The following is a 121896-nucleotide window of genomic DNA, read 5'->3' on the forward strand; positions in this document are numbered from 1 at the left end:
TAGTTCTAAATATTTTGGTATTTGCAACAGCCATTTCAGTTTGATCTATCTAATAACTGATGGACACAGTAATATTTCAGGATTGAAATGAGGTTTATTGTACTAACAGAAAATGCGCAATATGCATTAAACCAAAATTTGACCGGTGCAAAAATATGGGCACCTCAACAGAAAAGTGACATTAATATTTAGTACATCCTCCTTTTGCAAAGATAACAGCCTCTAGTCGCTTCCTGTAGCTTTTAATCAGTTCCTGGATCCTGGATGAAGGTATTTTGGACCATTTCTTTCTACAAAACAATTCAAGTTCAGTTAAGTTTGATGGTCGCCGAACATGGACAGCCCGCTCTCAAATGATCTGAAAACAAAGATTGTTCAACATAGTTGTTCAGGGGAAGGATACAAAAAGTTGTCTCAGAGATTTAACCTGTCAGTTTCCACTGTGAGGAACATAGTAAGGAAATGGAAGACCACAGGGACAGTTCTTGTTAAGCCCAGAAGTGGCAGGCCAAGAAAAATATCAGAAAGGCAGAGAAGAAGAATGGTGAGAACAGTCAAGGACAATCCACAGACCACCTCCAAAGAGCTGCAGCATCATCTTGCTGCAGATGGTGTCACTGTGCATCGGTCAACTATACAGCGCACTTTGCACAAATAGAAGCTGTATGGGAGAGTGATGAGAAAGAAGCCGTTTCTGCACGTACGCCACAAATAGAGTTGCCTGAGGTATGCAAAAGCACATTTGGACAAGGCAGCTTCATTTTGGAAACAAAAATTGAGTTGTTTGGTTATAAAAAAAGGCGTTATGCATGGCGTCCAAAAAGAAACAGCATTCCAAGAAAAACACATGCTACCCACTGTAAAATTTGGTGGAGGTTCCATCATGCTTTGGGGCTGTGTGGCCAATGCCGGCATCGGGAATCTTGTTAAAGTTGAGGGTCGCATGGATTCCACTCAGTATCAGCAGATTCTTGAGAATAATGTTCAAGAATCAGTGACGAAGTTGAAGTTACGCCGGGGATGGATATTTCAGCAAGACAATTATCCAAAACACCGCTCCAAATCCTCAGGCATTCATGCAGAGGAACAATTACAATGTTCTGGAATGGCCATCCCAGTCCCCAGACCTGAATATCATTGAACATCTGTGGGATGATTTGAAGCGGGCTGTCCATGCTCGGCGACCATCTAACTTAACTGAACTTGAATTGTTTGTCCAAAATACCTTTATCCAGGATCCAGGAACTGATTAAAAGCTACAGGAAGCGACTAGAGGCTGTTATCTTTGCAAAAGGAGGATCTACTAAATATTAATGTCACTTTTCTGTTGAGGTGCCCATACTTTTGCACCAGTCAAATTTTGGTTTAATGCATATTGCACATTTTCTGTTAGTACAATAAACCTCATTTCAATCCTGAAATATTACTGTGTCCATCAGTTATTAGATATATCAAACTGAAATGGCTGTTGCAAATACCAAAATATTTAGAACTAAAAATGATTAAGATTAATAGGGGTGCCCAAACTTTTTCATAGGACTGTATATATATATATATATATATATATATATATATATATATATATATATATATATATACAGTTAGGGCCAGAAATATTTGGACAGTGACACAAGTTTTGTTATTTTAGCTGTTTACTAAAACATGTTCAGAAACACAATGATATTTATAATATGGGCTGAAAGTGCACACTCCCAGCTGCAATATGAGAGTTTCCACATCCAAATCGGAGAAAGGGTTTAGGAATCATAGCTCTGTAATGCATAGCCTCCTCTTTTTCAAGGGACCAAAAGTAATTGGACAATGGACTCTAAGGGCTGCAATTAACTCTGAAGGCATCTCCCTCGTAAACCTGTAATCAATGAAGTAGTTAAAAGGTCTGGGGTTGATTCCAGGTGTGTGGTTTTGCATTTGGAAGCTGTTGCTGTGACCAGACAACATGCGGTCAAAGGAACTCTCAATTGAGGTGAAGCAGAACATCCTGAGGCTGAAAAAAAAGAAAAAATCCATCAGAGAGATAGCAGACATGCTTGGAGTAGCAAAATCAACAGTCGGGTACATTCTAAGAAAAAAGGAATTGACTGGTGAGCTTGGGAACTCAAAAAGGCCTGGGCGTCCACGGATGACAACAGTGGTGGATGATCGCCGCATACTTTCTTTGGTCAAGAAGAACCCGTTCACAACATCAACTGAAGTCCAGAACACTCTCAGTGAAGTAGGTGTATCTGTCTCTAAGTCAACAGTAAAGAGAAGACTCCATGAAAGTAAATACAAAGGGTTCACATCTAGATGCAAACCATTCATCAATTCCAAAAATAGACAGGCCAGAGTTACATTTGCTGAAAAACACCTCAAGAAGCCAGCTCAGTTCTGGAAAAGTATTCTATGGACAGATGAGACAAAGATCAACCTGTACCAGAATGATGGGAAGAAAAAAGTTTGGAGAAGAAAGGGAACGGCACATGATCCAAGGCACACCACATCCTCTGTAAAACATGGTGGAGGCAACGTGATGGCATGGGCATGCATGGCTTTCAATGGCATTGGGTCACTTGTGTTTATTGATGACATAACAGCAGACAAGAGTAGCCGGATGAATTCTGAAGTGTACCGGGATATACTTTCAGCCCAGATTCAGCCAAATGCTGCCAAGTTGATCGGACGGCGCTTCATAGTACAGATGGACATTGACCCCAAGCATACAGCCAAAGCTACCCAGGAGTTCATGAGTGCAAAAAAGTGGAACATTCTGCAATGGCCAAGTCAATCACCAGATCTTAACCCAATTGAGCATGCATTTCACTTGCTCAAATCCAGACTTAAGGTGGAAAGACCCACAAACAAGCAAGACCTGAAGGCTGCGGCTGTAAAGGCCTGGCAAAGCATTAAGAAGGAGGAAACCCAGCGTTTGGTGATGTCCATGGGTTCCAGACTTAAGGCAGTGATTGCCTCCAAAGGATTCGCAACAAAATATTGAAAATAAAAATATTTTGTTTGGGTTATGTTTATTTGTCCAATTACTTTTGAGCTCCTAAAATGTGGAGTGTTTGTAAAGAAATGTCTACAATTCCTACATTTTCTATCAGATATTTTTGTTCAACCCTTCAAATTAAACATTACAATCTGCACTTGAATTCTGTTGTAGAGGTTTCATTTCAAAACCAATGTGGTGGCATGCAGAGCCCAACTCGCGAAAATTGTGTCACTGTCCAAATATTTCTTGCCCTAACTGTATATATATATTCCCAAGTCTTTATATGTTCTTTTTGGGTCCAGTTCTACTCTATCATATGTGATTCCTGGCGATAAATGAGGATAGGTGGTTTCGTTTATTAAGTTTTCGCGCATGCGTGAGTAAGCGGCCATCTTGTTGAGGTCAAGGTAAGAAGGTTTTACCTCTAGTGACTTCCTGATTAGAGATGAGCAAACACTAAAATGTCCAAGGTTCAAAATCCGATTCGAACAGCCGCACACTGTTCGACTGTTCGAACGGATTTCGAACCCCATTATAGTCTATGGGGGGAAATGCTTGTTTCAGGGGAACGCAAAATTCGATACAATTATACTTACCTAGTCCATGAGTGATGGTTGGGCTGGCTTCTGCTTCATATCTTCTCCCGGCGAGCGTCCTCGCATCTTCTTCCGCCTGGAAATTCACTCTGCCTAGGCATCGGGCCTCAGTAGAGCAGACTGCGCATGCGCGGGCACATGCGCATGCGCAGTCGGCTCTGCCCAGAGTGAATTCCAGGTGGAAGAAGACGCCAGACGCTGCACAGAGAAGACGTCGGAAAGGTAAGAGAAGAACCAGCGTTGATTGGCAGAATGTATAGCATTCTGCCAATCAACGCTGGTTCTGCATCGAACATTAAACTTCGAACAGCTAGTAGTGTTCGATCGAATACCGTAGTATTCGATCGAACACCTACTCGATCGAACACTACTCGCTCATCTCTATTCCTAATAGTCGCGCATGCGCACTTATATGTTTGGCGGCCATTTTCCCTTCAGGACATCGTGTGCACCACACGAAATGTTAACAGTGGTGCGTGCCGGGGATATGGCTGTTTAATCAGGTAACAAGCACAGCTGTATGTGTTTAACATCCTCAATATATACCCTCATGACGAATCGCTTACTTGTCCCTTGACAAAGCCCTGGTTGGGCGAAACGCGCATCGGGTCAGGAGCATGGTCTGGTATGATGTGATAATATCGATTTACATGAAGTTCATGTCTGTGGCCCATATGGCATTCTATGTGTGCAGGGTTGTGTGTGGGGTCTAATTGATTTGGTGTGCAGTGCACATATATGTATTGTTATTATGACTCTACTCCTATGCCTGTATTTCATATACATACACAGCACATGGTACTCCAGATCTGTGACGGTATTTATATGTACTTACATATCCCTCCCTCACTGTGCTCTTTGGGTTTATTAGTTCCCTCATATGAATTGTATGTTATTATGTCTGTCTAGTTATGTGTATATTTTATTCAATAAAAATTCATATATTTTGGTATACATCTATGTCTGGTGTTTTTCTATGGGATTGATCTTTGAGAAGACCAGACTTTCTGTTCCTGAGAACACCAGAGAGCCCATTTCCATTCCAGACAGTTCTGAGAACTCCTGATAGTTCATTATGACTACACATGGTTGGAAACGGTTTGAATGAAGTGTGTAAATGTAAACAGCTCCTATTTAAAAGGTCAAGGTGTGTAAAATGGCTGTAGGGCCTCCTCACGCTACTGCCGCCTCCATACTTTGTCACTGGGTCACTGTATAGCCTCATAAGGCTGCTGCAACCTCCACAATGGACAGATCACGCAGCTTCTGCCTCCATGTTTTCACACCACTGGTCCTGTAATATCCGCCTCATCCTCCATTGTGTCCTCAGCCTCCACTGCAGGGACAGCTCCCAGTGCTCCTCCAGCATAGCACATGTGCAGTGCACAGCGGTGTCATGCTGTTCTACATCTCGTTTGCCTGGGTGAACAAAGTCACATAGGGGAGGAACTCCTCTGTTGTCTCAATCAAGAAATAAAATCCTGGCTCTCTCCAAGAGAATTCAAGCACTATATGGCCTCATAAGACTACTGCCACCTCCCAAAACCGTCTCTGGGTCATTGTACGGCCTCATAAGGCTTTTGCAACCTCCACACTATGCCACTGGGTCACTGTATGGCCTCAAAAGGCTACTGCCACCTTCCACTCTGCCTCTAGGTCACTGTATGGCCTCATAAGGCTATTGCAACCTCCCCACTTTGAGACTGGGTCACTGTATGGACTCCCGGTGTTACTGCAACCTCCACCCTTTGCCCCTGGGTCATTGTATGGCCTCATAAGGCTTATGCCACCTCATCCTTATGCTACTGCCGCCTCCACACTGTGTCACTGTATGGCATCATAAGGGTATGACCACGTCCACACTCTGCCACTGGGTGATTGTATGGCCTCATAAAGCTGCTGAAGCCTCCATTCTCTGCCACTGGGTCACTGCATGTCCTCATAAGGATTCTGCAACCTCCATACTCTGCCACTATGTCCAAATAAGTGAGGTGTGCAGTGGTTCTAAGAGCGAACCCTGCCATGTACGTGTTATACTGAGACTGTATTGTTTGATTACCACAGCAGACTCCCCATGTGTGTTACTGCAAGGTGCAGCGTTCTACACTACTATACAGGCTCTCTGCAGCCAGGAAATGTTTTTTTAACGTTTTTCACAGGGGATCAATTTGGAAAGAATCAAATCATTTTGTGAAATCTGGAAAAGTGGGCGAGTTGCATTTTCCAAAAAAAAACACAAAAAGCATCTAAACAATCTCAGTATAAGTATGGAAATGAAGAGCAGTGATAAGATAAGATAATTCTTTACTAGTCCCACAGTGGGGAAATTTCAGTATGTTACAACAGCATAGTAATACAGATACAGGATAATACACAGTAATACGAGTATATTACAGACGTAGACACACATAAATTGAGAAGAATAGATATACTAGGAGTCCATAGCAGCTAAGGAACAGAAGAAAAAAGAAGGAAGACATCATAATCATAATCATTAGTTTTCTGTACAGAGTGATCTTCGCTTGGTCGTATGTAGATTATACAGCCTGATCGCGTTTGGAAGGAAGGACTTGCAGAGTTTTCCTTTGTGTAGCTTCTGTTTCAATTATACCTAAAGAGAAAATGCCAGTATTTCCGTATGTACAACGCAGTCTTCCCCAGAGACCAGTGAGTCATGCTATCCGACCTCATATCGGATAACAGGCAGGCTGTCTTGACAACAATTTGTACACAATGGGAAGAATCATTTCACATAGCAGGCAACATTTATGGCCACATTTATAATCCACCTCAATTGTAACATTATATTACTAAGGGCTCGTTCACATCTGCGCCCAGGAGTCCGTTCTGCAGGTTTTCATTTCCTGCATAAAACAGAGGCAGGAGACGGAAACCTGCAGGCGTCTTTCTCACCCATTCATTTGAATGGGTGAGAAAGATGTCCGGCCGTGAGCGGCGGTGAGCGTTTTATGCTCTCCGCTGCGAAACCGGGTTTTTTCATCCGGACACAGAGTCAGACATGCAGTACTGTGTCCGGATTTAAAAAAAAACGGTTTCACGGCGGAGAGCATAAAATGCTCACCGCCGCTCACGGCCGGACCCGGTCTGTGGTTTCCGTCTTCTGGCATGCAGAAGACAGAAACCACAGAACGGGCAGCTGAACGCTAGTGTGAACTTAGTGTCAACGGTAATAATTATCTTTGAAGGGTTGAGAAACGCTTCAAATCTGATATATATATATATATATATATATATATATATATATATATATATATATATATACAGTCCTATGAAAAAGTTTGGGCACCCCTATTAATCTTAATCATTTTTAGTTCTAAATATTTTGGTGTTTGCAACAGCCATTTCAGTTTGATATATCTAATAACTGATGGACACAGTAATATTTCAGGATTGAAATGAGGTTTATTGTACTAACAGAAAATGCGCAATATGCATTAAACCAAAATTTGACCGGTGCAAAAGTATGGGCACCCTTATCATTTTATTGATTTGAATACTCCTAACTACTTTTTACTGACTTACTGAAGCACAAAATTGGTTTTGTAACCTCAGTGAGCTTTGAACTTCATAGCCAGGTGTATCCAATCATGAGAAAAGGTATTTAAGGTGGCCAATTGCAAGTTGTTCTACTATTTGAATCTCCTCTGAAGAGTGGCATCATGGGCTACTCAAAACAACTCTCAAATGATCTGAAAACAAAGATTGTTCAACATAGTTGTTCAGGGGAAGGATACAAAACGTTGTCTCAGAGATTTAACCTGTCAGTTTCCACTGTGAGGAACATAGTAAGGAAATGGAAGACCACAGGGACAGTTCTTGTTAAGCCCAGAAGTGGCAGGCCAAGAAAAATATCAGAAAGGCAGAGAAGAAGAATGGTGAGAACAGTCAAGGACAATCCACAGACCACCTCCAAAGAGCTGCAGCATCATCTTGCTGCAGATGGTGTCACTGTGCATCGGTCAACTATACAGCGCACTTTGCACAAATAGAAGCTGTATGGGAGAGTGATGAGAAAGAAGCCGTTTCTGCACGTACGCCACAAATAGAGTTGCCTGAGGTATGCAAAAGCACATTTGGACAAGGCAGCTTCATTTTGGAAACAAAAATTGAGTTGTTTGGTTATAAAAAAAGGCGTTATGCATGGCGTCCAAAAAGAAACAGCATTCCAAGAAAAACACATGCTACCCACTGTAAAATTTGGTGGAGGTTCCATCATGCTTTGGGGCTGTGTGGCCAATGCCGGCATCGGGAATCTTGTTAAAGTTGAGGGTCGCATGGATTCCACTCAGTATCAGCAGATTCTTGAGAATAATGTTCAAGAATCAGTGACGAAGTTGAAGTTACGCCGGGGATGGATATTTCAGCAAGACAATGATCCAAAACACCGCTCCAAATCCTCAGGCATTCATGCAGAGGAACAATTACAATGTTCTGGAATGGCCATCCCAGTCCCCAGACCTGAATATCATTGAACATCTGTGGGATGATTTGAAGCGGGCTGTCCATGCTCGGCGACCATCTAACTTAACTGAACTTGAATTGTTTGTCCAAAATCCCTTTATCCAGGATCCAGGAACTGATTAAAAGCTACAGGAAGCGACTAGAGGCTGTTATCTTTGCAAAAGGAGGATCTACTAAATATTAATGTCACTTTTCTGTTGAGGTGCCCATACTTTTGCACCGGTCAAATTTTGGTTTAATGCATATTGCGCATTTTCTGTTAGTACAATAAACCTCATTTCAATCCTGAAATATTACTGTGTCCATCAGTTATTAGATATATCAAACTGAAATGGCTGTTGCAAATACCAAAATATTTAGAACTAAAAATGATTAAGATTAATAGGGGTGCCCAAACTTTTTCATAGGACTGTATATATATATATATATATATATATATATATATATATATATATATATATATATATATATATACCTAATAATTAAATCTCCATGTTTGTAATTCTAACAGGGAATATAAATCCCAGGTACGTTCACCTGTAACACACCTAATGTAGTGTATTTAATAATATGCACCGAATGCACCAAATTTGTATGTTGGAAAGACTGGTCAGAAACTCAGAATGCAGATGAACTCACACCATCATACAATTAGAAAACAAAGGATGGAACTTCCTGTGTCAAAACATTTCAGCAATGAAGATCATTATAGCACCAATGACATGAAAATTTTGGTTTTAAGAGGGAATTTTAAATCAAGGAAAGAGACGGATTTATGAGTACAAGTTTATGACCCTACTTCAAACATTGCAAGAAGGGATGAATCTGTCACATGGGTTCATGGCATCCTACAGAAATCACTGAACTGAGACAGCCATAAAAGACACTCTGAACTGATAAGAACATGCAAACTGATGAATTGTTTATTTGTATGTACCAATAACCTTCTTCCACCCTCCCTCCTAGAATTCTATTCCTGAGTGTCCTTTTGTACATAAAAATGCATCCTTCAGAAATTGTTTTTAGATATACTTGAAGAAGAAGCCCAGAGCTTCTAAACATTCGGAAAACTGCATTTCCCCAATGTGGGGCTTCAGCCTAAAAGTTATATCTTAGTTTTTTGCCCAATATCTTTGTGTAATAATTGCTAAGAATATGGTGGTGTATTTTACAGCTATGTGCCCAAAAATGTTTCTGACAATTTAAAGGAGATTGTATATTTGCCAATAAAGGTGTGATCCATAGCGATTTCTAGAATGAAGAAGCAGATATGAACAATAAACAATACTCATTTTTTTGGAGGTGACATCAGTTAGGAGGGTCATATCAGACGCTCATTGTTCAGATTTCTGATACTGAGGCAGCAATTGTCTTCCTAATTACATCATGGAAGGCAGATTTGCATATTCTTCCCATAGTTCCTTGCAAAGTGGAGTGCTAAAGGCTTAAGTCTCCACACACCTATATGATGGTCTCTCCCTAAGGAGTGACAATATCCCCTTAACCCTGTCTAAGCCTCTCACCTCTACCAGGTTATAGTCCTCTCTACATCGAGCTGAAGAGATCCAAGTAGATTGAAACAGCTGTCCTCGATTGAGAGACTATACCTGGTATTAATCCCAGCGTCATTGCAAAACAAAGGCCTCTTGGAAGGTCGGGCATGATGCTAAAGGGAGCAGCCATTATTGGGTTATTTCACTGGAATCCTGTCATAAGACAGGCTTGCACATTCCAGTGAGCGTTCTCTATTGGTTTGCAATACTGAGGCAGCAACTGTCTTCCTAATTACATCATAGAAGGCAGATTTGCATATTCTTCCTGTAGTATATCCTAGTAATGTATTATTAAAGGGATTCATTGCTTTAGATAATCCTTACTTACTAGAACGTTCCTTAAGGTTGGTTCGTGCGGCCAGTGCGCGCCAAGCACACGGAGTCCATTATAGTGTATGGCAGGGATCCTCAAACTTTTAAAACGGTGAGCCAGTTCACTGTCCCTCAGACCATTGGAGGGCCGAAATATAGTTTAAAGGGATTCTACCATTAAAATCACATTTTCTCTCGATAGCACATAGGAATAGCCTTAAGAAAGACTATTCTTCTCCTACCTTCAGATGTCTTCTTTGCCACGCCGTTCGGTTAAAATTCCGTTTTCCATCGCTTTTCACATGGCCAACTTTATGTGGCTTGCTCCAGAGTATTACATGTACTGGCGGAAAATAACAAATCATACAATGTCGTATATCGAAGGATATTATCTTAAAACACCTCTGCAGCAAAGATTGCATCTCTATGTTTCACATCACCATATCTAACCTGCAATACCACAAAACAACAACAGTGCACCCTATTCTCTGGATTACAGCAGGAACAACATCAGAAGTTACATTTCCTATCCGATACCTCTTGGACAGTAATAACAACTCTCATGTCTGCATTCACCCCGTTCAAAATCACCGCAGACGAAGTCGCGGGTAAAAGCTAGTTGTTTATAATGCGGAGACTATGGAATCTTTAGGTTTCGGAGATATTGTGATATTCTCCTTTTATGAAGTCCGTGTCCGTCAGTGGTAACAGCTAGATTCCCCTATTGGAGCTGTTCATGGGTTTCAATTGGCTCTAAAAATCACGTGTCTTGATGACAGCACTGCGCATGGGTATTTAGGACCCTTTCAGCCATCTTTTTTAAGGGCAAAACTTGGGTATAATCCGATGTATAAATGGATGGGATTTCTTTCATTGCCAGTCCTTTTTTAAACATATTGTTTCATGTAACCCTATATAAAATAACATGTTTTCTTAATCTCGAGGATGCTTCCTCAATAGGGACCAGTATGTTAGCAAGTATTTTAGGTGATGTTAAAGTTTCTTTGTATATGTGTTTCTTTTGTGTTTCATGTTTGTTTTAAATTTTGGTTTTCGGTATAACACAGCTCTTTAGGTGATTGTCTCTACTATATAGAGGAGCTATCAGTCACACAGTGTCAGGCTATGAGTAAGGAGCAACTTTAAAGCTCCGAAACGCGTCAGCCGGACGCTGGCTTTTCTTCATGCTTGCCTTAAGGAGTGTTTTTTAATTTTACAATGGATGTACTTTTATCCGGAATTTACATGAAATATAGGCTAAGTTTTACAAATCCTGGAGATGGTTGTTGGATATATCGTTACATGAACAAGCTTTTTTACCTTGGGCTGAGAGGCTGATTTTCCGTGCAACATCCCATGCTTGAAGCAATTTCACAGCAATTTGAAAGTGGATTTCCTTTATTGGACAATGGTTTGGAGACACGTAAGTGAGCTGACACACACACATCTTTATTGTGAATTTTTCTGGTTTATTGAGGCTAAAACAATGTATTTGGGCTTACAAGCATTTCCATCAGGCTTTACAGTAAAGAAACAGCCAGAACATTTTCAAGAGGCAAAAAGGCAGGAAGATAGCAGTTCAAAGGTCAAATTAAATAATTAATGTGTAAATGTATATACAGATTAAGCATATTAAAGTCATTACCCAATAAAAGCCCAATTTGTTACTATATTAGAAAAAAATAAAAATAAACAGTTGTGAGGAGGGGCTGATGGGTAGAATGCACAGTAGGTTCACCTCCAGTATATTTATCTCAATGGTACATACGCTACTGGCAAATGCCCACTAGTTGGTACTAGAGAACCAATAACCACTGTAGCTCAGGAGAGAATTCCCAAACCCAACATGAGCCAGCTCTGATCTAAAGATGTACATTGACATAAGATGAGAATAATGGAGAAGGTATAATATATATATATATATATATATATATATATATATATATATATATATATATATATATCATATGATTAGTTATGCAGATTCTTGTCATGTAATTGCATTGTTACTGTTTTTCTCCTGGTAGTTGAAAAATCTCTTTTTCTTCTTGTATACTACAACTTACAACTTCTGCTTACCTAATAGCTCAGTGTGTTCTTAAGTGAAAGCTTACTGTTTCGAATTAAATCTCAGCTTTGAAGGTTTCCAAAGAAAAGAGAAACATCATCCAGCTCATCAACAGTGGGCTCGGCCAAGAAAATTGTCAAACTGCATCATGAGATTGCCATGAGAGAATAACACAAAATGAAGTCCATCCACTCAAAAGCCAAGAGATGGACATCCAGGCAAAATATCAAAGTCAACAAGTTGGCTTATCACATGGTATATCGGTTCTTCTGGGACAAACACAGTAACGCAAGAGGTCTTGTATGCTTCATAATATTGAGATCACAGACATTCATACAAGCTCTGTGCGATGTGCATTACACAAGTCTGGAATGATGGCTTAAAAAAGATGAAGAAGCCTTAACTTTAATATTGTCATAAGAAGTGTCGACTCGAGTTTGCAAAAAAGTACAAAAAGTGGACAGTAGATGGAAAAAGGGTGATTTGAAATCATGAGACAAAAGTCATTAGACTGGGCTGTGATGTGTGCAAATGGGTCTGGAAGAAACAAGGGACAAAGGGGGCTAAAGGATTGAGAAATTGAAGGAACTCTCAAGTTTGGTGGAGGATGCCTAATGATATAGGGTTGTTTCACAGTCAAAGGTGTTAGCAGTGGCGTAACTAGGAATGGCGGGGCCCCGTGGCGAACTTTTGACATGGGGCCCCCCCGACAGCGAAGATCTCGACCGAGTCCCTCCTATGCATTCCTGCGCGCTCTATTATGTTCCATAGTGGCCCCTGCACACAGTATTATGTTCCATAGTGGCCCCTGCACACAGTATTATGTCCCTTAGTGGCCCCTGCACACAGTATTATGCCCCATAGTGGCCCCTGCACACAGTATTATCCCCCATAGTGGCCCCTGCACACAGTATTATACCCAATAGTGGCCCCTGCACACTGTATTATGTCCCATAGTGGCCCCTGCACACAGTATTATACCCAATAGTGGCCCCTGCACACAGTATTATACCCAATAGTGGCCCCTGCACACTGTATTATGTCCCATAGTGGCCCCTGCACACAGTATTATCCCCCATAGTGGCCCCTGCACACAGTATTATGTCCCATAGTGGCCCCTGCACACAGTATTATACCCAATAGTGGCCCCTGCACACAGTATTATGTCCCATAGTGGCCACTGCACACAGTATTATGTCCCATAGTGGCCCCTGCACACAGTATTATGTCCCTTAGTGGCCCCTACAGGACTAAATACTGTCACGTCACCTGCTGACCGCTATACCAGGACAAATTGTGGATAAAAAATCTGGTCATGTGCATTACAATTTAGTAACTCCATGTGCCTCATATTAATAGCAGTTAACCCCATCATCTCCCTCACATTAACCCCTGTAAGCCTCACCATAAGAGTTACTGATATGTGAGAGACATGGAGGTAATAATAAAGTATCTTCATTATTATTACCCCCATATGTCTCACATATCAGTAACTCTTATGGTGAGGCACACAGGGGTTAATTTGAGGGACATGATGGGGTTAACTGCTATTAATATGAGGCACATGGAGTTACTAAAACACAAGTAATCCCCCCATATGCCTGACATTAATAAGTAACCCCAGTACGTACCTGTGTAGCTTTAGTTTCATTTTCCTTCTTCCTTTCTTCCTCCAGTGCAGGACGGCAGGGATAAGCCCCGCCTCCTCCTCTCATTGGTGGGCAGAGGACAGCAGAGAAAGGGAGGGGGGAGAGAGGGGGAACGTCCTGCAGCGCTGACAGGAGCCAGAGCTGCAGCTCCTGTGTGTCAGCCATTGCTGCAGCTTCGGGGCCCCCTGTTGGTGGAAAGTATTCCACCAACAGGAGGCCCCGATCATTATACTCGGGGGTCCGAAAAGACCTCCGAGAATAATGATAGCAGCGGTAGCAGCTGTCACCGGGCCCCTGATGTCCCGGGCCCTGTGGCAGCTGCTACCGCTGTGATGGTGGTAGTTACGCCACTGGGTGTTAGATAGGATCGATGGTGGTCTCAATGCTGAGCTGTATGTGAATATCCTACACTATCATACACTCGATTACTATGGCTATGAAAAGGATGACATAGTGTTCCAGCAGATCATCAACCCAAATCATACATCAAGATTAGCAAAGAAATGGTTCAATGACATTGAAGTAGAGGTACTGGATTGGCCCTCACAGTCATCTGATCTCAACCCAATCATACAATTGAGTGTAGAGTGAGCCGACCAGTATGCACCAACATCGGGAACATGTTGAAAAGACCTAGGATCAGAGTTTGGTCGAGACATGCTTGAATCTGACCAACAACATGCCCAGAAGAATTCAGGGAAAAATATGCAAATCTGTTTTCCAAGATGTAACTAGGAAGAGGGTAACTATTTACATCTTGGAAAATAGATTTGCATATTTTTCCCATAAACCCCCAGTGGAGCTAAAAAGGCTTTTTTTTGTAAGTCTCCATACGCCTGTGAAGGTGATCTCTCCTTCAGGAGTGATATTATCCACAGAACCAGAATAATTCAGGCAGTGTTGAAAGCCAAAGGTGGATTTACAAAATACTAATAAAATTTTTTTTTTTTGATTTTTAGGATCAAACAGTAAAATGCAGTTACATGACAAGAATCTGCATAATTAATCATATGCTAAATAGTTACAAGTCAAATTTATGTGTGAGAAGATATGTTGGGAAATTGTGCAAATTTTTCATTTCAAACAATAACATTTGTCTCTCAATGTTGGTCTGAAAGTTGTTAACCCTTATAAATACACAGCTCCGTTTAGGATGTACATGATATATAATGAGTAGAGATGAGCAAACAGTAAAATGTCCGAGGTTCGATATTCGTTTCGAGTAGCCCCTCAATATTCGACTACTCGAATAGAATATCGAACCCTATTATAGTCTATGGGGAAAATGCTCGTTTCAGGGGTAGGCAACGTTCGATCAAATTATACTTACCAAGTCCACGAGTGAGGGTCGGGCTGGATCCTCCGAGAAGTCTTCTCCGCGCAGCTTCCCCGCGGCATCTTCCGGCTCTTCATTCACTCTGCCAGGCATCGGGCCTGGGCAGAGCCGACTGCGCATGTCCGCACTACAAGCAGACATGCGCAGTCGGCTCTGCCCAGGCCCGATGCCTGGCAGAGTAAATGAAGAGCCGGAAGACGCTGCGGGGAAGCTGCGCGGAGAAGACTTCTAAAGGTAGGAGAAGAACCAGCATTGATTGGCCGACTGTATAGCATTCGGCCAATCAATGCTGGTTCTGCATCAAACTTTTACATTCGAACAGTGAGTGGTACTCGATCGAGTACGAGTATTTCAAAGACCATAGTATTCGATCGAATACCTACTCGATCAAATACTACTCACTCATCTCTATTGTTAACCCTATAAGTACACAGCTCAGTTTAGGATGTAAGTGATATATAATGAGCCCTGTGTCTTGTCATAGAGCTGAGTAATTTTCCCATGTGAAGGGATCACCAAGACTGACACACAATATGCCAGTCTTTATGAATTCCCCTCACTTTTTATTTTTTCCAATCAATAGTTATTTCGTTTAAAATGTTTAATGACATTTAGATCAGATCTAATAAGTATAATATAACATTTAGGAATAAATATTAACCCCAGTAATCCAGCACTAGACGTGAGGATAGCAAATATCTCAACCGCCACAACATATTTCCCTTTGCTACTCAGATAAGCCGGTATAAAGGATATCCAGACACTGCAAAACACCAACATACTGAATGTAATAAATTTGGCTTCATTGAAAATATCGGGTAAATTCCGAGCTAAAAAAGCAATGATGAAACTGGCAATGGCTAAGAATCCCATATATCCTAGAACACAATACAGTCCAAAGGAACCCTCCTTACATTCAGCCAATATCCTCTCAATGTCATCATCCATGTTATAATATGGGAACGGTGGAGATTTCCCAAGCCAAATACCGCATATTATAACTTGGAACATTGTACAAAGTAAGACAATACAGTTGGGCCATCGGGATTTAATCCAGTTATTTAATTTACTTCCTGGTCTGGTGGCATGGAAAGCAGCAAGAACTAATATGGTTTTGGCCAAGATGGAGGATACGGCCATGGAGAATGTAATTCCGAACACTGCCTGTCTAAGAAGACATGTCACATTGTTAGGAAGACCAATGAATAATAATGGACACAGAAAAGACATCTTGAGGAATAGAAGGAGGATATAGCTGAGATCTCTATTGTTAGCTTTTACAACTGGAGTGTCTCTGTATTTGATAAATGTCATTGTAATTAAACAAGTCAGGAGAAATAATACGACTGATACAAGAAGCAAACATATTCCAAGAGGTTCCTCGTAAGATAAGTATATTAGGACCTTAGGAACGCACGCTACTTTTTCTTCGTTTGGCCATTCGGTTAATGGACATTTGGAACATTTATCCACATCTGAAAATATATAAGGACATTATTAATTAATTTCCAATAGCAGTAGCAATTACTAATATAGTTCAAGGCGTCTAATGGATAATAAAATAGTAAGAAATAACTAACAAAAACTAGAAATCAAGAAGTCCCTGTCATCCCACCAGCAGCACAATGTGGGGTATTTTCTGTCACTGTGTGCTGGTAGGACAGGCAGAATTTTTAATCATCCAAATTAAATATGCATGTCTATGACCCCATAACAAGGCACAGAGAGACACCCCCGCTTGTTTTTTTCTGCCCTGTGTGACTGGACAGGTGGTAGAGGTCCTGTGGCCTCCTGTTTGGTTTGGAAGAAGGTGTCTGTAAACCTTCTTCTTCTTTTCCTATCCTTTCTTTCTGAGAGAAAGATCTAGGTTTATTGCAGTGTTTTGTCTTACCTGATTTGTAGGTGCTCTATGGGTGCTCTATCAACTTCCTTTCTGTTGTTTTTTTGTCAGCGCCTGTGCTCACCTACCTGTGCTGCAGTTGCAGCCGTGGAGGTTGTGTGGGAGCTTTCAGCGTTCCCTCTATGTTCAGTGCAGAGTCTAAAATCACTAATAATTATTGCTATGGTACTCTGTCAACTTCCTTTCTGTTGTCTTCTATCAGCTGAATCAACTGCCGCCAAGAGATCATTATGGCTTAAACACAGGAGAGCCAACGTTGCCTCCAAATTTGCTTTGTGCTCCCTTCCCTTTGAGCCTGGAAATGTTTTTGGTTGTGGGCTGGATGATCTGATGGAGGGGCTAGCTGAAGGCAGGGAAAGACTGCTGCCTCAAGCTACAAGAGGCATAAGACTTCCCCCTTCTAGGGGTCGAGGATCATCTTCCCAGTTTAGATCGCAGCCTCAAAGGCGTATCAGGTACTGCTCTAGGGGAGCTGGACGAGGGCCCTCCAGAGAGGAGCCAAAGAATTTGATGGGATGCCACTCTCTGTGGCCAATTTACCAGTGGGAGGTCATCTTTCCCACTTTTCTGCTATGTGGTGAACCCTCATAGAAGATTGGTCCTGCGGGTAGTAGAACAAGGTTATACCATCGAGTTCAACCAGTCTACCCGCGACCAATTTTTCACAACTAGGTCTATGCCTGCTGGTCAACAGTCCATCCTAGAAAGATCCATTGTGGAATTCATCTCAAAAGGGGCCCTAGAAAGGGTTCCCCCCTCAGAACTAAGTCTGGGGGGTCTATTCCCCAGTCTTCCTGGTTCCAAAACCTTCAGGAGACTGGAAGATGATAGTAGACCTGAGATTCCTCAAACGGTTTATAAAAAGAAAACCGTTCAGGATGGAGTCTGTGGGTTCTGTAACATCTTTCTGTCAGCAAGGCAAAGTTATTATCAACCTGGATCTAAAGGATGCATACCTACACGTCCTCATCTATCATCCACACAGAAGATACCTCATTGTTGCCATCCAGATGGCCGGCCACAGAGAGTTCTTACAATTTGCCGCATTCCCATTCGGCATCTCTTCAGCCCCCTATGCCTTCACTAAGGTGGTCCCATCTGTCGCCTCCGCCCTCAGACTGCAAGGCCTGTTTATAGTCCCTATCTCGACGACTGGCTCATAAAAGTGCAGTCTATTCCAGTTCTCCAATAACATCTTCAAATAGTCATTTCCTTCTTACAGAGGTTAGGGTGGCTAATCAATTGGGAGAAATCAGAAATTGTGCCATCTACCCAGAAGAAGTTCCTGGGTTTCCTATTGGATTCAGAAAAAATGCAGCTCTCTCTCACCAGCTCAAGGAAATTAAGGATAGAGTCGACCGCCTGTTTTCTCCTCAAGACCCGGCAAGTGTCCATCAGAAACACCATGAGAGTCCTCGGCCGGAGGTCATCCTCGGCCAGGGAAATCCCTTGGGCTTTATGGTATTTGCTTCCCCTACAGATGGAAGTGTTCAGCGCCTGGAACAGGTCTCCATAGGGACTGCACAAGAAGATCTGCCTTTCTCCCAGTACCCGTCTTTCCCTCAGATGGTGGATACACCTAAAAGACAGAAGGTCCTCAGTCCAACTTTGTTGGACCCTGTTGACAACAGATGCATCCCATTGGGGATGGAGAGCCCATCTGAACGACAAGACCGTACAAGGTGGTTGGACAAGACCGGAAATGGGAACTTCCAAACTGAAAGAACTCAAAGCAGTCTATCTGGTGCTTTGTCATTTCCCCCGATCCTCAACGAGAAGGCAGTCAAAGTTTGGTCGGACAACATGACCACTGTGATATATATCAACAAACAAGGAGGTACCGGGTCTCCAGCCCTCCTGAGAGAGGCGAACCTAATTTTTTCATGGGCAGAGAAGAATCTGTCCCACTTATCTGCTTTTCACATCAAGGGCTCCCTGAACATAGTAGCGGATCAGTTGAGTCAGGGTATTACTATATCAAGAGAATTGTCCCTTAATCCAGAGGTGTTTCAACAGATCATCCAAAGATGGGGTCTTCCAAAGGTCGACCTTATGGCAAACCGACTCAAAGCCAAGGTGGAGAAGTTCTGCTCACTGTATCAGGAGGACAATCCCTTGGCAGTGGATGCCCTGTCCATCCCATGGAGGTTCAGGCTGGTATGTATATTCCCTCCAATTCCCATCATACCCAGGGCATTGATGAAAATAAGACAGGACCAAGTCTCGGGAATTTCCATAATCCTGTTCTGGCCAAAAAGGACTTGGTGTGTCCAGCTCATAAGGATGAGTCAAGGGATATATTGGAGGCTTCGCTCTTCCCAGAACCTGGTAACCCAAGGAGAGCTGAGATGCCAGGATCTGAGTAGATTAAACCTGACAGCCTGGAGGTTGACCAGTTCATATTACTGAATAGAGGACTGTCAGAAGCCGTCCTGAAGACCCTCGCATGTGCCAGAGCAGAATCAACCAAGAAAAATTACTGCAGGTTCGGTAAGATTTTCAATGCCTGGTTTCTAAATTATGCTGTGGACTCCTCCGATCCCCCAGTGAGGGTGATCCTGGATTTTCTTCAGGACGGCCTAGACAAAGGTCTCTCTGCTGCCACCCTAAAGGTACATGTAGCCGCTTTGCCTGCCTATCTAGGGAGGCGTCTGTCTGAACACCTTTATTAAAGAGGCCACAAGAGTGAGACCTCCAATTGCTACTCCTGTCCACCAGTGGGATCTCAGCACGGTCCTGTCGGCTCTCTGTAATCCACCGTTTGAGCCTCTAGAAGACGCTGAACTAAGGTTCCTGACGTTTAAGACCACATTCCTTCTGGCCATCACATCTGCCAAGAGGGTAGGAGAACTCCAAGAACTCTCCTCAGAAGAACCCTGTATCTCATTCTTCGAGGATCGAGTACAACTGAGGTTCCTTCTGGGGTTTAGGCCCATAGTGCCTTCCCTTTTTAATATCAACCAGTTGATATCCTTGCCGGTTTTCTATCCTTCTCCTTCCTTTTCAGAAGAAGTCAGGCTCCATACACTGGACCTGGTCAGGTGTCTCAAAATCTATATACACACCGCACACGTCCTTTAAGGAGATCTGAAACCTCCTTGTGAATTTCTCGGAAGACAAAGGTACCTTAAAGCCTCTAAAGCCTCCATCTCTAGATGGGTTAGGGAGGCTATAAAGATTTCCTTTGCAGCCCAAGGATTATCTCTGCCAGACCTCCTAAGAGAACACTCCACAAGAGTGGTCTCAACATCCTGGGCAGAGAATAGGGCTTTGCCCCTAGACCAGATTTGTGCTTCTGCCTCCTGAGTTTCTGAGTCTACCGTTGTGAACCCCTACTGGCTGAGTACGCGTGCTTCAGAAGCTACTGCTTTTGGGCAAGCAGTTTTAAGCTCAGTAAGGAGAGAGGACCCACCCTAGGGGATTACTTCCTATCTCCCCATATTGTGCTGCTGGTGGGATGACAGGAAATCATTGATTATGTAGATATTTTTTTTTCCTTAGTCCTAACAGCAGCACAAGGCTTCCCTCCCTATTATATTATTACTCTTGTATTTACATGCAGGGGGGGGGGGGAGTCTCTGTGCCCTCTTATAGGGTCATAGCCATCCATATTTAATTTGGCTGACTAAAAATTCTGCCTGTCCTACCAGCACACAGGGGCAAAAAAATGTCCCGTATTGTGCTGCTGTTAGGACTAAGGGAAAACAGATTATCTACATAGTCAAGGATTTGCATTTCTTCGTAGAAGTACAACTCTTGTCCATATGCTGTGCATTGCAGCTTTGACTCATTGAAGAGATGGAGATACAATAGTGGATACAGCAGATGACAAATGAAACAGCTCTTTCCTGAAAAATGGAGATCCTTCAAAAAAATATTGGACAACCCCTTTATTTGGGTTGGAATGGAGCACTGTACCTAATTTTAACAATTACATTTCAGTATTCTATTTTGTTTTATCAAAATCATATTTATTTATTAAAATTACCAAAATCTGTGCTTCTAGTTCACTTACTTGTGTCATTCGAAATCTCACCATCCGAGCAGGGGACACATTCATAACAACAGGATGAATAGGTTTCTTTCAGTGATTTTCTATAGCCAGGTAGGCAAGTGTCACTACATGTTGATATTGGAGTCTATGAACATGGAAGAAATGGAAACAGATCCCACGTTTAGGCAATATAACGATAGAAGTATATTGTTATCAGGATTGGACAGATGTGTTCTTTATTAGTTTTTCTTTTGGTTAAAGAGGACCTTTCACTATCTGGGGGACATGCAGTTTAATACACCGTTAGAAAGCCGACAGTACGCTGAAATCAGCTTTCCCGTTATGTGCACCTAGTGAAGATCTATCAGTGGCGGTACCGTAGCTCTTCTCTGTCATAAGGGCGTTTCTGACAGTCAGTCCGGAACGTCCTTCCTCAAAGCAGCGTCTATAGCGCTGTACTGTGAGAGGGGGCGTTGCTTACCACCCAGCGATGACGCTGAGCTGAGAGCTGAGTGGGTCCACATCAATTCCCAGATACAGTGATCTCAACCAATTGTCCATTGATGGTGGTTTTGCAGAGTTCTACTTATTTTAATCATAATAATAAAGATTTAATTGTTTTAAGACGTCCTGAGATAGTATACTCACCTATCCTTTATTTTTTCTTTTCCACTGTGTAGCAAGGTCAAACCCCACACAAAAAAGGGGGAAGGAAAAAAGGAGTAAAAAATGGATAAACAATAATCCTGACTCCCTAAATATAAAAAAATGAGATAGCAGACTCTCATGCCAATAGAGATAGTAGCACCTGTCTCTAGGTAATACAATAGGCAGCTGAACACAAACCGTCCTATGAGGTTACTGGCCTAGTGCCACGCCAACACAGGAGAAAAAAGTGTCAGCCTGCCCAGTAGAGACAGGTAAATGGCTATGAGAGTAGGGCTGCGTCTCCAAACTAGAGCCCCTACGCGTTTCATCCTTCATGGACTCAACAGGGGCTAGACAGTAGGGTAATTACTGCAGAACAAACTGCTCAGATAATACAGTGGTGTGGTCTGACCACTAGCAGGTCTGCCCAATTGTCAGCGGCAGCGCGCTCACACTGAATGCACTTTAAATAGAACCACAATGCACCTCCCAACTATGTTCCAAACCAATCCAATCCTGTCTCACTGCACACACCCCTCTAGACCTAGTTACAGCGTCTATGACAACTCGAACCTACTCTTCCTAGTGCCGGCCAACCCTGAACCAAAGGGGTCAAATCCCTTTTTTGTGTGGGGTTTGACCTTGCTACACAGTGGGTCTTATTTGCATTTGATTGACAAGTCTATTATGGCATTTTGTAAATCTATATTTAATAAAAGCTAAGTTTTATATCTTTTAATTCCCTATGAGGTATTCTCTACAGTAAATTCTAATTATTTGGGAATTATATGTTTATTCTGGTTTTTCAGTGATTTTTTTTTAGACAATAAAGTAAGTTAAAGCAATTGATCACCTGATTGTATGGCGGTCTCCATTTTATTAATGTTTCATTTATCAGTAGTTGATTGAAGGAATTTGGAACAAACTGTCCAATTTTCACAGCATATTGGGTCTCATTGGGAAGTACTATCCAGTTCAAGATATCTAATGTTGACTGTCCATCTCCATGTTCATCAAACTGCACAACCTCACCTACATTGTTTGTGAAGGAGATTTTTCTCAAATACTTATGGATCTAAAACAAGAATCATAAGAATGTGTTTTACATTCCCAACATTCACTCTGATCACATTAACCCTTTAGATGCTTGGGTCAAATGTCTGACACATCTAATTATTAGAGATGAGCGAGTAGTACTCGATCGAGTAGGTATTCGATCGAATACTACGGTATTTGAAATACTCGTACTCGATCGAGTACCACTTGCTATTCGAATGGAAAAGTTCAATGCAGAACCAGCATTGATTGGCAGAATGCTATACAGTCGGGCAATCAACGCTGGTTCTTCTCCTACCTTTAAAAGTCTTCTCCGTGTAGCTTCCCCGCGGCGTCTTCCGGCTCTTCATTCACTCTGCATGCGCAGGACATGCGCAGTCGGCTCTCCCCAGGCCCCATGCCTGGCAGAGTGAATGAAGAGCTGGAAGACGCTGCGGGGACGCTGCACGGAGAAGACTTCTCGGAGGATCCAGCTGACCCTCACTCGTGGACTTGGTAAGTATAATTTGATCAAACGTTGCCTACCCCTGAAATGAGCATTTTCCCCCCCATAGACTATAATAGGGTTCGATATTCAATTCGAGTAGTCGAATATTGAGGGGCTACTCGAAACGAATATCGAACCTCAAACATTTTACTGTTCGCTCATCTCTACTAATTATCAGTGACTCATAGGTGTTGCTAAGTTGTATGACATTACCATCCCCAAAAATGAAATTGAAGGGCAACCATCCATTGCATAGACAGTTGGGAGCCTATTGAAGTCTCCCAGTCCTGTCTGTAATACACTTCTATTAGCCTTTAATAGAGGTGTATGTATTTTTAATATACTTCAATGCACTAGGGTTGAGCTGATCTTGAGATTTCAGGATCTATTTTAAAATCCAATTTCCGATCATTTTCCATCTGATCCCGATCGTGAAATTTACTCGATCGCTGATCTGAATCAGATCTCTTCCAATCCCGAACGCTCAACCTTAGCCAATGCTTTTCTTGGGAAAAGTCCCTTTTAGGTTTGAGCCGGTCTTGAGATTTCAAAATCTGATTTCCGATCATTTTCCAGCTGATCCCGATCGTGAAATTTGCTCGATCGCCGATCGGAATCCGATCTTTTCCGATCCCAATCATTCAACCCTACAATGCACTATCATTGAAGTATCTTGTATCAGGATTATTTACTGTGGTAGGAATAACCCTTTAAGGCTAAGGCCCCATGTAGCATCCTGCAGCAAAAAAGCGCTGCGGGAAAGACTGCGGCAGCAATGCATCATGGTTTTCCCCGTAGTGCTTTTCACAAAAAGCACATCCTGCTTCCACTATACTTATAGGGAAACCACTGGAGTTTTTGTAGGTAAAATGGACATGTTGAAATTTCCAAAACTCCAAAGGTATTTTCCCACCCTGTGGGGATGGAACTTACTAGAATCCCATCCACTATACAGTGTCTGTAAAACAAAGCGTTTATGTCATGTGGGACCCTGGCCTAAAGGTAAGAAGATCAATATCTTTTAATTTCTTGGGTCAGGGGATAATCGTACACATCAGGGAGAGTGTGTGCCTACATAGGCAGTACAGAGACTTACAAGTCATTCCTGCTCCGCTAGGGATTCTGGGTAAAAAATATGCAAATCTATTCTCCAGGATTTAATAGTAATGTAAATGTAATGTAATAGGCCGAAACAGCGCTGCCCATAGCTGGGAATCTGTTCTTTTTGGAATAGAAATACTAATTTGGCAATTAAATCCGCATCATGATTAAATAGACTTTTTAACTGAGTCATGCACGATGTTAAGGATGCTGCCCTCTAGAGGGCGGCGTACAGAGTGCACTGTTCTCCTAATTACATCCTGGAGAATAGATTTGCATATTTTTTACCCAGAATCCCTAGCGGAACAGGAATGACTTGTAAGTCTCTGTACTGCCTATATAGGCACACACTCTCCCTTATGTGTACGAGTATCCCCTGACCCTGGTCTATAATCTCTCACTCTGCCAAATCAGTATCCCTACGCTATGCTGAGAAGGCCCAATAGGCTGAAACAGTGCTGTCCATAGCTGGGAATTTGGCAATTAAATCCGCATCATGATTAAATAGACTTTTTAACTGAGTCATGCATGGTGTTAAGGATGCTGTCCTCTAGAGGGCGGCGTACAGAGTGCACTGTTCTCCTAATTACATCCTAGAGAATAGATTTGCATATTTTTTACTATTAATTTCTTGGTCAATGACTTGAACTAGCAGTGAAATTACAACTTACAGTACGATGCACCCCTTGATCTATACCAGACAGATAGACCATATCATTTCAGAACTTTCACCTTTAATACTTATATCACAATATATTGTCATTGTAATTTATACTTTACCATCCAAGATCTCAGATTAGAATTTTCAATCCATTCCATTGTATTATGGGATTGTATGCCATGCAAAGCATAAGCTAAGGCATAAACAGCATTATACAAGTTGTAGCTATAGAAGGAAATTTCTTCGTATATATGTTTGAAACTTGAAAGTCCGATTGTTTCATTTCCAGTGCAAAACTTCCGAGATTTCATAAATCCATGTTCACACTCAAAAAGTTCATTCCATGCAAGTTCAATAAAAATATCATTTGGGTAACGCTGAGCTTGAACATTTTGTATAAACTCGGAGAGTCCGGGCATATCATTTGCATGAAGAACAAAAGCCAAACTACCATTAAATGGAAGAAAGTTTAAAAATTCATAGTCAAATTCGGAGGAAACTTCCCATTGTGAAGAAATGATCCAAATCTTCTCTGGTAAGCGGAATTGATAGAGTTTTATCTGCAATGTCAGCATGTAGTCTTTATCTCCATAGGCAATTATTACGGTAGCTGAAGTACTATTTATTTTATTAACAATGGCCTTAGTTTTACTTTCATCAATGGCTGTACGATAAGGAAGAAATTCCAAAAATGCCAAACATGCATCACTTTGTTCCAGCTCTTTTTGTATTCTTTGACTGGCTTTTAGACCTGACTCAGTGTCTGGCACAAATAAACCAATCCAGGACCATCCAAAATATCGGATTAGTTTACCTATAGCTTGAAATTGTATATATTCATTAGGGACAGTGCGATAGAATGAAGGAAACTGAACATTATCACTGAGAAGAGAATCCATGGAGGAGTAACTGATCTAAAAATAAAATAATTTGAATTATTAATAAAATACTTTAGCACTGTTTAGTACTGGCTCCCATATGGCGCAAGGGCAAGCAAGTGCAAAAGAGAGGGAACACTCCAAAATTTAGCAGCATCTTGTTGGTGAGCACAAAAGCAGTTTTGCTTTCATAACTCTATATTAGGGTTGAGCGATCAGGATCGGAAAAGATCGGATTCCGATCGAGTAAATTTCACAATCGCAATCGGAATTTCAATCCCGATCTTTTCCGGCAGGATCGAGGTCAGAGATTGGCTCAACCCTATTCATGTATAAATCATGAATAGAGATGAGCGAACAGTAAAATGTCCGAGGTTCGATATTCGTTTCGAGTAGCCCCTCAATATTCAACTACTCGAATCGAATATCGAACCCTATTATAGACTATGGGGGGAAAATGCTCGTTTCAGGGGTAGGCAACGTTCGATCAAATTATACTTACCAAGTCCACGAGTGAGGGTCGGGCTGGATCCTCCGTGCAGTCTTCTCCTTGCAGCGTCCCTGCGGCGTCTTCCGGCTCTTCCGACTCTTCATTCACTCTGCCAGGCATCGGGCCTGGGCAGAGCCGACTGCACATGCCCGCACTACAAGCGGACATGCACAGTCGGCTCTGCCCAGGCCGATGCCTGGCAGAGTGAATGAAGATCCGGAGAGCTGGAAGACGCCGCGGGGATGCTGTACAGAGAAGACTTCTAAAGGTAGGAGAAGAACCAGCGTTGATTGGCCGACTGTATAGCATTCGGCCACTCAATGCTGGTTCTACATCGAACTTTTACATTCGAACAGCGAGTGGTACGAGTATTTCGAATACCGTAGTATTCGATCGAATACCTACTCGATCGAGTATTACTCGCTCATCTCTAATCATAAATAGAGTTGAGAGATCGGGAAAGATCGGATCCCAATCAGCGATCGAGCAAATATCACTATCACGATCAGCTGGAAAATGATCGGAAATCGGATTTTAAAATCGATCCTGAAATCTCAAGATCGGTTCAACCCTACTGTATATCAATGCTTTGCAGTTATCACCAACAGCAGCAGAATATTGAATCGGGATTATACAACAAAGGCTGTGTAATGTGGGAACATGTTAGTGGCAAATAGAAAACTAAGGCTAGGTTCACACTAGCATTCGGCTCTCTGTTCTTTAGATCTGCTTGGGGTTTACATCTGTTCACAAATTAGCTTAGCCAAGCGCCCAACAGTTTTTCTTGTAGTAATTTCCCAACGTTAGATTAAGGCCCATGGGCCAGAAACGCTGCGCTGATGCGCTGCGGGAACAACCGTGTTGTGAACACATCGTGGTCTCTTCCCCCAGTGCTTTGAACAGAAAGTTCAAATCACATTTTCCTCTGCGGACATTTTGTTACAATTATATCTACGGGAAAGCTGCCGGCATTTCTGTAGATATAATTGACATGCTGCAATTTTCAAAACCACAATGATTTTGGAAATCACAGTGTGTCTGCGCTACAATTTTTACCACAAAATGGGCATGGGATTTTCATGAATCTCATCCACTTTGCAAGTACTGTAAAACACCACGGCGAAATTGCTGCATTTCTGGCCCGTGGGGCCCCGTTCTTAGGCTGAGTTCACACAGGGTGTTATAGTAAGGATTTTGAGGTGGCATTCGCCTCAAAATCCTGACCAAAAAAATGGATCCCATTGGAATCAATGGGAGCCGGTCAGTTCTTTTTTTCCGCGAGCGTTTTTTTTCCGTCTCCTGTAAAAAAGAAGCGACATGCTCATTCTTCAGGCGGATGTCGCAGCCGATTCAGCCTCGGACATCCGCCTGAAGACATTCCCTCCCGACTAGGTCTGTTCATTTTTTGGTCTGCCTCAAATTCCAGACCAAAAAACTCCATCTGAACTCAACCTTGGGGTAAGTTCACATGGAGCTTTTTGGATCGGAACCTGAGGCGGAGGCCACCTCAGGTTACTGTCCAAAATACGAGTAGCCAAAACTAAATGCCGGTGCACCTGGCATACTACCGTAGTACAGTGAATGTCGGGAAGGGGTTAAAGGAAGTCTGCAACCTCCTTCGAGCATATTCAATTGTCACCACCACATCACAGAGCATGTTACAGTGATTAAAAACATACCTTTGTCATGTATGTCATTTACATAGATTTGGAGAAAAAAATTGATATGCAATTGAAGCAGTTGGTGCACAGAAGGTGGAATTCAGCAATAGGAGCATTGCTTTTGCTGCTGAAGTAGGATCGGTGATGACATAGTAATCAACGCTCGCTGCATGGAGTGGCACAGGCATGAAATGGTAAGAGACTGAGTGGAAAGAGCTATGCACCCTCTGCTTCATCAACCCTAAAACTGAGAGCTGTTCATCTCGTGCCCTGTACCATGTAAGCACAATAATAGTACAATGTCTTACATGAAAGACCTGTCTTCTAAATTGTACATATGGTGCAAGATAGGGAAAGGGATTCATCAGCATGGGATACAAAGAAAATTAGATTTTAGATTTTTGGGATCTACTTATTCTACTTTAGTCTTACCTTTTAATAACATTACCTGTGGAATATTGTAAAATCCAAACATCTTGGCCAGCATAATCGAGATTTTAGAGGACATTCCATCAAGAAATCCAATTATATCGGGTATGTGTTCATAGCGATAGTTTACTATTTGGTTGTTCGACCCAGAAAGAATATTAAACATTCCAACCAGGGCTTTAGATTCACTATAGCAAGGGTCAACGACTTGAAAGCCTAGACTGGTGTTGGGCAGCAAATGTGGATTTTGATTAACTTTTTCGATGGCATATACAAGGGTTAAGAGATTTTGGTAGGTCCTAAGGTTCATTCTGATGGAAATAGGAACATTTTAATAAAGTAATAAATTAGAGTGTTTATATATAATCATGTTACAGATTTCCTATCAACATGATCTGTGTAAATCTGAAGTGATATCATATTTTTAGGTCTTTTCAGACATTAGACTATAACAATTTGAGGTTCAAAGGAGGTGCAGAAAAATATTAAACACCCATGCTCACCTTTCCATACCTCTCCTGGGTTCTCTTGCTGTTTTTGGTTCCCTTTCTAGGTGTCCCAAGCCTCTTCTGGCCTCTCCTGTGCCATCAATGGCCCTGGGTCACCGCTGAAACTCAGTCATAGGTCTAAGCAATGACCCAGGATTGTTGATGTTACAGAGGAGTCAAGAAAGAAGATCAGAGGTTGTGATGGAGCCCAAAAGAGATGTCAAAAGGTGAGTATGAGTGTTTTTTTTTTTTTTTTTGTTTAATTATTCTGCATCTTCACTGGGTCTCCAATTATTATAATCTGAGCTCTGTACACACCCCATAGTGTGCGGAAACGCCAAACCGTTTGGGCTAAGCCAAATCCCAAATTTTTTGAAAATGTGCCATGGATTGCTTTATTCACCTCTTGTGATATCTTATCAAAGAACATAAGAAAAGGCTTTGGAAAGCCACTGAAAGAGTTGAGGCAACGTCTGTGCCACGGTGTTGTTAAAACTTTTAACTTTGCTACATTTGCTCACATACAAAATATCCCCCATTAAGTAAAAACATTAAACAATAATAGCTCCACAAACATATTGGACCTATCCAATCCAAAGAATCTTGGTTCCCCCAAGTTGTAAGTACATAAGTGCTTCAAATACATGACTCGAGTACAAAGTAATAGCATAATAGTATCAGAAATCACACGGTAAGGCTCCAGTCTTCCCTTCAGGCAATACGGTCTTAGGCTAAGATCCCACATTGCAGAAACACAGCTTTTTTTGTTGCAGACTTTGTTGCAGTTTTTTGAACCAAAGCCAGGAGTGGATTGAGCGGAAGGGAGAAGAATAAGAACTTCCTATATATTTTATATTCCTTTTGTAGTCTTTCCTTGTTTTAACTCAAAAAACCGCAGCAAAATCTGCAACAAAAGAAGCTGCATTTCCGCAATGTTGGGCCTCAGCCTTGTACAGCAAAAACTCAATTTTAACAATAAGGAACACCAACTGTACTAGTGTTAGTTTAGCTAGTCTGTAACTTTACTATCCCTAATTTTTTGGGACTTATATGTAACTAATTTTTTCAATGAAGAAACAGGTCAATTTTAATAAACTAGGGAAAAAAGAAATAGCGTCGTGTGTTGGCTTTCGGCAAGGTAAAACAGCTAGCCAAAATTATGTATAAGGGAATTGCAAGTTGTGCAATTCTCTAGTGCTGTTGCTGAACAATGGAAGAATGGGAAGACAGACAGTGAGCCCTAAACTAGACTCAGCCCCCGTCCCTACCTAATTGCCACAACTGTCCTAATGACAGGAACAACTGGGTCACAATCCCTTTTCTGAATAAGTGTCACACAGAAGAAGACAGGATAAAACAACACAGAAGCAAAGTCAGCAAGCAAGGGTCAAAGCCAGAGAGACAAAGCAGTACAAAATCGTAATCCAAAAGAGTAATCACAAGGGAAGGTCAGTAATACGATAGCAAGAGCAAGTAGGAAGCAAAGACAAGGTGAATATAGCCAGCAAAACCTGTGTGAGCTGATGATCTGTATATAGGAAGTCCAGGACCTGCCACAGACTTGATTGGTAGACAGGCTGTCAATCACACAGGTAAGGCTAAGATTAACTATCTAGACAAGTCATACAAGTTCAGTTTTTTTTGTAATTGGATCGTCATGAACTTGAACACTTAACATGAGGTCTATGGAGTCTGAGATGTTGTTGTGGGTCTTTTTGCAATTTCGCTGTGTATAGCACAATCTAATCTTGGGGTAAACTTGTACAGCTCTCCACTCCTGGGAAGATGGTCAACTACACAGTCCAGTCATTTTAATGTAACCACCGCCTACTTTTGACGTCAACGTTAAATAACCAATGGCAGAAGGCAAGTGTCATCAGCCATCTGGGTGCACTCATCATTGTGGAAGGCACGATGGACCAACACAAGTATGCATCTATCCTTGTGGACCATGTTCATCCCTACATGCCAATTGTTTTTCCTCAGGATATTGGCATCTACCAGCAGGACAATGCGACGTATCATAAAGCTTGCAGTGTACGTGCATGGTTCGAGGAGCACCAGGATGAGTTTACTGTGCTCTCATGGCCAGCAAATTCCCTGGACTTGAACCCAATTGAAAATCTTTGGGACCACAATCTTTGTTGTTCGCGCCATGGATGCTCAACCACATAACCTAGCACAGCTGGCCACGGCCCTGGAGTCGGCATGGCTCAACATCCCAGTGACATGATCACAACATCCCCTCTCTTCCTGCACGTCTCGCCGCGGTCCGCTCTGCCAAAGGTAGTTAATCTGGATTTTGACAAGTGGTCACATTAATGGGACTGGACTGTATCTTGACTGTTTGACACTTGTGAATTTTAAGGAAAAATTGTCAAAAGACAGGATCACCATAAAAATATTGTATTTATTAATAATCAAATATGAAAAAACACCAAAATTGTAGTTCATATAAATATCAAAAATACTGGCTAGTTATAGGAGGACCAACACACCAAAAAATCCGGTGAGTGGCAGGCAACAATAAACAGTAAAATATAAACATGCAAAAGTGTAACAAAGTGTATAAAACAGTAATAATATTATAATGTGTCAGCTAGCTGAAAAGTATATGCACAAAAAATAAATATAGTAGCAATACCCCTAAATAGAGATAGAACTCAGTGTAGGTGCATAAGAGAATACACACATGTAGCCATATACACAAGTGGAAGCATGGTAGCTAAATAATGAAGTGAGTGCAAGGCTGAAAAGACATTACAAGTAAGGCATGACACATGACTTGTGAATTTTGCCCACTATACACACCTTTGTCCATTTTCTTGCAGGGCAGAAGAATGTGGAAGATTTTTTTTTTTTTTTTTAATTGTATATTGTAATTGTTATAGTAATTGATGCCTCTGTGAATTGTGATAAATGACAAGCTCAGCTCTGCTGCACTGACAATGTGCTGGCAATATGTACTATATACCTGTGACATTGCAGCCCTTTATATTCACCTCCGTCATCCTGTAAAGTATTATACAATATTATTATTTACTCACTCCCATTACTGTAATGTGTCTACTCACATCCTGCAGTCAAGCATATTTTCTATAGGCTTTCTGTCAAACTCAAGCTTCATTCTCATTACTGACCCCATTACAGTTATTAGTCCTCCGATAAGAAAATCTCCTTTTTGGTAATAATGCTGAGAAAACACAGACTGGAGAGAACAGCCAGAAGTCTTCAGGTCACCAGTTGCATGTTGCAGCAGAAGTAGAAGTAGAAGAGAACATGACGCTGTGTACATAGTTAGGAGATATTACTGCTGCAAGTGATGTCTTTGTGTGTCCACAGTCACCGAGTCAGTCCTGTGTAGGATGGGAATCACATGGACACATGGAGTCAGGCTGTCTGCCCGTCTCTGTGTGCTCTTAGTCTACTCCGTCCCTCAGTTTTATACCTTTCTCTCATGTACTGCATAGAACACAAGAGAGTATTTTTTTTTTCATTATCTATAATAGAAAATTATACATCACAATCATAGCCAAAAATATTTTCGCACTTTGTATGTTTATAGAAGTAGTGCTGAGATTGTTTTCTCATGACTTAATATACCTTATATAGGAGGTAAATTTTATATAAAATTACATTTATAATATATCAATTATTATTATTAGAGATGAGCGAACACTAAAATGTTCGAGGTTCGAAATTCGATTCGAACAGCCGCTCACTGTTCGAGTGTTCGAATGGGTTTCGAACCCCATTATAGTCTATGGGGAACATAAACTCGTTAAGGGGGAAACCCAAATTCGTGTCTGGAGGGTCACCAAGTCCACTATGACACCCCAGGAAATGATACCAACACCCTGGAATGACACTGGGACAGCAGGGGAAGCATGTCTGGGGGCATAAAAGTCACTTTATTTCATGGAAATCCCTGTCAGTTTGCGATTTTCGCAAGCTAACTTTTCCCCATAGAAATGCATTGGCCAGTGCTGATTGGCCAGAGTACGGAACTCGACCAATCAGCGCTGGCTCTGCTGGAGGAGGCGGAGTCTAAGATCGCTCCACACCAGTCTCCATTCAGGTCCGACCTTAGACTCCGCCTCCTCCGGCAGAGCCAGCGCTGATTGGCCGAAGGCTGGCCAATGCATTCCTATGCGAATGCAGAGACTTAGCAGTGCTGAGTCAGTTTTGCTCAACTACACATCTGATGCACACTCGGCACTGCTACATCAGATGTAGCAATCTGATGTAGCAGAGCCGAGGGTGCACTAGAACCCCTGTGCAAACTCAGTTCACGCTAATAGAATGCATTGGCCAGCGCTGATTGGCCAATGCATTCTATTAGCCCGATGAAGTAGAGCTGAATGTGTGTGCTAAGCACACACATTCAGCACTGCTTCATCACGCCAATACAATGCATTAGCCAGTGCTGATTGGCCAGAGTACGGAATTCGGCCAATCAGCGCTGGCTCTGCTGGAGGAGGCGGAGTCTAAGATCGCTCCACACCAGTCTCCATTCAGGTCCGACCTTAGACTCCGCCTCCTCCAGCAGAGCCAGCGCTGATTGGCCGAATTCCGTACTCTGGCCAATCAGCACTGGCTAATGCATTGTATTGGCGTGATGAAGCAGTGCTGAATGTGTGTGCTTAGCACACACATTCAGCTCTACTTCATCGGGCTAATAGAATGCATTGGCCAGCGCTGATTGGCCAGAGTACGGAACTCGACCAATCAGCGCTGGCTCTGCTGGAGGAGGCGGAGTCTAAGATCGCTCCACACCAGTCTCCATTCAGGTCCGACCTTAGACTCCGCCTCCTCCAGCAGAGCCAGCGCTGATTGGCCGAATTCCGTACTCTGGCCAATCAGCACTGGCTAATGCATTGTATTGGCGTGATGAAGCAGTGCTGAATGTGTGTGCTTAGCACACACATTCAGCTCTACTTCATCGGGCTAATAGAATGCATTGGCCAATCAGCGCTGGCCAATGCATTCTATTAGCTTGATGAAGCAGAGTGTGCACAAGGGTTCAAGCGCACCCTCGGCTCTGATGTAGCAGAGCCGAGGGTGCACAAGGGTTCAAGCGCACCCTCGGCTCTGATGTAGCAGAGCCAAGGCTGCACAAGGGTTCAAGCGCACCCTCGGCTCTGATGTAGCAGAGCCGAGGGTGCACAAGGGTTCAAGTGCACCCTCGGCTCTGCTACATCAGAGCCGAGGGTGCGCTTGAACCCTTGTGCACACTCTGCTTCATCAAGCTAATAGAATGCATTGGCCAGCGCTGATTGGCCAATGCATTCTATTAGCCCGATGAAGTAGAGCTGAATGTGTGTGCTAAGCACACACATTCAGCACTGCTTCATCACGCCAATACAATGCATTAGCCAGTGCTGATTGGCCAGAGTACGGAATTCGGCCAATCAGCGCTGGCTCTGCTGGAGGAGGCGGAGTCTAAGGTCGGACCTGAATGGAGACTGGTGTGGAGCGATCTTAGACTCCGCCTCCTCCAGCAGAGCCAGCGCTGATTGGTCGAGTTCCGTACTCTGGCCAATCAGCGCTGGCCAATGCATCCCTATGGGAAAAATTTTATCTCACAAAAATCACAATTACACACCCGATAGAGCCCCAAAAAGTTATTTTTAATAACATTCCCCCCTAAATAAAGGTTATCCCTAGCTATCCCTGCCTGTACAGCTATCCCTGTCTCATAGTCACAAAGTTCACATTCTCATATGACCCGGATTTGAAATCCACTATTCGTCTAAAATGGAGGTCACCTGATTTCGGCAGCCAATGACTTTTTCCAATTTTTTTCAATGCCCCCGGTGTCGTAGTTCCTGTCCCACCTACCCTGCGCTGTTATTGGTGCAAAAAAGGCGCCAGGGAAGGTGGGAGGGGAATCGAATTTTGGCGCACTTTACCACGCGGTGTTCGATTCGATTCGAACATGGCGAACACCCTGATATCCGATCGAACATGTGTTCGATAGAACACTGTTCGCTCATCTCTAATTATTATTATTATTATTATTATTATTATTATTATTATTATTATTATTATTATTTATTTTAATTTTTTTTTGCGTTTATAATTTAAATATTTGTGCATATATGTATGTGTGTGTATATATTTGTTTTTGTTTTTTTTTTCCATGATTGTGCATGCAAGATAATGCATGATGCTGGTGCACTATTTTACCATGCCAAAAACCATAGCAAGAGCTGCCCATCCATTCAAATAAATTGCCTGGCAGTGTTTGGCATCTATTCCCCTTAGACCTCTTCTGCTGCTGTCTACACCCTAAAAAAAGCATTGGTGGCACAGTGAAGACCAACACTATGACTCATCTCTGTACTGTGACACAGTGATATCACAGTACAGGAATACACTGTACAAACCACTGGTATATAATAATCATAGCAGAGAGGCCCCCTATGGTCCAGCCATCGGCTCTAAAATGAAGTGGGTCAATCACTAACTAGTTGATGCCACTGTTCAAGTACAATATATGACTTGTTTGTAGGGTCTGAACTACGGTCCACAGACCAGGCTTCCATTCATACTTTCCTCTATGCATCATATATATAATTGCATGATAAAGGGTAATAACTTTGTATTTATGTACACCATTAAAACTTTATTAACACCTTCTCGCCAGAGGAATTTTTGGATTTTTGTTTTTGACTCGCCCCATTCCAAACCCCATAACTTTTTTATTTTTTCATTCTCAGAGCCGTATGAGGTCTTAATGTTTGGAGCACAATTTTTTCTTCATGATGCTACCATTAAAGGAGTTCTCCCATCTCAGCCTTTCAGCCAGCCTGCATGCAGTGTCTGTATCTCACTTCCTGTCAGGGGCGGATCCAGGGCCGGGCGAGCCGGGCAACCGCCCGGGGCCCCGCGCTTAGCGGGGCCCCGCGGCCCGGCCCTAACAAAATGGTCCCGGTCAGCCTCGGCATAGTCGGGCAAGTGCCAGGGCCCACAGAGCCTCTGGGGGCCCCCCGGCAATTGCCTGTCACGATTTCAGCTCATCAGTGTCCGTCCGCCGATGAGCTGAATACATACGCGATTAAAGCAGGAGCTGTGAGATCAGCTCCTGCTTTAAAGCTCCGGCCCGGCTTGCGTGTGTAGGCGCGATGACGTCATCACATCACGCTTACACACGCAAGCCGGGCCGCAGCTAAGCAGGAGCTGAGATCACAGCTCCTGCATCGCGTATGTGACTGGAGAGAGGAGCGTCGGGGGAACGATGGAAGGTGAGTGATGGAAGGTGAGTGTAAGTGTTTGTTTTGTATTAAATATTAAGGTGGAACATAATGAAGGGGGCCCATGAAACTGGGGGGGCAAATGAAGGGGAGGGGGGGAACGGCATGACACTGGGGAAGATGAAGGGGGTGGGGAGAGAACGGCATGAAACTGGGGACAAAGATGGAGGGGGCCCAAAGAAACTGGGGGGCAAATGAAGGGGAGGGGGGAACAGCATGACACTGGGGCAGATGAAGGGGGGGGAGAACGGCATGACACTGGGGCAGATGAAGGGGGGGGAGAACGACATGACACTGGGGCAGATGAAGGGGGGAGAACGGCATGACACTGGGGCAGATGGAGGGGGGAGAACAGCATGACACTGGGGCAGATGGAGGGGAGGGGAGAACAGCATGACACTGGGGCAGATGGAGGGGGGAGAACAGCATGACACTGGGGCAGATGAAGGGGGGGAGAACGGCATGACACTGAGGCAGATGAAGGGGGGAGAATAGCATGACACTGGGGCGGATGGAGGGGGGAGAACAGCATGACACTGGGGCAGATGAAGGGGCGAGAACGGCATGACACTGGGGCAAATGAAGGGGGAGAGAATGGCATGACACTGGGGCAAATGAAGGGGGGGAGAACGGCATGACACTGGGGCAGATGAAGGGGGGGATGGCATGACACTGGGGCAGATGAAGGGGGGAGAATGGCATGACACTGGGGCAGATGAAGGGGGGAGAATGGCATGACATTGGGGCAGATGAAGGGGGAGAACGGCATGACACTGGGGCAGAGACGGGGGGACATGAAACTGTGGGCAGATAAAGGGGGAGAATGGCATGAAACTGGGGACAGAGATAGAGGGGGGGGACATGAAACTAGGGGTAGATGAAGGGTGTATATGAAAATGGGGAGAGATGGAGTGGGGACATATACAGTCCTATGAAAAAGTTTGGGCACCCCTATTAATCTTAATCATTTTTAGTTCTAAATATTTTGGTATTTGCAACAGCCATTTCAGTTTGATATATCTAATAACTGATGGACACAGTAATATTTCAGGATTGAAATGAGGTTTATTGTACTAACAGAAAATGCGCAATATGCATTAAACCAAAATTTGACCGGTGCAAAAGTATGGGCACCTCAACAGAAAAGTGACATTAATATTTAGTACATCCTCCTTTTGCAAAGATAGCAGCCTCTAGTCGCTTCCTGTAGCTTTTAATCAGTTCCTGGATCCTGGATAAAGGTATTTTGGACAAACAATTCAAGTTCAGTTAAGTTAGATGGTCGCCGAGCATGGACAGCCCGCTTCAAATCATCCCACAGATGTTCAATGATATTCAGGTCTGGGGACTGGGATGGCCATTCCAGAACATTGTCATTGTTCCTCTGCATGAATGCCTGAGTTGTTTTGGAGCGGTGTTTTGGATCATTGTCTTGCTGAAATATCCATCCCCGGCGTAACTTCAACTTCGTCACTGATTCTTGAACATTATTCTCAAGAATCTGCTGATACTGAGTGGAATCCATGCGACCCTCAACTTTAACAAGATTCCCGATGCCGGCATTGGCCACACAGCCCCAAAGCATGATGGAACCTCCACCAAATTTTACAGTGGGTAGCAAGTGTTTTTCTTGGAATGCTGTTTCTTTTTGGACGCCATGCATAACGCCTTTTTTTTTATAACCAAACAACTCAATTTTTGTTTCCAAAATGAAGCTGCCTTGTCCAAATGTGCTTTTTCATACCTCAGGCAACTCTATTTGTGGCGTACGTGCAGAAACGGCTTCTTTCTCATCACTCTCCCATACAGCTTCTATTTGTGCAAAGTGCGCTGTATAGTTGACCGATGCACAGTGACACCATCTGCAGCAAGATGATGCTGCAGCTCTTTGGAGGTGGTCTGTGGATTGTCCTTGACTGTTCTCACCATTCTTCTTCTCTGCCTTTCTGATATTTTTCTTGGCCTGCCACTTCTGGGCTTAACAAGAACTGTCCCTGTGGTCTTCCATTTCCTTACTATGTTCCTCACAGTGGAAACTGACAGGTTAAATCTCTGAGACAGCTTTTTGTATCCTTCCGCTGAACAACTATGTTGAACAATCTTTGTTTTCAGATCATTTGAGAGTTGTTTTGAGTAGCCCATGATGCCACTCTTCAGAGGAGATTCAAATAGTAGAACAACTTGCAATTGGCCACCTTAAATACCTTTTCTCATGATTGGATACACCTGGCTATGAAGTTCAAAGCTCACTGAGGTTACAAAACCAATTTTGTGCTTCAGTAAGTCAGTAAAAAGTAGTTAGGAGTATTCAAATCAATAAAATGATAAGGGTGCCCATACTTTTGCACCGGTCAAATTTTGGTTTAATGCATATTGCACATTTTCTGTTAGTACAATAAACCTCATTTCAATCCTGAAATATTACTGTGTCCATCAGTTATTAGATATATCAAACTGAAATGGCTGTTGCAAATACCAAAATATTTAGAACTAAAAATGATTAAGATTAATAGGGGTGCCCAAACTTTTTCATAGGACTGTAATTTACGGGTGACTGTAGGAGGATTATACTGTATGGAATCACATGAAAAATGAATGAGAATGGGCAGAGTCAACATAAAAATGGGCGGGGCCTAATTTGCTGCGGCGCGCTGTGCGTAGGGCCCACAAAAGTCAATTGCCCAGGGCCCCGCAAACCCTGGATCCGCCACTGCTTCCTGTATTTCTGTCCCTCCCCCTTCCTCTTGCAAAATGGGCTGGAGAAGTTTCACAACACTTCTGCAGATCAGATAATCTGCAGATTCTTCTGGACTCAGTGCTATCTGTGTGTTTACATAGAAAGATAACAGACCAGGTTTTATCAGAAAAGTGCAATTAACTGATTGATAGTCCTGTCGGGTCTGAGTAAGTAATGTCACTTGTCCTTTTAGGTCCATGGTTATAGCAATGCTGTATAAACAATAGAAGGAAAAAATGCATATGCAAGGCAAATAAAGAAGAATTTCTAAAGTGAGAGACAGGCCTGGGAGCTTTCAAAATGCCATAGTGGAAAAAAAAGCAAAATAAAAAATGCCATGCAGATGGGCCAACATATAGAATGTGGAAGTTTGTGAAATATCTCCTGGGTTGCAAAGAAAGTCGGCTCTTCTGTTGCAAGTCCAGGAGTATGTTCTTACCACAGAAGGGTTCAAGCGCACACTCGGCTCTGATATAGCAGAGCTGAGTGTGCACAAGGGTTCAAGCGCACACTCCATCCGGAGATGTAGCTGTGCTGATGCTGTCAACACTGCTACATCTGATATCGGAACACAATGGAGACTGCTGTGGACTCCACAGCAGTCTCCATTGTGGTCCAATCTGAGATGTAGCAGTGTTGACAGCATCAGCACGGCTACATCTCCGGATGGAGTGTGCGCTTGAACCCTTGTGCACACTCGGCTCTGCTATATTAGAGTCGAGGGTGCACTTGAATCCTTCTGCACCCTCGGCTCTGCTACATCAGAGCCGAGGGTGCACTTGAACCCTTCTGCACCCTCGGCTCTGCTACACCACAGGAGCGCATGGCCAACTCTGCTCAATCTCCGGCATAGCAGAGCTGGCCATGCACTGAACTCTCGGCTACACCACCGGCATAGTTGAGAGTTCAATCTCCGGCATAGCAGAGCTGGCTGTGCACTGAACTCTCGGCTACGAACTCTCGATAGAACTCTCGATAGAACACTGTTCGCTCATCTCTATTGCTTAATGGTCGAGAGTGTTGTTTTCAAATGAAAGTAAATTTTGCATTTCATTTGTTTGGTCCCAGAGTCTGGAGGAAGAGTAGAGAGACCGCTGTACACAATCCAAGCTGCTTGAGGTCTAGTGTGACGTTTCCACAGTCAGTGATGGTTTGGGCAGCCATGTCATCTGCTGGTGTAGGTCCATTGTGTTTTATCAAGACCAAAGTCAATGCAGCTGTCTAGTAGGAAATTCTACAGCACTTCATGCTTCCCTCTGTCCACAAGCTTTTTGGAGATGAAAATTTCATTTTGCAATAGGACTTGGCCCCTGTGCACACTGACAAAAGTACCAAGACCTGGTTTAAGAACCACAGTATCACTGTGCTTGATTAGGCAGCAAACTCACCTGTCCTTAACCCCATAGAGAACCGATGGGGTATTGTCAAGAGGAAGATGAGACCCCAGACCCAACAATGCAGACGAGCTGAAGGCTGCTATCATACAACCTGGGTTTCCATAATACGTGCTCTGCAGGGCCACAGACTGATCCCTCCATGCCACATTGCCGCATTAATGCCGTCATTCATGGAAAAGGAGCCCTGACCAAGTATTGAGGGTATTTACTGGACAGGTTTTTCCTTTGGCCAACATTTCTGTGTTCTTTTTTTTCAGTTGATCTTATATAATATTCTAATTTTCTGAGATAATGACTTTTGGGTTTTCCTTGGCTGTAAGCCATAACCATCAATACTAATGGGAAAAAAAAAAAAAAAAAAAAACTTAAAAAGTAGTGACTCAGTATAATATATGGGGTTCACTTTTTCAATTGAATTACTAAAAAAAAAATTACTTTTTGATGATATTGTAAATTATTGCGATGCACTAGTATGTAATAAATGACAATAAAAAGACAGGGGAATACTTGGCCTTACTAGTTTTAGTATAACTAGAGATTAACTTCACTATCCCCAGGAGTCTTTGTAACTGGTATGTACAGTAACTATTACTTATCAATGAAAAAAAAACAGAACAATTTTGTAGTTTAGCCTTGATTTATTTTGAGGACCTGAAATTACAGAATACAAATGAAAAACGTAAGAATATTCAGTAGAAATAATGTATATAAAATACATGAAAATAACAGACTCCCATAGCACCAGCTTCTATCTGGAGTTTACAACACACATATTTTAAAACTTCCCAAATGATGGACAATTTGAAGCATTTTCTTTTTTAATTTTGTTTACTTCTATGATTTAGTGAACTGAACAGAAAAAAAAAAAATAAGTATAAGAAATAGAAGCAAAATATAGCATTAGACATAGAATATTACTCAGTTGCTTAATTTTCTCACCAGAGGTAAAGAGGTCAACATCTTCAACATCCTTCCACCTCATACACCATAATGGTGCTGCCGTTAGGTCTCCTCACTAGCAGAGATGGATTTTTTCTGAATCTGAAGACCAGAATTGTCACCAAAACAGAAGAGGGCTTTTTGCAGCATGGTATTTATTTGTTGTACAAACATCAATGCCACACACTCACAGGGACAGAAATACCAGAATAGTGGTCAAGTCACGGGTTAGCAGCTGAAGAGGGCCAGAGAAACCAAATCTCAAGACAAAGACAGATCTGAAAAAAACAAAAAAAAAAAAACAGTAGTCAAATCCAATTGAGAACGCCAGAACAAAATCGTTAGACAGAGAGGTATCCAAGAACACAGCCAAAATTCAGTATTAGAGCAGTTAAATTAACGTCAGGAGCCAAGTAGGAAGTAGCAAACTAAATAGCCAGCAACGCTGGGTGATGAGGGAGTAGTTTATAAAGGCCTGCTCAGGGAGCTTCTCTAGGTTGTCATGGAAAATTTAAAAAAGCAACAACCAATCCTAACTGGAATCTATCTTTAGTTAACACAGCAACCTTAATGAGAAACAACAGATGTAACATTCTTGACACTGGCATTATGTTCTGGCCTCTGGTTCACATCACATGCCCAAGTCACAGAGTCATTCACCTCCCCTGGGCTACAGTGCTGCTTCCCATACTATAGAGATAACATCAGGGCTCGCTGAAGCCTGTGATTGGTCATGTAGGTCACCTAGTTTAATGTCTCTATGATACTCTGCGTATTTACGTATATGACCTAAGTGATCACTGAGGGATTAGAGAACCCATGTTTTTCATTTGTGTCAGAAGTGATATGACCTCTCTTCCTCTTTGGACTCTACTTTCCCAGAATGGCAAAGTCTGATGAAATAATTGTCATGTTTTTTTGTCAATGCCCAAGCAACTGTAAACTCAATGCTGCTTGCACCTCTATGGGAATGGGGTAGGAAAACTCTCCCTGGCAATACAATGGCTGACTAGGCCCTGCCTAAGGGTGTTGGTCAGTTGTACCCAAGGTAAGCTTGGCCCTGACAACTTATGGCTCTCTAAATGCGAAGACCTAATAGACAGGTGGGGAGAGAGCTGAGAGAGGTTAGGGACTGGGATGCTAAAGGCGGTCACCCCTAACAAAGAATAGGTGCAGCTGCAAACAGTAACATCTAGGATGGGACAAGCTGGAGAACAAACAGGCACAGCACAACCATAAACACACAACAGGGGTTTGAGGAGAGGAACAGTGCAGTAGTGAGGAAAGGGTATCACAGGACAGGGGCAAAATAAAGCCCTTAAACAAAAACTCACTAATACCAAAACAGTGTCAGGCAACCATAAAATGCAGGACAGGGGTTGTGTAGAAATGTTGAGGATTAAACAGACTCTCACAAAAGACAAAACTCACTCCACTTCCAAATCAGCTCCTGAGATTGTGCAACTTCCACAAAACACTCCTCCTAAACTGGGCCAAGAATCCTGGTGGATAACAACTAAAATCAGCAAGGACTGAGGCCAGCAGTGAGTCTTTTATAGACCCCAGAACTACTAGATTGGTTGATGACAATGTCAAACACCCAAAGCTCGCATCTACTGAGACACACAGCCAGCACAAGTATATACTAAGGCAGATACCCAACCTCTGACTCCACAGCTCAGTGGCAAAGAGAACAACCAGAGAGACACAGGACACTGGCTCAAATCCACGGACAAACAGCACCAGAAAACACACAACAATTTTTCAAACAACTCAGGTCCTAACAGTAATAACTAGTGAGTTATTGTTAAAGGGGTTTCCTGAGTAGATTTTTTTTTTTAAATAAAGGTCTGAGAGTGCTAGTAATAGGTTAAGAAGTATACACCCATATACCTTTAGTGAGGTTTGGAATGATTTCTGGGTGTCTCTGGTTGCTGTTGGCTTTCTCTGTGTTTGTTTACATGCTGTAGATTCCTGCTATGCAGACTTCCTGTGAAGCTGCTGCACTAACTCCCTCTCACTCACCACCCCTCCTCTCTTACTCCTACACTCCCCCTCCCTATCTCTCTTTAGAATAGCAATCCCGCCCATTACTAGCCCCACTCCATCCTCCTTCTCATCTCCTTGGTTAATCTATTCCTCCCTCTACCAGGAGACAGCCTGACAGTAAAGACTTCATTACACTTGAGAAAGGGCAATTGTAAGCATTGTGTTATGTTGGACTTCAATAAAGAAAGTTTGCATGTATCCTCTGGTGAAGGCGAGGTGATCCATATCTTCTGGTCCTGTTGGCATTCCATTGACACCCAGAGTGGCAGCTGTTTATCACCTAGGGAAGAACCCCCCTATAAAGTGGTTCATAGGCTATTTGGTAGTTGTGATTCCTCACAACCACACATGGTGAGAGGCTCTCTGTATTATACATACCTACTCACCTGATGTTACTTCACCATATACAGCTTGGTGCTGTTCTTTATTTTTGTTAGACACAGAGAGGAGGAAGATTCCAAGTGCTGGATGCTGCGAGGAGGATCAGAAGAGGTAATGGAAGGCAAATATAATTTAAAAAAAAATATATTTTAGATACCTCCCTGCGCCTCCAGCTATTATACTATAGGGTCTGAAGAGACCCCAGACTATAATAATTTACAGCGGTGGCTATTTTGGTTGTCCAAGACAAATTCAAAATTGTTCAGTTTTGTTAAACAACGTTCAATTTGGAATATCTGGGTCAAATCTGGTTTGTTGCGAACCAACTACCTGTTAGCTGTTATGTTAAGGATTGCTACATCTGAACAAATATTCCATTGCTTGCATGAGTAAACAGTAAACAGAATTGCTAATATGCGTCACAATTCAGAAATTGAAATTGTCAAATCTAAATTGACGTTGTCCATGGCAGATATATTTCTGGGAATTTCCTGTGTGGTTATTTCTGTTCTTGTACTATGTCCAGCCTCAATAGTAATGGAGCAAATCACCCACAGATTGCAATACAGCTGAATATTAGTCTATGGAACTTGCAATCAAACGATTTTAGGTTCCAGCCGACTGGGGGGCTAAAAAGTTAATAAATAAATAAAACAAACCCCTTCTGGTACCACATTTATGCTGATGACACACGACTATATACCTCATTACGTCAAATAACCCTTGCACTAATACAGAACACCAGTGACTGTCTCTCTGCTGTCTCAAATATCATGTCTTCGCTCTATCTGAAAGTGAATCTCTCAAAGACTGAACTACTGCTGTTTCCACCATCTACTAACAGATCCAACCCTGATATTTCTATTTCAGTCTGTGATCTTATCATAACTACGAAGCATCACGCTCACTGTGTGGGGGTTGTGTTTGACTCCCTCCACCCATATCCAATTACTTGCACGCTCATATCATCTCCACCTCAAAAACTTCCCCAGAATCTGCCCTTTAGTTATCATGGAGACATCAAAGACACATATTGTCGCCCTGATTCACTCTCACCTTGACTACTGTAACTCCCTTATGTTCGGTCTTATGCCATTGAAAAAGTGTTTACACCCTGCCGAGGAGGTGATTGGAGAAGGAAATTACTCAGGAGGGAAGCCTTCTGAAAAAAAACTGTGGTGAATATCCTACTATAGCTCCACTGTGTTGGGTATCCTCTTGTATCCTCACAGTGATGGGTATCCTACTATATCCCCATAGTGATTAGTATCCTACTATATCCCCATAGTGATTGGTATCCTACTATATCCCCACCGTGTTGGGTATCCTCTTGTATCTTCACAGTGATTGGTATCCTACTATATCGCCACAGTGGTGGGTGTCCTGCTATATCCCCATAGTGGTGATTATCCTACTATATCCCCATAGTGATTGGTATCCTACTATATCCCCATATGGTTGGTGACTATAAACAGTAATTCCTTTTGCTGTTATATTATTTTGCTTCTTTGTAACCTTTTACATAATCCTGATAACAAGTCAGATAAATCTTCATTGATAATGTTTAGAGATGAGCGAACAGTGTTCTATCGAACACATGTTCGATCGGATATCAGGGTGTTCGCCATGTTCGAATCGACTCGAACACCGCGTGGTAAAGTGCGCCAAAATTCGATTCCCCTCCCACCTTCCCTGGCGCCTTTTTTGCACCAATAACAGCGCAGGGGAGGTGGGACAGGAACTACGACACTGGGGGCATTGAAAAAAATTGGAAAAAGTCATTGGCTGCCGAAATCAGGTGACCTCCATTTTAGACGAATAGTGGATTTCAAATCCGGGTCATATGAGAATGTGAACTTTGTGACTATGAGACAGGGATAGCTGTACAGGCAGGGATAGCTAGGGATAACCTTTATTTAGGGGGGAATGTTATTAAAAATAACTTTTTGGGGCTCTATCGGGTGTGTAATTGTGTTTTTTGTGAGATAAACTTTTTCCCATAGGGATGCATTGGCCAGCGCTGATTGGCCGAATTCCGTACTCTGGCCAATCAGTGCTGGCCAATGCATTCTATTAGCTTGATGAAGCAGAGTGTGCACAAGGGTTCAAGCGCACCCTCGGCTCTGATGTAGCAGAGCTGAGGCTGCACAAGGGTTCAAGCGCACCCTCGGCTCTGATGTAGGAGAGCCGAGGGTGCACTTGAACCCTTGTGCACCCTCAGCTCTGCTACATCAGAGCCGAGGGTGCGCTTGAACCCTTGTGCACACTCTGCTTCATCAAGCTAATAGAATGCATTGGCCAGCGCTGATTGGCCAATGCATTCTATTAGCCCGATGAAGTAGAGCTGAATGTGTGTGCTAAGCACACACATTCAGCTCTACTTCATCGGGCTAATAGAATGCATTGGCCAGCGCTGATTGGCCAGAGTACGGAATTCGGCCAATCAGCGCTGGCTCTGCTGGAGGAGGCGGAGTCTAAGATCGCTCCACACCAGTCTCCATTCAGGTCCGACCTTAGACTCCGCCTCCTCCAGCAGAGCCAGCGCTGATTGGCCGAATTCCGTACTCTGGCCAATCAGCACTGGCTAATGCATTGTATTGGCGTGATGAAGCAGTGCTGAATGTGTGTGCTTAGCACACACATTCAGCTCTACTTCATCGGGCTAATAGAATGCATTGGCCAGCGCTGATTGGCCAGAGTACGGAATTCGGCCAATCAGCGCTGGCTCTGCTGGAGGAGGCGGAGTCTAAGATCGCTCCACACCAGTCTCCATTCAGGTCTGACCTTAGACTCCGCCTCCTCCAGCAGAGCCAGCGCTGATTGGCCGAATTCCGTACTCTGGCCAATCAGCACTGGCTAATGCATTGTATTGGCGTGATGAAGCAGTGCTGAATGTGTGTGCTTAACACACACATTCAGCTCTACTTCATCGGGCTAATAGAATGCATTGGCCAATCAGCGCTGGCCAATGCATTCTATTAGCGTGAACTGAGTTTGCACAGGGGTTCTAGTGCACCCTTGGCTCTGCTACATCAGATTGCTACATCTGATGTAGCAGTGCCGAGTGTGCATCAGATGTGTAGTTGAGCAAAACTGACTCAGCACTGCTAAGTCTCTGCATTCGCATAGGAATGCATTGGCCAGCCTTCGGCCAATCAGCGCTGGCTCTGCCGGAGGAGGCGGAGTCTAAGGTCGGACCTGAATGGAGACTGGTGTGGAGCGATCTTAGACTCCGCCTCCTCCAGCAGAGCCAGCGCTGATTGGTCGAGTTCCGTACTCTGGCCAATCAGCACTGGCCAATGCATTTCTATGGGGAAAAGTTAGCTTGCGAAAATCGCAAACTGACAGGGATTTCCATGAAATAAAGTGACTTTTATGCCCCCAGACATGCTTCCCCTGCTGTCCCAGTGTCATTCCAGGGTGTTGGTATCATTTCCTGGGGTGTCATAGTGGACTTGGTGACCCTCCAGACACGAATTTGGGTTTCCCCCTTAACGAGTTTATGTTCCCCATAGACTATAATGGGGTTCGAAACCCATTCGAACACTCGAACAGTGAGCGGCTGTTCGAATCGAATTTCGAACCTCGAACATTTTAGTGTTCGCTCATCTCTAATAATGTTTCCTTCCTTAGATGAGTTTCCTTCGAGCTCAGCAATGGCGATCCTAATAAAGATCCTCGCACCTAAGTACAGATATCTCTGGTAGATTTACACTGGTGTCAGAGGAGAAAAGCTGAAGGTTTATGTTATATCAGATTTTGAGGTTTTACATAACCCGCATCTCTACAATATGGTATAAGACATGTAACAGATGTGTTCACGTCAGAGGCATGTTCCATCGATAAATACATGAACTGTAGTTGGGTAGATGTTACATGTAGCAAATGGGGGGAGGGGGTCAGAAAGGAGCAGAGATGTAAGTGCGCAGCTTTCTATGTGATCACTAGTGATAAGCGTCCCCCACATTATCTACATAGGGTAACACTGCTGGTAGAGACCTCCTGTATATCACATATCCCACTGATACATATACCAGCTAGAAGCAGTGGTGTATGGTACAGCTCTTCATCATCATCACCATCATCATCAGTGACCTCTTACTATACAACAGAGGATTACACATGAAGACATGGAATGGAGAATATTTCTAATATTTGTTGTTTTTCAACTTTTCCTTCTCGAATTGGATTCTTATAGAAATCTAAAACCTCTGGGTGAAGGTAAGGCTCCCTCTTATTCTATCCTGGTTACCTGGATTGATGAGATTTGTCTTTTCTTTATGTTGTTACATTGACGCGTATAGGCCGCCATATTGTGGGAGATTTTGCTATTTGTCATTTTTATTGTTTTGGAGTTTATCTTGCTATATTTATCAAGTTGCTTAGTGAATATGAATATTCTGTAAATGGGTCAAATCCCTCAGAGCTCTTAGGGCAGGGACGTAAAACTTTAACACTTTATTTTGATTGCTGCTCAGAAAGCCTCGTACTAATGTTCTTTACTAGAGATGAGCGAGTAGTACTCGATCGAGTAGGTATTTAATCGAATATTACGGTATTCAAAATACTCATACTCGATCGAGTACCACTCGCTGTTCGAATGTTAAAGTTCGATGCAGAACCAGCATTGATTGGCCGAATGCTATACAGTCGGCCAATCAACACTGGTTCTTCTCCTACCTTTAGAAGTCTTCTCCGTGCAGCGTCCCTGCGGCGTCTTCCAGCTCTTCATTCACTCTGCCAGGTATCGAGCCGACTGCCCCTATTGCCATTGTGCTGTTGTCTTACAATTGGTTAGAAAGGACTTGTGAAATATTTGTCTCTTGTTGCTGTGTTGCTTATTCCTCTGTGTGTACTTGTCATGCCAAATTTAGAATGGTATCACCTTGTCCTGAGTACGCAGTACCTTACATACATAGAGTCACTGGTGTACTTATGTTATTTGTGTGTTTTGGTTTTGCGTTTCTTTCCCTACATCCTATACCCTTTCTGTCCCGTCCCGTCCCCCGTCCCCCCCCCCCCCCGTTCCCCGCCCTGTCCTAGGCCCGGCTCTATCTGACGTTGGACGACGTTTGTGAATCGATACAGTCGCTATTTTCATACATTGTATTTAATGCTTGTACTCTTTTTTTGTTTGTTATTCTGACAGCTGGTCGTGAATTTGCTCTCTGTTCTTTCCTTTTGTATGGTCTGACCAGACCCTTGTTTTGTTGTTGGACTTTATACGTTGAAAAAATTTTCTCAATAAAAATCAAATTTAAAATAAATAAATCTTATACATTATTAGTAAATCTCCCCAGTGTGTCACAAGACGTGTCCTTAACATTAATATTGTTCTTTCTTACATTCCCAGGTTTCTGTATTTATTACTATCTGGTTGTTTCCGCAGGGAGACTTTCTGGTGGAGTCACTAAATGTGAAGGAATGGTGGAAGTGAGATATGGAAAAGAATGGGCAGGAGTGTATTATTATACTCATATCAGAGAAAACACTGCTGCTGTGATCTGTCGAGAGCTGGGATGCAACACCGCAAATGTACAACATAATGTGAGCAAAGGAGAGAGATTTGTGAGAGTAACCAGAAGGATGTTGTATGTAAGATGTACAGGAGAAGAAACGTCCTTGTCACAATGTAGACTTTATGGAGACTATGGTTTATATCATTCCAGACTTCTGCTCGCAGTGACATGTTCCGGTAAGAGAAATGTCTCTGTGCTGTATTCTTCCTCTCCGCACATCACACACTGGTCTGGATCCAGCATTATACCTGACAACATGTCCCATAACTGCACCTCCAACTAGTCACAGACTGACACTAAATATCACATGTGCAAAGACACTTTATATCACATACAGGAGCCATCCCATACTAGCATTTATATAGGGAAGGATTAACCCTTTCTCTACCGAGACCGTTTTAACAATTGATATGAGAAGCAAATAACAAAATCTTATTATCCCCTCATCCCCATGTAGTTTATATAAGCAGATGTTTGGCACATTGTGACAGTGTCACCCCAGACTTTACAATCATGGACATGTTCACATTAAAGGGATGATAATAAGATATGACGTTATCCTGTATTGACAGCAACACGGCTCTACTGCTCCTATTATTCTCTATGGGGCTGGACCTAATCAGCTCTAGAACCTTCCATGATGTACTGGCCATATAACTGATCACATAATCATGACATCATGAACGGACCTTCCGTCTTGTCTTACTGCTGTGTCTTGTGAGGTATAAGAACTAGAGATGAGCGAGTAGTGAAATATTCGATATTCGGAATTCGATTTGAGTAGACCCTCAATATTCGACCGAATATCAAATCCCATTATAGTCTATGGGGAAAAAATGCTCGTTTTTGGGGAAACCAAAATTTGACTAATTGGAGTCACCAAGTCCACAATCACACCCCAGTAAATGATGCCAACACCTCTGGAATGCAACTGGGCAGCAGGGGAAGCATGTCTGGGGGCATCTAACAAGGCCAAGTCCCAGTATTACCCCACTATCACAGACTATCATCTATGCACTTTACAAACTCAATAGAACCTCTATGAAAGTGGAAAAAATACTTGGAAACCTTCTTTCCTCTACATTAGTATGGACAGAAACACAAATTTTAAGCTAAAGAAACATTAGCATGCACCCCTTTAAATCACGTAGCCCATGACAACCACAGATAGCATAGGCAATGGGAAATCCAACAGCCCCCACCCTTAACTGTCATTGTGTGTGTGTGTGTGTGTGATGTGGTGAGACCACACAAAGCTGAGCCATACAAAAATTTACTTTTCAGGCCCTTAAAGTGAGTTGAGCCTTGCAGCAGCAGAGTTATAGGCCCTTAAAGCACTCTGTTCAACAAATCCAGAATCCCAGGAGCTACCAGATAAATTTCTTTGTCCTGATGCCCAAACACTTGAGCATCCGCCATCTCCTGACGATTTTGTGGTTGTGGACCCGAAACCCGTCCTTAGTGATGATGATGAGACACAGTTGCCATCAAGGCAGGCTGTTGTAATGTGCGGTGTGCAAAAGGAGGAGCAGAGTGAGCAATTGGAAGAGGAAGTAGTGGACGATGAGGCGACCGACCCGACCTGGACACGGGTGATGTCAAGCGGGGAAAGTGATGTAGATGTGGAGGCAAGCGCAGCACCAAAAAAGGTGGCTACAGGCAGAAGCATGTCAAGAGGAAGAGGACAGATGGTTCACAGAAGCCAGGTCAGACCCAGCAAAGCCCAAGATGTTCCCGGCCCTAGCCACTCGCGAAAAACTCCCCCATCGAGGCCATGTTCTTCGATGGTGTGGAGATTTTCCATGTATGCGTGGAGGACAAATTTAGTGCGGTTTGCACACTGTGCAACAGGGGCTTTGAAAAGAGCAACCTTACCACCTCAGGCATGCGCTATCATTTGGAAGGCAAGCACTGGGCTCAGTGGGAGAGAGCAAATGAAGGACAATCGTCGTCCGGCGTTGACGCCACTGCCTGTTCCACTGTGTCCAGTGCTGTTGCTGCATTCCAGACCACCAGTCAGGACACCTCCACATCTGCGTCTGCCTCTGTCACTTTGGGGACTTCACCCTCATCCTCCCCTTTTCCACCATCATGTGCCTCTTCCCAGCAACCCACCATCTCCCAGTCATTTGAGTGCAGGGAAAAATATTGTTCAACCCACCCACATGCCCAAGCCTTAAACAGCCACATCTCCAAACTGCTGGCACTGGAGATGTTGGCGTTTAGGCTTTTAGAGACTCAGGCCTTCCATGACCTGATGGAAGCTGTGGCACCTCGCTATGCCATCCCTTGCCGTCACTACTACTCCTGGTGTGCCGTCCCCACCTTGCACTATCACGTATCCCATAACATCAAGCGGGCCTTGAGTTCCGCGATTTGCACTAAGCTCCACTTGACCACCGACGTGTGGACATGCATATGTGGACAGGGAAGCGGCTATGGAGCTTGCCAGGCTCAAACACGTTCCATGCCTGGCCCGCGTTTTCAACTTGGTGGTGCAAAGGTTTTTAAAAACCTACCCCAATGTGCCTGAGCTACTGCCAAATGTAAGGCGCTTGTGTGCCCACTTTCATAAGTCTACAGTAGCTGCTGCTATCCTGAAAACCCTCCAGCAATGCCTACATTTGCCTGCACACTGGCTATTGTGCGACATCACCACACACTGGAACTCAACATACCATAGGAGCAGGATGTGTGAGCAGCAGAGACCTTTGATGGAGTACCATCTCCAAAACCCAAGGGTTCCTCAAAGTCAGCTCCCTCAGTTTGTCAGCCATGAGTGGCCATGGATGGCAGACTTATGTGAAATCCTACGTGTCTTTGAGGAGTCCACTAAGAGGGTCAGAGTCCACGCTGAGGAGTCCAGGATAGGAGCAGACCCATCACAGCTAGATACTCAGAGCACACTCCTGTCAGCTTCTCAGTGTTGAATGACGGAGGAAGAGGAGGAGGATGAAGTGGCAGATGATGTCATTCTCATACACGAGGCTAGTGGTGAAGTTCAGTGAGTCCCAATGCTTCAGCGCGGATGGGGTGAAGGGGGGAGGAAGAGGAGGAAATCGAGACTGACCCTTTTGGTGGGGGCAGCGACACTCTGGCACACATGGCTGACTTCATGTCGGGCAGCTTTTCCAGTGACAAACACATTGTACATATCATGGAAACCAACCATCACTGGATTTTTGTAATCCTCGACCCCCGATATAAAAATAACATCTCGTCTTTCATTCCGATAGAGGGGAGGATCAATCGCATAAATGATTGCCACAAGCAACTGGTGCAGAATATGATGGAATGTTTTCATCAACCCTCACTGGTGGCAGAGAGGAGAGTTCCTCCAAGAGACTAACAACTGCCATCTGGTCCACACCCACCAGGGGAACACTCTCCAAGGTCTGAGACATGTTAATGGCACCCCCTCCCCAAACTACCGCCACTGAGGGGCCTAGTGCCAACCATAGCCCTGTCCTCTCCGATCCATCTGCGCCCTAGACGTATTGGGTGTCAAAGTTGGACCTGTGGCTCTAGTTGAGCCTTACACCAACAGAGTTTTTGACAAGTTTATTGAGGGGGTTCAAGTACACCCACAAGTTAACCTTTTTGATGGGACAGAGTGTACACAAAGAACCACATCTGTCACTTGCCGATTGACTCTTCTACTTGTAACTTCATAATAGAACCTGCGTGTGTATGTTTTCTTTTGAGTTCAAGTTTGATTTCTGTTTCCTATCTTGTCACAATTTTGACAAGTATTAGGCCATTTAAGTCAGTTGAGCCTTGTAGGAGCAGAGTTTTAGGTTCTTAAGGTGAGTTGAGCATTGTAGGAGCAGAGTATTAGGTCCTTGAGGTGAATTGAGCCTTGGAGTAGCAGAGTATTAGGCTCTTTGTACGAATTGAGGATTGTAGGAGAATAATTATGCTCCTAAGGGAAAAATTGAGCCTTTTAGGATCATAATATTAGGCCCTTGAGGTGAGCTTTAATAGGGTTGGTTTGAAATGTCGTTTTTCAACGGTGATAGTGGTGGTGGAGGAGGAGGAGGAGGAGGAGGATGAACTTGTGAGCTGGAACAGAAACATGGAACTGTGTCTCGTCATTATCACTAAGGACGGGACATGCTGGTTGCGGGTCCACAACCACTAAATCGCCAGGAGAGGCAGAGTCTTGGGTAGGAACACGACTGGAGGTAGTGGCTGACTGGCTAGTGGAAATGCTGCTGGAAGCAATATCCGCTAGCCATTGTAACACCAGATCCTGGTGCTTGGGCCTCGTCAGCATTGTACCCTGCACCCTGCTTGCCATCAAGCCAGGGATTGTGGATGAGCGCAATGCTGGCTACTCCTGACTAGTAGGAATTGGATCCACAGTAGCTCAGCCTGGGCTACCAGATGGATTTCCACGCCCCGTCCTCCTCCCATTGCGCTAGCCTTACGCATTTTGAGATGTATACAAGCGTATATTTTGCAAGTATACATGGACGGTATATATATTGAGCATATGTGAAGTACGGTATATACCAGATGGAAAGTATACACCTCACTTCACACCTGTATGGGACAGGTATAATGAGCGCACAAACTGATGTATACAAGCGTATTTTTTCCACGTATACACGGACAGTATATAGATCCCTCTATCTTATAAAAATGAATTCTTGGCTGTCTGTCTGTCAGGTATCCGGGAAGGTTTAAGATGAGACTCCAACTCGCTCGGACGTACCGTTGCTGAGATACAGCATTCCCAACACAATGTCCCCCCCCCCCCCCCTAGCCAATACAAACCTGCAAGTCTTTCACTCGAATTCCAACTGTAATACACACGGTCACTCAACATGCACAATACAACACTGATATCCAAACTGAGATACACGCATCAGAGAATTAGATACACAGATCAGCACACAGTATTACACGCCGAAGGATTAGATACACGCGTCTGCACACAGTCCCACACACTGAAGGATTAGATACATGCATCTGCACACAGTACCACATGCCGGGGTATTGGATACACGCGTCTGCACAAAGTACCACATGCCAGAGGATTGGATACGCGCATCTGCACACAGTTCCACACACCAGAAGATTAGATAGGCGTGTCTGCACACAGTTGTACACGTGCCTCTTCACACAATACCACACAGGGGAGGATTAGATACGTGCGTCTGCACACAGTTCTACACGCCAGAGGATTAGATATAGGCATGTCTGCACACATTACTACATGCCGTAGGATTAGATACGCACCTCTTCACACAATACCACATGAGGGAGGATTAGATACGCATCTCTTCACACAATACCACACAGGGTACACAGATACGCACATCTGCACACAGTTCGAAATGCCAGAGGATTAGATACGCATGTCTTCACACAGTACCACGTGCCGTAGAATTAGATATTTGCATTTGCACACAGTTCCAAATTCCATAGGATTAGATACGCGCCTCTTCACACAATACCACACAGGGGAGGATTACATACGTACGTCTGCAAACAGTACCACACTTTGGAGGATTAGATACATGCCTCTGCACACAGTACCACACGCCAGAGAATTAGATACGCATCTCCGACACAGTACCACACAGGGGAGGATTAGATATACGCGTCTGCACACAGTTATACATGCCATAGGATTAGAAACACGCGTCTGCAGACAGTACCACATGCCAGAGGATTGGATAAGTGCCTGGTTTGGTCCCACCACTTCTGTTAATATGCCTGCTCTTCCTCTGCCTCTAATATAACCCGCCCCCTGTAGCCCCTGATTAATAAGAAACTGGTAGAAGCCGCGGCCACAGTGTTGTTAACATCTTAGGGCTCGTTCACATCTGCGCCCGGGACTCCGTTCTGCAGGTTTCCATTTCCTGCACAAGGAACAGCGCAGGAGACGGAAACCTGCCAGCACCTTCCAAACCCATTCATTTGAATCGGTTTGAATAGTGTCCGGCCATAAGCGCTGGTGAGCGTTTTATTCTCTCTGCGGCAAAAACTTTTTTTTTTTTTTTTTTAAACGGACCACATTATAGTCTATGGGGTCTGCATGCTTTCACTCCACACAGCTTGCTAATGCGTTCGGTAGTCCGTTCAGGGGGGTCCCATGCCGACTCCCCGAACAGTTTACCAAACACAGATGTGAACCAGGCCTTATACAGTTAGGGCCAGAAATATTTGGACAGTGACACAAGTTTTGTTATTTTAGCTGTTTACTAAAACATGTTCAGAAATACAATTCTATATATAATATGGGCTGAAAGTGCACACTCCCAGCTGCAATATGAGAGTTTCCACATCCAAATCGGAGAAAGGGTTTAGGAATCATAGCTCTGTAATGCATAGCCTCCTCTTTTTCAAGGGACCAAAAGTAATTGGACAATGGACTCTAAGGGCTTCAATTAACTATGAAGGCGTCTCCCTTGTAAACCTGTAATCAATTAAGTAGTTAAAAGGTCTGGGGTTGATTCCAGGTGTGTGGTTTTGCATTTAGAAGCTGTTGCTGTGACCAGACAACATGCGCTCAAAGGAACTCTCAATTGAGGTGAAGCAGAACATCCTGAGGCTGAAAAAAAAAGAAAAATCCATCAGAGAGATAGCAGACATGCTTGGAGTAGCAAAATCAACAGTCGGGTACATTCTAAGAAAAAAGGAATTGACTGGTGAGTCATAGTACAGATGGACAATGACCCCAAGCATACAGCCAAAGCTACCCAGGAGTTCATGAGTGCAAAAAAGTGGAACATTCTGCAATGGCCAAGTCAATCACCAGATCTTAACTCAATTGAGCATGCATTTCACTTACTCAAATCCAGACTTAAGGTGGAAAGACCCACAAACAAGCAAGACCTGAAGGCTGCGGCTGTAAAGGCCTGGCAAAGCATTAAGAAGGAGGAAACCCAGCGTTTGGTGATGTCCATGGGTTTCAGACTTAAGGCAGTGATTGCCTCCAAAGGATTCGCAACAAAATATTGAAAAAAAAAATATTTTGTTTGGGTTATGTTTATTTGTCCAATTACTTTTGAGCTCCTAAAATGTGGAGTGTTTGTAAAGAAATGTGTACAATTCCTACATTTTCTATCAGATATTTTTGTTCAACCCTTCAAATTAAACGTTACAATCTGCACTTGAATTCTGTTATAGAGGTTTCATTTGAAAACCAATGTGGTGGCATGCAGAGCCCAACTCGCGAAAATTGTGTCACTGTCCAAATATTTCAGGCCCTAACTGTACATATACCATATATACTCACACATATACATTATTATAGCATATATACTCACACAGATACATTTATATACATTCATATGCCATATATAAATCATATATATACTTATATGAATCTATGAATACTATATATACTCACGCATATACAGTACATACACTCACACTTACATATTATTATAGCATACTGTATATACTCACACATACCTGTATACAAACAAACAGTACTCACAGTATACAAGACATACTTTACACAAATGTACACATATATACCTATTAAACATGTATATTTTACCAAAAGAATTTAATCACATAGTCCAGCCGTGAAGCATCACAGCAGACATCTTCCTGTCTTCCCCACATGCTCCGATGTGAGAGATTACACACTGTGAGGAGGAGGGGGAGGGAGGAAGTCCGGGCAGCAGGGACGAGACTTCATAGTAAAGCAGCGATAGCTGCTGCAGATAAGTGAATGGATTACAAGCTGCCATTAGCTGATGCTGATGCTGCACATGGTGTCCTCTGATATGTACAGCTTCAGCATCAGCTAATGGGGGCCCCTGTGTGTTGAGGCAAATGCATTGGTCAGGTGCCCGATCGGGCCCCGACCAATTTATCTGCATTGGTAAAATGAAAACTTTCAGTCAGGGTTCGGGTCCCACCGGGGGATTGACCGGTTCCTCGGTGGGCCAGTCTGACCCTGATGTACAGAATGACTGATGATGCATGTCTTAAACTGACACTGGGATGCAGGAAGGGACAAGTCTTTATTAACCGGTTAAGGACCGCTGGCCGTAAATTTACGGCCAGCAGTCCTGGTCTCTAAGACCAGCCGATAGTAAATTTACGGCTGGTCTTCAGAGACTCACTAGGCAGGGGGTGGGGCGGAGGGAGGGCAGGGGTTAGGTGTTACTGACACCTAACCACCCCCTCAACAACGTTCAGTCTGACTCAGTTCCGACTGAACGCTTTAACCCTTTCGATCCTGCCGTGAAACATCACGGCGCGATCGAAAGGGATCCGCCGCAGATTGAAGCTGATCGGCACCCCCCGCGGAGAGATCGGGGGGTGCCGATGTCAGTAGAAGGTAGTCTGGGGTCTGGCCAGTGACCCCAGACTACCGGAGCCCCCACATACCTGGTTGATCCTGCCGACCGATGGAGGAAGTGAGCGATGTGTCTCACTTCCTCTGCTGCTTGCAGGACACGAGCAGGCTCATGTCCTGCTCGTGTCTTGCAAGCTACTATACAGAATCAGTTGGTGCTTTCATGAAAGCATCAACTGATTCAAGTGTCCTAAATGGACACATGAAAAAGTTTAAAAAAAAAAGTTAAAAAAAAATAAAGTGTATGAAAAAAGTAATAAAGTTATAAAGCCCCAAAAATCCCTTTTTCTCTATACAAAATGAATTATATAAAAAAAGGTACTAAAAATTAATAAAAACAATGCATATTTGGTATCGCCGCGTCCGTAACAACCTGTACAATAAAACTGAAATAATATTTAATGTATACGGTGTACATCTGAAAAAAAAACCGGAAAAAACCTGCCGGAAGTAATGATTTTTCACCATATCACCTTACAAAATATGCTATAAAAAGTGATCAAAAAATCATATGCACCCCACAACAGTACCAATAAAAAGCGCAGGTTGCAAAATTAAAAATATGGCGCTAAATGGACGATACATTGTGAAAAAAAAGTAATTTTTCATTTTTACGTCCCAATGTTAATAAAATCTGTGAAACAGCTGTGAGGCCAAAATGCTCACCAAACCCCTAGATAAATTCTATGAGGGGTGTAGTTTCCAAAATGGGGTCACTTTTAGGGGGTTTCCACTATATTGATATTTTAGGGGCTCTGCAAATGCGACATGGGACTTGAAAAATATTCCAGCAAAATCTGTCCTTCAAAAGCCAAATAGCGCTCTTTCCATTCTGAGCCCCGCCATGTTCCCATACAGCAGATTATTACCACATATGGGGCATTTCCGTGTTCAGGAGAAATTGTTTAACGAACTTTATGGAGCTTTTTCCCCTTTATCCTCTTGTGAAAATGAAAAATTTGGGGCTAAATTGACAGTTTATTGGAAAAAAAGTAATTTTTCATTTTCATGCCCCAATGTTAATAAAATCTGTGAAACAGCTGTAGGGTCAAAATGCTCACTCTACCCTTTCATATGTTCTGTGGGGGGTGTAGTTTCCAAAATGGGGTCACTTTTAGGGGGTTTCCACTGTATTGGTACTCTAGGGGCTCTGCAAATGAGACATGGCACCTAAAATTATTCCAGCAAAATCTGCCATCCAAAAGCCAAATAGCGCTCCTTCCATTCTGAGCCCCGCCATGTTCCCATACAGCAGAATATGGCCACATATGGGGTATTGCCGTGTTCAGGAGAAATTGTTTAACAAACTGTGGGGGGATTTTACTCCTTTATCCCCTTGTGAAAATTAAAACTTTGGGGATAAAGTGACATTTTAGTAATTTTTCATTTACACATCCCAATGTTAGTAAAATCTGTGGAACAACTGTAGGGTCAAAATGCTGACTATACCCCTTGATGAATTCTGTGAGGGGTGTAGATTCTAAAATGGGGTCACTTTTGGAGGGTTTCCATTGTTTTGGTACTCTAGGGGCTCTGCAAATGAGGCATGGTGCCTGAAAATTATTCCAGCAAAATCTGCTGTTCACACACCCAGTGTCGCTCCTTCCCTTCCATGCACTGCTGTGTACCCAAAAATCAGTTTACGCCCACATGTGGGGTATTTCTGTGTACGGGAGAAATTGCATAACAAAATGTGAGATGCATTTTCTCCTTTAACCCTTTGTGAATGTGTTAATTTTAGGTCTAAATGAATGTATTAATGAAAAAAAATGAAATGTCTAAATTTCACTTCCATATTATGTTTATTCTTATGAAAAACTTAAAGGGTTAACAAACATCCCAAATGCTGTTTTGAATAATTTGAGGGGTGTAGTTTTGAAAATGGGGTGATTTATGGGGGTTTCTATTATACAGGCCTTTATAATTCCTTACAGAACTGAAGCGGTCCCTAAAAAATTGGTTTGGAGAATTTTCTTGCAAATCTAGAAAATCGCTGTTACACTTGTAAGCCTTGTAACGTCCAAAATAAATTAAAAGACAATCAAAAGATGATGCCGATATAAAGCAGAGATATGGGAGATAATATTTATTCATGTATTTGGGTGGTATGACTATCTGCCTGAAAAGCAGAGAATTTCACATTTTGAAAATTGCAATTTTTTCCAAATTTCCATCAAATTTCCTAGTTTTTTTTATAAATAAATACAAAAATATTGATTAATATTTACCACTAACATGAAGTATAATGTGTTACGAAAAAAACAATCTCAAAATCATTTGTGTAAGTTAAACCGTCTCAAAGTTATTGCCATTTAAAGTGACACATGTCAGTTTTGAAAAAAAAGGCCTGGTCTTTAACATACTTTTGGGCCTGGTCCTTAACCGGTTAAACTGATATTCTTATGGATTTATATCCATCATGTCTAATATATAAAGATTCCAGTACAGTAATGTGAATTGTGATTTATCATCAGGTCAGAGGAAATACAGACTAGCCAATGGTCCAAGTAATTGCTCAGGACATTTAGAAGCTCTTCATGGTGATACTTGGGGATCTGTTTGTGATATTGACTCAGATCTTAGAGCGGCCAATGTACTATGTAAGGAACTTCAATGTGGAGAAGCAGTGCCATCATTACTGACCTATACAAGAAGACCTGGACCAATATGGACAGAGAAGATCCAGTGTGTTGGTAATGAGTCCAGACTATATGACTGTATAAGAACACCTGGGGGAGAAGGAAACTGCACCAAACTACATCCTCCATCTATCCACTGCAAAGGTGTGTAATACATTTCATGTTATGATGTCATTGTGAATCACGTTGTAAAGTATTATTTAGACCCAAAACCAGAGAAATGTGATTTTCCCCTCCACAGAACATGTTTCCGCTGTCCATGTAACTTTATGTGGTCTGTCTCTTCATGACTGTAATTCCTAAATGTTACCACTAGAGATGAGCGAACACTCAAATGTTCGAAGTTCGAAATCCGATTCTAACAGCCGCTCACTGTTCACGGGTTTCGAACCCCATTATAGTCTATGGGGAACATATACTCGTTAAGGGGGAATCCCAAATCCGTCTCAGGAGGGTCACCAAGTCTACTATGACACCCCAGGAAATGATACCAACACCCTGGAATGACACTGGGACAGCAGGGGAAGCATGGCTGGGGGCATAAAAGTCACTTTATTACATGGAAATCCCTGTCAGCTTGCGATTTTCGCAAGCTAACTTTTTCCCATAGGAATGAATTGGCCAGCGTTGATTGGCCAGTCTTCAGAATTCGGCCAATCAGCGCTGGCTCTGCCGGAGGAGGCGGAGTCTAAGATCGCTCCACACCAGTCTCCATTCTGGTCAGACCTTAGACTCCGCCTCCTCCGGCAGAGCCAGCGCTGATTGGCTGGAGACTGGCCAATGCATTCCTATGGGTATGCGGTGATGCAGCCGAGCTGAGCGAGTGCACACACTCACCACTGCTGTGCAGAGACTCAGCAGTGTTGAGCCAGTTCTGCTCAACTACACCGTGTGCCGGTCGGCTCTGCTGTGCGAGCTCGGCACACACTCAGCTCTGCTGATTCTGTATACTGATTCTGTATACTGGCCAATCAACGCTGGCCAATGCCAGCAGTGATGCAGAGCTGAGTGTGTGCCGAGCTCGCACAGCAATGCTGACCGGCACACGGTGTAGTTGAGCAGAACTGGCTCAACACTGCTGATCTTAGCGATCTTAGACTCCGCCTCCTCCGGCAGAGCCAGCACTGATTGGCCGAAGGCTGGCCAATCAACGCTGGCCAATACATTCCTATGGGTATGCGGTGATGCAGCAGAGCTGAGCGAGTGTACACACTCACCACTGCTGTGCAGAGACTCAGCAGTGTTGAGCCAGTTCTGCTCAACTACACAGTGTGTCGGTCAGCACTGCTGTGCGAGCTCGGCACACACTCAGCTCTGCATCACCGCTGGCATTGGCCAGCGTTGATTGGCCAGTATACAGAATCAGTATACAGAATCAGCAGAGCTGAGTGTGTGCCAAGCTCGCACAGCAGAGCCGACCGGCACACGGTGTAGTTGAGCAGACCGGGCTCAACACTGCTGAGTCTCTGCACATCTTCTGTATCTCATTCAGCCAATCAGCGCTGCTCAATGCATTCCTATGGGAAAAAGTTTATCTCACAAAAAACATCAAAAAAAATCATTTACACACCCGATAGAGCCCCAAAAAGTTATTTTTAATAACATTCCCCCCTAAATAAAGGTTATCCCTAGCTATCCCTGCCTGTACAGCTATCCCTGTCTCTTAGTCACAAAGTTCACAGTCTCATATGACCCGGATTTGAAATCCACTATTCGTCTAAAATGGAGATCACCTGATTTCGGCAGCCAATGACTTTTTCCGATTTTTTTCAATGCCCCCATTGTCGTAGTTCCTGTCCCACCTCCCCAGCACTGTTATTGGTGCAAAAAAAGCACCAGGGAAGGTGGGAGGGGAATCAAATTTTTTTGAGTTTGCCACGTGGTGTCCGTATGGAATCGAACATCTCGAACAGCCTGATATCCGATCGAACATGTATTCGATAGAACACTGTTCGCTCATCTCTAGTTACCACGTTCAGTAATACCTCTCACAGCTGATCTTGGAATATATAAAGATCTTTCATGTCCTCATAGATGTGCGGTATTATATACTGTAAGGATCAACTGACACTGAGAGGATCAGATCTCACAGCCCAGGGGATGAGCTGTATGTAGGATGGGTTTAGTGATGATGCAGCAATGCTCAGTAACAGAAGAAAACTCCCCTGTGCTCCAAGATCCTCATTTGAGTAAAGAATAAAAGTACTTTTTCTCAGAATTCCTAGGGCTCTGAAACTTAAGAAAGATTTGGATTGTATTCTTCTACCAGCAACTACAGCACTATGGAAGCGGTTTTAAGTAGCTGGGGCAGTTATAGACTCCCTTTAAAGGGATTCTACCATTAAAATCAATTTTTTTGTCCCTAACATGTAGGAATAGCCAATGCTGCCAGAAAAATCTCCACCAATGCCTTCATCTTCTTCAGGAATGTGTCTTCTTCACGTCTTCTTCTGGGGGTTGGCTTCAAACTTCCGGAAGAATTCCCGCTCCTGAAGAAGATTGAGGCGGCGAAACGCGTTGCGATTTTACTTGGACATCAATAAAGAATGTTTATTAACAAAAGGTGAAGTGTTGTGTTCATTATCCTTTGGTCCAACTGGCAAATGAGTTTTTTTGCTCTTAAGGCTAAGTTCAGACAGGGTTTTTGGGTCCGGAATTTGACGCAGAGGCTGCCTCAGACTCTGGACAAAAAAACGGCTAGCAGTGTCTGGATGCCGATGCAGTGGTGGCATTCCTTCCCAGATTATGCCCAAATGAATGGGCATAGTGGGGAGGGAGGTGTTGAGAGGCGGATGTCTTCGGCTGAATCAGCCACGGAATCCACCTGAAGAAAGAGCATATTGCTTCTTTTTTCCGCAAGCAGGAACAAACCACTTGTAGAAAAAAAGCGATGACCAGCCCCCATTGATTTAAATGGGAGGTGTTTTTTTGGTGAGGATTTATTTTGATGTGTCAAAACCCTGACCAGAATACCCCATCTGAACTCAGCCATTGACTGATCACAGAAACTGATTTCTGTTGGTGTATACATATTTGCAACATATATAGACTTATTGTATTATACTGTGTTGGAGGAACGTAAAGCTTTCTGACAATAGTTGGCAATATTGTTATTGTTTTGCGCTGAACACAGTGTAATTGTATGCTATGGAGACTTGTCTGCTCTCCACACTGCACCTCTATAGTTTAGTTCATTTTTCTCCATTTTATTTTTCCTGTGTGAGCTGTAAACTGCAGATTAATTCATATAATCTACTCTCACAAGCTTTCTTCTATGACCAAACTGCACAATTCCATGTGGCTGCATTGAAAATGCTGCAGAATTTTTTTTTTTTTTACCCTGCAAGGTGGATGGGATGCTAGATGGCATCCAGGAGAAGTTCCACAAACTGCCAAAAAGGCAGAGTCAAAAGAGGCGCCGAGTCTGCTCATAGAAGTGGATAAGTGCGATAGGTGCCCTGACAACATTGCTTTCACATGAATCATACGGCACCAGGTGTTTAACCATAGCGGCCCCCCTTGAATTGGGCGGCCACCATAGCTGCCGGATGTCTACTGTTTTACACAGAAAATGGACACAAAAATTTTAACAAAAAATGCTGTTGGCGGGAAGGGGTTAAATTTACCTTGATCAACTCCGCACACCTTATCTGCCTGCTGCATGCTACCTCTTTCCCTTCTGAGGTCTGTCATGTGCCCAGATATCACATAGCAGGGACATGTAGGGAATTGATGTATCAAGGAGAACCCACATTAAAATTTAAGGGGTTTATGCCGCCGGTGGCATATGCTGGGCACTGAAATGGCATATACAATTCAAAAATTACATTTGGGGTCAAAATTTCACTACACCCATAGATGAATGCCTCCAAGGATTGAAGATTTTAAAATGGGGTCACTTCTTGGGGGTTTCAACTGTACTGATACTTCATGGGCCTTACATACATGCATCAGGCACGGATTACATGGTTCACATCTGTGTTTGGTATTCTGTTTGGGGAGTCCACTTGGGGATCCCCTAATGGAAACCTATACGCATTAAAAAGCGGTTAGCTAAGAAATCACATGAGCCCCATAAACTATAACGGGATCCGTGTTGTTTCCACTCAAAAAATGAAGACAGAAAAGTGCTGTGTTTGCCATCTGCAGGTTTGTCCCCTTTTATCTTGGTTCCCCTGAACCCCATCTTTATGAGAATTATAGGGACAGTGGGTGCTTTGAGATAATTGTGAACAGTTATTAGATACCAGAGCTGCTAGCACTGGGAGTTGAGATTTTTTTAGTGGTGAGAGAGTATGCCCACAGCTATAACTACTATCTGACACTACGTTACATATTCTACTTTTCGTCTCCACTTTGGCTGTACGCCGTCTTTTAATCGTATTTGTTAAATTTTATGTTTTGGCATCATTAATGCTAGAAAGTAGTTATGGCTCTCAGAATAGAGAAAAATACAGTATAAGTAAAAAAATGTTACATTCCTATAATTGAATTGATGCACACAATGAAGTTGTGTCATTCATGTTAAGTGCCATGTGAAAGAAAACCTGAACACAATGATGATATTGTGATTTTCTTCTATTTTCCCCGTAACAATTATATTAAATGTATTTGTTTCAAGTCATTTATACAGTACATGTGGGGGAGGGGAGCAGCCATTAGGGATTGTTTGCCTCCCTAACGTGTGATACCCCTAAAAGCTGCTACCCCTGGTCCCAGCATGAATGATTTTGCCATTTCTAACCCCCATTAGAGAAATGGCTTCTGCCACCCCTCTACCACCTCTGGTGGGTCCCGGCTCCCAAATGTCTCTAGCATCATCCCAGTCCTATCTTCTGCGAGTGCTGCCCATTCCCCACCTTTCACCACTCGCTTGTGCAGTCTCCTGAATGAAATGGTGGGGGGAGAAGATAGTACTGGGATGGTGCTGAGTAGAGATGAGCGAGTAGTTAAATATTCAAAATTCGATTCGAGTAGTCCTCAACATTTGACTATTTGATCAAATATCGAATCCCATTATAATCCGGAGGATTAGATACATGCATCTGCACATAGTACCATACGGAAGAGGAATAGATACTCGTGTCTGCAGATAGTTCTACAAGCTGGAGGATTAGATACATGCATCTACACAAAGTTCCACACACCAGAGGATTAGATACGTGCGTCAGCACACAGTATCATATGCTGGAGGATTAGATACGCGCGTCTTCACACAATACCACATGCCGGAGGATTGGATACGTGCGTCTTCACAGAATACCACACGCCGGATTAGATACATGCCACTGCAGACAATACCACACTGGGGAGGATTAGATAGATTGTTCAGTATTGAGGGTGGGTATCTCTGGTCAAGACATTTAGATCACATTTCTTTCTTGCAAAAGTTATATATGGGGCCTGATTTGAAAAAAAAAAAAAAAAAAAAAAGCTCTGTCAGGAAGTAAAAAACTGGCTGTGGTGGGAAAGGGTTAATAATAATAATAATAAGTAATAATAACGTTCTTTCTCTTACATTCCCGGGTTTCTGTATTTATTACTTTCTGGTTGTTTCCACAGGACCAGTGAGACTTTCTGGTGGAATCACTGAATGTGAAGGACTAGTGGAAGTGAGATATGACGGAGAATGGGGAGGAGTCTATTATATTCCTGGTGACACAAGAATCATTGCTTCTGTGGTTTGTAGAGAGCTGGGATGTAATACCGTAAATGTGCAACATGATGTGACCACAGGAGAGAGATTTGTGAAAGATTACAGAAGGATTTTGTATGTAAAATGTACAGGAGAAGAAATGTCCTTGTCACAATGTGAATATGCTGCATCCAGTAGATCATATCCTTCCAGTTATATGCTCGGAGTGATATGTTCAGGTAAGAGAAATGTGTCACGACCTGAATTCTTCCTCTCCACACATCACACACTGGACTGGATCCAGCATTATACCTGACAACATATCCCATAACTGCACCTCCAACTAGTCACAGACTGACACTAAATATCACATACAGGAGCCATCCCATTCTAGCATTTATATAGGGAAGGATTAACCCTTTCTCTACTCAAACCATTTTCACATTGGACATCACAATGACAAATAACCCTGTCTGTAAAGCACTGCAGAATATCTTGTCGCTATACAGACTAGTGGGATGTGTAAACCTTGTAACCAATTAACAACTTCTGACACCTCCTATAAATAAAACACACAGGCCTTGGGTGTGGTTAAACTGTGATTGGCCACAGCGTATTTACTTATAATTTAACATTTTAATAACAACATTTACAAAACAAAACCCCTTCATGCCCCGCCTTCTTCCTGTACGACTTCTCCAAAGATTGCCCACTCGTGGACAGTGGACTTGTTGACAAACTCCTTCCCACCGCGGGGCATGGCCTTCCGCCACGGGAGCAGGCAATGTAAACCTACACTTGACTGTGACCAACCCCACCCAAAAGAACAACAGCCTTCTCCACACCCTCCTGCAGGCCGGCCAAGAATATGTCGAGGCCAATTGGGTTCAAATGAACCCCATCCCTCAGAAGGAGGCGGCCATTGTCGCCCTCCAACTCAGTATGGCGCACCGCCACCCCCCCGAGTGCCTTAACATGCCTGGAAACCCTCACATTCAGCAATCTACGTGACCTCTCCAAAGCCGCCATGTCCCTCGCACCCTGCCAATGCTTGCGAGGCACCACTTCCGACCAAACCAAAACTACTTTCACGAAAAACTGAGAAAAGCGCGAAAAATCTTGTTTTATAACCGCTATCAGATCCCCCAACTTCACCTTCCCCAAATCATTTCCTCCCGCATGAATGAGCAAAACGGCCTCACCAGATACAGACCCGCTGAGGGCGGCAACGGCGGGAAGGACATTCAACTACCTCAAACCTCTAGTACCGGCCCACTGAACATCGATGCCGCGCAGGCCCAATGACAGACCACCGGGGCGCACGGCTGCGCGCTTGTGAGCCCAATAAATATACGAATGCCCCACGAGCAGCACTGGAACCAAACGGGCATCTGAAACAAAGAGACATTATAAGAGAAACAAACGGATAATTAGTCAGTAAGCAAATCCGGGCGAATATAAGAACGATAACATTCCGAACGCCATCTCCCCAAGCGCTTCACACTGTCACCATCCATACCACAAGCATCTGCCACAGTAGCAGCCCCGATTCTGAATGAATGGGTCCCAAACTCTGAAGGATTCAAACCCAAATTGGCCAAACAAGATCTAAAAACTGAAGAAAACTGAAACCGCGTCAGAGAAAGGCCAGACCTATGGGACAAGAAACACTTACCATCAGCACGCACCGACAAAAATTCACGCACACACCTCACAGGACAAGATGCAGAACCCACCACCTTCAGAGTCAACCAAGAACCTCTCCCATAGATATCCGTTTTGGACCTACGCACACAGACCCTAACCACCTCTCCCGCAAGCAGCACATCCGCAGCATTCAAACCACCCGCACTGCTAGCCAGAACCAGCTCGCCGATGCGCAAAGCTCCATAAAAGGCGAGAGAGAAAGCTGCCCTAAACAAAAACGTTTCGTACTCATCACGACAAACAACCACCAACATTCCCATCAAACGCTCCAACAAGGGTAAAGAAACAGGGCGCCTCGAATCACGACTCACAACCTCCTTAGACCAACCTTTCAAAATCTGCTTAATCAAAAAGTGCTTAGTCACATCCACACGACCATACAGCTTCAGCATAAAAGCAATGCCAGCCAAACCTTTTCTCGCCATCACTGCCGAAACGCCTCTAAGGCGCAGCCGGCTCAGAAAATCTAACGTAACCGAAAGAAGAAGACCATGCTCTGCGGGTACCACACCGCCAGAGAAGGACAGCCATTCCTCCCAGGCCTTCTGGTGGCAGCTCCATGTTGAAGACGACACTGAACCCCGCAACAAACCAATCAAGCAAGATCTATCAGCTTCCATAAGTATTCCGGGCATTCCACCCCGACTTCCTCCGCCGAAGGATGCAAAGACCGGAATTCCTGAAAATTGGAACGGGACAAAGCGTCAGCAATTGCGTGTTGTGACCCCGGAACATGCCGAGCTTTAAACCAGATATTAGCTTGCAAGCAACGTAAAACTAAATGACAGATCAACGCCAAAACCTGCAAAGAGGACGATGACTGACCGTTGATGCATTGCACCACAGACATATTGTCTGTCCAGAAACAAACCCGACAATTGCTGAAGCACTGCCCCCAAATCTCGACCGCCACCACAATTGGAAACAATTCGAGCAATGTCAAGTTCTTGACAAGACCCGAACCACTCCAGGACAACGGCCAAGAACCTCTGCACCAACTGTTGCCGTACACTGCAGCAAAACCATCGCTGCCCGCAGCATCCGTAAACAGCGAAATCTCCTGACTAGACACTTCAACAGACTGACTGATAGCTGACCCATTAAACGAGCATAAAAACTGCTGCCACACATGCAAGTCCTCTCTCAAAGATCTAGTTATCCTTATGAAATGATGGGGAAGCTGCACCCCTTGAATTGCCAAAGACAGGCGGCGGCAAAAGGATCTGCCCATCGGTATGACCCGACATGCAAAATTTAACAAACCCAACAAGACTTGCATCTGATGCAAGGTGACTTTCTTAGCCCGAGCAGCATCTTTAACTGCCGCCTGCAAACGCAACAATTTGTCCGCCGGCAATCGGAAAACCATTGCCAACGAATCTATCTCAATACCTAAAAAGGACAGAGTCGTCACGGGACCTACCGTTTTTTCTTAAGACAACGGTACACCAAAACGCTCCATAACAATCTTAAAGGAATGGAGCAAATAAGCACATATGGTGGAATCCGACGGACCGACGAACAAAAAAATCGTCCAGGTAGTGAAGTACGGATGCGTAACCCGTCTCATACCGCACCACCCACTCGAGAAAGGAACTAAAAATTTCGAAAAAATAACAGGAAATTGAGCAACTCATCGGTAAACAGGTATCAACAAAAAACTTACCATCCAGACTGCATCCCAACAAATGGAAACAATCGGGATGAATGGGCAACAAACGGAAGGCGGATTCAATATCCGACTTAGCTAAAAGGGTACCCGGCCCTGCCCTACGAACCAAGTCAACCGCCCTATCGAAAGACGTATACGAGACCGCCGCATCCTCCTTAGGAATGCCGTCGTTCACCGAATCACCACGCGGAAAGGAAAGGTGATGAATGAGGCGGAATTTACCAGTTTCCTTCTTGGGAACCAGGCCAAATGGCGAAACCCTAAAATTAGAATAAGGGAGGTCATCAAAAGGACCAACCATATGACCGCATTCCACCTCTTTCATCACCTTTTCCCACGCCACCGACGGTAACTCCAAGACAGATTTCAAATTCGAACACAAAAAGGAAGAAGTAGAAGCGCGAAAGGGGATGAAAAAACCGTCCCTAAAACCATCAATTAACAGCCCTGCCTCCCGTCTCCTGGGGTAGAGACTTAGCCAGGGCAACATTGCTTCCCTTCTCACCGGAGTTCTCTCCGACGCCAGAAGCACCCACCTTGGATACCTGTTTACCTCGTCTTGAACATTTGATAGCCGGGTGGGTCCCACCACAAACTGAGCAGTCATGTCGAAACTTACAAGCGGAGAAGAATCGACAATGCCCTTCGTTATAGAGCCAACAGGAACCCGTGGCTCTATGCTGAACCGACCCTTGGGACAAACCCCCACCCGCGGGCCCGGACTGAAATGTACGTTGAGGTCTCTGTGACAAAATTAACTGAATCCAGACATCGGTGGCCTTGGTGGCCCACCCGACGGCCGGAGTCAGCGCCAGACGGCATCTGAATTCTTCGTCATAGCGCCACCAAGCCACACCTCCGTGCAGCTTGTGCGCGCTATAAATCATATCCAAGTATGTAAACAAATCCGGAGCCGACGCCGGGTTATGCTGACACACGATATGAGAGAGGATCGAAAACGCTTGTAGCCAATTGCCAAAAGTCTTGGCAACCTTCGGCTTGCGGTCGGATCCCCTCTCAAAAGTCCTCTCCTTATCAACCGTAACAGAATCTGGCGACAGGAGGGACCATATGTCAATGTATTCTAACTTTACAATCTTTTCCCGCGTGTCCGTCGGTACATGAGTACCCAACGGGGCCACACCACAAAAGATAGAATCTCTAAAGGTAAGGCCCTGAGGTAGACACGCCGATGATGGAGGAACTCCCCCAACTCCAGCAGGAGAACTCTGGGGTCCCCCAGCAGACTCGCATTGAGATAACATCCTACGTAACATGGCAGTAAATTCATCAGGAGAGGACACAGACGGTAAAGCAGACCAAGGTTGTTGGCAAGGAAACTCACCAGTAGTCTTGACCCCAGTCGCCAAAGGGGCAGGAACCGGAGATGAAACCGCGGCGGCAGGCTGTTCCGCGGGACCCTGGACAGCCCCCGGAGAAGGACGACGGGAGGACATTGGAACGGAGCTGCGGGACTCGGCTGGTGACCCGGACTTGCCGCGACGATGAGACGAACCTCTAGAACACCTGGATCTGGGACGAGACGAAGCCCTTAAAGAATCCCTCCTGCAGCCCTGACGATGACCCAAGGAACCAGACCGAGCATGACTTCTCCTAGAGGAGGACTCCCGCCTGCGACGTCTGGATGACTCACGATGCCCACGAGATGAACGTCGCCGATGGTCACTGGGATCCCTGCCACGACGCGAACTCCGGGAAAGAGGACGGTCACCACGACCCCGGTCGTCGCTCCTTCCACGATGGGAACCTGCCGAAACAGAGGAAACAGAGGCAGGAATATTGTCCAAAAAGGGGCGTCCAGCCGCCGGCGGTGGGATTACAGACTGTACATGAGGCAAAACAGGCAAAACAGGAGGGGGAGGGGCCCCTTGTATGGCAGCCCCCAGGGCAGACCCCCCCTGCAAGGCGCGCACTGATGTAAACTGAGGCAGGTGCCCTGCAGGAACATTAAGAGGATGAGATACATCAGAGGTAACATGAACAGGATCTGAAGAGTACAACATAACAGGCAACAAACCCCCTCCCCCACCCCCCACAACATACCCGACAGCCCGGAAAGACCCATCCCCCCTCTGCAAGCCTGCGGTGGTATCCACTGTAGCTCCGCTGTCACCCACAGGCTCTGTAGGAACTGTGACAGCTGCAGGTCTCTCCTCATCAAATAAGAGAGGACTCTCCGGCAGCTGCCCGGCCTCCCCCGCCCGCCGCACGCCAAAAGTGGGTGACCCCAGCATGTCTCCAGTACCAGGAGGTAAGTGGAGCCCGACCTCCTCCGGAGCACTCCGCTCCACACCCGCTGCCAAGTCCCGCGAGCCTGCCTCCACTTGCGCTCCGGCCGCCATCTTGTTGACCGCAGCTCCCTCCCCTAGCTCCTCACGTGCAGCAGAGGAAGCGCGGGTAGAAAAAGAGCTGCCCGACACCATTCCCGCAATGAACCCCGGACCCTGCAAAGAAAGCAAGCCGCCGGCTTGCGAACGGCGCTTACCTCCTCGCAGGGGACTTGGGCTCAGCCTCCTCGGTGGACGGGCCTCGCAGCGTGGACGTCTCGTCTCCTCGTCTCCTGCCGGCTGCTGCGCTGTTCCTCTCGCCGACCTCTGTTCTTCAGCAGGAAGTCTTCCAGCCATTCGCCGCCGTCTTCTCGGATCTTCTCCAACAGCATGGATTCCAAGCTGTCCGCCATCCTTGCAGGTACGCCCGAAGTTCCTCTCGCCAACGTTGGGGCAGAAGGTGCTGACTCCGCCCACGTACCCCAGATAAGTAAACTCTGTTTGTCTGGCACCGCCCCTTGACTCCGCCTCCCCCGCCCCTTAACACCTCAAAGGCGCGAAAATGACGCGGGAAAGGCAAACGGGGGAGGTCAAGGTGAGGTAAGCCATTTCAAAAACAAACAACGGAGAGGTGTCTGTTTAAACAAACCATAAGGCAGCTGTTAAACTAAAAAAAAACCATAGTCTCTGCCCTTTTCGTTACTCACTTTAAGGGCTACCACTCCAAATAAGCAAAAGAAATGAATATGAGTGACATGCTGAATGCATGTAATATGTGAGTGACAGAAATGGGACGATCAATCTGCAGCAAACCAGATTCAAACCAAATATTCATAATAGAAAACTGAACAATTTGGGATTCATCTCGATAGAATTAAAATGGCCACTGTGGGTAAATTATTACACTTTTGGGATCTCTTCAGACTCCAGAGTATAATAGCTGGTGGCCCAAAGGACGTAACATTTATACTCACCTTCTATTACCTTATTTGAGCCTCTTTGTGCAGTGTTTGGTGCTCTTCTATGATGTCATGAGCCTGGGGTCACCAGTGAGGGCATTGGCCCCCAGCTATTGTACTCTGTCTGAAGAGACCCCAATGTATAACATTTTCCTTTTCGGTTCTATCCGAACAAGTTTGGACTGAACAGAACCAGGGGTTCATATCATCTGAACACAGGACGAAACAAATCTTCTGAAGCTTGCGCATCATTATGAGTGACTTGTGCTCTATACATGTAATGTGTGTGACGTGCTGCATGCATGTACTATATGAGTTACGTGTTGCATGTGTATAAAATATAAGTGATATGGGCTGCATGCATGTAATATGTAAGGGACGTATATAATTCATGTGTACTGTATGCATTGAAATATGAGTGATGTTCTGTATGCATGAAACAAGTAAGGCTTGGTTCACACATTAGTATGCCATCCATCCATTTGAATTCAGTTTGACACTTTAAAACGGACTGATGCACATACTGATTGCATACATGACATCTTTTTATGCTGATAGCAAACGCTGTCCGTCCCCTAGAGGACAGATAAGGGGATTAAAAGTAGAAAATTGTAAACAGAGTAGAGATAAGGACATTATCACACACGACCATGCCTTGGCCCAGGTGCAGCGGCAAAAACCCCATTACCGTCTCCTCTAGGATGGCATCGCTCACCTCGGGGGCAGTGTGCTTTTTGTCGCAGTCTCCAGTTGGTTGTAGACAATGGGCATCTCTAAGTGGAAAAACCAGTTAGGCTGTTGTGGAGCATGAACACATACAATTCAATTAACCTGCAGCCCTTACACATTTAGTGACTGGGGGTGGATGGAGGTCAGAGCTAAGCCGAAGCTGTATACTAGGCTATATGTATATACTGTAAGGCACGCGTGGGATTGTGAAGATTGAGGCTGCAAAGACATTCCTGTGTGTTATGGGCTTTTGACAGTGTACCAGACATCATGACAAGATGGCCTCTATACTGTGCTCAGGTGTAGGCCTGAACATGTGGACACAGGGAGATTATATAGGGTTTCCCATGAGAGCATGGGAGGACCTGGCACACCCACAGAAAGTGACATCACAGGAAATGACATCACAGGACCCACGTGGCAAGACGTCACTCCCACAGGAAATGACATTGCATAAACCACATGGCAAGAAGCTACATCACTTCCTGGAGGTAGTGCCCTGGAGCTGATGTCACAGGAGGCGGATACCTTGACCAACCAATCAGAGCTTGCTGTTGTTTACTTCCTGCATGTGGATATAAAAACCTGCACATTCTGTAATAAAGGTCTCTTTGTGTGCACTGCTCAGACTAAGAAAGAAATTTGTATACCAAACATTTGTGTGGTGTGGAATCTTCATTACTGCTAGCACTTAGTCTTTGAATTTGGCCAGCAATAGTCACTCACAAGTTAGTTAACTGAACAGGTGACCAAAAAAGGCCCTGTTTCTCACAACAGGCAGTAATCCTATCCGTTACAGCTTACCTCTGCTGATTGTCCGGACCTGTGTCTGGATACCTGAATCAGTACCTATGTGTTAGGATCGGGTCCCGCAGGCTTCCCGTCCAGCGCATAGTGCCACCTGCGGGCCAATCCAACCCACGCTCTTGACATTGTGCAGTGAGGTGTCTGGAATCTAAGTCCAGCTTTCGGCCCACTGAGCATGCTTGGACCTTTTGGAGCTGCTCAGAGGCTAAGTCCCATTTTGCCCATACTGATCATGATCGGTGAGGTCATGGCCACCGCCCTGTTGGGCGGGGACTAGCCTTTATATAGTGTGAGCCGACGCCCACCCAGTGCTCACACTTTGATTACAAATACTTGAGACAGGAGGTCAGGGGTAGGTTCCTGTTAATGGCAGGTTGACAGTTCTAGGGATCTAGTTAGGCTTCCTTGGCTCTGCCTGGGGGAATCTGTAGGGCCTATTGTACTGTCCATTTGTATTGTGGCTCCAAGCCGTTGTGGAGTCCTTTGTGTTGCTGACAGGGGTGACGTTTAACCCCTGGAAGCCTTTCCTGTGAAGCAGGTGCTTGAGTCTAGCTCTCTGCTGAAGGTTCGCAGATCTCTATTGCTAGGCCTCAATTGGCTTCATCCAGCAGGTATATGCAGGTCTACTTTCCCAATTAAGTTAACTGGTGAGAGTTTTTCAGTCAGTTCACACCAGAACCGCACAAACACCACTGCCAGTGCAGTTAACTGGTAGTGTGCACTCAGGCAGACAGCTGCCCACCTGGGCCTGTGGACCTCACTGCAGGGTTCTGCAGTCTAGTGGTTCCGTCTTGGTTAAAAATTATTTTCCATATATATAGATTAGACAGAACCATAACACTATGTTGCCAAATCTGATGCCGATCTTCTCTCCTGCTCTACTTTTCTTCCTGCTCACACCAATGTCTCTTGCAATGCTTGGTTAGCTTATCCCTAACATTGGTTGCCTCCTTCAGCAAAGCCCATATTCCCATACTGGGGTGGTAGGGTTAAAGAGTGAATACTAGGGTGTCACTGTCAACTTTGTCAGAATTATCCCAAAGTCAAACCAGTTTAGTTACACATTGGGTCCATGTCTGCTGCATTTCAATAGTAGTATTCTGCCTGCTCTTAAAGTACCATTATTGGGTTATTTCACTGGAATCCTGTCTTAAGACAGGCTTGCACATTCCAGTGAGCGCCCTCTATTGGTTTGCAACAATGAGGCAGCAACTGTCTTCCTAATTACATCATGGAAGGCGGATTTGCATATTCTTCCCATAGTTCCTTGCAAAGTGGAGTGCTAAAGGCTTAACAAGTCTCCACACACCTATATGGTGGTCTCTCCCTAAGGAGTGACAATATCCCCCGAACCCTGTCTAAGCCTCTCACCTCTACCAGGTTATAGTCCTCTCTACATCGGGCTGATGAGATCCAACCAGATCGAAACAGCTGTCCTCGATTGAGAGACTATAACCTGGTAATAATCCTAGCGTCATTGCTAAACAAAGGCCTCTTGGAAGGTCGGGCATGAGGCTAAAGGGAGCAGCCATTATTGGGTTATTTCACTGGAATCCTGTCTTAAGACAGGCTTGCACATTCCAGTGAGCGCCCTCTATTGGTTTGCAACAATGAGGCAGCAACTGTCTTCCTAATTACATCATGGAAGGCGGATTTGCATATTCTTCCCATAGTTCCTTGCAAAGTGGAGTGCTAAAGGCTTAACAAGTCTCCACACACCTATATGGTGGTCTCTCCCTAAGGAGTGACAATATCCCCAGTACCAAGGTTATTCATGTATCCCATACACGACTATTAGACACTCACATGTAGCGCCCCACAGGGTGTGGGTCTCTACAAATGTCATCTTATGTGATCTATACTGTGTACTGTGAAGGTATAGTGAGATCCAGTCAACCTGTCAGCATACACAAAGTTCCACAGCCATTATCCCTTCCCTTTAGGAAAAGGGCTGGAGCTACAGACTGGAAGAGGATCTCTCTTTCAGTTCCAGGTCAGAGAGTGCAGGAGAGAGCAGAGGTGCAGTCTGTGCTGTAAGCCGCATGGTGTGATAGCACAGGAGGCCGGATACCTGCAGAGGTGAGACAAGACCTTGCAGGGACAGAGCTGCAGTCATAGGACCATCAATTCCTAAGAACATTGAGAAACTCACTGGACCGAGGCCTAGTGAATGCAAGATTCCTGGAGGCTCAGTAACATACAGAGTTGGGGTGAGTGTCTGCATCCAGCATCCCAAAGAATTCGCGTTACCCGCTGTCCAGAAGGGGGATCTACCCAGTTGCACTTAACCTCTGAGCTCCTGGAACCCAGGACCAGAGGAAATCTACTAGAGAGTTTGAGCAGCAGTGGAAGGCTGAATCATACTGGTGGTAAAAGGGAAGACTGGCATCTCACTATACTGAAGCAAGGTGAATCCTCCTGTAACATCTGTTATCTCCTGCTGACTACAGAAGTAAACTGTAAGTGTTTGGTTAACCCTGTCTGGACTGTATTCTTTCATCATCCCTCCTGTTACTCCTCCTGGAAATCTCCCCTTCTTCACCTATATCATCTGGCCCTGGGACCTGCCCTGGTTGGGGAGGGTATAACATCTGGCACTGCATCACCACCTATTCCCAGAGGCCCTATCTACAGTGCCCAGCTTCACCTCAAGCCAGAACCCCAACTGGCGTCACGACAAACTTTTATTTTTCTTTATTTTTCTTTAATCCATTTTTGCTTAAAACTCCCCTTTTTCAAGGCGCTGCCGCCCCTGGTGTCGGGCCTGTGTAAGTCCGGGCCAGCAGGTAACAAGGATCCGCGACTAGGAGACAGACGCACACTGGCAGGTATATAACACAATTTACTTATGGAAAATGGGAAGGAATCAACAAAATAAAACTAAGTTACATATAACAGTATGAGGATAACGCACGCTATAAACTGGCCCTGGCTGTCCCTGAGATACTTGTACGGTACCGGGTTTATACAGTCTCTCAGCTCTCTGTGGTGCTCCCTCGATGCAGGCCTGTCCAGGAACTCAGCAGACTCTGTCTTGCTTCTGTCTTGGGTGAAGGTCTGAGCAAAGTCCAAGGCACAGTCCAGCTTTAGTCTCCAGAACAATCTCCACAACACTGCCGCTTTCTCCAGTCAGTCTCTGCAGTGTTTCAGGCCTTCTACTATGGCCTACAGCAGCAATGGCCTCTCACAGGTCCTCACAGCACACACTCTGGGCCCACACCACGCTGCTCACGTCACTTCCTCTGGACCGCACCATTTACCAAACAGAACAGGGTGATTATTGTCTCACAGTAGTACAGTCCCAGGCTATATTTCTTCACACCAGTAGATGGCAGCAAAACACCACTGTTAAGACAATAGGGGCTACTACTGACTGCTACATACCCCCCCAGTCGAATGTTGGCAGTCCCTGACAACAATAGCCCCATCAACACATTTCTGTAATCGCAATGTTGTGATGTAACGATGGACCGCTGGCCAAACAAACTCATTCTGGGCATAACACACTGGCGGTACACCCGCTGTGGAGCGACTAGTCCGCCGCAAGCTTGTCATATCATCAGCAAGTGTAGAGGTCGGTCTCTCATTAGGACGGTCAGATATGGCAGTCGGGGGTGTCACTACTGTTGCAGGCCCAGTTACTGTCGGGGTGGTCACAGCTTCCACAACACCCCCGTTATCATCATCGTCATCCCACAACCAGGGCTCACTTGTGGAGGGGTGTGTCATAGTCACTTCCTCTCTGTCGTTCTGAACTGGTCCCTGAGACTGACATGGGCGTAACATGTCACGGTGTAGCGTCCGCGTCTGCTTGGTCAGGGTATTTTGGACTTGGTAAACGGGACTATCAACATGAGGGTGGGCCACAATGCAGTAAGGGTCAGGTTCCCACCTACTGTCCAATTTCCCTAGTGGCTTCTTTACTCGTACCAAGACTAAGTCGCCCACTTTAAGAGGGGTGTCCTGCACCGGCCGATGATTAGGGTGAACTTGTTCTTGTAGTCTCTCACGTACTATCCGGTGGACAGTCTCTAATCTCTGACGGTGAGCCTGAATCCAAGTGGGCAGGCCTCGATAAGGAAATTCATCGGTGTCTTCGAGGTTGAGGTCTCCCACACCTTTTCCGGGTCGCCCAAAGAAGAGAACATATGGGGCGTACCCTGTGACAGAGTGGACTTGATTATTATAGGCCCATAGCAATTCAGGCAGGTACTGCGGCCATTGTCGCTTCTTGTCGGCTTCCAAGGTACGGATCATCTGAAGTAATGTGCGGTTAAATCGTTCACATGCCCCGTTCCCCTGTGGATGGTATGGGGTGGTGCGTGACTTTTTCATTCCATAAATACGTTGCACTTCTTGCATGACTCGCCCCTCAAAGCAGGCACCTTGGTCAGAGTGAATGCGTTGAGGGCAGCCGTACACTCGTATGAAGTGGTGACACAGGGCCTCAGCAGCCGACTCGGCAGTCTGGTCCTTTGTTGCAACGGCTACAGCAAATTTGGTAAAGTGATCTACCATAACTAAGCAATACTGATGCCCACTTGCAGAATATCCCACGGCGAGATAGTCAATCATCAATACTTCAAGTGGCTCTTTCGTCACTATGGTCTGTGTTGGAGCCCTCTGTTCAACTGCTTTGTTGATTTCGCATGCTCTGCAATCACGACATACTTCTTCAACAATGAAGCGGAGACTCGGACAGAAGATCAATCGTTGGAGCCACCTAAAGGTCTTCTCAGCTCCAAAGTGACCATTCCTACGATGTACCTCGGCGGCTAGTGGACGGGCCAGATCAGTAGTCACTACAATTTGATAACAGGCTTCAATTTCAGTTGGCAAGTATACACGCCGTCGTAGGATCCCGTCCCTCATCTCCAATCGGTTCCACTGCCCCAGTACCGCTAATACTTCGGGTGACAGCTGGTCTCTTTCATCAGTAGTAGGCGTGCACCCCTTTTTAACACAACGGCATAACAGTGCCAGGCTTGGATCACGTTGCTGGAGCCCAATCCATTCTTGGTGGGATGGGCCCAGGAAGGGAGCTACTTGAGTTCCCAGTATTTCGCTCTGTCGAGCAGTCACCACCTTCTGGGAAAACTGGGTGAAATCAGGTACCTCTGTTGATTCTAATTCTTGATCTATGTCCCCGACCGGTGGTTGGGTGGTGACTCGGGACAATGCATCGGCATTCTGATTCTCATTTTTGGAGCGATATTTCACACTGTAGCGGTACTTAGAAAGTCGGGCCATCCACCGTTGCTCCAGGGCACCTAGCTTTGCATTATCCAAATGTGCCAGTGGATTGTTGTCTGTCAACACTTGTACTTCTGCCCCGGTGAGGTACCCCGCAAACTTCTCAGTCATTGCCCACACAAGGGCTAATAACTCCAAGCGGAAGGAGCTGTAATTAGCAGGGTTTCTTTCAGAGTCTCGTAATGACCGGCTGCCATATGCGATCACTCTTTCTTCTCCATTCTGGATTTGGGAGAGTACTGCCCCAAGACCATATTGGCTGGCGTCTGTATAAAGCTGAAAGGGTAGATGGTAATCAGCATATGCCAGAATTGGAGGGTTGGTCAAAGCATCTTTCAGAGTTTGAAATGCTCTCTCTTGTTCGATACCCCAAGGCACGCATTGAGCCTTCGGACCCCTAGCGGTATTCCTCAATAGCGCATTCAGTGGTTCAGCTTTGTGTGCAAAGTCTTTCACAAACCGCCTGTAATATCCAGCAAGCCCTAAGAAGGCACGGACCTCTCGTAGGGTGGTAGGAGTGGGCCAGTCTCGCACAGCCGCAATCTTCTCACTGGATGGCTGCACTCCACGTCCTGATATTCGATGTCCCAAATATTCAATTTCTTCCTGTAACAGGCGACACTTACTGGGCTTCAACTTCAAACCGTGCTCTCTCAGTCTCCTAAAAACCTGCCCCAGCTTCTGAAGATGATCTTCGAATGTAGCGGAATAGACAATGATGTCATCAAGGTAAATCAGAGTGAATTCGAAATTGAAATCGCCCAGACATTTCTCCATGAGCCGTTGGAATGTACCCGGGGCATTGGTCAGACCAAAAGGCATACGGTTGAACTCATATAGACCCATTGGGAGGATGAAAGCCGTCTTCCCTTTGTCTTTCTCACTCATGGGGACCTGCCAGTAGCCACTTGCTAAATCCAGGGACGAGAAGTAACGGGCCTTGCCTAAGGCCGTAAGCGATTCTTCAATACGGGGGAGCGGGTAAGAGTCACGTACAGTGCAGGAGTTCAGTCTACGATAATCCACGCAGAACCTTAAAGATCCGTCCTTCTTTTTGACTAACACCACTGGTGCAGCCCAAGGGCTTTGACTCTCTCTAACAACTCCATTCTCCAGCATTGAATTCAGCAGATCTTTCACTTCTTGGTACTGTTGGGGTGGTATCTGCCGATATCTCTCTCGGATGGGAGCCGCATCTCCAGTGGGTATTTCGTGATAGATTCCCTGTGCACAGCCAAAGTCATTCTCATGTCGTGCAAATGAGGCCTTGTGTTCTAGCAACTGGTCTATCTTTCTGACTTGATCAGTGGTGAATCGGGAAACATTTAACTTCATCCGTTCCCGCAGCAACCGCCCTTCTTCATGGGAGACAATGAGCCCTTCTGCTTCTGTGGACACGGTCACTGACCATTCCCCCTTCCCGGACGGGGTCAGTTCTAAAGGTGTCGCCTTTCGTATTTCAGCTGGGACAGCATAGACCTTGGCAAGGAGGCTACCTGGAGTCAGATCTAAACTCTGGTTATGGGTATTGACACACCGCACCAACACTCTCCCCTGGGTTACCACAGACAAGGAGCGAGCCACAAGCACATTAGTGCACCCGCTCTGGTTAGATAATGGGTCAATCATGACAGAGAGGCCTTCTAATTTCCGAGTGGTGCCCAGTGGGAGCGATATAATAGTCTCTCTTTCAGCTGGTAGTGTTATCTTGGTGTGATGAGGAACAGTAATACAGCCCACGGGCTGTTCTCCACCGGTGGCTCTCTGTAGTCCACACATCCTTATTAATTGCTGTAAGGCAGCCCGAGTGGGTTGGTGAGCAGTAGCTTCTCTCCAATAATTATGCCCATCTCTAGCAAACAGCAGGTGGTCCATGTCCTTCAGAATATTCATCCCTAAAATTACGGGGATCTGTTTATCATAGCCCTCCTGGACTACGATAATACCTCTTCTGCCTAAGTCTCGGCCGCATATGTTCACGTCCATCCAGACTACTCCGCATACCGGGACAGGTAGGTTATTGGCTGCCACCACACTCACAAACATCTCAGGGTCATACTGGGCAGACTGTTGGAAGTACCGTTCATAACATTCTCTTCCCATAGTGGTAACCTGTGATCCCGTATCTATCATTCCAGTAACAAGAACATCATTCATCTTGACCTGCAATACTGGGCTTGCTGCAATCAGTGCATCATCAGGGCTCTTAACTTCCTTCACTCTTTTGTTCCCTTCCAACGCATGCCCCGCTGCGCTGGAACCTTCTAGTTTAAAGGCGGCTGTCTTGGGAACTTGTCTGGGCATTTTGCAGCGACATGTCCCAGTCTTCCACACACCCAGCACTGGATCTCTCGCCGAGGTGGTCGTCTCTCTGGACCCCCTCGGTAGACCCAACGTTCTCGGTCCTGTTCTGGGCCCCCTCGGTAGGCCCCTGACACTCCACTCTCAGGTACTTTATTCACTCTTCCTCCTTCATAGCCTCTCTTGGCCTGCTGTGCATAATTTTCGCAGCGCTTTGTTAGGTATTCTACTTGTACCTGTAGTTTCTGAATAATGGACTCCAGGTCTCTGGCTTTTCCTATAGCTGCTGCTTCAGCCCCTTGACTTAGTGTGACACTCTGTCTCACCTGTGGCTCTGTCACTTTACTATTCGCACGGTAAATTGCCTCCACCCGTATGTCACTGAAGGTAGATTGTGGCCGTCTCCTTATCTCATCTTGCATTGCCTCTGCTATGATCTTGTCACGTATTCCTATGACAAACTGGTCTCGGAGAGTACGGTCATAGTCGGCTATAGCGTTGGTTCCCCCTTTTTCCCTAACGTCATTGAGTAGTTCTTGTAGGGCATTGGCATACTGAGGGAGAGTTTCAGTTTCTGACTGGGTTCGCTGAAAGAACCTGACCTTTAGGGAACCTAATGATGCTGTCTCTCCATAAATGGTCTCTAACAAAGTCACTACTTCATCAAATGTCTTTTTCTCATTAGCTGGTTGTAGCCTGACAGTCGTCTTGGCGTCCCCTGTCAGCGTCAGTGTGGCTAACTGTACTATCACATCTGGTGCAATGTCATATATCTGCTGTAAGCCTCGTATCTGATCTGCCCATTCAGCTACCGTCATATTACATCCATTAAATTTTGTCACTTGGCTCATCACTGAGCCCGGCGGCACCATTCTCCTTCCTGGTAAAACAGCTACATTGGGACTATCAGCTGGGGCGCCTGAGCTTGACCCGGCAGAGGTTCCCTCTTCCCTGTCCGACATGTCTCCTGAGCTACGGATCCTGCCGACTACGCCAAAATGTAAGTCCGGGCCAGCAGGTAACAAGGATCCGCGACTAGGAGACAGACGCACACTGGCAGGTATATAACACAATTTACTTATGGAAAATGGGAAGGAATCAACAAAATAAAACTAAGTTACATATAACAGTATGAGGATAACGCACGCTATAAACTGGCCCTAGCTGTCCCTGAGATACTTGTACGGTACCGGGTTTATACAGTCTCTCAGCTCTCTGTGGTGCTCCCTCGATGCAGGCCTGTCCAGGAACTCAGCAGACTCTGTCTTGCTTCTGTCTTGGGTGAAGGTCTGAGCAAAGTCCAAGGCACAGTCCGGCTTTAGTCTCCAGAACAATCTCCACAACACTGCCGCTTTCTCCAGTCAGTCTCTGCAGTGTTTCAGGCCTTCTACTATGGCCTACAGCAGCAATGGCCTCTCACAGGTCCTCACAGCACACACTCTGGGCCCACACCACGCTGCTCTGTGCTTCCTGCTCACGTCACTTCCTCCAGACTGCACCATTTACCAAACAGAACAGGGTGATTATTGTCTCACAGTAGTACAGTCCCAGGCTATATTTCTTCACACCAGTAGATGGCAGCAAAACACCACTGTTAAGACAATAGGGGCTACTACTGACTGCTACACCTGCTCACACCGTGAATTTACATAGGCCGAACCGGGGCGACTCACACACACTGTGTACAGCTAGAATGTTTATTATACCTTAGTGATATGGACAGTTTGTAACATGCTGTGGTTTGCAAGAATGGAGCAGATACACATTTACTTTACTTTGTATAATTATTGTGTTTTTTTTTTTTACAATATATTTTGTTTTAATCTATTTTAGATTTTATTAAAAGCTACAGACTTGTGAATGGTAGTCAGAAGTGTTCTGGCAGAGTGGAGGTCTTATACGAAGAACAATGGATGGCCGTGTGCAGCGCTCATTGGACTCTACAAGAGGCTAATGTACTCTGCAGGCAAATGAAATGTGGAGTTGCTGTCTCTGTACCAGGTGGAGGCCATTTTGGGAGCTATAATGTCACCACCACATATAGATTCCATTGTACAGGTACAGGATACCACCTGGAGGCCTGTAATATAACTGCACTTGGAAACAGTAAATGTCCGTCCTGGGATACTGCTGGTGTTATATGTACAGGTAAGAGGCATTGAATATTTGTCTTTATTATACATATGCAGGTGCTTCCTCCCCAGCGCCGCACCTCCCATGAGGCAACCTGAAGCGACCGCCTCAGGCGGCGCTATACCAGGGCCCCGGGGAGGGTGGCATTTTTGCTGACCTAAGCCAGTCCAGGACAAGCTGTCCTGGACTGGCTTAGCATCACCGAGCGGTGGATTGGGGCGGCCCTGTGGACGCAACACTGCTCCAGCGGCCGCCCCTCACGCTCAGGCAGAGAGCAGGTCCTCTCCCTGCCTGCCCCTCTGCCTGCTAATGACACTCGCTCCACTCCGCCCCGCCCCCTCTGCCCCAGGGGGGCGGCTTTCTGACGTCCGCCTCAGGCGGCAGAAACCCTAAGTTCACCCCTGTTCCTCCCTTATCTATTGGCTTGATCTGTCCAGATATGTAACACAAGATAGATTATCAGGCTAATACTGTATTGTGATATCACAGAGCTGTGATACATGCCATCATAAAGGGAAAAGGTTCCCAGAAGCCAGTGTCTCAAAAGAGTAGAGATGAGAGAATCCATTTCTAGCTAATCAAATTCATTACAAATTCAATTCACACAAAAATGGCAACTAGATGTCCGCCATTTTACTGTCGGAAGTGGTTACATAATAGGAAATTTACACCTGTCCTAGGCCTAGCCACCACAGCTGAAGCTCCCCAGTCTACTGCTTCCTGCTTTGCCACTTTCTGCACTCAAACAATGATGTCACCTTTTGACTCCTAAAGACTGCTGCCACCTCCATACTATGTCACCGGGCACTGTATGGTGTCCTAAGGCTGCTGCTACTTCTACATTATGTCACCTTGCCACTCTGTGGTCTCCTCACGCTGCTGCCATCTCCACACTCTGTCACTAGGCACTCTATGGCCTCCTAAGGCTGCTGCAACCTCCACATTGTCACTTTTCCACTCTGTGGCCTCTTCACACTTCTACCACTTCCACACTCTGTCACTGGGCACTCTATGGCTTCCTAAAGCTGCTGATACCACCACATTATGTCACCTTGCCACTTTGTGGCCTCGTCATACTGCTGCCACCTCCAACTCTGTCACTGGGTCACTGTATGGCCTCCTAATGCTGTTGCCACCTCCACATTATGTCACTGGGAGCTGTATCGCCTCCTAATGCTGCTGTTACCTCAACACTATGTCATGATGACGCCCTCTCCTCTCTGTCAGGGGGGCTTTGATGATGTCCTCTCCAATCTGTCAGGGGGGCTTTTCTTGTATAAGTGTTTAATAGAACAGGTTCTGTAGACATCTGTGTGAAATCAGCAGACAATGGCCTAATAGGAGTGTGCTCTTTCATGCTACTGTAGGATCTTGGCCTCTGCATGGTTCTTTAAACCTGGCACTAATATCGACGTGTAAGGCTGAGTTCACACTTGAGTTAAGTTGGTCACTTTTGGCCCGTAACTGACTGGTCAAATAATTGAAGTGTGCAGTGGTTCCAAGACCGAATCATGTCATGTACATGTCATATCGACTCACTGTATTGTTTCACTACCACAGTAGACTCCCCATGTGTGTTACTGCAAGGCAAAGTGTTCTACACCACTATACAGGCTCTCTGAAGCCAGGAAATAGCAGTTTTTTTCAACATAGTTCACTGCAAATTAATTTGGATAGTATCAAATCTTTTTGGGAAATCCAGCAAAGCAGCCAAATCAATTTTTTTGAAAACTTTGCTCAATTCTTGTTACGGACATCTGGTGAGAATTTCATGTTAATAGCACCTTTAGAAACATATTTAGTAAGAAAATTGGTGACGTGTTCAATACCTAGGTCAATCTGAAAGATAGATAGATAGATAGATAGATAGATAGATAGATAGATAGATAGATAGATAGATAAAAAGTCTTCCATTCACAATAAATAAGGCTGTATCTCAGCTGTTAATATATCTACTGTCTATATACAAGATGGTGGTTGAGCCAGATTTGGTAACAAATAGAGATGAGCGAACAGTAAAATGTTCGAGGTTCGATATTCGTTTCGAGTAGCCCCTCAATATTTGACTACTCGAATCAAATATCGAACCCTATTATAGTCTATGGGGGGAAAATGCTCGTTTCAGGGGTAGGCAACGTTCGATCAAATTATACTTACTACGAGTGAGGGTCGGGCTGGATCCTCCGAGCAGTCTTCTCCTTGTAGCGTCCCCGCGGCGTCTTCCGGCTCCTCATTCACTCTGCCAGGCATCGGGCTTGGGCAGAGCCGACTGCGCCTGCCCGCACTACAAGCAGACATGCGCAGTCGGCTCTGCCCAGGCCCCATGCCTGGCAGAGTGAATGAAGAGCCGGAAGACGGCGCGGGGAAGCTGCACGGAGAAGACTTCTAAAGGTAGGAGAAGAACCAGCATTGATTGGCCGACTGTATAGCATTCGGCCAATCAATGCTGGTTCTGCATCGAACTTTTACATTTGAACAGCGAATGGTACTCAATCGAGTATGAGTATTTCGAATACCGTAGTATTCGATCGAATACCTACTCAATCGAATACTACTCGCCCATCTCTAGGAATTACATGTTACACAGATGGGTCCACATTTAGTAATAAACTTTATTTAATGACTCTCACAAAACAGTAACTAACATACTGTAGATATAGTTGGCTTTGACATAACCCTTACGAACCACTCAATAAAATGAATACAATATTTATAGTGATAAATGGTGTCAATAAAAATGATTTTTTTTTCTATTTCATCAGTAATCTGGGCTTTGAATATATATTAAATATACCATATTATAAAGGCCACGCCCCTTGAAGTGTCCACTTCTACTTTTGCCAGGATCTGCCATTTATAATTCGCCCTGTGAAGATCTTTGGGTCCATTCACACAGAGGTTTTTGGGGAGGATTTTGGCAATGAAAAAATCTGCTTCAGGAATTAGGAAATGGTTTTTTTGAAGAAGTTTTTAGAGCATTTTTTGAGGCTTTTTTTTTAGTTTTTCGGTGTTCTCCTCCAGTACAGTGTATGAACTTTAAAAACCGCTATCGATTTTTCCACGTATTTTTAGCCAATTCCACGCCCAAATCGGTGATGTGGATTTTCCACCTCCCATTGACTGCATGTTTTTTGCAAGCGGAATTCACCTGAAGGAAGCTTTTTTTTCCGATAGCAAAAAAATTCTGCCAGTGGAAAAATAGTGAGTGGAACTCATAGAGCTATATGGGGAGGCGTTTTTCCATATGGATTCTGACACAGAATCCACGTCAAAATCAGCGTAAAAAACTGTGTGAATGGATCCTTTCTCCAAATGACATCTCTGAATTTATGTTAACCCCTTCCCTAAAATATTGTGTATTCTGCATAGTCAATGTGGGTCTTTTTATTTGGATATGTCTGAGCTCTCTGGAACTGATTCTATCAGACACCTATAATGACATATGTTATATCTATATTATATATCTACAGGAATAGAGGAGACAGTGAGGCTGATGGGTGGAGAGGATCACTGTGCAGGAAGACTGGAGATTCTCACACATAATAATACATGGAGCAGAGCTGTCACTGACCAATGGAGCAGGAATGGGGCTCAGGTTGTGTGCAGAGAATTACATTGTGGTCATGTAGTTGATACATTCAATACCACAGCCCTGACAACAAGCAATGGCCATGTGTATCTCAGAGGGAATTGTCAGGGGAATGAGACCCGACTGACAGAATGTAAGGTTACTGAATCTTCTCATATAAAGTCATGGACTGGCCAGGAGAAGCAAATAGAAGTCATCTGCTCAGGTATATTATCCTTAAAATGATAGCGAAGCTTGATATTGTGATATACATATTGTGGGGAAGTTAGGTCAGTAAAAGCAGTGATGCGGACCCAAACAGTCAGGACAGGGACACAAAATATGCAGCAAACTGGTTTATTTAGAAAAACACAGGAAAATAAATAAACTCTGATATCAGGCATAAAACAAACAAAACAAAATACAGCCTTAAGTTCAGGCAAAAACAAAATAAATACCTGCTCGTCTGAGCCTTTAGCTAAACAGAACGGATAACCTAACTAATGAAGAAGATCCCACCACGAGACAAATTAATTTGTTTAGAATGCTTATTTATTTTTCAAAGGATTCAATAATGCTTGGTGAAATAAACGTTTTCGGCCTTATTCGGCCTTCATCAGACTCTACAAGGGTCAAATAAACAATAAAATAAAATTAAACAATCGATCAAAGTGAGTAATACACCATTGCATTATATTTCATACAGTGACATCTAACATGCAACAAACTGTTATAGCAAAATTTACAAAATATACAAAAGCATCACATTCGCAAGATATTGTATAGAGGAAAAAGACCAGGCTCGATGGTACAGGGAGTCATATTCAAGCCTATTGTGGAACATAGATGAAATAATAAATCGCCTTCCAGCCGTAGGTCCTTGGTCACATAAAGTATAGGATATATAGTAGGATATATGTAGAAAATGTCCCAACTGTACCAAGAAAGAATATAACCATCTACCGATTGTCTATATACCCCTATGGAGATAAAGAAATGAATAGAAAGTAAAATCACTGTGGGTACGTACCAACTCAAGCTTATGAGGAGGATTGAGGATAAGTAGATACCAAAAGGTGTTTCAGAAAACCTGTAGAAGAATATATGTTTGTCAAGATTGGTTGTATTATGTAGGGGTGAGAGTGATACATATGTCAAGTTAGGGTATTTCCTTACCCTCAGTGGGTTGGGATAAGGGGTGTTATATTCAGCTTGGTGGAAAGACGTCCTGTGGATACTACATAATGAATATATACAATAATGAGCATACTTATATGAGTGGTTTGAAGACAAAGAGAACAAATTAAAGTGGCTTACCCTATAGTAGGGGCTGTGTGGCTGAATCAAGTATAAATGCTCTTGTGGTTGGCAAAAGACTGTAAAACGCATAAACAGTGGTCAATGTCTGACTCTGTTGCACATATGGCTCCTAACACCTGACAAATTATGTGGTAATTACCTTTATCTCCTCCTGGCAATGGCTGTGAAGGTAATGATATGCAGTGTCTCCTAAGGATGAGAAGTATGTCAGTCATGGTTATGGTGTAAGCCCCCTGTGGCTTGTGGACGCTGCCCTGGTTGTAAAATCCCCCTTACCTTAGGGAGAATGTGAGGTCCGTCTTCATGCATTGGTGGTGTGGCAGCTTCTGTCGGCGGCCAGCGCTATAACCCGCGCTGGACCCGCCCACCGTGACGTCACGACGCACGTGCGTCGCGACGTCCGTCCGGCATGCATATCACTCAATTGAATGACAGTGCAGCCGGACGTGGTGTCCCGCGGTCACGTGCCGGATCGTGCACACGTGACCCGTCGTCATGGAGACGTCGGCACACCAACCTGCCGCAGGAAGCCGCGGCCACGCTCTAGACTGTCTGAGCGTGACCGGTAGCTAAGAGGGCCCCTCAATCCATCCCATACTAGCGTGAATGTGTATGGCCCCCGGCCCCCGGCCATGTGATGCTTTTGTATATTTTGTAAATTTTGCTATAACAGTTTGTTGCATGTTAGATGTCACTGTATGAAATATAATGCAATGGTGTATTACTCACTTTGATCGATTGTTTAATTTTATTTTATTGTTTATTTGACCCTTGTAGAGTCTGATGAAGGCCGAATAAGGCCGAAAACGTTTATTTCACCAAGCATTATTGAATCCTTTGAAAAATAAATAAGCATTCTAAACAAATTAATTTGTCTCGTGGTGGGATCTTCTTCATTATATGATAAGGATTGGGACCCTATCTCACCATCCTCCCAGCCAAATCCGTTGCACTCCTGCACGGATAACCTAACTATACATGGGGCTTACTTCCAGCCACATGAATAAAACAGGAGCAATATAGTCTCAGCGGACTCAGTGTTACAAGACAGAACCATACACCTCCTTCACCTCATGGAACTGCACTGCAATACGGGAGATGCAGCCTTTTCTGGTCCAGTAATGAGCCCAGGATCTACACCTGGGCTGAGGTCTACTCCAGATCCATCCTGGACCACACATATGTCAGAAACCTGGGGCTGATATATCTGGACTCCAGCACTCTGCCTGTCACCTTCGCACAATATTTATACAGAGTTGTTAGCTAAGGGCTTGTTCACATCTGCGTTGTGAACTCCGTAGTTCAGGTTTCCGTTTCCTGCCTAAAACAGAGGCAGGAGACGGAAACCTGCAGGAGTCTCTCACCCATTCATTTGAACAGGTGAGAGAGATGTCCGGCCGTGAGCAGCGGTGAGCGTTTTAGGCTCTCCGCCGCGAAACCGGGTTTTATAATCCAGACACAGAGTCGGACATGCAGTACTCTGTGTCCGGATAAAAAAATCTGGTTTCGCGGCGGAGAGCCTAAAACGCTCACCGCCGCTCACGGCCAGACCCGGTCTGAGATTTCCGACTTCTGGCATGCAGAAGACGGAAAGCTCAGAATGGACAGATGAACGCAGGTGTGAACCTAGCGTAAGGACAACTCAAGTAAATGAAAATTGTTATTGTTAAATGATAATTTTATTTAAGTCTTACCTGGTTCTGTATGGAAAAGTATTTGCCCCCTCAGCTACCAAAGCCAATGTAAGGGTGCATTCATACTTCGGATACGCTGACTGATTCTGAACGTTAAAACACATTCAGAATCATTGCATATAAAGCAGATCCCATTCATTTCAATGGGAGCCGGCATACGAGCGCTCCCCATTGAAATGAATGGGCTGCTTTTTTCTCTATGGGTCCTTTCACACGGCGTAAGCGCTCGGTTCATTCCTAGCCGTACACGCGAGCGCTTCTAAACACTTCCCATTCACTTCAATGGGAGCGCTCGTAAAGAAAAAAGCAGCCCATTCATTTCAATGGGGAGCACTCGTATGCCGGCTACTACCAGGAATGGGCTATTTAAGCTTGGAATTAGTGGTGAACCTAACCTCTCTGCTGCCTGAGGCGGACGATCAAAAGACACCCCCCACCCCCGGTATTGATTCCATTGGGGATAGGAGTGTTCACCTTTTGATCGTCCACCTCAGGCATGGGGGGGGAGGGGGGTTGGGGGTGCTAGCTGTAACATTACAATAAATACAATGTAGTGATATTTTGAACAGTAATACTCACAGGAGACGTCTTCCCAGATTTCCTGTCTCTACCCTTTGGACCGCCATGACCACTTCTTCCAGCTGTGACTTGACTAAAGTTTGCAGCACAGACATCTTTGACTCCTCACTTCTCCACGCACGCAACCCCTATATATATTATATAAAGAGAAAAGGGTCTTTGGGCCATTATATTGAAATCAAAAAGATTTGGCACAGAGCACACTCTCTTCTGACTGATTTTTTTTTCTTTCCCCACAGAAACAATTAATACAAGTTAATCAATGAATTATGTGCACCCCAAGTGGCACAATAAAAAAATACAGCTCATCCTGAAATAAAAAAAAAAGATATTGTATGCAGGGTAAATACTTTTACATCATTTTATACCTATTATGATACGTATTTCTTCTAATACAGAAAGTAAACAGTTCAGACTGGTAAATGGCCGTGGCCGATGTGCCGGCAGAGTGGAGATTTATCATGAAGGAAGATGGGGGACCATCTGTGATGACTCCTGGGATAAAGCAGATGCAGATGTGGTGTGTAAGCAGCTGGGTTGTGGTTATGCTGTCAATGCTACAACTGAAGCCTATTATGGGAGAGGAACTGGAGACATCTGGCTGGATGATGTACAATGTGTAGGGAATGAGACGCACATCTGGGACTGTCCTACTAAGCAGTATGGTGACCATAACTGTGCTCATAAAGAAGACGCCGGCGTGATATGCTCAGGTGAGAGTCCTCTCTGCTCTTTATATGACTGATCTTACAATGTGAAGCCCTATATGTCCTATTAGACCAGATGGACATCCCAGATGGGGCTCCATCCACTTGATGTCTATGTGAGCAAGGATAAAGAACATCTAAGAGGATCTCCTTCTCTGGGGAAACCTCCTGGATCCATGACAATAGGTTAGTATGACTTAAAGGGAGTCTGTTAGGTTAACAGTCTCTACCAAACCAATTACAGTGATGTGTAGAAACCTATTTATTTACTTTTATATCTGATCTAGGGAAAGGCGGGTGATTTAAACTTAAGTTTTTATTTTTTTATACTTTTAAAAACTTTTTTCTTCTTCTTTTACTTTTATAATCAGACCCCCTAGGTACCTTGAAAGGGGTCTGGTCACTCATACTATTCACTGCAATTCTACTGTATTGTAGTGAATAGAAAAATGCCTATCTCCGTATTACATGCTGCCTCTGGCAGCGTGCAATAGATGTAATGCATTGACAAGCCTGGAAGCCTTCAATAGGCTCCTGCTGTCATGGCAACTGATCGACACCCTCCAATGACATTTTGGAGGACAGTGATCAGTGAACAATGGTGGCGCCTGCGCAGCTTAGACACAACAGTTCCATTGACATTTGTTAGTGGCGAGTCCTCACTGTATTACACAACCGGCATCCTCCCTGTATACATTCCCATGTGGCCAATGACATAGAGGCTCCTACACTGTATTATTATTGGCTTAGGAGGCATTTAGAAAATGAAAAACTACTTTTAAGTTTGACAAATAACATAGAAAATGAGGGACACAATGGGGCACATTTGTGAAGATTGTGGGGCCAATGGACATGCACCCTTTGTGCAGAATTGGTAAATTGTCAAAAAATGTGAGTCTTTATGCCGTGTACACCATAAATAGTCTGTGTTACATTCACATGTATCACCATATTAATATGTCACTTTGGCATTGTGTATTTTTGCTGGTACATAGAGATGAGAGAATAGCATTCGATCGAACACCTCACTCCCATAGGAATGCGTGTAAGCGGCCGAACACCAAGGGGTTAAGCGCAGTGAATATTTGATGCACTTAACCCTTTGGTGTTCGGCCGCTTACACGCATTCCTATGGGAGCGAAGTATTTGATCAAATACTATTCGCTCATCTCTACTGGTACACAATAATCAGATAAATTATACTTAATCACTATACTGCATCACAAGTTATTATATCCACACATATACAAATATACATTTTCTTCCAGAATTTTTGGATCTCCGCTTGGCTGGTGGACCACATGAATGTGAAGGGTGGCTAGAGGTTTATTATAATGGTGGCTGGGGATCAGTGTGTCATAATGTTATGCCACCGCTATCTCTCTCTGTTATCTGCAAAACTCTAAACTGTGGGACAGAAGGAGATCTGGATGTAAGAGTGTATGAAGTCACAAGAAGATCCTTCTGGGTGGACGGTATTAACTGCACCAAGTATAGTCAACTATTATGGGAATGTCCATCAGCTCCGTGGAATACAAACACCTGCACTGATAGAAACCTGGCATATATAGTATGTAAGTGTTTTTATAATTCTATCTTTATACAATGTATTATGTAATATATATATATATATATATATATATATATATATATATATATATATATATTTCTGCTTTTTATGCATCTGACAAAAATATGTAATGTCATTTTTCTAGCCACTGTTATTTTCTTCATAAGAGATGAGCGAAGTTTTGAAAAATTTGACTTGTCCGCCTCTCCAGATTAGGCAGATATTACAGGACTAACGGCATCAGAACTTGGAGGCAGAAGTTGCATCACCTGTCCAAGTTGCTGGTGTGTCTTGGCAGGCACCACATTAACCCAGTGAGCCATAAATGAAATATATTGTCCTTAACTGTAGTTACCGCTCAGGGTCGGACTGGGGTGCCTAGGGCCCACCAGTGGGATTATTTCCAGGGGCCCACCCTACTGCCATATATAATATCGCCCCTTCCAGTTTTTGCCATTATACACGTTTAAAGTGCATTTTCACGCACAATACAGTGTGCAAAACAGCTGTGACTACACTACTACTTCCTTCATGCAACCAAAGATCGCAGTGCCCTTTGGGACTCTTTCACATTAGTGAATGGAGTCACATTGGGTCCCTCAGGTTGCAATGTGACTCCATTCACTAACATGAGTGAAAGAATCACAGGGCGACACATCTTTGGTTGTATGACAGAAGTTATAGTGTAGAGATAGCCTTATGCTAGGTTCACAGAAGCAGCAAGCTCTCCGTGATACAGGTCCACCATGGGACCAGAATGACGGAGAGGTGGACTATTAAAATGGCGGTTACACACAGACAGTGGCAGACCTCATTAACATAATGAAGTCCGCCAGGTGTCAGCCATTTTCAGGCAGATAAGGGTATGTTCACACATCAGTATGCCATCCGTCCGTTTGAATTCAGTTTGACACTTCAAAACGGACTGAGGCACATACTGATTGTATACTGACACCTTTTTATGCTGATAGAAAACGCTCTCCGTCCCCTAGAGGACAGATAAGGGGATTAAAAGTAGCAATTGTAAACAGAGTAGAGATCAGTATGTGCATCAGTCCGTTTTGAAGTGTCAAACTGAAATCAAACGGACGGATGGCATACTGATGTGTGAACATACCCTAAGTCATCAGCGGTTTCTGAAACTTGGATATTGTTATGCTGGAGCTCTAGAAAAGGGCACCAGCATAACAATAGAGTGGGACATCATCTATGGGGTGGGTGGACTACAACTCTCAACAGTTCCAGGGCATCTGGAGCTGCTGGGAGTTGTAGTAATTGAAAGATTTGGGGGCATCTTTCGATTGTCCACCTCAGACAGCGGGGGGATTGGGGGGTGCTAGCAGTACCATTACAATAAATCACAACATTACAATAAATACAATGCAGTAATATTTTGTGCAGTAATACTCACAGGAGACGTCTTCCCACATTTCCCGTCTCTTCCCTTTAGACCGCCATGACCACTTCTTCCAGCTGTGACTTGACTCTGTAAAGTTTGAAACACAGACATCTTTGACTCCTCACTTCTCCACACATCCACACCATATATATATATATATATATATATATATATATATATATATATATATATATATATCTCACAGCAGCCCCTGCAGCCTATATTATGCCCCACAGTGGCACAATAGACTGTGGGGCATAATAGAGGTTACAGGGGTCACAGTGGACCCTTCAAGCTCTATTATGCCCCACAGTTGCACACCCATGAACTATTATTATACTCAGGGGTCTTTTCAGAATGTGGTGTGTCCAAACTTTTGGTCTGTACTGTATATATACACATTGAAGATATACATAATATAAAAACACTAAAGAAATAAATAAATAGCCCCGAGCTGTGCATAGCGTGATACCGTCCCAATTGAGGTGGAACAACAAGAAAAATAGAAAAGACTCTCAACTTATATGGTTGTATGAGGAACAAAACAACCTTAAACGTATTGCAAATACCTTATTTCCAGGTACAGGGCTCTGGGGAAGCTAGTGCCAGATACATGATGTCTCCACGAAGGCATATTAAACTGAGAAAGGAATGGCCAACAGCACCATTGAGATCCATGGACAACCAAACGGTGAACCAGGATGGCCTCATGGACAAACACCACGCTTACCAAAACGTAGTGTGTTTTTTGGTACCAATAAAGTTCCAAGGTTGACTAGGTTTTGGTGAGTGGGGTGTTTGTGCATCAGGCACCATCTGGTTGTCCAAGGATCCCAAGGTGGCATTGGTCATTCCTTTCTCACACATAATATTAATGAATTTGTCAGTGTTTGATCATAAAATAAGATGTTAAAAGGGTTGTCCTATAAACCATTATCAGTGGGAACAAAAAGAACATGGACTAATATATTAGAATAAAATAAGATAAAGTGACTTGCTAGAGGTGGTGAGAGAGTAGGTATAGTTAATGGGTGCTAGGCAGAACCAAAAGAGGCATGTGTAGGGGCGTAGTGTAGTTGTGGATTAAAAAGGTGTCTAAGGGGGTGCAGTGAATGACATCATTGCATCATGACACTGTCCTGTACAGTAGGTGTATTCCAGGTGTTGGCACTTAGTCACCTGGAACATGTCAGCAGTTTGCAGACATCATCTCCAATTTAGGGAAACTTCAATATTCTGATACTCATCTCATAATTCTTTGTAAGGGAATTGCAAGAGGAGCAATTACCTAGTAGCTGCTGGTGAACCCTGGTTGGATGGTCACGAGAAGACAGTGAGCCATAAGCTGAATCCCCCCATCCTGTCCGTTCCTGCTTGCCTATCATGTCCTAAGAGACAAATGACAACTGGTCGACGCGCCCTTCCTAGGTATATGTGTTTACGCAGAATATAGACAAGACAAACAACAACAAAGGGAGATCAGCTAGCCAAGGGGTCAGTAACAGTGAGCAACACAGTACAAAATCGTAATCCAAGAGAATAGCCAACGGTAAAACCAGAGGTCAGGAATAGGAATAGAGGTAACAAAACAGCAAAAGTAACAATCAGCAAGCACAAGGCAATAGCAAGCACCAATGTGAATGTGAGTCAAGAATAAATAGGCAGGAAGAACCTGCCCCAGACTTGATAGGAAGATCGGCTATCAATCACACAGGTAAGGCTAAAATTAACTATTAGAGGAACAAAGGGAACCTAGGTAAAGGAGATGGGTGTGGTGGAAAATCAATCACCAAGGTGAGGGAATAGGACAGTGTGCAGATTATACAAGAAGAACCCAAAAGAAGAAATTGCTGCCAGACACGTCTCCTGCGCTGAAGCATGCGGCCGAAGGATGGCTCCAAAGCCCGGATGGGCGAGGATGTTACATTGTCACTAAATACTGGGGATGGAGAATTAATCACAAAATAACTAAAGTCAGCCCAGTTATACAATTGAATTTCCCTAGGTTCACACTAATGTTTGGGTTTTCGTTCTTCAGCTTTCCATTCTTTAGTTTCACTTGGGAACCCGAGAAACAGAGAAACAAAAACCCTATCTAATAAGCGATTACCCGTTTAAACCTGCAGACCCCAAAGACTATAAGTGGGTCCATTGAGTTTCCACCTGAAATCGACAGAAAGAAAAATCCTGCTTGCAAGATTTATGTATATTTTAAGCAGAATGTGGGACAGAGTCCCCGACTGGTCACCCAACGCTAGTGTGACCGCAGCCTTAGGTTTTATATTATTCTAGATTCAATATTGAGGTCCCTTCATCAGAGAAAATTAGTCGGGGGGATATTGTCACTCCACAGGGAGAGACCACTATTTAGGTGTGTGGAGTCTTATTAAGCCATGAGCGCTCCACTGTGCAAAGGAACATGGGAAGAATATGCAAATCTGACTTCCATGATGAAATTAGGATGTCAGTGCCTCCATCATGCACACCAATAGAGGGCGCTCACTGAGGATGTGCAAGTCTGTCTTCCATGATGTAATTAGGAGGACAGAGCCTCAGTCAAGCAAACCAATAGAGGGCGCTCCCTTTAACATCATGCCCGACCTTCTCATAGGCCTTTGTTTGCAATGATGTTAGGATTTTACCAGGTACAATCTCTCAGCCAAGGACAGCTGTTTCGATGTTAGTAAGGGCGGGTTCACACTACTGTTATTCAATGTCTGTTTTAGAGATGAGCGAGTAGTGTTCGATCGAGTAGGTGTTCGATTGAATACTACGGTATTCGAGATACTCGTACTCGGTCGAACACTACTAGCTGTTCGAAGTTTAAGGTTCGATGCAGAACCAGCGTTGATTGGCAGAATACTATACATTCTGCCAATCAACGCTGGTTCTTCTCTTACCTTTAGAAGTCTTCTCCGTGCAGCATCCCCCGGCTGGAATTCACTCTGCTTAGGCATCCGGCCTAGGCAGAGTTGACTGCGCATGCGTGGGCATGCCCTCGCATGCGCAATCGGCTCTGCTCAGGCGTCGGGCCGGGCAGAGCCGACCGCACATACGCAGTCGGCTCTGCCTAGGCCCCGATGCCTAGGCAGAGTGAATTCCACCCGGAAGACGCCGCGGGGGTGCTGCGCCGGGAGAAGACTTTAAGGGGAATCCAGCCCGACCGTCACTCGTGGACTTAGTAAGTATAATTTTATCGAATGTTGCCTACCCCTGAAACGAGCATTTCCCCCCATAGACTATAATGAGGTTCGAAATCCGTTCGAACAGCCGAACAGTGTGCGGCTGTTCGAATCGGATTTCGAACCTTGGACATTTTAGTGTTCACTCATCTCTAGTCTGTTTCTCTCAACTGAAATCCTGATGAGAGTAAAGAACATTAAATGACAGATGTACACGGGGTCCCCTCTCTCCAGTGTCCGTCTGCTTTCACCCCAAATTCAAAAACATGACACGATTTTTTCCATCATGTTTTTAACTTTTGTAACTGAAGAAAAAGTATTACAGGAAATAGAAAACTATCCACAACTCATGAGGACTTTACTCCACTTTAACCTCTTCATAGCTTTTATTTTAGCGTTCATTTATTTTCCATTTCATATACTTTTATTACATCAGGATATTTCCAATATTGCCTAAGTCCTTATATAAAAAATACTTTTTCTCTTCCGTGTATGATATTTAGGCCAGACAGAAGGAAATCCAGTTGAGACCTGCTCCGAGTCCCGACCTTGTTCAGGTTAGTGCCAATATTTTACTTACTGATCACTGACATCTGACAAGTGATCAATAATATCTCACAGAAGAGAATATTCACTTCTTTTTTTTTTATTATATGTTTTTATTAATTTTTCAACAATAAAATAACCAGGCACACTAATCATGACAAACATGAAATAAGGATGAACAAGAATCAAAAAGAATAAGTACAAATGTACAAATATACAAAAGTCTGCGGAGGAGCAAAAAATATGTACCTTTTACCAACACAAAGTAACAGAAGGGCCTTATACAACCATGTGAAAGCGCATAAATGAGAAAGAAGGGTCCCTTCAATAAGCTACTAAACCATAGGCCGAGGATAGGTAGACAGTGTTATGTATTAAGAATAGTAGCAGGGATCAGAACAAGGCACTAAACGTGCATAAGATGAGTGTAGAAAGAATGGCAGGTGGGAGGGGAGAGAAGCGAAAGGAAGAGGGGTAAAGAAAGGAAATACAAGATAAGAAGAGCAGAAGCAGGGGGAAAAACAAGAAAGGAGGGGGAAGGAGAGAAAAGAGGGGACTATACAGACAAGTTTCTCCAAGGGGACTGTATCCTAAGGAAACGAGGATGAGATCTCGCTTTCCAACTGGAAAGTTCTTCAAAATGACAAATTTGGTTCACTTTTTCAACCCATTCTCTCTTTGAAGAGGGGTCTTGACTAAGCCATTTCTTGCGAATTTGGGAGTTTGCAGTAGCAATAAGGTAGGAGACTAGGTTGGTCTTTGAAGGATTGTAGATGGCAGATGGAAGGGAGAGTAGAACCATCGGGGTCGTGAGCTCAAAGTTCTTTATGACTGCCTCCACGTCCGACCAAAATGCTCTAATAGAGGGACAGTCCCACCATATGGGGGATAGCCAGCCAGGGTGCGATTTGCATCACCAACCGGTATCTGAGTCTGCAAGACCTTTTTTTTTGCAACCACTAAGGCGTATGATACCACCTAGAGAGAAGTTTATAATGTGTCTCCTGGAGATGGGTGCAAATAGAGAAACTGTGTGGAAAACCTGTTTTATCTGTTCCTCTGAAAGAGTCAGATTGAGTTCTTTTTCCCAGGCTAGGAGATAGGGAGGGCTTGGAGACTTGCAATGGGCTGATGAAAGTGGAGAGAACAAAAGAGGTGTTCTTCAGAAGTCTATGGCGAGCCAGAACAGCACATTCAAAAGAGGACAGATTGGTGGAGAAAGTATTTTTAGCTGTCCAACCTTGGACAGTTTTCACTACATGACATTTGAGAAGGAAGGACAAGGGTCTATTGGGGGGCAACTCTTCCAGCTTAGAGTAATCAACTGAGTAAGAAAAATCAAGTATGTCAACCAGCCTATGTTGAAGAAGGCCTTAACAAATATTAAGAGGAGAGGTGTCCAGGCAATGCAACCAGGCATTAGGAGGAACCCAGTTCCAACTGCACCAGCATATGGGGTCTGAGGATCTAACCTCGGTACCTATTGGCAGTCAGGCAACCTCTGGCGAGCACAAGGAGGACTGTGTGTCCCTCCAAAGCAGAGCTACCCCACACTATTACTGACCCACTGGCAAACCGGTCATGCTGAAGGATGTTACAGGCAGCAGTTCACTCTCCATGGCATCTGCAGACTCTGTCACGTGTGTCAGACATGCTCAGTGTGTACCTACTTTCATCTGTGAAGAGCACAGGGCGCCAGTGGCAAAGTTGCCAATCCTGGTGTTCTGTGGCAAATGCCAAGCATCCTGCACAGTGTTGGGCTGTGAGCACAACTCCCATCTGTGGACATTGGGCCCTCATACCATCCTCATGGAGTCGGTTTCTAACCGTTTGGGCAGACACATGCATATTTGTGGCCTGCTGGAGGTCATTTTGCAAGGCTGTGGCAGTGCTCCTCCTGTTCCTCCTTGCACAAAGGCGGAGGTAGTGGTCCTGCTGCTGGGTTGTTGCCCTCCTATGCCCACTCCATGTCTCCTGGTGTACTGGCCTGTCTCCTGATAGCGCCTCCAGCCTCTGTACACTATGGTGACAGGCACAGCAAACCTTCTTGCCACAGCTCTTATTGATGTGCCAGCCTGGATGAGCTGCACTAGCTGAGCCACTTGTGTGGGTTGTAGAGTCCGTCTCATACTACCATGAGTGTGAAAGCACGACATTCAAAAGCTAGCAAAGGGAAGACCAGCAACTCTCCGAAGATGAATAAAATATAACTTCAAATTATAAAAATATCATAATACAAAAAGTGATAACAAGAAAAAATAATAAAGAAAAAAAAAAACATAAAAAAACGCTACTGACACATTTCAAGATACAGTCCTATGAAAAAGTTTGGGCACCCCTATTAATCTTAATCATTTTTAGTTCTAAATATTTTGGTATTTGCAACAGCCATTTCAGTTTGATATATCTAATAACTGATGGACACAGTAATATTTCAGGATTGAAATGAGGTTTATTGTACTAACAGAAAATGCGCAATATGCATTAAACCAAAATTTGACCGGTGCAAAAGTATGGGCACCTCAACAGAAAAGTGACATTAATATTTAGTAGATCCTCCTTTTGCAAAGATAACAGCCTCTAGTCGCTTCCTGTAGCTTTTAATCAGTTCCTGGATCCTGGATAAAGGTATTTTGGACAAACAATTCAAGTTCAGTTAAGTTAGATGGTCGCCGAGCATGGACAGCCCGCTTCAAATCATCCCACAGATGTTCAATGATATTCAGGTCTGGGGACTGGGATGGCCATTCCAGAACATTGTAATTGTTCCTCTGCATGAATGCCTGAGGATTTGGAGCGGTGTTTTGGATCATTGTCTTGCTGAAATATCCATCCCCGGCGTAACTTCAACTTCGTCACTGATTCTTGAACATTATTCTCAAGAATCTGCTGATACTGAGTGGAATCCATGCGACCCTCAACTTTAACAAGATTCCCGGTGCCGGCATTGGCCACACAGCCCCAAAGCATGATGGAACCTCCACCAAATTTTACAGTGGGTAGCATGTGTTTTGGGTTCATATGAGAATTGTGAAAACGCAACTGCATAGTTCCAAGTGCATTTCTTATTATACAATGAGAAAAAAACATTTATAAATGTTCAACATGTGATTATTAGAGATGAGCGAACAGTGTTCTATCGAACACATGTTCGATCGGATATCAAGGTGTTCGCCATGTTCGAATCGAATCGAACACCGCGTGGTAAAGTGCGCCAAAATTTGATTCCCCTCCCACCTTCCCTGGCGCCTTTTTTGCACCAATAACAGCGCAGGGGAGGTGGGACAGGAACTACGACACCGGGGGCATTGAAAAAAATTGGAAAAAGTCATTGGCTGCCGAAATCAGGTGACCTCCATTTTAGACGAATAGTGGATTTCAAATCCGGGTCATATGAGAATGTGAACTTTGTGACTATGAGACAGGGATAGCTGTACAGGCAGGGATAGCTAGGGATAACCTTTATTTAGGGGGGAATGTTATTAAAAATAACTTTTTGGGGCTCTATCGGGTGTGTAAATGATTTTTGTGAGATAAACTTTTTCCCATAGGAATGCATTGGCCAGCGCTGATTGGCCTAATTCCGTACTTTGGCCAATCAGCGCTGGGTCTGCTGGAGGAGGCGGAGTCTAAGATCGCTCCACACCAGTCTCCATTCTGGTCCGACCTTAGACTCCGCCTCCTGCAGCCGAGCCAGCGCTGATTGGCCGAATTCCGTACTCTGGCCAATCAGCACTGGCCAGTGCATTCTATTGGCGTGATGAAGCAGTGCTGAATATGTGTGTTTAGCTCAACTACTCCACCGGCGTAGTTGAGCTAAACACACACATTCAGCACTGCTTCATCACGCCAATAGAATGCATTGGCCAGTGCTGATTGAAGCAGAGCTGAATCTGTGTGCTTAGCTCAACTACTCCACCGGCGTAGTTGAGCTAAACACACACATTCAGCACTGCTTCATCACGCCAATAGAATGCATTGGCCAGTGCTGATTGAAGCAGAGCTGAATCTGTGTGCTTAGCTCAACTACTCCACCGCTGTAGTTGAGCTAAACACACACATTCAGCACTGCTTCATCACGCCAATAGAATTCACTGGCCAGCGCTGATTGGCCAGAGTACGGAATTCGGCCAATCAGCGCTGGCTCTGATGGCGGAGTCTAAGATTGCTCCACACCAGTCTCCATTCTGGTCTGACCTTAGACTCCGCCTCCTCCAGCCGAGCCAGCGCTGATTGGCCGAATTCCGTACTCTGGCCAATCAGCACTGGCTAATGCATTGTATTGGCGTGATGAAGCAGTGCTGAATGTGTGTGTTTAGTTCAACTACACCGGTGAAGTAGTTGAGCTAAGCACACAGATTCAGCTCTGCTTCAATCAGCGCTGGCCAATACATTCTATTAGCTTGATGAAGCAGAGTGTGCACAAAGGTTCAAGCGCACCATCAACTCTGATGTAGCAGAGCCAAGTGTGCACAAGGGTTCAAGTGCACCCTTGGCTCTGATGTAGCAGAGCCGAGGGTGCACAAGGGTTCAAGTGCACCCTCGGCTCTGCTACATCAGAGCCGAGGGTGCGCTTGAACCCTTGTGCACACTCTGCTTCATCAAGCTAATAGAATGCATTGGCCAGCGCTGATTGAAGCAGAGCTGAATCTGTGTGCTTAGCTCAACTACTCCACCGGTGTAGTTGAGCTAAACACACACATTCAGCACTGCTTCATCACGCCAATAGAATGCATTGGCCAGCACTGATTGGCCAGAGTACGGAATTCGGCCAATCAGCGCTGGCTCTGCTGGAGGAGGCGGAGTCTAAGGTCGGACCAGAATGGAGACTGGTGTGGAGCGATCTTAGACTCCGCCTCCTCCAGCAGAGCCAGCGCTGATTGGTCGAGTTCCGTACTCTGGCCAATCAGCGCTGGCCAATGCATTCTATTAGCCGATGAAGTAGAGCTGAATGTGTGTGCTTAGCACACACATTCAGCTCTACTTCATCGGGCTAATAGAATGCATTGGCCAATCAGCGCTGGCCAATGCATTCTATTAGCGTGAACTGAGTTTGCACAGGGGTTCTAGTGCACCCTCGGCTCTGCTACATCAGATTGCTACATCTGATGTAGCAGTGCCGAGTGTGCATCAGATGTGTAGTTGAGCAAAACTGACTCAGCACTGCTAAGTCTCTGCATTCGCCTAGGAATGCATTGGCCAGCCTTCGGCCAATCAGCGCTGGCTCTGCCGGAGGAGGCGGAGTCTAAGGTCGGACCTGAATGGAGACTGGTGTGGAGCGATCTTAGACTCCGCCTCCTCCAGCAGAGCCAGTGCTGATTGGTCGAGTTCCGTACTCTGGCCAATCAGCACTGGCCAATGCATTTCACTGACAGGGATTTCCATGAAATAAAGTGACTTTTATGCCCCCAGACATGCTTCCCCTGCTGTCCCAGTGTCATTCCAGGGTGTTGGTATCATTTCCTGGGGTGTCATAGTGGACTTGGTGACCCTCCAGACACGGATTTGGGTTTCCCCCTTAACGAGTTTATGTTCCCCATAGACTATAATGGGGTTCGAAACCCATTCGAACACTCGAACATTGAGCGGCTGTTCGAATTGAATTTCGAACCTCGAACATTTTAGTGTTCGCTCATCTCTAGTCATTATTAAACCATCAACTATTGTAATCAAACCTACCCAAGGAAAAATATATTTATTTGCAAGTATGACATCCCCATAATGTATATGTTACATCAAGATTACCTAAGCTATTCCAAGTTGTTCACGGTAATTAACAAATATTAGGTTCCTCAAATCTTTATACGTGCTTCAATAGTTTCATATACAACAGCAGGTGAAATTGATTGTCAATCAGTGTTGCTTGGAGTTACATTGTGTTACTTACGTGTTTGCTTTATTTTTTTGAGCAGTGTATAAAGCAGGGTCACCTCTATAACATCTCTATTATTTTCCTCCCATCCACTATAATACTAGATAAGGACAGGATTCGTCTCATCGGAGGAGAAAACATCTGCTCAGGCCGAGTGGAAGTGTTTTACCAGGGACAGTGGGGAACAGTGTGTGATGATGCTTGGGATATCAAGGATGCAGAAGTCGTCTGTAGACAGATAGGATGTGGCTCAGCTATGAATGCTACTACAGAGGCCGCCATGTTTGGAGATGGATCTGGTCCTATATGGCTGAGTGAGGTGCAATGTAAAGGATATGAGCGAGCTCTGCAGGATTGTTGGTCTCAACGCTGGAATCCAAGTGACTGTCACCATAAGGAAGATGCTGGAGTTATATGTAATGGTATTGACTCCTTATAATGTGTCTCATTATGTATGTGTAATGTAATATATCCTCTATGGTTTCATCTTCATAGTCTGGTATAAGCAGGTTAAAGATCATAAAGTATAAGAAGTTGTGTAATAATGTTATATAGCTCCTGAATACATTATGGTAGATCTGATTATATATTATACATAAGGTCCTGAGGGAAATAGTCACTTTATCACCCATATAAATCACTATAGATGAGCTAATCTCCCAAAATGGGTTCTGGTCACATTCTCTAAAATTGGGAATCAGATTTCATTTGGGTAAAATAGAATGTGCCCAGATTGCTCTGAAGAGGTGTTTAATATACTTTTTGTACATTGACATTTTACTATATTTCCAAACAAGTCCAACTAGAGACTCTCGGCCATTGTCTTAGTTTCAGTGTCTGAGAGTGACCGATCTGAAGCAGCCAATGACAACTTTAGTCACCTTATATCTGTCTGGGAGGAGGTTACTCTGGGTCATTACAGTCCCTGACAAAAGTTCTGTTGCTTAACCATGTTGTAGAATCAAAAGCCTACTGAAGACCCTACTGAAATATTGATCAATTAATGAACACAGAAAGGCCAGATTTTGGCAAGATGAGAGTGTTGTCACTCACATAAAGTAATGTGAAAATAAAACTAATAATTCAGTTCAAATACAAAGATGTGTTTCCTAGCATTCGTCCAATTCGGCAGAAGCAGCGTTCATTGGCCGAATGCTGTACACTGGCCGATCAACGCTGATCAATTCATTCCTATGAGAAAAAGTAAGCTCACACATAACAGCAAGCTGCCAGCTCTCCTGACTAGCAAGGACGAGCCTGCAGCAAATCAATACTGGTTCTGCCACAGGCTCGTCCTTGCTAGTCTGGAGAGCTGGCAGCTTGCTGTTCTGAGGGAGCTTACTTTTTATGAGCGCAACTGCAAGCGCTGTGCAGTTAAAGCGCACGGACTCCATAGACTATAATGGGGTCCATGCGCTTTAACTGCACAGCGCTCCTCCTAAACCCTCTCCTCCTGCTACTCATGGACTTGGTGACTCTCCTTTAGTCGAATAGTGGTTTCCCCTGAAACGAACATTTTTTCCCATAGACTATAATGGGATTTGATATTCGATCGAGTAGTCGAATATTGGGGCTCTACTGAAAAACAAATATCAAATCTCGAATATTTCAATGTTTGCTCATCTCTAGTTACTATCCAAAGATATTATCTGACATATTTCTATACACATCTGCTGAATAGGAAATGTAATGGATTTGGTTTTATTTTTATATCGGCTTCTGATTTGTCATTTATAGATCCTAAGGACAATTTTACCCCGACTGTGTTGACTACAACACCAGGTAAAATATTAGGAAAAGACACAATAACAGAAATATTATGCAATAGAAATGACTGACTGGTTCTAATATAACAATGTTACTATGTAACACATGTAATACACAAAAATGTGCTCAGATGAACCCAAGGTTTTTGGGGTTCACCACCCATAAATCATTGTTATACCCCTGGTTCTCCTTAGACCCCAGTGTATAATGATCAGAGGACCTTTCCTCAGCTCTCTGGTACTCTGCGGCAGTGCACAGTCTTCTCTCCCAGTCTCTTCCTGCTTCTTCTGGCCTTCTGGGTGATGTCAGCGGCTTTAGGGAACCTCTGAGGTTTGTGTTTGGGCTTGAAATGACCCTAGAATATAATAATAGCACTTCTGATTCCTGAATTGAAACCTGCAGGAGAACCTCACTAAGCTTGTAAGACAAATCTCACAAGATTCACCTATAACTAGATAATGTATCGCTATGTGGTAACTTGTCATGAAACCATGTTGTGTTTAGAAAAGCTGCTTAACTTGTGAGACACCTCCAGTATCTGAGCATGTTCAGTCACACGGACAAGAGAGGACATATCAGTAACCACAGGTATCTGCTATAGATATGATTAATCTGATCTACAATAATACACATAATATGCTGATATGTTGTTTCCTATCAATTCTATTGTATGTTCTGCTATACATAATGGATAAATGTCAGTATTTTATTCCTGATTTTATTTCTATTTTCTTATAGTCACACATACAACACCAAGTCCAACTTCTCCTATCTCAGATGTGTTTCTTACCGTCTCCATTATCTCCTTCCTCCTTCTTGGTATTGCAGTCATTATAATAATATACTTGATAAGACAATCTAAGAGGTATAAAAAAGGTGAGAATAATAATAATAATAATAATAATAATAATAATAATAATAATCATCATCATCATCATCATCATCATATAGATGATGTCACATCTCATCTCCTCCCCCTGCACAGATCATGTCTAGAAATCCCCTCCATAGACCTCAATGAGTTGTCTCCAGTTTATTACTGCCTATGGCCATGAGACTGCTGTAAAGCAGATCACTAAATGCTGTTATCAGAGCAGAGGAGAAGCTCAGGCAAGATGGCAGCTCCAATGAGAATGTATAGAGAATAACACACAAATATCTATATTCAGAAAATAGAAAAAGGTTTTTAAAACTGATGTATCTCAGTATCTGGTTTTAATTAATACATTAAAAAAATGATGATACATCCCGACTACATACCTCCCAACCGTCCCGATTTCCGCGGGACAGTCACGATTTGGGTGACATGTCCCGCGGTCCCGGTTGGAGGGAGGTATGTCCCGATTTCAACTCAGATCTGCGTCCAGAGGACGCAGATCTGAGTTGAACACATATGCGGCTGAAGCAAGGAGCTGACACAGGTCAGCTCCTCGCTTCGCCGCTGCCCGCCTCTCTCCCTGACACACGCGGCTGAAGCTGCTCGCGTGCTCGCTTCGCCGCTGCGTCTCTCTCTCTCTCTCGCTGACACATGCGGCTGAAGCGAGGAGCTGACCTGTGTCAGCTCCTCGCTTCGCTGCTGCCGCCGGCTCCTGGCTTGTACATCGCGTCTACAAGCCAGGAGCTGGCGGCAGCGGCGAAGCGAGGAGCTGACACAGGTCAGCTCCTCGCTTCGGCTGCATGTGTCAGCGAGAGAGAGACGCAGCGGCGAAGCGAGCACGCGAGCAGCTTCAGCCGCATGTGTCAGGGAGAGAGGCGGGCAGAGAGCGGCGAGGGAGCGGAGGAGAAGGTAAGTTTAATGTGGAGGTGGAACGTGAATCTGGGGGCAGATGAAGGAGAGGACGGCATGACACTGGGGCAGAAATGGAGAGGACATGAATCTGGGGGCAGAGATGGGGGACATGAATCTGGGGGCAGATATGGAGGGACAGGAATCTGGGGGCAGAGATGGAGTGGACATGAAACTGGGGGCAGAGATGTGGGGACATGAATTTGGGGGCAGAGATGGAGTGGACATGAAACTGGGGGCAGAGATGGGGGACATGAATCTGGGGGCAGAGATGGAGAGGATATGAATCTGAGGGCAGAGATGGAGAGGACATGAATCTGAGGGCAGAGATGGAGAGGACATGAATCTGAGGGCAGAGATGGAGTGGACATGAAACTGGGGGCAGAGATGGGGGATATGAATCTGGGGGCAGAGATGGGAGACATGAATCTGGGGGCAGAGATGGGGGACATGAATCTGGGGGCAGAGATGGAGGGACATGAATCTGGGGGCAGAGATGGAGGGACATGAATCTGGGGCAGAGATGTGGGACATGAATCTGGAGGCAGAGATGTGGGGACATGAATCTGGGGGCAGAGATGGAGAGGACATGAATCTGGGGGCAGAGATGGGGGACATGAATCTGGGGGCAGAGATGGAGGGACATGAATCTGGGGGCAGAGATGGAGGGACATGAATCTGGGGCAGAGATGTGGGACATGAATCTGGGGGCAGAGATGTGGGGACATGAATCTGGGGGCAGAGATGGAGAGGACATGAATCTGGGGGCAGAGATGGAGGGACATGAATCTGGGGCAGAGATGGAGAGGACATGAATCTGGGGGCAGAGATGGAGGGACATGAATTTGGGGGCAGAAATGGAAGAGGGACATGAAACTGGGGCAGATGAAGGGTGTATATGAAACTGGGGGAGAGATAGAGGGGGGACATATAATTTACGGGTGACTGTAGGAGGATTATACTGTGTGCGGGCACATGAAAAATTAACGAGTGGGCGGGGTCAACACAAAAGTGGGCGGGGCTAAATTTGACGCGGCGTGCTATGCGCGCCGCACATTTTGTCCCTCTTTCGGTTCTTCAAAAGTTGGGAGGTATGCGACTAATATATTAAAAGTTATAATACTTATGGTTTTGTAAATAAAGTATTATACATTAAGTTCTTGCTTTCCATATATGATGTCATTGTACATGGAGGGTAAAGGGACATCTTTGTCGTGTTTTCTTGATGTGTTCTCTCTTCAAACTGTATATTCTGTCTGATCTACTCTGTGTATATGACTTACAGTATATAGATGTCCGAGCATTAGTTCCTATACATACAGTGTTGGCCAAAAGTATTGGCACCCCTGCAATTCTGTAAGATAATACTCATTTTCTTCCAGAAAATGATTTCAATCACAAATTCTTTGGTATTATTATCTTTATTTAATTTATCTTCAATGGAAAACCACAAAAAGAATTGTCAAAAATCCAAATTGGATATAATTCCACACCAAACATAAAAAAGGGGGTGGACAAAAGTATTGGCACTGTTTGAAAAATCATGTGATGCTTCTCTAATTTGTGTAATTAACAGCACCTGTTACTTACCTGAGACACCTAACAGGTGGTGGCAATAACTAAATCACACTTGCAGCCAGTTGAAATGGATTAACGTTGACTCAACCTCTGTCCTGTGTCCTTGTGTGTACCACATTGAGCATGGAGAAAAGAATGAAGACCAAAGAACTGTCTGAGAACTTGAGAAGCAAAATTGTGAGGAAGCATGAGCAATCTCAAGGCTACAAGTCCATCTCCAAAGACCTGAATGTTCTTGTGTCTACCGTGCGCAGTGTCATCAAGAAGTTTAAAGCCCATGACACTGTGGCTAACCTCCCTAGATGTGGACGGAAAAGAAAAATTGACGAGAGATTTCAACGCAAGATTGTGCGGATGGTGGATAAAGAACCTCCACTAACATCCAAACAAGTTCAAGCTGTCCTGCAGTCCGAGGGTACAACAGTGTCAACCCGTACTATCCGTCAGCGTCTGAATGAAAAGGGACTGTATGGTAGGATACCCAGGAAGACCCCACTTCTTACCCAGAGACATAAAAAAGCCAGGCTGGAGTTTGCCAAAACTTACCTGAGAAATCCAAAAATGTTTTGGAAGAATGTTCTCTGGTCAGATGAGACAAAAGTAGGAAAAGGCATCAACATAGAGTTTACAGGGGAAAAAAGAGGCCTTCAAAGAAAAGAACTGGACTGCTTGACCGTGTGCATGGCATTATGAAGTCTGAAGACTACCAACAAATTTTGCAGCATAATGTAGGACCCTCAGAGGTCATGAGTCTTCCAGCAGGACAATGACCCAAAACACACTTCAGGTCAGCACTAGAAAATGGTTTGAGAGAAAGCACTGGAGACTTGTAAAGTGGCCAGCAATGAGTTCAGACCCGAATCCCATAGATCACCTGTGGAGAGATCTCTTGATGGCAGTTTGGAGAAGGCCTCCTTCACATCTCAGGGGGGACCTGGAGCAGTTTGCCAAAGAAGAATGGTCTAAAATTCCAGCAGAGCCTTGTAAGAAACTCATTGCTGGTTACCGGAAGTGGTTGTGCGCAGTTATTTTGTCTAAAGGTTGTGCTACCAAGTATTAGGCTGAGGGGGCCAATACTTTTGGCCGGCCCATTTTTGGAGTTTTGTGTAAAATGATCAATGATTTGACTTTTTTTTTTCATTCTCTTTTGTGTTTTTTCATTGCAAGAAAAATAACTGAAGATATTAATACCAAAGAGCTTGTGCTTGTAATCATTTTCTGGAAGAACACGAGTATTATCTGACAGAATTGCAGGGGGGGGGGGCGATACTTTTGACCAACACTGTATGTCCAATAAATCCTTCTCATATACTGCATACAGATGAATGGGAATACTGGAGGACATTGTGTCTGATGTGAGATGTTTCATTATTTATGGAGACCTGTGGATTTCTTCATATATATTCTTTGCTCAGTCCTCAGAAATGTCACTTCAGCTCCATCCCATGACCCGATCTATGAAGATGTGGAATTAAAAATTATGGTAAAAAGACAGAGCTTGTCCCAGAGATCTGGTAAGTAAATTGTAATTATTCTATGTAGTAATATCTACAAGATAAAATCCAGGCTCCTACTGTATGTTACTGAGTAAATGTAACACTGGGTGTTTATCTAGGATTATTATTACTTGTCGGGGTGATATAAAGTGAGGCTTCTAATAGTCCCAAAAATATGGCAAGTCTCCAACATCGCTGACTAACTTATTACAGTATTCAGTATCTGAAGAGCTTGTGCATTGTTTCCTGCAGTTGATCATAAAGAAAAATTGGAATATTATACATCTGAGGACAGAAGTGATGAGATACGTGAGGAAGGTAATATATACTGGAGATGAAGTTGTGTTTTATATAGAAAAGCTCTTAGCAGAGAGCTGCTTAGTAGAGATGAGCGAGTAGTGAAATATTTGAGATTTGATATTCCTTTCGAGTAGCCCCTCAATATTCGACTACTCGATTGATTATCAAATCCCATTATAGTCTATGGGAAAAAATGCTCGTTTCAGGGGAAACCACTATTTGACTAAAGGAGAGTCACCAAGTCCACGAGTAGCAGGAGGAGAGTGTTTAGGAGGAGCGCTGTGCAGTTAAAGCGCACGGACCCCATAGACTATAACGATGTATAACATGCAAAATAACACGGCGTATACGATCCTAACTCCCATTGAAATCAATGGGAGCTTTTACGGCGCGCAAACTTTCACACACCATATACGTGCCAGATCACAGGGCACGTTACATCATGCAAAGGCAACCATATTCATAAACAGAAGTGGTGTAAGTGATGGAAGAATCTATGGCAGTCCTGGGGCTCTTATAGACACAAGGGTAATATACACTGGTCTTGGTGAATTTCCTACAGGATGTTTATGACAGTGTCCATAGCAGATATATTTGTGCATAGTTATCTCATTTCTAGTCTTGTATAAAATGGAAGTTTTTGTTGTATTTTTGTTTAATTTCTAAGAAACAAAATCTATATAATAAATCACTTTGTAATATTGGAATTCTCTTTATTAATCCTACTACAGGATATTAGTTGTCTAGTCTACTTATACATCTATTTGCCTGTACTGAACCTTTCATTCCTAGGAGCTGAGAGTGACCGGATTCCTTCATATGATGATGTAGACCTCACAAATGATGGAGAGAATTCACCAAGTAAGTCTGCTTATTAGAGATGAGCGAACACTATTCGAAACAGCCGTTTCGAATAGCACGCACTCATAGAAATGAATGGACGTAGCCGGCCGGTTAAGCGGCCGGCCACCGGCAAAGTCTGCGTGCCGGCCGCTTCCATTCATTTCTATGGTAGCGTGCTATTTGAAACGGCAGTTTCCAATAGTGTTCGCTCATCTCTACTGCTTATCATTAAGGAGATGAAATTGTCTTTAATATCTCGATGTTTAACCCTATAGTGGCTATAATGTCAAGCTTATCATCAGAGGATGGAGCATTAAGCAAACTATATATAAATGAAGGGGAGTCACTATCAGCCGCCCTGAACAAGGATAGTCTTACAAAGCCAGAGGAGGAAGCCTCTGTCTTGAGCGGTGTAAGAAGGGGAATACCTGGGCAGTCCAAAAAGGCTTCTGGGAAAAGATGCTAGTAAAATAGCCTCAGGTTACAGATGAAAGCATGCAATGTTATATTATTTAACCCTTTAGTGTTTATCATTTATTATATCTATCTCTGTCGCTGCTATGACTGTATATATACTGCATTTTTTTCACTAAATTGTTTATAACTGTATAATGGCTGTCTATAACGCATGTAAATATACATAAGTAATATGTTTCATTATTTAAGGTTTATTAAAATAAAAAATCATACTATAGAATTTTTATACTTTAGTTTTCTCTTTAGATAAGACTTCAGAATATGACTACGATGACGCTGGATTATCTTATGAGAACAATGATAGATCAACCGCTATAGGTGAGAGAAATGGAAAAGATTTACTGAGATGTGTGTATAAAATACTGTTTGGGACAAAATATTAATACAATGTAAAATCATTGTATTATATATTACCTTGGATCCTAAACTTTAGTAACTACCTGTAAAACAAGATGTCTAGATGATCAGCTGCTCCCAGAAGACTTGGATTCCCGAATTATGCGTGAACGTTTATTTTAGCTATTGGCTCACAAATTGTTCCCCCACTTTATGTATCCTCATATGTCTGAATAAACTGATTTAAAAGGGGTAGCCATAACATTTTCTAATGTCCAAGTAGTTAAAATTCTGCTCACATCATGTATTATGAGAGTGCAAAAGCTGTCCACATAGGATAGGGGGCAAATCCCGTGCATGCGCTGTACACTAGGCCCAGATTTGCATTGCGCATTGGAGGATTGCTGATGGACATGCAGTGAAGATTAAGAAGAGGAGGATGTCTTAGCAAAGAAGGGGCAAGTAAAGCAGAAGGAGGTGGAATACTGGGGATGACAGTGCTGTGCTTGGAGCACAGGGGGAATGCTCCCTGTGCTCCGTGCACTGCATTTGCTTATAAGAAAAATGTGTTGTTTTTTTTCAAAAATGCAGTTGAAGAACTAATGAAGAAAACTAGGACTAGAATAGACTTTCTAAAGGCCATTCCAACATGTTGTTGGGAAAATTTGGGTAAATCAAATGATAGATTTGCTTTAATATCTCCCACATAAATGTATTTTCAATAGTACCTTAGTGCCCTGCCCATTTTTCTTGTTTTTTTTTTTCCTGGGCTCCTGTCTGTAGTCTACTGCCTGGCCATTGCCTCTGATTGTTTCTGTCCTGGGGTCCTGTATGTAGTCTGCTGCCTGGCTATTGTCTCTGACTGTTTCTGTCCTGGAGTCCTGTCTGTAGTCTGCTGCCTGGCTATTGCCTCTGATTGTTTCTGTCCTGGAGTCCTGTCTGTAGTCTGCTGCCTGGCTATTGCCTCTGATTGTTTCTGTCCTGGGCTTCTGTCTGTAGTCTGCTGTCTGGCTATTGCCTCTGATTGTTTTTGTCCTGGGCTTCTGTCTGTAGTCTGCTGCCTGGCTATTGCCTCTGATTGTTTCTGTCCTGGAATCCTGGCTGTAGTCTGCTGCCTGGCCATTGCCTCTGATTGTTTCTGTCCTGGGCTCCTGTCTGTAGTCTGCTGCCTGGCTATTGCCTCTGATTGTTTCTGTCCTGGGCTTCTGTCTGTAGTCTGCTTCCTGGCTATTGTTTCTGATTGTTTCTGTCTTGGGCTCCTGTCTGTAGTCTGCCTGGCTATTGCATTGTACTAGGACCCTTTTAGCTGTGTGAGCCGGGTTATATGTGCCCACACAGAAGCAGATGTCAGGTTGCAGTAAGATAATGTAAGGGGATTGGGGATTGAGAAGATGAAGCTTGATAGTGATTGGCATGGCTTACTGTTGCCCACTGTTTCTACAGTATATAAATAACCTACCAGTATATTATATCAATTCTTAGCTAGGTTGATATACAACTGTATAAAATACAGTGACTGTCCTGTGCTATACCAGATGCACTGGGGGCCAAAATTGTATTTTTCATTAATATATAATGGTTTATGTTTTATTGGTTATTCTGTATGGAGTGCAGGATGTCATCCTATATATAATGGGATTGGTCAGTAGTAAAACAGTCCAGTAGTGATATATAGTATCAGTCTATAACATTGTACTGTATATAAATGTCACAACTGATCAATGAAAAGCCTAAAACATAATGACTATATAATAACATGTCCTTGTATTATCACCAGAAGACCCTGGATATGATGATGTGGATACCGATGACTTGTCTCAGCCTTTATACAATGATGGAGAAGCCGATATACATGACCATAAAGAGCTGGGACCATCTGGGGAAGGTTTGTACATGTACTATATAAGATAAAGCTTACACTGGAGCTGTCCATGTCATGTGTAAAGATTTCTATCTCTTGTGTCTTTCCTGTTCTTAGACTCCATTCCCCTGAGTGATGAGCAGAAGGTTTCCATAGACAACAACCAGGACAAGGTTCTTCTCTCTGTGGACCAGGATTATGATGATTCCATGTCTGCATGACCAATACCAGATACTGGTGGATTACATTGTATATAAATGTATCACAAGAGGAAGACTAGAGAATAGAGTGTCACTTATATCTTAGTACTTTATAGTGTTTAACCCCTACAAAATGGTAGATGCCGTACATTATATGACTGCTGTAACTAATCCAATGACTCCATATATGTTGCCCTGGACGGTTATATGTACATAGACATTTTTTTCTTGCAGAGCTTTTTCTTTGCTAGTTATACCTGATACCTTCTGGTGATGTGCCGGCACAGGTTATGGCCATGACATAATAATATCTGGTTATATAGATTTTTACTTTCAAAATAATTTATGACCATTTTGTTATTGTAAAAACATTAAAAAAATTATTTTTAGTTAGATTTTATATACTATATATGGTGGCAATACCAATGGCTAACATAACAGACATCTCTCGCTATGTAGGCAACAAACGTGTGGGCTGATGACCCATTTATAGGAAGTCCAGAACTCGCCCCAGGCTCGATTGGTAGATAGACTGTAAATCACAAACCATATAAAAGTAACCCTAACCATGCCAACACAAAATGACCACATTCAGGAGTAGACACGACTCCTGTGCCGTACAATACAGCCAGAGGGTGAAAGGGTGAGGACGTAACATTTATATACTGAATTTTACTTTACTTTATTATTACATTGTAGAACTGTGTAATTCTGTAAGATTAATTGCAGGCATACAAAAATTCACTGATTTTAAACAAATGTGTGTATATTAGAAAGTTCACAGAGGGACAAATGACACTATCTGCCCCCAAAAAATAAACACATAAAATTTCACTTTTATTGATATCCTTTAAAACCAATCCAAAAAGTAAAACAAAACGATTGTGTTCCACCTGTTCAGTCCATACAAAAGTGAAGAAATAACTAGGGAGGGGCAATTGTATATACACCTATATATGCCCTATAGGATATTGAAACCCTCACTCCCTAATAAACCACAGTGGCTTTTTTCCAAACAGCAACTTGTGAACAGAACCCAAAGCGTGAACTGCCAGCAAATCCCCCCCCCCCCCTCTGAGGTTACTGGCCTATTGCCACACCAACAGAGAGGAGAGAGGCACTGACAGTCAGGTCACCGTACAAATGCTGAACTGGATGATAAGTCCACTGACTAACTGGGAATTTATGACTCATAATTGCAGGCATACTTAACAAATGATTTCCTTAATGTAATAATATTAATAAATGATTTTGTGATCATTTGCTAATTTTTTAACTCATCTTGACCATCTGTAAATGGTATCTGAGTTTTCATCAAATGCTGAAATTTTGAGGGTCTTGCTGGGCAACTTGTCCTCTGGCTGTATAAGCCTTCATTTTCTATAGCTTGTAGCCCCATTATGGCTGGAGCACATTTTACATTTGTCTCTCAATAAAGAGAAGTGTTCTCCCTCCTCCATCCATTATTATTACTACTGGCTTTGTGATCATTGAGAGCTGTTTGCAGAGGTGTGAAGTGGTTAGGAGACAAATCAGTCCCCCTTTCCATTTACTATGTGAAGAGAGAAGAGACCCTACCTCCCCCTCCCCTCATTGTGAATCTGTCTTGTTTCATAGTCATAACTAAGGATGTAACGTCCCTTCTAACAGGGAGTGAATAGCAAATTAGCTAGAAGCCGGAGATTTCTCAGGAAGAAAACAGCAACATTTTTTTTTAAAATAAATAAAGTACATTACATTTTATGGCAATAAATGGATATCCAGCACTCTGATGCTTCTTTGTATAAAAAATATAACCTTTATTTCGGAGACATTCTTGAAACCATGACTAAGATGTAAAACCTCGAAACGCGTCGGTTTTTTGTTTCGTTCCACCATCCCGTCTGCATCCCTGCATGTCCTGTATATACGCTGATTTTAAAGGGAGTATGTCTCCGAAATAAAGGTTATATTTTTTATACAAAGAAGCATCAGAGTGCTGGATATCCATTTATTGCCATTTCCTCACCACCTTACTGGAAGGCTCTCCGTGCATCACTTTGATTCTTCTCCGGTCTCACCGCATCAAACAAGTAAGGAAAAAGGAATTTTTTCTACATTATATATTGCGAGGCTGTGACTACATTCTTGATTGAAAGATTTTACATTTTAATCCAGAATCATATGCTCTATTAAATGAGACTAAGTTGGCTGAAAAAGTTAGTGGCCATTAAAAGGAGAATATGAAACAGTCATAAGGAAGTTGCTGGTTGGACACAAGAAGGCAATCTGTATGAGATATCTCTCTTCATTGTATATAATATCATGAAGCACCACCTTATATCTTCCTCATAATGTATTAGATATTGTTAGCCATAACATTCAAAGAAGCTGACAGAGTAGCCCTGTTGTATACTGTGTCCGTATGCAGCTGAACAGGTTACACCAATGGTTTGTCCAATGCTGTCTGAATATGGCCTTAGTGTATACAGATATATGTGAGTTATCACTGGTAAATAACTGTTACCAGTATTTACAGAGATCAGGGCTCAAGGCTGATGAAGCCAAATACAGGATATATACATTCATTTAGCCCTTAGTTAAAACATTCACAAAGGATTAAAGGAGAAAATCATCTCACAGTTTGTTATACAATTTCTTCTGAGCACAGAAATACCCCACATGTGTGGTAAACTGATTTTTTGACACATGGCAGTGCACTGAAGGGAAGGAGTGACACAGGATGTTGGAAAATTCCAGATTTTGCTGGAATAGTTTTTAGGTGCCATGTCTCATTTTCAGAGCCCCCATAGTACCAATATAATGGAAACCCCATAAAAGTGACCTTGTTTTGAAAATTATACCCCTCACAGAATTTATCAAGGGGTATAGTGAACATTTTGACCACACATCTGTTTTACAAATTTTAACATTGGGATGAGTAAATGAAAAATTACTAAATTGTCCCCAAAGTTTTCATATTCACAAGGAATGAAAGGAGAAAAAGCCCCCCACAGTTTATTAAACAATTGCCCCTGAACACGGCAATACTCCATATGTGGTTATAATCTGCTGTATGGGAACATGGTGGGACTCAGAATGGAAAGAGCGCTATTTGGCGTTTGGAGGGCAGATGTGGCTGGAATAGTTTTCAGGTGCCATGTTGCATTTGCAGAACTCCAAAAGTACCAGTACAATGGAAACCCCTCAAAAGTATCCTTGTTTTGAAAACTACACCCCTCATAGAACATATCAAGGGGTATTATTCTGGGTACCACAATGTTATACATGTCGGTATATACTGCAGTTTGGGCACACAGCAGGGCACACCTTCCGTCACCTGTCCTGCACCCCCTCATGCCATTCAGTGCATATTCCTCAGCATCTTCAGTCTTTGGATCCCAGTGAAGGTTAATATCAGTATTTTTTTACTTTACTGCACCTCCCCGAACCTCCACTTATTGCACTTTGGGATCTGAAGAGACTTCTAATAGTGTTTTGTAAATTGGGAACCCAAAAATCTCCTGTTTGGCCAAATTTGAGATTTTTGGAAAATTTGTTACAAACCATTATCTCTGCTAAAAACCTTTTACCGTCACATTCTGAGAATGGGGACAATAAGTTTATTAAAGAGTGTTTTTAGAAAGCTGCCCGATAGAGATGTCTGATGTGTAGTACGGCAAGCAACTATTGTGTTCTTATTTTTGCTTGTTTTCATCCATCCAAATACATATCTTTACCTCTTGGAACTGTTTGCCAGTTTTGAATATTGTATCTCAGCCCCCAGCAATGGTCATCCTCATAAAAAGTAAGTCTCACATCTAGTAAGTTCAGATATCTCCAGCAGATTTATACCATAAGCTCTTTATTGTGGAGAAAAGCTGAAAGTTTATGTGATCTCAGATTTTGAGGTTTTACATAAACCACTTTTCTGTTTACGTCAAAGACATTTTCCATAGATACATACATGAGCTGTGGTTTTCTAGAAGATGTTACATGTAGCGAATGGGAAGGAAGTGGGGGGAGGGTCATAAAGAAGCAGAAATGTAAGTGCGCAGCTTTCTATGTGACCACTAGTGATAAGCGTCCCCCACATTATCTACATAGGCCAACACTGCTGGTAGAGACCTCCTGTATATCACATATCCCACTGATATACTGTATATATCAGCTAGAAGAAGATATGTAACTGTGCAGCTTTCTATGTGATCACTAGTGATATATGGGGTAACTTCTAGTAGAGACCCCCAGTTCTTGCCCATCGCACTGATACATAGAAGCAGTTGTGATGTTCTCCTGTTATGTCTGGTGGAGTTCATTATCATCATCGTCATTAGAGATGAGCAAATTGAATTTCAGGAAATATTCGATTCACATTGAATCTGGATTTTCTCACACTTCATGGTAACAAATTGCATAGGCTCAGGTCCCTATAATGTAGTGGCCATATTAGGGAAAGTTTGTTGCATAGGGAACAGGTGTTAGTTGTAACTGACAGCTAACACCCTGCTTCATAACCCAGTCGGAGCACAAACATGACCTCAAGAAAACAAAAATTTTGAATAAAAAAACAAAAAAAAACCCATGACCTCGGAATCCAAGGGGCTCCGCTACACTACATGTCCCAGTCGGCACGTCCTGCGGCGTGATTGGTGGTGCTGACACGGCCGGTGTCAGCATCAGGTGTACCTGGGCAAGTGCCGGGGCCCAAACATACGGGGCATTTGGGAGTGTTAGAGAACAGTATCAGCCATTGCATATAACTGACACCTGCAAAGCAGCCAGTGAAGGGGTTGGTGGGTTTGGATGTTGTGCCCCTTTAAATGTATTGGCCCTGGATGTTGCAGTGGTTCCCACTCATGTATTACAGTAGGACTCAGCAGAGGTATTAATAAAAGCATACAGGCCTTGGTGCTCACAACCATCAGCCATGTCTTATCTGTAGATTTCAGCAGAATTTACATTTCATTTTGCTTCTTTATTTGGGTACAGACTGCATGAAGACCAAGACAACATGTCTGCACGCACAAGCTTCCCATCATTCCCATCCTCTGTCGATTTGCCCAACCTAGTAATTCTGCCCCTTCTGTGCACAGTCTTTTCACAGTATCCTGACCATGTGGCCTCACTGATTCAGTCCATTGTACTGGGCCGTCCAGATATAGGTCATGTTGTATTTTGTCCCATTCTAGATTTTGCTAATAAATAGGGTTGAGCGATCGGGATTTTTTAGGCGGGCTCGAGGTTGAAGGTTATTTCCCACAATGCTTCGCTACTGTCCAAGCATTGTGGGAAAAGCTAACAATGTTAGCTACTAGAGATGAGTGAGTACTATTCGAAAATTGCCGTTTCGAATAGCACGCTCCCATAGGAATGAATGGAAGCGTCCGGCGTCCGGCCGCTTAACCCCCTACGCGTCGGCAGCGTCCATTCATTCCTATGGGAGCGTGCTATTCAAAACTGCCGTTTCGAATAGTACAAGCTCATCTCTATCTACTACTACTACAATGTACAGTAATGGAGATGTAGCAGTATCTACTATTCTGTTTCCTCCCTGCTGTGCCGTATACTGGACTCTGCTACACCTGCATTACTGTACATTGACTTGTCTATCTACTCTTCTGCTTCGTCCCTGCTTTACAGTATACTCAGCTCTGCTACATCTGAGATCTATCTACTCGCGAACCTCAGCCATGGCTTATTATATGGCGAGTGCCTCGTGATTAAAAAACAATGTTTCATGGCCATTTAAGTGTTCCCTTGTTCTTTCTATGCATTCTAAGAATTTGTATGTATTTTTTTTGTTAACTTTTTATAGCTTTTGAAAACGAGCTTAGAAAAAAAAAAAATCCCATTGACTTGCATTAGGATCGGAATTGGGATCGAGATCGGGTTACAATGGAAAATGATCGGAAATCAGATTTCAAAATTGATCCTGAAATTTCAAGATCCCTACTAATAAACCTAATCTGCAATGGGGGTTGAATAATTTTGATTGTAACTTTTTATAGGGCAAGGGGGTGAGATGATTGCAGCTGGCTCCCCAACGCATGTAGGACTTCACAAGCAGAGTCAGCTTTAGCAGAGGGGGGGACATAGGCAGCTAGTACGATAACATGTGATAGTTCCCTTGGTAGGTAATAAGGTCTCATGCTCATGGTTAGTAGTTCAATATCCCTGTATTCACAGAATGAATTAAAAAATGTTAATAAAATATAGTATAAAATGTATCAACGACACAAATACTGGCAGAAAATCCAAAGTTCTTTGAAAATTTAGTTACTCTTTAAATGTACTTTTATCTTCTAAAAATCTATTGTTTTTTTGTTAACCAGGCAGATCCAGGAGATATTTTACACCATTTCTATGAAATACCACAAGTCTTTGCTTGCTGCTTTTGCTGGCTTGTGGTTTTGGTTATTAGAGAAGAGAAAAATGAGAAAATACGACAAAAATGTAAAGATGTGTTAAATGGATTGTTCCTTTAGTTCCAGAACCAGACAGAAATGACATGACATCCTATTGGGATTATCCGTGTATGTACTTTATGTTATGCATTGTGGTAGCACATACAGGCACATTTCTTCATCTGGATACAGGTGCTTATCTGTATCTATGTACCAGCGGTATTACTAATAACCAGCAACATCCTCTGACGTATCACCTAAAAGCTATTTTCTCCTACAGATTGTCGCTTTTTATTCATACTGAATTACACTCTGCAAAAAAGATTTCTCTTAAAAATCCTGTTTTAAAGTTTTTGCTTTTAAAGAAGGTTTGTCACCATATTAGATAGGTTAGATTAGATCTGGTTAGATAGGTCAGGTGTTACTAGAATATTACACCTTTTTTCTCATAAAAATGTGTACCTCCATTGCCAAGATATTAATTTATTTCACAACATATATTGAGCACTGAGGACGACTCCATTGCACCAAACAGCAAGGCCCCACATTGCTTTAATATGCTGATACTCCTTAGACCCTACAGTATAATAGGTGAAGGCCCATGGGAGGTGTAAATAGTAATAATAAAAAAAAAATATTCATATTCCCCTTCCAACATCCTTTTCTGAGCCTCCTCAGATAACATGACACTTAACTTGCCCGCCCATGTCACTGTCGAGGCCCAATCACAGGCCTTGGTGGTAACCCCAGACACATGATGTCACCAAGGAGGTGGAGAGAGAGTGCTGGACTCTGTGAGGAGGCCCAAAACATGTAAGGGGTATGAATGTTTTTTTTTTACATCTCTCATGGGCATCCACCTATTATACTATGCAGTTTGAAGACTCCCTAGAGTATAATAATGCCACTTTCACTTTTACA

General features: G+C 43.9%; 2 protein-coding genes across 2 annotated transcripts; one reads left to right on the plus strand and one right to left on the minus strand.

Moving 5' to 3' along the window:
- Positions 1-15564: 15564 nt before the first annotated feature.
- Positions 15565-31908, minus strand: LOC142213365 (vomeronasal type-2 receptor 26-like). The gene is made up of 6 exons (XM_075281682.1): positions 31856-31908; positions 28313-28604; positions 24955-25749; positions 22384-22605; positions 20904-21027; positions 15565-16463 (listed from the first exon to the last, which is right to left on the minus strand). Exons 1-6 carry the CDS (start codon positions 31906-31908, stop codon positions 15565-15567), a joined length of 2385 nt encoding a protein of 794 aa, XP_075137783.1.
- Positions 31909-48964: 17056 nt separating this feature from the next.
- On the plus strand, positions 48965-114610 carry LOC142214520 (scavenger receptor cysteine-rich domain-containing protein SCART1-like). Its single transcript, XM_075283468.1, has 18 exons — positions 48965-49235; positions 59860-60168; positions 83209-83523; positions 86979-87302; positions 91068-91382; positions 92645-92946; positions 94926-95096; positions 98031-98084; positions 103986-104271; positions 105683-105727; positions 106451-106588; positions 110492-110590; positions 110825-110890; positions 111665-111733; positions 112427-112540; positions 113120-113197; positions 114306-114413; positions 114507-114610. Exons 1-18 carry the CDS (start codon positions 48965-48967, stop codon positions 114608-114610), a joined length of 3168 nt encoding a protein of 1055 aa, XP_075139569.1.
- Positions 114611-121896: the final 7286 nt, after the last annotated feature.

The sequence above is a fragment of the Leptodactylus fuscus genome, chromosome 7 (genome assembly GCF_031893055.1).
Source record: "Leptodactylus fuscus isolate aLepFus1 chromosome 7, aLepFus1.hap2, whole genome shotgun sequence".
NCBI lineage: Eukaryota > Metazoa > Chordata > Amphibia > Anura > Leptodactylidae > Leptodactylus > Leptodactylus fuscus.

Excerpts from the sequence above, each read along its gene's own strand:
- LOC142214520 (XM_075283468.1), top strand. The coding sequence starts at position 48,965 with ATGGTGGAAGTGAGATATGGAAAAGAATGGGCAGGAGTGTATTATTAT. Across the intron at positions 92,947-94,925 it reads ATAGAAACCTGGCATATATA|GTACAGGGCTCTGGGGAAGC; the intron begins GTATGTAAGTGT and ends CCTTATTTCCAG. Across the intron at positions 114,414-114,506 it reads GCTGGGACCATCTGGGGAAG|ACTCCATTCCCCTGAGTGAT; the intron begins GTTTGTACATGT and ends TCCTGTTCTTAG.
- LOC142213365 (XM_075281682.1), bottom strand. The coding sequence starts at position 31,908 with ATGAAGCTTGAGTTTGACAGAAAGCCTATAGAAAATATGCTTGACTGC. Across the intron at positions 21,028-22,383 it reads GGAGACCGCCATACAATCAG|ACTCCAATATCAACATGTAG; the intron begins GTGATCAATTGC and ends CCATGTTCATAG. Across the intron at positions 16,464-20,903 it reads TGAGATTTCGAATGACACAA|ATGTGGATAAATGTTCCAAA; the intron begins GTAAGTGAACTA and ends ATATATTTTCAG.